Below are 144,022 nucleotides of genomic sequence, written 5' to 3'. Positions count from 1 at the left end.
GTGTTATTTTAAATGTAAAATCTTTATGAACTGTTGTTTTACATGTAAAATGTTAATGAGGTTTACTGTTTTACGTGTAAAATGTTAATGAAAAGTGTTTTTTTACATGTAAAATATTAATTTTTACATGTAAAATCTTAAATAACTGTTGTTTACATGTAAAACGTTAATGAGATTTGTTGTTTTATGTGTAAAAAATGTTAATTAAAAGTTTTGTTTTACAGTAAAATCTTTAAGAACTGTTGTTTTACATGTAAAATGTTAATGAGATTTGTTGTTTTAACGTGTAAAATGTTAATGAAAAGTGTTATTTTACATGTAAAATATTAAATTTTACATGTAAAATCTTAAATAACTGTTGTTTACATGTAAAACGTTAATGAGATTTATTGTTTTACGTGTTAAATATTAATTAAAAGTGTTACTTTACATGTAAAATCTTTATGAACTTTTGTTTTACATGTAAAATGTTAATTAGATTTGTTGTTTTACGTTTAAAATTTTAATGAAAAATGTTATTTTTACATGTAAAATATTATTCTTTTACATGTAAAATCATAAAACTCTTTGTTTACATGTAAAACGTTAATGAGATTTGTTGTTTTACGTGTAAAAAATGTTAATTAAAAGTGTTATTTTACATGTAAAATCTTTATGAACTGTTGTTTTACATGTAACATGTTAATAAGATTTATTATTTTATGCGTAAAAGCAATGTTAATTAAAAGTATCCCCCCCCCCTCTCGTCTGTAACATTCGTTACTTTTCAAATCCGAAACCCGGCCCGTTTATTTTCTTTTGCCTCATTTATTATTCGAACGATCGTTACTAAATAAATTCCCGCCCTCGTTTAAGGATATATATTTCGTTTATTTATTTATTAATAATAACTATGAACAATGTGCAATAATTACCCCCCCCCCCCCTTAACTAACTTATTGCCACTTTTGAATCCACACCTATAGACCAGGGACTAAACTGCAAAATTACCCAAAACCCTTCTCTCCTTCCCCCTTTCCCGTCATCACCGTCGAACCCCCTTGTTTTCTTGACCCGTAATTCACGCCGAAAATTAGGGAATTTACATTGCCAAATAAGTAATTAAACCAGAAACGCGTTTACATGTTCGTTTAATCTTGGAAAGTGACAGCCTTGTATACCAATTTTGCTTATCACGAACCGCGACCTAAATTTGTCCCTAATCCCTATATATACTCGTCTAAAATTCAATTAAACTCGCACTCACACTCCTCAGAACCATTACGAATCATAACCCTAAACCAATTGCAACCTAAGAGCCGTGTAATATCGACATCTGAACCCATTCGTGGTCCGATAACCCTAACTCGCCGTTATCCTTCAAATCGTACTCGTTTAAGGTAATTGCTATATTGGTTGTTATCGGTTTTGTTAAGTATTAAAACCCCTCTGTTAGTTTGAATCAACAGAGGGTGGATGCTCGTCAATTTGGGGCTTTATCGATTTAAGGTTCTAAAGGGTTGGGAACTAATCTGGAGTTCTGATTATTTATCTTTTGTTTCATTCTTTTAACAAGTTAACACACCAGCCCAGTTGGCTGGTTGTGTTGTGTAAAATCATTGAGCCGCCCAGGGACCCCGGGTTCGAGCCCTGGGGTGCTCAGTTTTGTGTTTTTAATTTTATTTTATTTGTTTTAAAAATTTATTCCTTTAATAATATTTTGTAAATTAATACCATTTCTCACTCGATTAACAAACCAAACCTCATTAAACCTTCAAAATAATTCTCGAATAACGTTTTCCGTACATGTAAATATAAACATACAAGTTCTACTTATATTTATAAAATTTATGTTTTCCAGATTTAAAACCTAAATTTTCAAAAGAGAATTAAACTAAGAATAGTTTTATTCGTCTAAACGAGCCGATCGTCAAAATAAGTTTTTTTTGTTTAAATACATAATTATGTAATAAATATTAGCAATTTTTTTGTAATAAAAAAATCACTTGTGAGAATAATTAATCGTTACGCTTTAATCAACTTATACAAAATGTATATATAATATATGCAATTCTTTATAAATCCCAAATCTGTTGTAAACCCTTATTATCGAATCTTGTTCTTGTTAGCATCCGAATATTTATTTTAGTTGTACCATGAAACTAGGGCGTTTCATCGCGACTCGTCGCGGAATCTAACCAACTTGTTCACTTTACCCAATTCTCCGTTGTCATCTACTTTATCTCTAAGTGAGTTTACATACCCCCTTTTTCCAACTTTTATATTTTGGGGGTAGCATGTATACCTTATTCAATTTTATTCATATTTTATTTCTAGATATATTCGAAGCACAATTCAATATATGTTTATGTGTGATTATTTCATTCTCTATAATTATGCTCAATGTGCTTAAATGTTTATTTTATGTTTGGTGGTTGGTATTTCATCCTCATCTATTCTCAACTAGTATGATTATACATTTACCCAAGTATTTTGATTTCGTATCAATAAGAAAGGGTCCACATCTATTTAGTTATTTACATTTTCATAAGAATTGTAATATTCATCATTACATATGAATTGTGATTTATATATATATATATATATATATATATATATATATAAGTTATGTATTCTCACTAACATTAATTTTGACAAACTCTATGTTTATACATGCTACAGGTACAAGTAGATGATATTATTTAAGTTGGAAGACAGTAGTTTGACCTTAGGATAATATTCAACATACAAGAATATGATGTAATTGTTTTAATTATTGAATTTGTGTACGTGTTTAATGTTAACGAAATTAAATATTCATTGTCGCTTTAATTGGTGTCTTTTGAGCTACTGTCCAATCAATACTTTACGCCTCGTCAAGTTCCGCCGCCTTTGGTCGGGGTGTGACATATTGGTATCAGAGCCGAAGGCTATAAGATAGGTGGTTTGATATAACGGCCTAGTAGCATGCTTAGGGTCCCTATACGTGATATGCCTTTACGTGTTTGCACCCTGAATTATATTATTAATTGCAGTAGCTTAAATACTATTTAATGATTTAATATTATTCTTGTACACAAAAGCACACACTTAATCTGAGGCTATGTCTCACTCTCAAAATTGTTTTCAAAACTTTAGGTCGATTTTTTTTATAAAAAAATGGGAAATTCCTTAAGAAATCCCGCATTTTCACTCCCTTCTCCTTGAGGAAGATTCGTGTGACGGATATATAGTAAACTGTAAGAGTGACACACTTGTTTACCGAACACTTGACACCAAGGCTTGCGAGCATAAGGAAATGCAATGCGCATAAATCTCAATCAACCGCGAGACCCGGTTGCCTTCCTGGAGTGTTTAGTAAGGGTGTGGAACTTATTAAGCCAAATCATATCACACCAAACGAAACCGAATCTACTACCCTCATTGTATCAAACGTGGTCATGTGACAATCACACTCTTAAATCAACGATGAGATTTTTTGTTTAATTTTTTTTTTTATTTTGTTAAGAATGAATATTTTCTCAAATTATCAATTTCATCAATACTAAGTTAAGGTTATTAAAATTTTATTTTGTATTCTAATTTAAGGTTATGAAAAATTTATTATTGTATTCTCATGAATTTTCACAAAACTCGAAATTTCACATAGTTATACAATTTTTATTTTTTTTCCAAAACATAATAAACTTTTCACGTGTCGTCATTGTAGCATGTCTTTCCCGCCTTATCAACCGTAACCGGCGCACCGGCAACTCGGGTTGCAGCATGTCATCCCGCATCGCTAAGGGAATCGTGGAAGCCCTCCCAACAATCATCTCTCAACTCCAAAGTATGAATGCTCCTACATCATCCACAATTCCGAACCCAATTTCTTGCTCCATCAAACAATTCAAGAGTGTCAACCCCGCCCAAATACTTCGGTATCGACGGTGCTACTATTCTCCTCCGATGGTTAGAAGAAATGGAGAGCGTGTTCCTCCACTGTGAGTGTTCCGAGGACAAGAAAACCACTTACGCCTCTAGCGTACACAAGAAGAATGCCCTCAATTGGTGGAACGGTGAGAAGCGCACGCTTGGCGCTGAGGTTGCCATGGCCTTGCCATGGGATGAGCTCAAGAAACTCATGCTCAAGAAGTTTTGCCCGAAACATGAGCTTCAGAAGTTGGAAGAAGAGTTTTGGAATTTGAAGCAAGAATGTGGTAATGACGCTATCTACAACGATCGTTTCCATGAACTGAGCCTTCTCATCCCCCACATGGTCACTCCCAATGAACGTTCAATCGACAAGCACATCTCGGGTTTGCCAATGCAAATCCGAGATTCCATATTAAGTCATGACCCTCAAACCCTCCATGATGCCATCACCTTAGCCGGTACCCTCACCGAAAAGCACGTTAAGGCCGGGACCTTGACGCGGAAAAATTCCATAAAGCCCAATGATAAGCCTGCATCCGAGCCCACCGAAGAACCCAAGCCCGAATCTTCCAAACCCGAGTCTTCCAATCCCGAATCCCTCAAGCACAACAACTCTCCTCATTACCGCAATAATAAAATAAAGTCCAATTCTCAAACTATGTCTTGGCCCAATCGCAATCCCAACCCACCAAGAAGCCCTACACAGGACCCCACCCATTATGTGATACATGTAACTTTCACCATTCGCCTAACCTCAAGTGTCGACAATGCACCCATTGTAATCGATTTGATCACCTCTTTACCATATGTCGTGAACGCAACCAACTTTTAATGCAACCATTTACCTCACCTCTTACCCAACCCCAAACTTTACCCTATGCTCAACCGTTTACTCAATCTCCCTTAACTATGAGAGCTTGCTACAATTGTGGAGACACTAACCATTATCACAATGCATGCCCAAGACTCGCTCACATGAACCAAATTCAATCCTACCCAACCCAAACCGCTCAATATCAAGCTTACCAAGCCCAAGTAAATCAACTTCAAGCAATTCAAGTCCAACCCATCCAAGCAATTCAAGTCCAACCCATTCAACCAATTCAAGTCAACCAAACCCCGATCAACCAATCAACCTCAAGTGACCAAGCTACTCAAGGACAAGTGTGTTACATCAATGGTTCCCAAGTTTAAGCCTAAACCTTTATGAAGACATGCTACGCAAAAGACGTTTCTTTTATTTAGTTCTTTTCATTTAAATCTAATGTATTGACTTCATTAAATCTCCAGTTTTGTTATGAATGAGAATTTTGGTTATTTATAATGTCTATTAATCTCTCAGTTATTCCTATTATGTCGTTCAGTGCACTATTTGTTGTTACACAATTTATTATCATGTTTTAAGTGGTCTATGACCGGTTATTTACCGGGACATGTTCATGGTGATGTGCATAGTTATCTAATTGTACCGTATCTGTATCATAAACTACCTATGACCGATTTCCTGTAAACGTTTTGGAAATTGGGACTATGAGCATGTGTTATACATAGTTATCTAATAGGAGTCACATGTACAAATTTTATGTCGACATTTTAATACATGACTACCTAAACCCTCCAAACTCACCACATTCTCACGGTACTCTTACCTCATCTCATCGATTTTATAATCTTGGTCTCAAACCTCATCTATTATTATATTCATAAGTCATGTGATTCATTTGTTGTGTGAACCTATTTATTATTGCGTGAATTTAGTCGTCATCTCAAGTATTTTCTCTACATTGTATGTATAAGTTACTTATATAATTTCAAAATTTTCCTCTATCTATTTAATTCATTTTGTTGTTATTACTCTCGATGGTTAACTTCAGCAATTTCGTCATTTTTAGGATTATTTTACTAGTTAATTATGTTCATCCATTTTCATTCAATTTTTAGTTCATTGCTCCTGACCAAATGATATCGATTTAAAAAGTTTTCTTTTACCCTTGTTTTCAAACCCGCACAATGGGATGAACCATGTGCATCATGCGAAGATCTAAATAATTATGAGTGCACGCATAATTATCGAAATCCTCGCATGGAACTCATGATGAATACGGTTGTGTGCCATAACTCGGAACCTAGGGTGATTTTGGGTAACGATACAAATATTGATGTGATAAGGGCATGGTGGATACGTCGCTGGTACATCCTATATATAAGTGTCCTCATCATATTTTCCGTTTGTAACGTTATTCGGGTCACTCGAAAGTCTGTGTTATTTATATATAAGCAAAAAAGGGGGTTTCTCTTGATACTTTTTTCCTCTCTTTAGGTTATTTTTTTAATTTCGAGACGAAATTTCCAAAAGTTGTGAATTCTGTAACATTCGTTACTTTTCAAATCCGAAACCCGATCCGTTTATTTTTCTTTTGCCTCATTTATTATTCGAACGGTCGTTACTAAATAAATTACTGCCCTCGTTTAAGGATATGTATTTCGTTTATTTATTTATTAATAATAACTATGAACAATATGCTATAATACCCCCCCCCCACTAATTTATTACCACTTTTGAATCCACACCTATAAACCAGGGACTAAACTGCAAAATTGTAAGGCCTCGTTACCGGTACCCTACTTTAGCGTCGAATTTACTCATAAACACAGTTTTAAATATCAGAGTTAATTAAAACTTTACGCGGAATACAAAACTTTCATAATCATTACATAATAATTCATAACTTATCTTGAAACATTCATCTTGTCTTTCAAAATCAAAACATAACTTATAAAACACAACAAGTCTTCAGATGCCAGACTCTTATTCTTTTGTCTAGTGTCCTCGCTCAAGCCAGCTATCTCATCCTACTCACCTGCGTGCATACTAAAAGTCAGCTACGCTGAGTGAGTTCTAGTTAATCAAGCAACTTACATACAACCATTACATGCAATTATATACGTGTCCGAAGACACATATTCCACTATCTATACTGCTTACCTTACCGCTTAACCACTTACCTGTCACTTACGTCTTAGCCACTTGTTTACGGGAGTGCGTAGAGGCTTACCCTCCCACGTTATCTCGTTATGTAACTTTAATAACGAAGGCACGTAGAGGCTTGTCCTCCCACGTTCTCTCATTATGCCACTTTAATAACGGAGGCACGTAGAGGTTTGTCCTCCCACGTCCTCTCATTATGCCACTTAATAACTGAGGCACGTATAGACTTACCCTATCACGCACTATCGTTATGCCACTAACACCCTTAATAGACCCCTTACCACTTCTATCACACTTTCATCTACTTGTCTACAACACACTTCCTATCAGTTTAACATTTACATAATAAGCAAGTCACACCATAATATTCACACACTTATAATCACTTAGAGATCATTTCATTTGCCGACACGTGCAATATCCGAAGATTGTTCACGTACCGACAAGCTTCCTTTCATAACGCTCATACATCATCCTTACATTACGTACAATATTCATATCTTTATTTATAACCTAACAGTACGTGCAATATCCGAAGATCGTTCACGTACCGACAAGCCATCATTCGTATCTATCACATATATTATACATGGCATACACTTACCATTTAAGGTAAGTGTATTAACTATCACATCGAGTATGCACACAGCCCCGAAAACATAACAAGGAAAGTGGCTAGAAACTCACCTGGATCCTGTTCATTTCTCCGTTAATTGTAATTCCCTTCTTTAATTGTGCGTTGCTAACTTTAAGAGTTCGTTTGGTCTCGGTTAGCTTTATTATAAATCTTGAATCTCGTATCTATCTCTATATTGAAGATCTATCTATGTTTGGCTTAATTGTGGTCTCGGATCTCGTTTTTCTCTCTCACGGCCGTTTATATGTAGTAAGGGAGGTGGGTGTGTTTTCTTGCGTGTGTGTAGAGATTATGGAAAGGATGGAATGAGGAGTTAAGGTTTTAGAATGGTTTAAGAGGATATTTATATCCCCTGAAGTCCATGGACTCTAGGCCCATCCACCATCTTAGTCCATTTTATTAAATCTAAGTCCATTTTCTTTCTTTATTTAATATTAATTAAATATTAACACACGATATCTAAACACGACTTTCTTTATTTAATATTAGAATATTTAGGATGTTACAAAAATTACCCAAAAGACCCTTCTCTTCTTCCCCCTTTCCCGTCATCACCATTGAACCCCCTTGTTTTCTTGACCCGTAATTCACGTCGAAAATTAGGGAATTTACATCGCCAAATCAGTAATTAACCAGAAACGCGTTTACATGTTCGTTTAATCTTGGAAACTGACAGCCTTGTATACCAATTTCGCTCATCACGAACTGCGACCTAAAATCGTCCCTAATCCCTATATATACTCATCTAAAATTCAATTAAACTCGCACTCACACTCCTCATACCATTACGAATCATAACCCTAAACCAATTGCAACCCAGGAGCCGTGTAATATCGACATCTGAACCCATTCGTGTCCAATAACCCTAACTCGCCGTTATCCTTCAATTCGTACTCGTTTAAGGTAATTGCTATATTGGTTGTTATCGGTTTTGTTAAGTATTAAAACCCCTCTGTTAGTTTGAATCAACAGAGGGTGGATGCTCGTCAATTTGGGGCTTTATCGATTTAGGGTTCTAAAGGGTTGGGAACTAATCTGGAGTTCTGATTATTTATCTTTTGTTTCATTCTTTTAACAAGTAAACACACCAGCCCAGTTGGCTGGTGTGTGATGTGTTAAGTTATTGAGACGCCCAGGGACCCGGGTTCGAGCCCTGGGGTGCTCAGTTTTGTGTTTTTAATTTAATTTTATTTGTTTTTGCTTTAAAAATTTCTTCCTTTAATAATATTTTGTAAATTAATACCATTTCTCACTCGATTAACAAACCAAACCTCATTAAACCTTCAAAATAATTCTCGATTAATGTTTTCCGTACATGTAAATATAAACATACAAGTTTTACTTATATTTATAAAATTTATGTTTTCTAGATTTAAAACCTAAATTTTCAAAAGAGAATTAAACTAAAATAGTTTTATTCGTCTAAACGAGCCGATCGTCAAAATAAGTTTTTTTTGTTTAAATACATAATTATGTAATAAATATTAGCAATTTTTTTTATAATAAAAAAATCACTTGTGAGAATAATTAATCATTACGCTTTATTCAACTTATACAAAATGTATATATATATATAATATATGCAATTCTTTATAAATCCCAAATCCGTTGTAAACCCTTATTATCGAATCTTGTTCTTGTTAGCATCCGAATATTTATTTTAGTTGTACCATGAAACTAGGGCGTTTCATCGGGACTCGTCGCAGAATCTAACTAACTTGTTCACTTTACCCAACTCCCCGTTATCATATACTTTATCTTTAAGGTGAGTTTACATACCCCTTTTTCCATCCTTTATATTTTGGGGGTAGTATGTATACCTTATTCAATTTTATTCATATTTTATTTCTACATATATTGAAAGCACAATTCAATATATGTTTATGTGTGATTATTTCATGCTCTATGATTATGATCTATGTGCTTAAATGTTTATTTTATGTTTGGTGGTTGGTATCTCATCCTCATCTATCCTCATCTAGTATGATCATACATTTACCCAAGTATTTTGATTTCATATCATTAAGAACGGGTCCACATCTATTTAGTTATTTACATTTTCATAAGAATTGCAATGTTCATCATTTACATATGAATTGTGATATATATATATATATATATATATATAGGATCAGGATCATGAGAGAACCTTCTTGAAATTGAGAACTATGAGAACCATTTTGGATCACAAAAAACCCAAAAATAAAAAAAATCATAAAATAAAAAAAACACAAAAATCAAAAAAGTATAAAAACCAAAATTCTTATTTTATCATCACGGTTTCATAAAAAAAAGAACTCGGTTTAGCTAAATTATATACACATATGTATAATATATACATATATGTATATTTACATGTTTTTTTTGTACACGTGTGTATAATTTAAGATAAATGATACTGTACATATGTGTATATTACGTAACTAAAGATTATATAAAATTATACATATGCGTATAATACGAGGTTTTTTTTTTATTTTTTTTGTATTTTTTTTTGAAACCGGAATGAAATATAAGAATTTTGGTTTTTTTACTTTTTTTAAATTTTTATTATTTTTTGTTTTAGGATTTTTTTAAATATTTTTTTAAAGGTGTTTTTAGTGGTCCAAAATGGTTCTTAAAGTTCTCAATTTGCAAAGGGTTCTCTTAGGATTCTTACCTTATATATATATATATATATATATAACTTTAGTATTCTCACCAACATTCGTGTTGACAAACTCTATGTTTATACATGCTACTTGTACAAGTAGATGATATTATTCAAGTTAGAAGACAATAGTTTGACCTTAGGATAATATTCAACATACAAGAATATGATATAATTGTTTTAATTATTGAATTTGTGTACGTGTTTAATGTTAATGAAATTAAATATTTATTGTCGCTTTAATTAGTTTCTTTTGAGCTACTGTCCAATCAATACTTTACGCCCCGACATTTTCCGCTGCCTTTGTTCCGGGTGTGACATCGTCAAACTAAAAAAACCAGCCCGCTAAAAGCTAAGCTAAACCTGAAGGCTAAACTAAGTTTGAGTTTTTCTTTTGTTGTGAATGGGGATGCTAGATGTTTTTATTTTTTTTTATTTTTTTTAATTTTTTTATTTTGACTTTTTTGAAGGTTTTTTATTGGGGATGCTAGATAAATATTTTGGTTTTTTTTACTTTTGTTTTTGTTTTTTTTTTTTATTTCTATAGTTCTTTTACTTATTTTTTTTTTATTTTTAGACGTTTTTTTTCTCCTATAAAAATAATGTGATGCATGTGATTGAGAGTGCACCATAAAAATGTGGGGAATTGATCAAGGATCAGGAAGGGAGTTCTCAGTTTCCCACGTTTTCTCCTACAAAAATAATTATATATTCTTTAATTAAATATTTTTCATCCGTGTGTAACACGAGCGCTATCGTGGTTAGTATAATTTAATGAACCCCTCTAGATCATGTACAGAAATAATATAAGCTAGTAATTGTTTTGCAAAAACAAAGGAGACCAAATTCTAACATTCATTCGTTCATTCCAAATCGGAAGGAAGGAAGGAAGGATTTGGAGAGAAAAGAAAGAAACATAAACATAAACATAAACATAAGGTTTACCCTTTAAATCAATCGACAACCCACCTTCCATCATCATCATCATCATCATCATATTTCCCTTGCAGTCCATCAGGCATCGGCAATCACCTTCTACTTGTATCAATCATATCATATCATATCATATCTTCATCCGTCTCGATCATCATCATCGTAAGCATTGTCCATTCGATCAGATCATCACCAGTTCTCAGGTATTCATCCATTCATTCTACTTCCTTTCATTATACATACATCTTATTCCATTCGATTATAATATTCAATTTCAATTATTTAAGGTTTCGTTTCTCTTTCAATTAGTATATGTATACTTTGAAATAATTAATTAATTAATCCAAAGGAATCAATGCTACTTAATTGGCAGCAGCATTGTTCACTGCTTTACATACATAATTACATACTCGTCTTAGAATAGTCCAAGTCAGGCTTAATGAATTTTGCTAACCCCTAGATTCAACTTTAGTTTTAATATAATAATAATAATAATAATAATAATAATAATAATAATAATAATAATTCAGACTTCAATCGTCGCCCCGTCTCCTCTCCTTGCTGCAAGGATTTTACCAGATTTCTTTGATAGATAATTACTTACTTTAATATATAATAATGTGATTCAGATTTTTTCTATACATACATAAAAGTTGTTAGATTAGCTTTTGTATTCTAAGATTCTTCTGTCTATCTATGAATTTATGATTCACATTTCTTAAAATTTCTAGTGACATCCATCCACTATCCCAACACTTTCAACCCCCCCCCCCCTCCTCTAATGTAAATGTAGATTATTAGTGTCATTTGAAGAATTTGGATTGTTGCAGATGTTTCAGCCTTCGGTCGAAATGGAAAATGGTCATAATGATATTCAAATGGAGGATAACTTACAGATGATCCCATTTGACGACGAAAATGACCCTGAAGTCATAGCCCGCCGCATAAAGAACAGAGAAAGACAACGCAGGTACAGGGCTAGGAAGCGCCAAGAAGCGGAGCGTGTCAGCATGAGCATGATCAGTCGCCCACAAGTTGACCAAACACAACCCAATCATAGCGGCATCTTAACACATGCTGACCAAACGCATTCACCAGTTGACCAAACCCAAGTCAGTGATACCACTGCTGTGACTCGTGTTTACAGTCAAAGAAGCTGGAAAAAAGAGGCCAGGACCGGCCATTTGAATAAACAACAAAAAAGTCAATTGAATGTAATTGCGAGTACACCAAGTGGCAGGAACTGGAAAGCCGAAGCAAGAAACAAAAAAAGAAACTGAATTTGGTTGCTTTATTAGGACAGCATTCAACAACTGAGGTGGGTTGGGGTTGGTTTTGTTGGAATATCGTATGCCCGAGACACATAATTAGGTTAATGTGGCTAGGTGTGTTTGATCCAAGTCGGGTCATACCCAATAACGAGTTAGACACACACCAATAATGTATTTGTTAAGATAAGATCTATGAGACAAATACAGAACACGATACATTCAGAAAATCGGGTTTCTGAATACCTACTTGAAAGTGTTAAATAAATTAATTGGTTAATTTATTTATTCAAATAATTATTATTGGAATGATTATTTAACTATGTGTTCTTTTATAAAATGGTTTATAAAAGATGGGGTGTTTATATATTTTATAATGTATAAAATAAATAAATAAAATATATATATATATATATATATATATTTTGGGGCCGGTTTTGGGTGGGCCCCACACCCCAAGGTTTTGGTCAAGTTTTGTCATGGATTTGGTGAAAGGTTGAGTGTTTGTTACTTGACTAAAAACCTAACACAAATATATGATATTGATTGGAAGATTTTATGATGATAAAAAAAAAACTTTCAAGTAACAAAAACCACACAACTCTTTTTTTTCTTTCTTCTTGTTTTCGGCCAAGATAAAAGGAAGAGGCTCGGGTCTCGGTTTTTGGTGTTCAAGCTCCCTAACATAGCTCGGTGTGTGTTGGAGGCTCGGGGTATATTCCGTTTGAGGATTTTCCTTTGAAAGTCTAGCATCAACATCATCATCTTCTTCAACAACAACTACACTCTTAAAAGGTTAAGAATGTAAGTGTTTATAGTTTTGATAGTTTAGTTTTTCCGTATCATTTGATCCTTGCTTCGGGTTTCTAATAAATAGATTATTGGTAATCTTATGACATGAATAAACTAGGTTGTTCATGAACATATCTTATATAAACTTGTAATATATACATATATAAACACATGGATACATATGTTTAGTTTGTAAATATCACGCTTCTGCCTTAATTGTGACTAGTTAAATGGTTAACTAATTATAAAATATCCATAGAAACCCAACAAATGGCATCAAGAGCCGGGATACGAGAAACTAAGCTTCGGGTTTTCGGTTTTATATTTTTCCCCTTGAAAGATTTTATACAAAAATTAACATGCATGATTTTTGTATTTAATCTTGTTATAATTTTTTGGCTTTGTTCAAAAAAAAAAAAAAAAAAGTATATAAAACCGAGTAAATGGGCCGAAGCCCAATTCGGGTGAAATTGGGCCGAAGCCCACTTGTTTTGGTTAATGGGCTAACCGAAAAAAAGGGGAGAAAGTGAAATGGGCCGAAGCCCATTTTGGTTAAATGGGCCGAAGCCCATGAGACTTTCTATTGGGCCGAAGCCCATGTGTTTTGCACATGTGGGCCGAAGCCCATAATCTAGTTATTGGGTCAAGCCCAAATGGGTTGGGCTAGGCCCGATAAGGTCGAGGGTTTTTTGGAACGGGTTCCTAAGACATAACGGGTTATGTTTGTTAAAACTAGACCGAGCCGTAGACCAAATGGATGTTTGTTGTGATTGTTATTAATTATTCAAAGTTTCGGTTTGTAATAATTAATTAGGGGCAATTTTGTAATTATTTATTCATATGGGTATGTAATAAATAGTTTATTTGTAATATCTTTATTTTATAGAAAAAATGTATTAGGACATTTGTTATGTAAATTTAAAGAAGATTGCAAAATTGGAAGTTTGGGCCTTATTGGGCCGGGTATGGTGATAATGGGTCTCACAAGCCCATTAAGGGGATTCAAGCCCAAAAGGACCTAAGCCCACCCATTGAGCCCAAATGGAAGCTTATGGAAGCTAAGGCCCAAGTTCAAGCCCAATGGATTACAACGGGGTTGAAGAAGATGCTTGACGCATTTGGATGCGGGATCAAGTGGGAGCTACAACATCCACGTGTCGTGTGTCCCTTAGGATCGGACCTAAGACACACACTTGTTTCGGCTAACAAGTGTGGTCTAACTTAGTGGCTCGTGTCAAGTATAATTATGTATGCTTGTTAATTGATTGTTTGATTGTGTGGTTGTTAGATATTAGGATATCAACTTCGTCACATAGAATTAATTAACAAAGCATAAAACGGGTTCTAATAATTATCGGTAATTACGTGACACGTAGTTTAATAAAATGGATTTATTAACTAGCCGTCTCACGCCCATAATAAAATGGTTTTATTATAAATTAGAATTTTGAAAATGGTTTCAAAATAATCATGTTACTAAATGCATGTTAGAACATGATTTAAAGTTTTATAACTAGAATTATTAAAACTAAAAATCCCTTTTAAAATTAAGGATAACAAGTTAAACACCATCCTTTTGTATAAACGCTTAACATATTAGTAAGCTCTTAGTGGGAAAAAGGTCACCTAACCGCGTAGAGTAAATTAATATGTTGAGGTAATATTGGCATATAAATGGGAAAAAGGTCACCTAACCGTTTGTATGTTGATATTACAAGTTGATACAAGTAGGACGACTTAAATTAGAACCATGTAAAGAGGGTCACCCAAGCATGGGGTCTAATAGGTGTTGATGGGATAAACATGCCGACACGAAATATGATTTCGAACCGGTCCCATAAAATCTAGAGGTTGCAAAAGGGTTTGCAATTGTTATGAATAACTACCTTGATAAACCGACAATGGGAAAAAGGTCACCTAACCGGAGTCGGGTTTATCGTTGGATTCTAGATTTTAATTATTAATTATATTTGGTATATATAAAAGGGTATTAATAATTAAAAAGGTAAAACACTAAAATGAACTTAATTAAAATTCTGCAGATGGCCGCACACGTCGACGACAACATAATCCCTAACGTCCAAAATGTATCTCTCCGATCTATTCTCGCTAAAGACCGTCTTAACCACAATAACTTTTCGGATTGGTTCCGAAATTTAAGGATTGTTCTAAAACAAGAAAAATTATATCATGTTTTGGAAACACCTATCCCCAATTAACCGGAAGAGGGAAGTGAGGTCGAATATATGAATTGGGTCCAACACACGGAAGATTCCATTCAAGTGTCATGCCTCATGTTGGCGACTATGGTTCCCGAAATCCAAAAGGATTTCGAAAACCATAATGCGTACGACATGATTACTCAACTTAAGGAAATGTTCCTTAAGCAATCAAGAGTTGAAAGGTTCGAAACGGTTCGAGCCTTACATGCATGTAGAATGGATGATAATCAACCAGTTTCAACTTATGTACTTAAGATGAAAAGTTACATTGATCGTCTCGCCAAGCTCAATTGTCCCATCTCAAAAGAGTTAGCAACGGATTTGATCCTTAACTCTTTGTCGAAAAGGTTCGACACTTTCGTGTTAAATTATAACATGAACGGGTGGGACAAAAACATTGGAGAACTTCACTCAATACTTAAAACAGCCGAGGCGAGCATGGGAAAAAGGGTTTTACCCGTGTTTGCGATCAATGAAGGTAGATCCAAGAATCGATCTCAACCCAATCCTAAGGCTAAGGTAGCAAAAAGAAAGGGTCCTCCTGTGCATCTTAAGGGTAAGGGCAAATCACCGGTTATGGCAAAGAAACAAAAGGTTGTGGAACCGAGGGGTCATAAGGATGATCCTTGTTTTGGTTGTGGGGAAACCGGACATTGGAAACGCAATTGCCCGGTCTACCTAAAAGAGCTAAGAGACAAGAGGAATGCGGGGCATGCCTCGGGTAATGTCTTTATGATTAATATTGAGCTAAATCTTATTTCTTCTAACACATGGGTATTGGATACCGGATGTGGAACTCATATTTGCAATTGGTTGCAGGGGTTCAAAAGGAATGAAGACTTAAAGAAGGGCGAAGTGAGTCTTTTCATGGGCAACGGTGCAAGGGTGCACGTGGTCGCTAGAGGAGACTTCACTTTATCGCTTCCAAGTGGTTTGGAAGTTGTTTTGAGAAATGTTTTGTATGCTCCTAGTTTGACTAGGAACATTATTTCTGTGCACCTTCTTAGACAATGTAACTTTGACTTTAAATTTGTAAAATCAGAAATGCATGTATCATCTAATGGTATCTTTTATTTTAAAGCTGTACCAAACAACGGTATTTATGAATTGGTTCATGACAATACCTCAAATAGCTCATTATATCAAACTTCCACTAAAAGACTCAAAAAGGATTTGAGTGATTCCTACATTTGGCATTGTCGTCTTGGACACATAAATAAGAATCGTGTAAATACTCTCCAAAAGAATGGTCTTTTGAAAACAAATGAGTTAGGTTCGTTTGATGAGTGTGAATCTTGTATTCAAGGCAAGATGACCAAAAAACCTTTTAAAGGTACAAATGAAAGGGCTAAGGACTTGTTAGGTATCATACATACGGATGTATGCGGACCTCTCAAGCCCACTAGTAGGAATAGTGAAAGGTACTTCATTACCTTTACCGACGATTTTAGTCGATATGGGTATGTGTATCTAATGAAACACAAACATGAAGCCTTTGAAATGTTCAAGGAATTTCAAAATGAAGTACAAAATCAGCTCGACCGAACAATCAAGGTACTCCGCTCCGATAGAGGAGGCGAATACCTAAGTGATGCTTTTCAAAGTCATCTTAGAGATTGTGGAATTATTTCACAGCTCACTCCTCCTGGAACTCCTCAACATAACGGAGTATCCGAGAGGAGGAATCGAACACTGTTGGACATGGTTCGATCAATGATGGCACGAAGCTCACTACCACCATCATTTTGGGGATATGCGCTACTTACAGCGGCTCGTATTTTGAATATGGCCCCGACCAAAAAGGTGGATCGAATACCCTATGAAGTGTGGCATGGAAAGGTTCCATCCTTTTCATATTTAAGGGTATGGGGATGCATAGTTTATGTTAAACGTGACACCCCAAATAAGCTTGAGGCTCGATCCATCAGGTGTATCTTCATAGGATACCCAAAGGATGATATAGGATATATATTCTATGATCCTAGTGAACAAAAGGTGTTTGTTTCACGCAAAGGATACTTCTTAGAAACTAAGTTCCTTATGGAAGGACCTAGTGAAAAAAGAGTGGAACTTGAAGAGGTTCAAGAATCACTGGATGATACACAGTTGGTCGATACTAGTTTTCAACACGAGGATGTTGAAGGTGATCAAATGGTTGATCATACACACGTTGCTCGCAGATCTAGTAGGATTAGTCAACCTCCCGAGAGATATGGATTTCTCGTGGATGGTTGCTACTTGGTCGATTCGGATGAACCGATCTCCTACAAAGATGCTATGTCACAACCTGATTGTGAAAAATGGCTTGAAGCCATGAGCGCTGAGATGCAATCCATGCACGATAACCAAGTTTGGGAATTGGTTGATCGTCCACTTAACTCCAAACTGGTTGGATGTAAGTGGGTCTTCAAGAAGAAGACCGATATGCATGGAAATTTAGATACTTACAAAGCACGACTTGTAGCAAAAGGTTTCACACAAACTCAAGGGATTGATTATGATGAAACCTTCTCGCCGGTCGCGATGCTTAAGTCGATCAGGATATTATTTGCCATTGCAGCTCATTTTGATTATGAGATATGGCAGATGGATGTCAAGACCGCTTTTCTTAATGGATATCTTGAGGAAGATGTCCATATGGTTCAGCCTGAAGGTTTTGTCGATCCATCTAATCCTGACAAAGTATGTAAGTTAAGGAAATCAATCTACGGGTTGAAACAAGCATCACGGATGTGGAATCATCGTTTTAATGAAGAAATCAAAGCGTTTGGTTTCGTCCAAAACGGTGATGAGGCGTGTGTGTATAAATGGGCTAGTGGGAGTATAGTCATGTTCTTTATTTTGTATGTCGATGATATACTTTTATTTGGAAATGATATACCAAGTATGGAAAGCGTTAAAACGTGGTTAAGTAGTCGTTTCTCAATTAAGGATCTTGGAGAAGCGACATATATCTTGGGAATAAAGGTCTATAGGGATAGACAAAGGAAATTGATCGGACTCAATCAAAGTGCATACATTGATAAAATCCTGAAAAGGTTCAGGATGGAAAACTCTAAGAAAGGTTTGGTACCTATTCCTAGAGGAACCGTGTTAAGCTCATCCCAAAGTCCTAGCTCTAAGGAAGAGCAGGATAGGATGAAGCATGTTCCTTATGCTTCGGCAATAGGATCTATTATGTATGCAATGATGTGCACTAGACCGGACGTCTCGTATACTTTAAGCATAACGAGTAGATACCAGCACAACCCAGGTGACAGTCATTGGATGGCTGTCAAGAATATATTAAAATACCTTAGAAGGACTAAGGATATGTTTTTAATATATGGGTCTGGTGAGGAGGAACTCGTCGTAAAGGGTTACGTGGATGCGAGTTTCCAAACTGACCGAGATGATTCTCGGTCACAGTCGGGATATGTCTTCATTTTGAATGGAGGCGCTGTCTCTTGGAAGAGTTCGAAGCAGGATGTTGTCGCGTTATCCACTACAGAATCTGAGTACATCGCCGCTTCAATGGCAGCCCAAGAGGCTGCATGGATGAAAAAGTTCATCATGGATCTAGGGATTATCTCTACCATTCAGGAGCCCCTAGAGATATTCTGTGACAATGAGGGTGCTATTGCACAGATCAAGGAGCCTCGTGCTCATCAGAAAACGAGGCACATTGAGCGCAGATTCAACTACATAAGGGATGAAGTTGAAAAGAGAAAGATATGTATTCATAAAGTTCATACCGATCAAAATATTGCGGACCCACTCACGAAGCTCCTCGATAGGCCAAAGCATGAGGGTCATGTTTGTGCATTAGGACTTCGGTATTCTAGTGAGTGGATTTAATCTGTATTTAGTGTTTGTATAAGAACGTATGTAATGGGTATCTCATGAAAATTAATTATATTTTAATTTTTCAATGAGTTATGTTCTATATTTGCATGTTTAATCCATGAATGACTTATGTTGTTCTAAAAGTCCGTAGTCGATCATGCTTGTGGGAACAAGTATGAAGGAAAGACTATTATGAACCCGGATTGGTTGATATTCATGTGATGAATATAGGGCATAGGTTTGCCACCAAGGTTCATAGATATTTGTGGGATACAAATATTGGACATGATCCGCTCTCAAGGATCACTGCATGGAGTTAGTGCAACTGATCATAAGTAATCCTTGAGTAAAGGCGAGTGTCATTGTGTCCTTCGACCTGAGATGCATATTGGATCTGGTTTTTCATCAAGTCTGATAACTTGACTCTCTTCTTTGTTATTTCGGTAACACGATGACGTGTAAGAAAGAGCTCAGATATCATATGAGATGTCAACGAGGATGTATGCAGTCAAGATGGGATTTGTTCCTCTTATGTGTTGAGAGTTTAGATGTCTAAGGCCTGTTAAGTTAAATCATTGAGAGAATGATCACTCTGTGTCTTTTCGATTTGACAGGACATCTAGTAACAAAGGGATGTAATGATAAGACTTACCTATATCATATCAAGTATGGACTTGAAGGGGGTGATGTTATTGAATGGCACTTAGTCAAACACACTAGGGGTGGTGACCTGTTGTTAGGCGGTATTCACCATTAGCATTAACTTCCTATGAGTCTCGTGCAAGTGGGAGATTGTTGGAATATCGTATGCCCGAGACACATAATTAGGTTAATGTGGCTAGGTGTGTTTGATCCAAGTCGGGTCATACCCAATAACGAGTTAGACACAAACCAATAATGTATTTGTTAAGATAAGATCTATGAGACAAATACAGAACACGATACATTCAGAAAATCGGGTTTCTGATTACCTACTTGAAAGTGTTAAATAAATTAATTGGTTAATTTATTTATTCAAATAATTATTATTGGAATGATTATTTAACTATGTGTTCTTTTATAAAATGGTTTATAAAAGATGGGGTGTTTATATATTTTATAATGTATAAAATAAATAAAATATATATATATATATATATATATATATATATATTTTGGGGCCGGTTTTGGGTGGGCCCCACACCCCAAGGTTTTGGTCAAGTTTTGTCATGGATTTGGTGAAAGGTTGAGTGTTTGTTACTTGACTAAAAACCTAACACAAATATATGATATTGATTGGAAGATTTTATGATGATCAAAAAAAAACTTTCAAGTAACAAAAACCACACAACTCTTTTTTTTCTTTCTTCTTGTTTTCGGCCAAGATAAAAGGAAGAGGCTCGGGTCTCGGTTTTTGGTGTTCAAGCTCCCTAACATAGCTCGGTGTGTGTTGGAGGCTCGGGGTATATTCCGTTTGAGGATTTTCCTTTGAAAGTCTAGCATCAACATCATCATCTTCTTCAACAACAACTACACTCTTAAAAGGTTAAGAATGTAAGTGTTTATAGTTTTGATAGTTTAGTTTTTCCGTATCATTTGATCCTTGCTTCGGGTTTCTAATAAATAGATTATTGGTAATCTTATGACATGAATAAACTAGGTTGTTCATGAACATATCTTATATAAACTTGTAATATATACATATATAAACACATGGATACATATGTTTAGTTTGTAAATATCACGCTTCCGCCTTAATTGTGACTAGTTAAATGGTTAACTAATTATAAAATATCCATAGAAACCCAACAGGTTTTTCTAGTCACAAATATCAGAGAGGGAGCTTTACTATTCAACTATATTGATGATAGTTTTATTGCACGTCTTGAAACTCTACAATGTATGAGTTTTACTGTGTTTGTTTTGCTGAAATTCCAAAGAAAGAACAAGTATTTCATATGGGTTTCTTTTTTAATCTTTGATTTTTGACCATCTTGAATTTGTTATTTTCTTTATTAGAAAGTTGGCTTTTTTGTTCTTTTTGAATATGGGTTGTCAATTTGAATCCCTGTTCTATTGTATGGACCAAACCAAACATCACTCACTTTTTCTTTCACCTTTTTTTTATAATCTCTTTTTAATCCAATTTCTCATTTCAATTTTGCATCCTTACATTACATGATGAATCCAGCTCTATTTTAAGTCATCATAATCTTTAACCTTTCCAGCCTGCATCGATCCAAAGATCTCTTCTTTTTCATTTGGGCACTAGTTTTTTTTCTCTCTTTAGGGCATATCTTGATTTGTAACCGAACCTAGAAGTTGGGTTTCGATTAATATTTTGAGTTGTTAGGGAATATTATACACCAAAATTTGTGTGCTTGCTATTGACCTTTGAGTCATACTTCTTGTTCCTTTGTGCTTTACATGATTCTTATTGCGAAATAGAAAAACACAACATTGCTCGTTTTGACAAAAATCCGATGAAGTGTTTCGTTTGGTTTATTTTTGACAATGGTTATCTGTTTGCATTGTAAAATACAAGATGATGATTTGGAAATCCAGTAATATCTTTATTATCTGGTGTATATTATTACTTTATTAGATATTGCTATCCTTCTTTAGCTTGTGTTATGTTAATCGTTTGATCACATTGTTCTTCAATGATCATAACTCATAAGTTATTGGCAAAATCTGTAAGTTATTAGGGGGTGTTTGGTACAGAGAATGGAAATGGAGAGAAAATAGAAATGGAAATGGAATTGTAGAGAAAGAGAATTGATATGGAGAATGGGAATCATTTCTCTTGTTTGGTACACGAGAAAATAAATAGAGAACTCTACCATACCCAACCCCACCTCCACCCAACCTGACACCACTCACCACCGCAGCCCCACCACCACAGCCCCACCACCACCAGCCCCACAGCCCTTTCTTCAACCACAGCCCACCACCACCGGCTGCCGCCACCAAACCTCCTTCTTCAACCACAGTACACAAGAAATTAAAAAGATTCAAATTTTTGAAACATAAGATATAGAAAAAGGAGGCTCAGATCTGTCATCACTGCCTCTTTGGAGATTTTGTGGTGGTGGTTGTGGTGGCGATGATGATGATGATAATCAGAAGCCACCTGCAACCACCGCCGATTTCCACCACCACTGTCACCCACCTGCGACCACAATCAACCGGTTACCATCTCTGTGTTCACCACTGCGAACGGCGGAGACGAGGTGGCGGTTGCAGACTTGGAGACGAGGTGGCGGCCGGAGATGGGGTGGTGGCCGGAGACGGGGTGGTGGCCGGAGACGAGGAGGCTGCTGAGAAATGGATTTCTCTTTGTTTTAAAGAGAAATGGAATTCTCTAGTTTTAAAGAAATAGAAAGAGAAATAGAAATGAAGAGTGGAAAACAAACAAAAGAAATATTATTATAATCGATGGTATTTATCGTAGCTTGCTTATAGTGTGGTATATGTATATCTTTTAATTTGCCTTACCATGTGATTTCAGGGTATTGAAATAATCGGCGGGCGGTGTTGTTATGGGAGATCATTTCGTTGGTGTTTTTAGTTGATCGGTTGCTCACCGAGTCCACTTTGGGGGCTGCAACTGAATGCAGAAACCCTTCAAAACAATTGGATTTCTCAGAAAATAATGACACAATAATAATAATAATAATAATAATAATAATAATAATAAATTGTTCTGAAAATGTTCCATTCACTCCAAAGAAATTAGTTAGAGTGTCACTCGAATATGTCAAGATGAGGATTTTGATTCATATATGGAGACCTTGTTCTTGCATTTAAGTATGTGGTGGTGTATTAAGTTTCTAACACTTCATTTGACATCAATGCCCCTTGGCTTGTAAACGAACCGAATGGAAGTTCTAACACTTCATTTGACATTAATGCCCCTTGGCTTATAAACGAACCGAATGAAAGTTTTAATAAATGAACAGACATAAACACATATCTCGTTCACTTATGTTTGTTGGTTTACGTTCATTTATATTTATACTTTTTTTTAAGTTATTACAATATAGTCTAGCTTTATATAATTATAAATGGTTTTCGCGCGGTTTTGCTTGTTTGTAACCGTTTATACTGTTAACGAACAAACATAATGAATATGAACACACTCACGAACACGTACAAGAAAACTTGGTTTGTTTACAAGCCTAATGCCCTGTCTAGTTTACATTTAAATACTAAAGGTTTGTAATATCCAAAGTAGTTGTGATGTTTCTTTATCATCTAACTAAATCAATTATATTTTTTTTTTCATTTTTATTTTTAATTATGCATGTTTTGTAATTCGCGTGTGCGATTAATTGAACAGTTTTACGGAGTTTATTTTCTTGGGTTTTTAATGTTCCGGCCTCAACTAACTTTGTTATAATTAGTCATTATAGTAACCATAAATACCGGTACGAATCGAATTTCTATCACGTCAACGCGTGACTTACGAATATATCACGGTGTGTGCGAGTCATGAATCCTAGTTGTAGTTGCACTTGAATTTGATGGTTCTAGATTATCTAAATCACCAAAACAAAACATATAAATAATAATATTCTTCATCCTAAACCAAAACCCCTTTTACTTTACTTGCCATTTTCACCGGTGAACCAATTTCTCCGATCATCTCTCCCTCACTCTTTAATTTAACCTCATGAGGTCACACTTGCTTCTCCGGAACCTCATATTAATATTATTATTATTCCAACCGGCTTTGCTGATTAGTTCTAATCCGACGGCTGGATCTCGATCGCTGTTACGCGCCATCTCGGGCGGCGGTGCAGATCAACCTGATTACGCGGTGGATTTGAACGCCACTAACTTCGATGAACTTCTCAAGGACACTCCTGCTTCTTACGCCATTGTTGAGTTCTTCGCCCACTGGTCAGTTATTATTACTTCTAGGGTTTTTGTTAAGTTACTCATTTTCATTGTATATGATATATTATTCACTGTCTATTAGATTAATTATTAATATCCTAAACCTAGATCATGAACTACTTTTATTTATTTATTTATTTTATTTTTAGAGTTTAAATGATTTTTTTTTCTGTATTTGTGATGATTACTGTAAATTCAGATGCATTTATGTCATTTTTTATGTTCAATTCATACAAAAGTTGTAGTTAATTTCATTCAGATAGAGTTATGATTCAAAAGTTACCTGTATGTGGAAAAAACGAAGTTAGAATATTTTTTTTTTAAATTATTAATTACAGTATTATATTTTAACATTTAAATGAATTTTGTCTGTATTTGTGATGATTACTGTAAATTCAGATGCATTTATGTAGTTTTTCCCTATAAGATGGAGTATTAAATTCAGATAAAATTTGATAGCTAAAATTCAAATGTTACCTCTATGTGGAAAATATGAAGCTAGAAGTCAAAGAGATGAAGAGGCATACCATATGTATGGATTTAGTTTGTTTGGTTATATATGTAAAATTGGAGGAGACTGTACTACTGAAAGCCATTTTTGGAAAACAATGTTGTCACTCAAGTCAAAACGTATTTATTATTCCTGTATCTGTGTTTTAGGGACAGTTTCTACTAGAATACCAGCCAATCTTAAGGGCTGCTGTCTTGCAGAAAAGAATATGCATTTTGGATATCTGACATACTGTTATATATACATTTTGATAAATATCTGTATTGAATGATATATAATTCTAATTTGGTTTTGTCGCACTGTTAGGTTCTGTTCTCTTAATTTCCAGGGTTTGTTAAGTTAGATCTTTTGTTAGTGAGTGATTCTGAGATGTTTTTGATTATATATATATATATATTATATTCACTCTGAACTATCCTCTGCTAGATTAATATCCAAAACCTGGTTTTATTTATTATTTTATTTATTTTTTATTTAAACATTTAAATGAATTCTGTCTGTATTTGTAATGATTACTGTAAATTAAGATGCATTTATGTGATGTTACTTGGAAAGGCCTTGAATTCAGATAAAATTTGTAGTGAATTAACTGGATTTAGATAGCTTTGATTCAAAAGTTTCTTGTATATGGAAAGGATGAAGCTAGAAGTCAAAAAACATATGGATTTAGTTTGTTTGGTTTGGTTATATATGTAAAGTTGCAGGAAACTGTACTACACTACTACTGTAAGCCTTTTTTATGGAAAACAATGGTGTCACTCAAGTCAAAATGTATTTATTCCTGTATCTGTGTTTTAGGGACAGTTTGTTGGTCACCAAATAGAATATCATTCAACTGTAAGAGCATTAGGCTATCCCCATTGGCAACCAAAGTGAGGGTCGGTTGGCCAAAAAGCAATAAAAGAGATTAAAAAATCATTTAAAATCTCCGAACCGTTCGGTGCAGCGAACAACCATTTGCTTGGGTTGGCTATTTTTTTAATATATATATTGACTACGTGGCATATTTGTGGCATATTTGAAGAATAGAACATAAATTAAATTTAATACATAATTAAGTTATAATATCATAATTAAACTTAGATATCTTAACTAAACAAAATTAAATTAAAACAACTAATCCAAATCCATTTCCGTATTGCACTCCTTTTCTTATTAAATTTTAATGTTAATTTAATTTAATTTAATTTGAATCTACTTTTTATTTTTAATTTTTAACCTTATTATTTTTATTTTATGTTAAAATATGAATTATATTCTACTATTAAAAAAATATTTGGTTGGGTTGTTAATGGGAGTGAAAAATTGTGGTTTGGTTGGTTGTGTAGGTGGAAGAGAGAAATTATTAGTTTTTTAATGAATAGTTTAGTTGGGTTGGGTTGTGAATGAGAGTGGTCTTACTGGCATACATACAATATTGCTTAATATCTGCTTTGACTGTAATAATAAATGGTTGCAGTAAAAAAAATATATAAATACCTTATAGAATATCAGTCAATTGTAAGAGCTGTAGTGCTACAATCTTGCAGAAAAATATACATCTGGTAACTGACATACTTTCATTCATACATTTTGACTAGACGGGTGCCCGCACGATGCAGCGGGTGTTTGAACCTGCTAATCACGTACAAATATAAGTGTTTATGGTTCGGTTAAAACCTTGAAATCGTTTAAGTCGGTCATTGGTTTATATCGGCAACCGGCCATATGAAAACAGAAAAGACTGTAAATTAACCTAATTGCAATATGATTCCTTTTGTAATATTTGTTGTTCTTATTTCACGTCTTAGATCTTCCATTAATATTTACCATTTATGTGGCTAAAATTATCATTTTTTATTTATGATCATCTCAAGTATCATATTATGTTGGTTTTTAGTTAAAATTGACGGTACAGTTAAATTATTAATTATTTTAAACTAAATTTATTATTAAAGTTTGAACTGTGAAACCAAACTGGAACCAGACCGTTAGTTACGATTCGGTTTCAACTTTCAATGGTTGAGTTTGATTTTGGACAACAAAAAATCAGTATTAACGGTTGGACTCATAAGTTTAACTTAAAAACCATCAAAACCGACACTGAACACCCCTACGTAACATATTAATTTATTTAAAATGAAAAAAAATTACAACAATATCATATCCAAATAAAAGAGAATAAAATGCTCGTTTTTATGGTGCAATTTGTTTATAAAAATATTAACGTATGAAAAGCCTATAGTCGATTAAAAATCATGGGTGGGAAGTTAGTTTACAACTTAAATTAAAAACGTAATATGGTTAAAGATGAGGGACCAAACTTGTAATTTGAATGAATTGTGTTTAAAAGACATGTTTACCCTTACTAACACATGTACCTTATACTTTAAGTGTTGTAAATTACTTAAAAATGAGTGTCTTAATTTGCCCTTGTTTGGTGTATTATATATAGTATAGATAAATATCTGCTTTGATGATATCATGATATATAGCTCTAATTTAGTTTGATCATTTACTCTTTGTAGGTGTCCAGCTTGCAGAAACTACAAGGTATTTATATATTTCATTCACAATGACTGCACATATGTTTATTTTTACATTGCTTATTGCTTTATCACTTTTGCAGCCTCAATATGAAAAAGTTGCTAGGCTATTCAATGGAGCTGATGCTGTACATCCAGGGACTATATTAATGACACGTGTAGATTGTGCAAATAAGGTAACGTTGCATGCATTTTGATAATCCTTCTGAAAGTTATATGTTTTTGCTAAGTGTTTATTCATGTTTGGCAGCACAGATAAACATTAAGCTCTGTGATAAATTTTCTGTTAGTAACTACCCGTCGCTATTTTGGGGGCCGCCTTCTAAATTTGTCGGCGGCAGTTGGGATGGAAAAAATGATAAAAGTGAAATCCGTTATATTGATGATGGTAGAACCGCTGAGCGCTTGCTTAAATGGATTAATAAGCAATTGGGAAGGTATTTTGCTTGATTATTTTCAATATCTATTAACATTGACACATATAGTTGATATTGCTTTTGTATATTGTAGCTCGTATAGCCTCGAAGATGAGAAATATGAAAATGATCATCTGCTTCATTCAAACATGTCGGACTCTGAACAGGTTTTTCAAACTTCAAAGAATATTTTGCAGTTTATAGACGTTTTATAATCTGTGACTAGTATAAAGTTAATTAACTTTATAAATTATTTTTTTGCGAGTTAGATTGCACGTGCTATATATGATGTTGAAGAGGCTACAGCCTTCGCCTTTGACCTTATTGTAGAACATAAGGTGAGTGTCCATTATTCATTCTTTATGTTTATTATTGCATATTAATGTCTTAATTATATTCGTATGTTTTAACAGATGATTAAACCAGATACACGAGCTATACTTATAAAGTTCATGCAACTAATAGTGGCTCATCATCCTTCTAGAAGGTTCATCCCACTTTCTTCATTTCATACTTGAGATTTTGGCATGTAAACGAACCGAATGAACACGAACGAAGCATGTTCGTCTTCGTTCGTTTAACTTTAACCAAACATACGAGCAAACACGAGCAATTAAACGGACATGGTTTTCTTGTTTTTGTTCGTTTGTTAAGTAAGTGAACATGTTCGTGTATAGCGAATTGTTCGCGTAAGTAAAGGAACACACATAACTGAACATAATTGAACAAGCATAACCGAGCTAAAATAGTTATAAGTTATAAGTAATTTGAAACACAATTTGTTGGCCCTAAAAAGTTATTAAAACTAGGTTAACTTGTAATGGCCAAGGTATTCTAAATGGATATATTAACGGACGTAAACTAACGAAGTTAAACACACGAAATCTAACAAACAAAAATGAATGAATTTTAACACAAACCTAAATGAACAAACGAGACGTGTGTCTGCTCGTTTGTTTAACTTAATGAATAAAGTTTTTTGTTCATGTTTGTTTGTTTATAAATAAGCGAACATAAACAAACTTCCCATTGCGGTTCATGGCATGTTAACTGAGCTTTCGGTTCGTTACACGGCTATTGAGATCTTCAGTGTTGTTTGTTATATGTTTAATTCTATTTAAATTACTTAACTCTAGGTGTCGAAGGGGAAGTGCTGATATACTTATTAACTTTGATGATTTATACCCTTCAAATAAGTGGCTAGTAGACAAACATGAATCAAAAAATAACACCGAACATGAGCCTATTGGTAAATTTCACATATGCGGAAAAGAACTTCCTCGCGGATATTGGGTAAGTTTCATCTTTCTTTTCTATTTATATAATGAGTTAAATACACAAATGGTCCTTGTGGTTTGCGCATATTGCATGTATAGTCTCTCCACCTTTAAAATTACACCAGTAGTCCATCCTGGTCGCTCAAACGTAACACATATAGTTAGGCTTGTAAATAGACCGAACGAACATGAATGGGGCATATTCGTGTTCGTTCGTTTAACTTAAACCGAACATACGATTGGACACGAACAATTAAACGAACGTTTTTTTTGTTCATGTTTATTTGTTCAAAAAATGAACCTATTCATGGTTTTTATGTTCATTTGTCAAGAATATAAACGAATGGTCACGAACGGACATAACTAAATATAGATGAACGAAACCGAGCCAAGACAAGTTAAAAGTGATGTGAAGAACAATATGTTGGATCTAAAAAGTTACTAAAACTAGATTAGGTTGTAATGGGTTGAAAAAAGTTAAATGAATATCTTTTAACATACGTAAAAGTCTAAAAGAGTGAACTTAAACGTAAACTAAAGAACAAAAATTAATGAGCGAGCCAGGTTCGTTGTTTAAATAAATGAACAAAAATTTTTAGTTAATGTTTGTTCGTTTATTAAACAAACAAACTTTCCACAAACGGTTCACGAAAGATTAACTGAACATTCGGTTTGTTTACAGGCCTACTGAATCACCCTTGTTGGATGGAGGCTAGGTTTTGTGTTAAATTTCAACGAAATGACCATAATACACTGATTGTCATTGAAGTGGATATATTAAAAACTTAATTTGTTTAATAATAGGTATTTTGGTCATTTCATTGAAATTTTACAGAAAAGTTAACCTCCATCCTCTCCAAGGACAATCTGTGTTACGTTTAACTGAACCGTAAGGACCACTGGTTTAGTTTTAGAAAAGCAGGCAATAACTCTTAAATAAATGTTAGTGATTCTTTCTTTCGTATAAATCTCATGATCACTAAATAAATTATAAATTAATTTTCTTTTGCTCTTGGTTTATTAATGTAGATGTTTTGTCGTGGCAGCAAGAATGAAACCAGGGGCTTCAGGTATATTAATCTGTATATACAAAGAATAGTATTAAGCCCTGCTTGCGGTGCGCACATATGATGTATATATGTGTGAACCCTCGGGTGGGCAAAAGTGAAATTGCACTAATTTTGACGTTATTTTACTAATCTCGTGAAAATAACGTTAAAAGTGACGGACGGTTAATCAGGCATCATGTAGTGGCGTTGATAGCCGAAAGACAAGGGTACATGCACCGATCAGCCGGTGTCCCGATGATTGAGTACTATGTGCCTTATGTCCAAGGCTTGATGCAAAACTACTATCGAGCCGGGGGTCTCACCGGAAGCAGCCTCTCTATCCTTATGGGGTAGAGGTAAGGCTGTCTACATCTTACCCTCCTCAGACCCTACCATAGCTTTGCTATTGGTGGGATATACTGAGTGCGATGATGATGATGATGATGATGATGATGATGATGATGATGATACAAAGAATAGTATTACAGGTTTATATAACCCGTCTAATATTTACTAGTTTTGGGATATTGCAGTTGCGGTTTATGGGTTTTGTTACATTCCCTCTCGGTCAGAGTTGAAGATGGAGAAAGTCAAACGGCGTTTACAACTACCTGTGATTTTATCCACCATTTTTTCATCTGTGAAGAATGCCGTCAACATTTTTACAACATGTGCTCAAAGTAAGAATAAATAAAATTTCATAAATCTTTCACAGTTTTATTTTTTTGCAATTTTTTTTAATTGTAACTTGGAATTTCAGGGTTTCTACTCCATTCAGTAGCACATGTGACTTTGCACTGTGGTTATGGACTGCGCATAACGAAGTCAACATGAGACTAAAAGAAACCGAAGAATCTTTTAAAACCGGTGACCCAAAATTCCCAAAATCAATTTGGCCAACAAAACACCTCTGCCCGACATGCTACAAAAACGTTAATCAAAATGAGGAAAGCAGCTCGATTGAGTGGGACCGTGATGAGGTGTACAAGTTCATAAGTAATTATTATGGGAACATGTTGGCGTCCTTGTACAAGGAGAAAGACAAACAACATATTCAGATGAAAAACAATGTTGTTTCGGAAGAAGCGTTACAAACAAATGCACTTGTGGTTCCTGTGGGGGCTGCTTTGGCGATCGCGGTTGCTAGCTGTTTGTTTGGGGCGCTTGCTTGTTATTGGCGGTCTCAGCAAAAGAACCGGAAGTATTTTCATAAACCTCAACTTTTAAAGATTGTGTAATTGTTAGGTGGAAATGAGATAATAGTTTAAACTCATGAAAGAAAAGAAATATGATTAATTGAAGAGAAAGATTTGTTTTATGAGGGATTTGGAATTTTTGTAATGGTTTTATTGAAAACTATTTTCAGGCCAAAAAGAAGTTGGAGCTGATTTAAGTGGAAATATGGTTGGTGTGCAAAAGCAAGTGAATTTGGGGGACATACAATACATGGCTAAAATCGATGATGATGTGATATAATATGACAATGTCAATATTCTATCTGATCAGAGGAACGAATGACTATAGTGTATTTGGTGTAAGTGTACTTTTGGTCCTTTAGGATTCCTGAAAAAAAAAAAGCTACTCCATGGTGATGTATGTATGTATGCTAGATGCATATTTACACAAACATGTTCGTATAATTCACCTAACAACTAGTCAGTTTGGGGTGCATTTTGATAGTCACTATCATGTGCTTGGTTGTAAAATCATATGCCTATACCTATTAGGTACTTCTTGGTTACTTGTTATTGTTTTGCTGGTTATTTTACGTGTATATATAATTTCTGTGATATCATGTGGTTGAAAACATATTTGAGGTCATATAACTTGAAAATTGATTTTATACTCTACCTAAACTTTATTAAATATTTTAAGTAATGCCTTAATTCTAATTTTTATTGAATTCAAGCTTATTTTTAATATATTAGTAATTTGATAAAATGGCAAAACATGTCATTTATGTTTGCACGTTTTTTCATTAGACGTTCTTTGGTAAACTTAATGACACAAACATATATCATGTTTCAAATTATGTTCATGTTACGTCCTTTGGTACTAACCCAGTTAATTTTTTTTGTTAAATTTGGTCATGTGCCTTGCACATGAGGGTAATATTTTAACTTTACTACACATTTAATAATTTAAAATTAAAAATTAAAATGTATATAACTCTCCCTCTCCCTCTCCCTCTCCCTCCCTCCCCACACACACACTCCCAACCATGATTTTCCAGTTCAAGGCCACCATCACTGCCATCTTTCAGATCCTACACCACAGCCCCTGTCGCCGGAATCACCTGATTATCCTCTCTCTCTCTCTCTCTCTCTCTCTCTCTCCACCACTAGCATAACCAGACCCCTACCACCGCATCCGACCAACTAACCCCCCCCCCCAACCCCACCGTATGCGACTGCTATTACCACCCCCACCGTTTTAACTTGGAATTTACACTTTCTTTAACTAATCTACCTTTCACTCCTCAATTCTTGATTTATGGTTCTGCTCAAAAGCCGTCACAAGTCAAAATCGGTCTTGCGAAAACAGAGAGTGGCTCAAGCAATGCACACTGGCTGCATTTTTTGTTACAAACCTCAGAATCTCAGATATGATTTACCCTTCTCTTTCGGAACAGAGGAAAAAACTTTTGATACGAAGATGTTGCGGTGTCCAGGTGGCCATCTATGTTGTCGGAACTCTTCTACATCAGTACTCCTCGCCGTTTTATATGCGGTGGTGCTTCGCCGGAGAAGAAGAAAGAGAGCAATGGAGTTTTATTGGATTTAGAGAGAGAGAGAGATACCTGATTTTTTACACGACGGTGATGGCCGGCTTTGGTACGTGAATAAGGGTTGCAGGTATTTTTTTAATCGGAAGGGTTGGGGAGCTTGAATATTACAATTGTGGCATCATAAGTTATCACTGGATCCTATACGGGCTTCGTTTCATCTTTTCCGGTGAAGTTGGGACCTCTAGCTGAAAACCCCCAATTTAAGATTAGGGTTTACAAATTAATTAGGTTGTAGTAATAGGGAGGACGATGGTGGATGTGTGTGTGAGAGAGAGAGAGAGATTTGGCTTATATATAACTAGCTTTTAGCCCGCGTATTACGCGGGTTTATTCAGGTACTTTGTTTTTAATCATTTTGCAATATTAGTTTAATGATTTGTTTTATTTTTAAATCAAGTTTGGTTTGATTATATATATGTATATATATTAAATCAAACCAAACTTGATTTAAAAATAAAACAAATCATTAAACTAATATTGCAAAATGATTAATATATATATTAATATATATATATATATATATAAAAGATCAGGATCATGAGAGAATCTTTTTGAAATTGAGAATTATGAGAATCATTTTGACCACAAAAAACCCAAAAATAAAATAAATCATAAAATGAAAATAAACACAAAAATCAAAAAAGTATAAAAACCAAAATTCTTATTTTATCATCCCGGTTTCATAAAAAAAAATAAAACTCGGTTTAGCTAAATTATATACACATATGTATAATATATACATACATATGTATATTTACATGTTTTTTTTGTACACATGTGTATAATTTAAGATAAATGATACTATACATATGTGTATATTACGTAACTAAAGATTATATAAAATTATACATATGTGTATAATACGACGTTTTTTTTTATTTTTTTGTATTTTTTTTATTGAAACCGGAATGAAATATAAGAATTTTGTTTTTTTTTTACTTTTTTAAAATTTTTATTATTTTTTGTTTTATGATTTTTTTTAAATATTTTTTTTAAATGTGTTTTTAGTTGTCCAAAATGGTTCTCAAAGTTCTTAATTTGCAAAGGGTTCTCTTAGGATCCTTACCATATATATATATATATATATATATATATATATATATATATATTAGTTGTTTACGCTAATAATTATATTTTGAACAATAATAGAAACAACAGACATCTAATAAAAACTCGTACATGTGCTCAGAAATGTTATGCCATATTAGTTTTGTCATAGTCAAAGAACTGCACAACAGTCAAAACGTGTGAATTATTTGCTCGGTAATAATGCCCACCAAAATAAAATTATTATTGTAGAAAGATCACCCGAGTGTGGGAGCCCGTGAACTCGATATCGGCATAAAGTTTCAAAAAGATTTCTCATGAGATGCTGGACGAATAGTTGGTGCCCCTCAAAAAGTGTACTTATGACCAACAATGTGCCACTGCAAATACAAAAATGTAAAAATCATAAATAAAAAATAAAAGTATCAAAGATAATAGAATATAAAGTACCTCCTACATGGCATCCGACTGTTAAGTATTTCAACCATCTTTGCTCTTAAATACGGATTCTTAAATGTACTCTGGACTTGCTATGAACATACTAATGAAATTCATAAAATCACCCCACCAAATAAAGATAGATTAACTGCATAAAGCAACAGTTATACAATGCTAAAAAAAAAAGCAAACATATATTAATATTTTTTTACCAATGTGACACCATCCAACGCTTGTGAAATCAGCAATTCCATGACATCTTCCACAAAATGTTTAGGTATACATGCAAATTCCATAGGACAAGATTAAGGTAAAGGCATTTTAAAACCGCATATACGATGTACCAACAAAACCACTTTAACTGATCAAAAGATAACGCTCCATCCTATAATATGTAAACACATGTATAAATACATTAAGCTAGGTTGAACAATGAAAAGAATGTTTTACCCTCAACATATGAGCTTCATAACATAGTTTCTCTAGGGTAAATGTTTCAATTTCCTTCTCTAGTCGAGCAATGTCATGTTCTAGTCGAGGTAAAAGTGTTTGTTCTTGCATGGTTTTTAAGGTTGCAAGATTATCCTCAAATCTTATAATGCCCTGCATATATACTAATATTATTTGATTTATTTCAATAATCAATAACTAATGTACTAATGAATATTATTTGAGTATGTGCTACCTTCACAAGATGCTTGAATTATGACAAAGCTTTTAGCAACCTCAAATTAAGAACCCATGCAGTCATAAAGAATCATTCACAAATAAAAGATTAGTTTGTAGATTCACGTTGATTTGGGTTATTTTTGTTCAGCCACTCAGTAACTTTCTCAGAAGATGCATGAAGGGCTGTTAATTCTGTGCAAAGTTGAAACCGACAGTCAATATAATACTAATGATAAAAATATACTCACATGTAATTTACAGTCGTTAAAGAATCTTACATGAAATCCAAATGAGAACCATAAAACACATACTTATGATAAATTTTGTCTTCTTGGTTATATTTGTATCCAAAAACGGCTCACAGAGTCGACGCATAACATCACTAAGGTTCAAAAATGTATCCGAACTTGCAGAAGATAACGGGTCAACCTATATCCAAATTACAAATTATTCAACAATAATAAAATGAAGAAGAAATAAGAAACCACACAAGAAAATATTTCTCACATAAATATGTGCGCGTGATACATTTCTATTAATCGCTTCTTCAATATACCAAACATTTAAGCGCAATCCCTCTCAAACCTCATACAACTGCTTCAATATCGGTTCGTTAGGATCATAATCCGAATCCCTAAATAACTCATCTAAAAAACCAGCACAATATGAAATTAAACGGGCCATAAAAAATAGCAGTTTACGAAAGGGCAGTTTTGAACGTTTGAAATTTGTTATCTGCATGTTTAAAACAAACATGCCAAGGTCAATCAGTCAAGCCCATTAAAAAATCTCATTTGTTAAAGTTCAAGTTCAGCTCGGTTTAGTTTTGGTTAAGGCTGAAAACCCAACAGTGTAACGAACTAACCGAATCAAACAAATAACCGATCGGTTTTTAAAACTCTTAACCAAAAAATGTGGGGCTTCATGTTTAAAACCATATTTGTTTTTAGAAATCTTTACTAAAAATTGTGGGTATGAAGGTTTCTACGTTTAAAAAAACAAATGGTCTGGGGTAACCTGTTCAAGCCCATTAAAAAACAAAGAACAGCTCATGAAAGGGCAAATTTGTACATTTAAAAATTGTTATCTACATGCTTAGAAATAAATGGGTCGGGGGCAATCTGCTCAGGTCAATTAAAGGAAAAGAACAACTTGTTTTGTAAAGTTTAAGTTCAGCTCTAATTTGGTTAAGACTGCAAAACGAATGATGCGCACCTATAATCCATAACATACATATCAAATCTGAGTTCGGACGGACCTTTTTCGTGAAGATTGAGGTGCGTTAACGTTTGTAAATGGCGACAACATTATGTACTACACGGTTATATAACTATATAACAAACAAATATCAACCTCCTACTCAATACTACTCAAAGACTTCAAATTAAAAAGGAGGGCGTCTTGGGTTCAAGTCCTACCCGTGACAAAAAAAAATAGGGGTTTTAGGTTGGGTCACGGGGTTTTCTCACCTATGGTGGGTTTCCTCTTGAGGGTAGTATCCGGTATTCGAGGAATGGAGATGAGCTTGTGGGCCAGCGAGCCGCCAATGATCCAAGTTAGCTGTTAAAAAAATTGCAATCGTTAGTCATATTTTAAGTTCCCAAGTATTATTCAATAATGATTACTATCATATTTTCAGAAAAATAGCAACTAATATGCAAGACAAAACCAATGGTTGGGTTATGCACGGTCAAGACGGTGCTGAAAATGAGGCCATTTTACAAAGATGGTGATTATGGTTCGATTCAGAAAATACCATTTAAAAAACTCATTAAGCTATAGTATGAGACATGGTTGTTCAAAATAAGACAACACATATGATACAAATAATACTCTGTAAAATGATGTTAGAAGTTGTACTTTGAAAAGTAAACTAATAAACTTTAATTGTGTATAGCATATCAAAGCTTAAAAGAACCTTACATCATATATGCAAGAAAATTTCAAATTAACAAAGATTCGATATGCAAAACAAATGAAAAATATTGAATGAAAATTAAAGCATTCATCATCTTCAGATCAATTATTATTCAAAGCAGATGGAACATAAACAAACAACCGACCTGCTATAGCTGAGGATGATAACCTTGAGTAGGGTTCGTCTTCAAAATTGGATTGAAGCGTAAACTAATTGAAACTATGGTAATGATCCCATGTTCATGTTGTTGTTGGTATCCAGGTTTGATATTCATTGAGCAGTTGGTATGCCTACATTATTCAATACCCTTATTTTACTTGATTTCAATCGCAAATAGAAAAAACTCACTCGAATGGAAATTATTAACCTTCAGGGTTTCGTTTAAAAACTAAATTCATGAAGACAACAAATCAAAGATGAGTGAATGATTAGGGTTAAATGTTCTTTGCAATCGATCGATGTGAACTGTACAAATCAATAGGGTAATTGATGATGAGAATCGAATAGACCCGCAAGTGAATTTGACCGGAGAAGTGATTGCGGTGAAAAGATTGTTCGATGCTTTAGGATGTGAGAATAGGGGAAAGGAGTTTTTATGACCCATTTAAGGTATCCGTAGTTTAAACCAATAAAAATTATCTGGTAGCGGGGGTGGGGAGCGACGTGAGAGCGACACATATGACTACAATAAAAGGGGGAAATGAGTTGGACCATGAAATTACGGATTTACCCTCACGTGCAGGTCATGTGATTAGAGTTAACGAAAAAATCTAACCGAGTTAGTGGAAAAGGACGTAACGTGAAACATTTTGGAAACACAGAATATGATTTCAGTCATTAAATTTTCCAAATGACGACTATTGAAAAACCATGAAAACATAAATGACCTGTTTTGCCATTTTGTCCAATAATTTTAAAGTTCTAACTTTAAAATTTTATTTATGGATATTGGTTTTTAATACTCTTAACTTTGACCAATTGGTAAATAACACTTCCAACTTTCGATTTGTTGTCCACCACTCCCAACTTTCACTATATTTTCCTGCACCACTCCCCGTCTAAAGAAACACTAATCTAGTTAGTGTTTTGGACAAAAAATGTTATTCAAATTAGTTGAATGAGTGAAAAAGAAAATTAATTTGTTTAAACTTAAATCAGATAACCAAATAGCATACCAGAGAGAGAGATACTTCAATCATAGAGAGAGAAAGAGGCAGTCTGCCATATTTTCCGGCGACGGTCTGCAATATTTCCGGCGACAATCTGCAATATTTCTGGCGACGATCTTATCAATCCTTGTTCCTCGACGAAATCCTGTAACATCGCAAGGTTGGGACGATGGTGATTTGTACAAGTACAACAACATGGGTGGATGTAGGCAAAGAGGAGGGTGGCGGCGACTAGGGTTCCGCCACCTCGCCGTCGTCATACCCAGCAATTCATTAGACGGCAATGAAGGTCACAGGTTCAGTTCAAACACCAAGGGAGGACCTTGAAAGAGATTAAAAATATATAAACCACCTCCGGCGACCGTGGAAGCAACGACCGACAACAGTCTATTACCCAACCCCGTCTGAAACTCTAACCTCCGTGATTTGTAATTGGCCGGCCGATCTGAAATTTTTAATCCTCTTTTATGATTTGAGTTACAGTGTTTCGTAAATTGATATCGTTTATTTGTTAATCTGAGATGGGGTGCAGGTGGTTTTTAAGGAAAAAAAGGAGGAAAAATGTTGTAGGTGGGTTGATGTTGATGAACCGGAAAGATCGGTGGGGTGGGATCGATTCGGGGTGTTTCCTGTATGTTTTTTTAATGACTCGATTGCAAACACTAAAGAAGAGGGGTGATTAATGAATGTAAGTAGCAGTGGTGGTTGTCAGTGGCGGTGGTGGTTGGTGGTTGTCGGCAGGGAAGTGGGTGGTGGTTAGGTGATGGTGGAACAAATAATAAACAAAAATTTAATTTTATTCCTTGAACTTTGAAAAATGACATTTTTTACCCAAAATACTAACGTAGTTAGTGCCTCGTTACTCCGGGAGTGGCAGAAGAAAATACGTTAAAAGTTGGGAGTGTTGGAAGGCATTTCGTAAGTGGAAGTGATATCTACCGATGTGTCAAAGTTTAGAGTATTTAAAACCAATATCCCTTTTATTTATTATAACTTTGAATGTTGTACGATGTATTAACATATTCAACATGCATTACATTATGTCAGTTTTGGATAACTGACGGGTATTTTAGTTTCTAAACCCGTAAATAAGTTCAAATTTTACTTGTTAGTTGCAAGCTTTAGTTAAAAGATTAAATTTCACCTTACTTTGGATACAAATGAACATTGTATTTGTAATTATCAATTAGCGTGTTTATGTTCTTATGAATAAATTGAAATGATTTTTAAGCTGAAGCATGTCATTATATTTTCTACTTTTAGTTCACTTAAATTTTCTATTTTCAACCAACACACAACACATTTTACTTAAAGCTTCCAAAACCAATTTTCCAACAGTAACACCATTACATCCACCTTTAAACCTGATGATCATTGTTCAATGACACATCAACGACAGTATCACCATTACATCCACCTTTAAACTTTGATGAAATCACTTGCTCGCTTTGAGGCCGGTTTGCATATACAACCCACAATGCAAGACTCAGCATGACACCCACAGATACAAGACCTAAACCTGCATTCACCTTTCTAAGATGATCTTTTAACGGCGGACAATGGTCCGAGGTTATTATTCTAAACGTTTGCCGTACAAAATTGCAGTTTTGGAGGCTGAGTAATGGTGGCGCATAGTGTTGAAGACCATAACTTATATTAGCTGCACTGACCAGTTGCTGATACATGTCCGGTGTCAGTCTTCCGGTGCTTGTGCCGAATCCTAATTCTGATATGCTGCAAGTGTAGTCCTGCCAGACCTGGAGATTGAGTCAATGTTAAAAACAGAATTTTGACAACTTTTGATGTGCGTCGTACAAGTTACTACTATAGGATCAAGATTTTGAAAAAAGATTTGTCCTTATGGTAAAACTTTCAAATGCAGACATGGGTGTTTCTCCCATGGCACAAAAACAGTCCAAAATCATATAAATTGTTAATCAGTCAAATCGACATTAAAAGACTTCAAGTTACATACCGAAGCAGCATTTGCCATTGAAACCAAGTGGTCAGGACATTCCAGCTCTTGCAACTGAGAGTTGTACGGATAACAAACGTAAGGCACCAGCGGGCCCGACTGGTTATAGTAATTAGAGTTCCAACCAGGAGGTGCATTTGAATTTGCAAAGGAACCTATGAAACCGTTTATGATATTGGCGATATCATTAACCACTAATTTGCTCTTGTACAAAGTGGCATTAGTGGTTTGTTGGTCAACACATGGAAGAATGTTGCTAAGTGCGGTTTCGGCTTGTTGATTATCTACCCATTGTCCCATGGCCATACAAGTATCAGCTATTGCACTAATAAAAAAAAAAAGAAAAAAACACATTAGTTCATGAGTTTCTTGTTTCAAGATTCATGAATCAAAGTTTTTTTAGACCATTGGGGTATGGTTGACTTTTGCTATACAAACTTTGGGTAGTTTTTAGATGTAAATGACTAATTACCATTTGTATTTTGTTTCAAATATCAAAAAAGGAGTTTATTGCTGATTAGATATAATTTGTAACTTTTTTTCAAGATTTTCTTGAAAAAGAAAGGTTTTGTTACATATTTTAAAGTTAAATTAGTCGGCTTGAACTCAAAAGTCAAACTAGTTACTTTTCTGCTCAAGGGAAGCTAGCAACTTCTTCTATTTTTGGTGATAACGAGAACCCATTAGTGAAAGACACGGGCCCCACCAATACCCTGCTGAACCAACCAGTGGGACCAGGTAAAGCACAACTTAATCAATGAGTTTGACAAAACAGCCTTGACTTTAAAAAATTTCCAATTCAACCAGTGCTCGGCAAGTGTTCCTTCGCGCAGCAGATCCATTCACCCGCGCCAAATGAAAACCTGTTGCGCCAGGTCAAATCTGCTGCGCTGGCGCAACATGGTGTACCATGTGGAAATTCCTAGTTGGCTAAAACAATTTCTTAACTAAAAACAAGAAAATTCAACTGATACTTTTGTAAAAGAAAAAAGTCATAGCTATTTTGTCGAACTTATTGGTCAAAATGGGTTATTTTGGGAATTTTCCATTTCATAATCTACACTCGACTACTCCCTCCATGCCATGGAATCTTAAAGTTTATAAAACTTATTTAAAATCTTCGTAACATATCTAACATGCATTATGCACCCAAGTCAATAATACTACTTTAGCCATAGTGGTCAAAACTTTATTTGACAAATAAGAAATACTAAATCAATAATTAACTTACTTATTGATGATAACAAAAACACCACATAGAATAAATGTAACCACCACAAGTAACCATCCACTGGTAATGAATCTGCATAAAGAGAAGCAATAACTAAGATACAATCAAAAGTTCAAAACCACCAAAAACTGGTCAAAGAAAATGAAAAAAGCAAGAAACTTTACATGTAAATTGTAACACCCCGACCAAAGGCGGATTATACATCGGGGCGCCACATATTGTTTCATTACTCGTGACACTATTGGGTGTCAATATTTATTTATACACATTTTATCGCGCACGCGCAGCGGGGAAAATAAAGAACATAAATCAAACATAAATCAATATATTATAAATTATAACATTCGAACAACATTAACTTGTCTTGATACATTTTAATTCTAAGTCCAAAAGTAAAAACGTCCTACGTGTCCACAAGCTCCAAAGCAGCTACTGCAAACCTGAACATGTGTTAAAATAAACGTCAAACACTTGCGTGTTGGTGAGAAATCAAGTTTAATACAATACATAGATAATCATAAATCTGCGCGCAACACGTGTATGTCTAGAGTTTAACAAGGGTGTAATCAGATTGTGATCAAGCCTAAGATAGTTCATAGATCATAGTTCAATCCATGCTCCCAATTGAGCATAAAAACGAGAAAACATCTGTGCAAGTGTAAACAAAGAAAACCGTAAACGATAGGTCTCCCGTGTTCATCTAATGGTACCAACGGAACTGCGGAATAGGCCGAACAAGCGGTTAATGATACACACATACAAATAAACAGCCAAGTAAACGTCCTCAACACATGGGATACTGCGCGACTAAAGCTCATAAACAAGTTTAAGACTCTAAGTTTGTATGAACACATGAACATCCCAAAACATTAAAAGCAAAAAGGGATTAGGTACGAGATTACTCACTTGATAAATGATGCGGTGTAAGATAAAGCAAGAACCAACTTTAAACAAGTACAAGTTAACCTATAAACAAGATTATTGTTTTAATGATTTGTATTAAGTCTTGATTATAAGTTAGCATAATTAATAAGTAAATTATTATATATATATATATACATTACCGGAAAAGCAGGGCAGAACGGAGGAAGACGGAGGCAGAGAGGGAGGCGGCAGAGAGCAAGAGTAAGTGTAGTGTGTGAAGTGTTAAGAAAATAATACTATATATAGGCAAACCCTAGGGGACACAAACCCTAGAAAAGATTTCCAAAAGTAAAAGAAAAGATATCAACAGTAAAAAGTTCTGAAAAGTAAAGATATCAAAAGATATGGTAGCAGGGAAAAAGAGAAAAAGGCTGACAGGATTCAGAAAAAGGCATGGGCGGTTCAGATAAAGGTACAGGTCAAGCATGGAAAAAGCAGATCTCAAAAGATAATGTCAGTCACTTTTTCTGCCAACCAATGGGGTTGGCGCGCATGCTGCGCCGAAAGTAACTTTTCAGACATAAAGCAGATTAGGTCAACAGCTCAAAAGATAAGACAACACAAAAGCAAACGGCTAGATTCCACAGAAGAAAACTCAAAAGGGTTTAGCGCGAGAAGGCTAAGGCGCGAAGGCAGACACAGAAGGTCAAGAGAGCGCGAGCGCGAAGGCAGACGGAACCAACCTTAACGCGTCGCGGAAAGAACTACATTTCTAAGCGCGCCGCGGGAAGAATCACATTTCTTAGCGCGCCGCGGGAGGAACTAAAATTCCTAACGCGCCGCGGGAAGAACTATAATTCTTCGCGCGTCGAGGGATGAACTACAATTCTTAGCGCGCTGCGAGAAGAACTACAAATTCTTAGCGCGTCGCGGGAAGAACTACCGTTCTTAGCGCGCTGCGAGAAGAATTACAATTCTTAGCGCGCTGCGAGAAGAGTTCGTCTCGCGTATCGCTGAAACAGGTGGTCTTCACGCAGGATTCCTTGTAAGGGAGTCTGGCGCGTGGAGCTGCGCAGACAACCTTAGGCGGGAAGGAACAAGGGACAAGCAAAGAGTTAGAAGAAAAAGAGGGAATCAAGGCGTAAGGGCGGGACGGCGACAAGAGGGAAAAGAAGGCGGAAAGAGAGAAGGAAGAGGCGGGAAGGAAAATATATATTATTATTAAAAGTAAAATATAAGTATAAATAAATATTAAATCATAAAAGAAAGAGATCGGGTCAGAGAAACGGGTACCTGGGTCGGGTCGGATCGGGCAGATGTCACAGTCTCCCCTACTTTAAGAAATTTCGTCCCGAAATTTATCTCGAAGTAGGTTGCGCAGAGAACAGGTGCGGGTACTTGATCTTCATTTGATCTTCCCTTTCCCATGTAAACTCGGCTCCGCGCTTGGACTCCCAGCGAACTTTCACGATAGGGATACGACTGCGCTTGGTTTGCTTTACCTCGCGATCCATAATCTCAACAGGCTTCTCAACGAAATGCATAGTTTCATCAACTTGAACTTCATCAAGTGGAATGTGAAGGTTCTCGTCGGCTAAACACTTCTTGAGATTGGATACATGGAACGTTGGATGCACATTACTGAGCGCGGGCGGCAGGTCAAGTCTGTAGGCAACTTTTCCCACACGCGCGAGAATCTTGAATGGACCAACATAACGAGGAGCAAGCTTACCTTTCTTCCCAAAGCGGACAACACCTTTCCAAGGCGACACTTTGAGGAGAACAAGATCACCAACTTGAAATTCGAGAGGCTTTCGCCTACGATCTGCGTAACTCTTCTGTCGGCTTCTGGCAGTCAGCAGATGATCACGGATCTTGGCGATTTTATCGGTTGTCTCTTGAACAAGTTCGGGTCCTGTGATTTGAGCTTCTCCCACCTCGCTCCAACAAATCGGGGAGCGGCACTTACGACCGTAAAGTGCTTCAAATGGGGCCATACCAATACTGGAATGATAGCTGTTATTATAAGAGAACTCGATCAAAGGCAGGTGCGAATCCCAATTACCTCCAAAATCAAGAACACAAGATCGGAGCATATCCTCAAGAGTTTGAATAGTTCGCTCAGACTGACCGTCAGTCTGAGGATGATATGCCGTACTCATGTCCAAGCGAGTTCCTAGCGCAGATTGGAGAGATTTCCAAAAGCGAGATATAAAACGGCCATCGCGATCGGATATGATGCTCAAAGGAGTACCATGGCGGCAGACAATTTCCTTGACATAAAGCTGCGCGAGTTGCTCAACACGGTAGTTTTCACGAATGGGCAGGAAGTGAGCAGACTTAGTCAATCGATCCACTATTACCCAAATGCTATCATGTTTGCTTGCTGTCAAAGGTAACTTGGTAATAAAGTCCATCGCTACACATTCCCATTTCCAGGTAGGAATTTCTGGTTGTTCGAGCAAACCAGATGGGCGTTGGTGTTCAGCTTTTACTTTAGAACAAGTCAGGCATCTAGCTACGAACACAGCAATATCCTTCTTCATACCGGGCCACCAATAAGTAATGCGCAAATCCTTGTACATCTTATCAACGCCGGGATGAACAGAATACCGAGATATATGCGCTTCACTCAGGATATCAGCGCGAAGATTCTCATCAAAGGGAATCCAGATGCGATTGAGATAGCAGAGAATTCCACTCAGATTAGGGACAAAGAGTGCTTCCGCGCCACACGCTAACTCGGCGCGAAGGTTACCATTACTGATGGATGCGCGCTGCGCGTCGCGAATGCGTGATTCAAGATTGCTCTGAATCGGCGCAAAGTGAAGATGCGTGCGCGGCAAAATACAGTTAAGCTGGCAGGGTCTTCGGCTGAGCGCATCGGCTACCACATTAGCCTTACCAGGATGATACCGGATCTCACAATCGTAATCGCTGATGAGTTCGTTCCATCGGCGTTGCCTCATGTTAAGTTCCTTTTGATCAAAGATATGCTGAAGGCTTTTATGGTCAGTGTAGAGGATACACTTAGTACCATAAAGGTAGTGTCTCCAGATCTTCAAGGCAAAAACAACTGCACCAAGCTCGAGATCGTGAGTTGTATAGTTCTTTTCATGAACCTTGAGTTGCCTTGATGCGTAAGCGATAACCTTGCCTCGTTGCATAAGAACACAACCGAGACCTTGGTTAGAGGCATCGCAGTATACGACAAAATCATCATTACCCTCAGGTAGCGCAAGAACAGGAGCTTCACACAACAAACGCTTGAGCGTTAGAAAGGCTTCTTCTTGCTTCGAGCCCCAAATATACGGTTTACCTTTGTGCGTCAGAGCTGTTAAAGGCAAAGCGATCTTCGAGAAGTTCGAAATGAAGCGCCGGTAATAACCAGCTAAGCCCAGAAAGGAACGGATCTCGGAAGGAGAGGATGGCGTAATCCAGTTCTTGATTGCTTCAATCTTGGATGGGTCGACATGAATACCCATCTTGTTTACAACATGACCAAGAAACTGTACTTCATCAGACCAGAATTCACACTTGGAAAGCTTAGCATAGAGTTGCTCAGCTCTAAGCTTTTGCAATACCAATCGGAGATGTTGCTCATGCTCGGCCTTGGTCTTAGAATACACCAGAACATCATCGATAAACACGATCACGAATTTATCCAAGAAAGGCCTACACACCCGATTCATTAGATCCATGAAAACGGCGGGTGCGTTGGTTAGACCGAAGGACATGACCAAGAATTCAAAATGGCCATAACGAGTTCGAAAAGCAGTCTTCGGAACATCTTCATCGCGGATGCGCAACTGGTGATAACCAGAGCGGAGATCAATCTTCGAGAAACAAGAGGCACCTTGGAGTTGATCAAAGAGGTCGTCAATACGCGGTAAGGGATACCGGTTTTTAATGGTGAGTTTGTTCAACTCGCGGTAATCAATACACATGCGAAACGATCCATCTTTCTTTTTAACGAACAACACCGGAGCACCCCAGGGCGAAGAGCTAGGGCGAATGAATCCTTTAGCAGTCAACTCTTGAAGTTGGCTGGCCAATTCTTGCATCTCAGCGGGCGCAAGACGATAAGGAGATTTAGCTACAGGGGAAGCACCAGGGACAAGATCAATACGAAACTCGACTTCACGAGCGGGAGGGATACCAGGAAGATCATCAGGAAAAACTTCAGGGAAATCACGCACAACAGGGATATCGCGAAGCTTCTTTTCTTCAGCAGGTTTAACCACATGAGCTAGGAATGCAATACACCTCTTCCGCATGAGTCTTCGGGCTTCGGCGCAAGACATAAGTTTAAGACCGCGGGAGGGTTTTTCGCCGTAGATATGAAGATCACCATTTTCTCGAGGTATGCGAATCAATTTCTTGGCGCAAATAACTTCGGCGCGATTCTTCGAGAGCCAGTCCATACCAATGATAACATCAAAGCTTCCAAGAGGCATGGGGATGAGGTCGATCAGAAAATCGTTTTCGTTAAGGTTAAGCGTGCAATCTTTAATCACAGAGTTAATTAAAACAGTTTCACCGTTAGCCAATTCAACTGAAAAATTTTCTTTTAAATCGTTGCGCGGTCGCGCAAGCTTCTGCTCGAAGGCGCGAGAGATAAAACTTCGATCGGCGCCAGTATCAAAAAGTATAGAAGCATAAAATCCGTTAAGCAAAAATGTACCATTAACTACGTCATTATTCGCTTGCGCTTGGTGCGCGGTTATGTTAAAAGCTCGTCCACGCGTCACTTGGTTCGAAATCTGGTTCACCGGATTCGCTTGTGTGATTTGCACTTGTAGTCTCGGGCACGCGTTCCGGAAATGACTGGGATCACCGCAGTTATAGCACGACCTGGGTCGTGGGTTTTGGTAGATTGATTGTGGGTTCTGCGGGTAAACTGGTGGTATTGGCGCAATTGGGTTGGCGGAAGGGACTCTACAGTATTCGGCAGAGTGACCAACGCGGCCACATCGGTTACATTGTCGACACGGGGTTTGGGTTGGGTGGTGAAGTCTACAGGTTGGGCAAAAGGGTTGATTTCCTGTGTAAGATTTCTTAGGTGGCGGGGCAGGGAGTGCTGGATTGGTTAGGGCATAGTTGTGAACTACAGGAGGTGTTGGGTAGGCTGACAGAGGGTTAGGCGTGTAAACTGGAGGTTGGTAAATGGGTTGCTGGGCAATGGGCGGGTTGGTAAGCGCATAGGCCTTGCGCCTGCGCTTGAGGTTGTTACGGTTTGAGGGTTCAGGTTTGGTTTCTGTTGGTTCAGGGACAGTCTTGGTGAGTTTGGTCTTCTCAGTTCCCCGCAGGAACAGGGTTCCTGCTCTGACATGGTTGTCGCTGAGCACAGCGGCCAACTCAATGGCGTCAGAGAGGGTAACTGGGTTTCTGGCCCATACAGAATCTTGAATTTCCATGGGGAGTCCCCCAAGGAATTTCTCGATTGCTCGGCGTGAAGGGGTAACAAGGTGAGGGACAAGCAAACTTAGTTCATGGAAGCGCGTCGCGTACTCGCGCGCTTCACCGCTGTACTGCTTAAGATTCCAAAATTCTTCCTCCAGGCGCTTAACTTCGTTGGGAGGGCAGAATTCTCGCGTAAGAATTTCCTTAAATTCCTCCCAGAGCATGCTGGAAGCAGCTTCTGCGCCACGCGCATGAGCTACTCCATTCCACCACGTAAGCGCTCTGGATTCCAGGACACTGGAAGCATACAGGGTTCGTCTGTCTGAGGGGCATTGGGTGTGAAGGAAAGTGTTTTCTATTTTCTCAAGCCACTGGAGCATCACGGTGGCTCCTTCAAGACCTGTGAACTTTGGAGGGTTACCCGCGTTAAAGGACTTAATGTTATAACTCGAGGTATTGTTTTGGCTCAAGGCTTGGGCTATCGCGGCGGCCATTTCCTGGGAACGTTGCTGTCTACGCATGCGCGAGGCTTCTCTTCTCTGAAATCGGCGAGATAGCGGAGGCATTCTATAAAAATTTTAATTTTAGTTAATATCTTGGTTTTAGCACAAGGTATAACCTCGAAAAGCTTGGTTTCACGGAGTTAGATACTATCAAAAGTTAAAGTAAAATAAATGACCCTAAATGCAGACTTAATAAGGGTAACAAATTCGAATCAAGAATCGACAATTCATGTATCACCATGACTTTCCGAATTCCCAATTTAAAATATACGAGCAAACGAGTATTGGAGATTGACGATTCATGTATCACCATGACTTTTCAATCTTCAATATAAAACGTACAAGAAAATGAGTATTGGAGGTTGACAATTCATGTATCACCATGACTTTTCAAGTCTCCAACCTCAGAACATAATCGCAAATGGAAATTGAAAATCAACTATTCATGTATCACCATGACTTTTCGGATTTTCAAGTCCAACAAACGAATATGTAAGTAAAATCAATAAAAATCGAAATTCAACAAAAATCGAAATATCGCGAAATAAAACATAAAATCATATACTGCGCAAGCGCGAGCATATTCACAAATAACGAGTAATTAACAATAAGCGCGCAAACATGAGATTTCTCTCATGCGCGAGAAGGGACTCTTAGGTATTCTAGGCCGTTACGTCTAACCACCTATCCTAAAGTCAACGAGCTCTGATACCAATCTGTAACACCCCGACCAAAGGCGGATTATACATCGGGGCGCCACATATTGTTTCATTACTCGTGACACTATTGGGTGTCAATATTTATTTATACACATTTTATCGCGCACGCGCAGCGGGGAAAATAAAGAACATAAATCAAACATAAATCAATATATTATAAATTATAACATTCGAACAACATTAACTTGTCTTGATACATTTTAATTCTAAGTCCAAAAGTAAAAACGTCCTACGTGTCCACAAGCTCCAAAGCAGCTACTGCAAACCTGAACATGTGTTAAAATAAACGTCAAACACTTGCGTGTTGGTGAGAAATCAAGTTTAATACAATACATAGATAATCATAAATCTGCGCGCAACACGTGTATGTCTAGAGTTTAACAAGGGTGTAATCAGATTGTGATCAAGCCTAAGATAGTTCATAGATCATAGTTCAATCCATGCTCCCAATTGAGCATAAAAACGAGAAAACATCTGTGCAAGTGTAAACAAAGAAAACCGTAAACGATAGGTCTCCCGTGTTCATCTAATGGTACCAACGGAACTGCGGAATAGGCCGAACAAGCGGTTAATGATACACACATACAAATAAACAGCCAAGTAAACGTCCTCAACACATGGGATACTGCGCGACTAAAGCTCATAAACAAGTTTAAGACTCTAAGTTTGTATGAACACATGAACATCCCAAAACATTAAAAGCAAAAAGGGATTAGGTACGAGATTACTCACTTGATAAATGATGCGGTGTAAGATAAAGCAAGAACCAACTTTAAACAAGTACAAGTTAACCTATAAACAAGATTATTGTTTTAATGATTTGTATTAAGTCTTGATTATAAGTTAGCATAATTAATAAGTAAATTATTATATATATATATATACATTACCGGAAAAGCAGGGCAGAACGGAGGAAGACGGAGGCAGAGAGGGAGGCGGCAGAGAGCAAGAGTAAGTGTAGTGTGTGAAGTGTTAAGAAAATAATACTATATATAGGCAAACCCTAGGGGACACAAACCCTAGAAAAGATTTCCAAAAGTAAAAGAAAAGATATCAACAGTAAAAAGTTCTGAAAAGTAAAGATATCAAAAGATATGGTAGCAGGGAAAAAGAGAAAAAGGCTGACAGGATTCAGAAAAAGGCATGGGCGGTTCAGATAAAGGTACAGGTCAAGCATGGAAAAAGCAGATCTCAAAAGATAATGTCAGTCACTTTTTCTGCCAACCAATGGGGTTGGCGCGCATGCTGCGCCGAAAGTAACTTTTCAGACATAAAGCAGATTAGGTCAACAGCTCAAAAGATAAGATAACACAAAAGCAAACGGCTAGATTCCACAGAAGAAAACTCAAAAGGGTTTAGCGCGAGAAGGCTAAGGCGCGAAGGCAGACACAGAAGGTCAAGAGAGCGCGAGCGCGAAGGCAGACGGAACCAACCTTAACGCGTCGCGGAAAGAACTACATTTCTAAGCGCGCCGCGGGAAGAATCACATTTCTTAGCGCGCCGCGGGAGGAACTAAAATTCCTAACGCGCCGCGGGAAGAACTATAATTCTTCGCGCGTCGAGGGATGAACTACAATTCTTAGCGCGCTGCGAGAAGAACTACAAATTCTTAGCGCGTCGCGGGAAGAACTACCGTTCTTAGCGCGCTGCGAGAAGAATTACAATTCTTAGCGCGCTGCGAGAAGAGTTCGTCTCGCGTATCGCTGAAACAGGTGGTCTTCACGCAGGATTCCTTGTAAGGGAGTCTGGCGCGTGGAGCTGCGCAGACAACCTTAGGCGGGAAGGAACAAGGGACAAGCAAAGAGTTAGAAGAAAAAGAGGGAATCAAGGCGTAAGGGCGGGACGGCGACAAGAGGGAAAAGAAGGCGGAAAGAGAGAAGGAAGAGGCGGGAAGGAAAATATATATTATTATTAAAAGTAAAATATAAGTATAAATAAATATTAAATCATAAAAGAAAGAGATCGGGTCAGAGAAACGGGTACCTGGGTCGGGTCGGATCGGGCAGATGTCACAGTCTCCCCTACTTTAAGAAATTTCGTCCCGAAATTTATCTCGAAGTAGGTTGCGCAGAGAACAGGTGCGGGGTACTTGATCTTCATTTGATCTTCCCTTTCCCATGTAAACTCGGCTCCGCGCTTGGACTCCCAGCGAACTTTCACGATAGGGATACGACTGCGCTTGGTTTTGCTTTACCTCGCGATCCATAATCTCAACAGGCTTCTCAACGAAATGCATAGTTTCATCAACTTGAACTTCATCAAGTGGAATGTGAAGGTTCTCGTCGGCTAAACACTTCTTGAGATTGGATACATGGAACGTTGGATGCACATTACTGAGCGCGGGCGGCAGGTCAAGTCTGTAGGCAACTTTTCCCACACGGCGAGAATCTTGAATGGACCAACATAACGAGGAGCAAGCTTACCTTTCTTCCCAAAGCGGACAACACCTTTCCAAGGCGACACTTTGAGGAGAACAAGATCACCAACTTGAATTCGAGAGGCTTTCGCCTACGATCTGCGTAACTCTTCTGTCGGCTTCTGGCAGTCAGCAGATGATCACGGATCTGGCGATTTTATCGGTTGTCTCTTGAACAAGTTCGGGTCCTGTGATTTGACGTTCTCCCACCTCGCTCCAACAAATCGGGGAGCGGCACTTACGACCGTAAAGTGCTTCAAATGGGGGCCATACCAATACTGGAATGATAGCTGTTATTATAAGAGAACTCGATCAAAGGCAGGTGCGAATCCCAATTACCTCCAAAATCAAGAACACAAGATCGGAGCATATCCTCAAGAGTTTGAATAGTTCGCTCAGACTGACCGTCAGTCTGAGGATGATATGCCGTACTCATGTCCAAGCGAGTTCCTAGCGCAGATTGGAGAGATTTCCAAAAGCGAGATATAAAACGGCCATCGCGATCGGATATGATGCTCAAAGGAGTACCATGGCGGCAGACAATTTCCTTGACATAAAGCTGCGCGAGTTGCCTCAACACGGTAGTTTTCACGAATGGGCAGGAAGTGAGCAGACTTAGTCAATCGATCCACTATTACCCAAATGCTATCATGTTTGCTTGCTGTCAAAGGTAACTTGGTAATAAAGTCCATCGCTACACATTCCCATTTCCAGGTAGGAATTTCTGGTTGTTCGAGCAAACCAGATGGGCGTTGGTGTTCAGCTTTTACTTTAGAAACAAGTCAGGCATCTAGCTACGAACACAGCAATATCCTTCTTCATACCGGGCCACCAATAAGTAATGCGCAAATCCTTGTACATCTTATCAACGCCGGGATGAACAGAATACCGAGATATATGCGCTTCACTCAGGATATCAGCGCGAAGATTCTCATCAAAGGGAATCCAGATGCGATTGAGATAGCAGAGAATTCCACTCAGATTAGGGGACAAAGAGTGCTTCCGCGCCACACGCTAACTCGGCGCGAAGGTTACCATTACTGATGGATGCGCGCTGCGCGTCGCGAATGCGTGATTCAAGATTGCTCTGAATCGGCGCAAAGTGAAGATGCTGTGCGCGGCAAAATACAGTTAAGCTGGCAGGGTCTTCGGCTGAGCGCATCGGCTACCACATTAGCCTTACCAGGATGATACCGGATCTCACAATCGTAATCGCTGATGAGTTCGTTCCATCGGCGTTGCCTCATGTTAAGTTCCTTTTGATCAAAGATATGCTGAAGGCTTTTATGGTCAGTGTAGAGGATACACTTAGTACCATAAAGGTAGTGTCTCCAGATCTTCAAGGCAAAAACAACTGCACCAAGCTCGAGATCGTGAGTTGTATAGTTCTTTTCATGAACCTTGAGTTGCCTTGATGCGTAAGCGATAACCTTGCCTCGTTGCATAAGAACACAACCGAGACCTTGGTTAGAGGCATCGCAGTATACGACAAAATCATCATTACCCTCAGGGTAGCGCAAGAACAGGAGCTTCACACAACAAACGCTTGAGCGTTAGAAAGGCTTCTTCTTGCTTCGAGCCCCAAATATACGGTTTACCTTTGTGCGTCAGAGCTGTTAAAGGCAAGCGATCTTCGAGAAGTTCGAAATGAAGCGCCGGTAATAACCAGCTAAGCCCAGAAAGGAACGGATCTCGGAAGGAGAGGATGGCGTAATCCAGTTCTTGATTGCTTCAATCTTGGATGGGTCGACATGAATACCCATCTTGTTTACAACATGACCAAGAAACTGTACTTCATCAGACCAGAATTCACACTTGGAAAGCTTAGCATAGAGTTGCTCAGCTCTAAGCTTTTGCAATACCATCGGAGATGTTGCTCATGCTCGGCCTTGGTCTTAGAATACACCAGAACATCATCGATAAACACGATCACGAATTTATCCAAGAAAGGCCTACACACCCGATTCATTAGATCCATGAAAACGGCGGGTGCGTTGGTTAGACCGAAGGACATGACCAAGAATTCAAAATGGCCATAACGAGTTCGAAAAGCAGTCTTCGGAACATCTTCATCGCGGGATGCGCAACTGGGTGATAACCAGAGCGGAGATCAATCTTCCGAGAAACAAGAGGCACCTTGGAGTTGATCAAAGAGGTCGTCAATACGCGGTAAGGGATACCGGTTTTTAATGGTGAGTTTGTTCAACTCGCGGTAATCAATACACATGCGAAACGATCCATCTTTCTTTTAACGAACAACACCGGAGCACCCCAGGGCGAAGAGCTAGGGCGAATGAATCCTTTAGCAGTCAACTCTTGAAGTTGGCTGGCCAATTCTTGCATCTCAGCGGGCGCAAGACGATAAGGAGATTTAGCTACAGGGGAAGCACCAGGGACAAGATCAATACGAAACTCGACTTCACGAGCGGGAGGGATACCAGGAAGATCATCAGGAAAAACTTCAGGGAAATCACGCACAACAGGGATATCGCGAAGCTTCTTTTCTTCAGCAGGTTTAAACCACATGAGCTAGGAATGCAATACACCTCTTCCGCATGAGTCTTCGGGCTTCGGCGCAAGACATAAGTTTAAGACCGCGGGAGGGTTTTTCGCCGTAGATATGAAGATCACCATTTTCTCGAGGTATGCGAATCAATTTCTTGGCGCAAATAACTTCGGCGCGATTCTTCGAGAGCCAGTCCATACCAATGATAACATCAAAGCTTCCAAGAGGCATGGGGATGAGGTCGATCAGAAAATCGTTTTCGTTAAGGTTAAGCGTGCAATCTTTAATCACAGAGTTAATTAAAACAGTTTCACCGTTAGCCAATTCAACTGAAAAATTTTCTTTTAAATCGTTGCGCGGTCGCGCAAGCTTCTGCTCGAAGGCGCGAGAGATAAAACTTCGATCGGCGCCAGTATCAAAAAAGTATAGAAGCATAAAATCCGTTAAGCAAAAATGTACCATTAACTACGTCATTATTCGCTTGCGCTTGGTGCGCGGTTATGTTAAAAGCTCGTCCACGCGTCACTTGGTTCGAAATCTGGTTCACCGGATTCGCTTGTGTGATTTGCACTTGTAGTCTCGGGCACGCGTTCCGGAAATGACTGGGGATCACCGCAGTTATAGCACGACCTGGGTCGTGGGTTTTGGTAGATTGATTGTGGGTTCTGCGGGTAAACTGGTGGTATTGGCGCCATTGGGGTTGGCGGAAGGGACTCTACAGTATTCGGCAGAGTGACCAACGCGGCCACATCGGTTACATTGTCGACACGGGGTTTGGGTTGGGTGGTGAAGTCTACAGGTTGGGCAAAAGGGTTGATTTCCTGTGTAAGATTTCTTAGGTGGCGGGGCAGGGAGTGCTGGATTGGTTAGGGCATAGTTGTGAACTACAGGAGGTGTTGGGTAGGCTGACAGAGGGTTAGGCGTGTAAACTGGAGGTTGGTAAATGGGTTGCTGGGCAATGGGCGGGTTGGTAAGCGCATAGGCCTTGCGCCTGCGCTTGAGGTTGTTACGGTTTGAGGGTTCAGGTTTGGTTTCTGTTGGTTCAGGGACAGTCTTGGTGAGTTTGGTCTTCTCAGTTCCCCGCAGGAACAGGGTTCCTGCTCTGACATGGTTGTCGCTGAGCACAGCGGCCAACTCAATGGCGTCAGAGAGGGTAACTGGGTTTCTGGCCCATACAGAATCTTGAATTTCCATGGGGAGTCCCCCAAGGAATTTCTCGATTGCTCGGCGTGAAGGGGTAACAAGGTGAGGGACAAGCAAACTTAGTTCATGGAAGCGCGTCGCGTACTCGCGCGCTTCACCGCTGTACTGCTTAAGATTCCAAAATTCTTCCTCCAGGCGCTTAACTTCGTTGGGAGGGCAGAATTCTCGCGTAAGAATTTCCTTAAATTCCTCCCAGAGCATGCTGGAAGCAGCTTCTGCGCCACGCGCATGAGCTACTCCATTCCACCACGTAAGCGCTCTGGATTCCAGGACACTGGAAGCATACAGGGTTCGTCTGTCTGAGGGGCATTGGGTGTGAAGGAAAGTGTTTTCTATTTTCTCAAGCCACTGGAGCATCACGGTGGCTCCTTCAAGACCTGTGAACTTTGGAGGGTTACCCGCGTTAAAGGACTTAATGTTATAACTCGAGGTATTGTTTTGGCTCAAGGCTTGGGCTATCGCGGCGGCCATTTCCTGGGAACGTTGCTGTCTACGCATGCGCGAGGCTTCTCTTCTCTGAAATCGGCGAGATAGCGGAGGCATTCTATAAAAATTTTAATTTTAGTTAATATCTTGGTTTTAGCACAAGGTATAACCTCGAAAAGCTTGGTTTCACGGAGTTAGATACTATCAAAAGTTAAAGTAAAATAAATGACCCTAAATGCAGACTTAATAAGGGTAACAAATTCGAATCAAGAATCGACAATTCATGTATCACCATGACTTTCCGAATTCCCAATTTAAAATATACGAGCAAACGAGTATTGGAGATTGACGATTCATGTATCACCATGACTTTTCAATCTTCAATATAAAACGTACAAGAAAATGAGTATTGGAGGTTGACAATTCATGTATCACCATGACTTTTCAAGTCTCCAACCTCAGAACATAATCGCAAATGGAAATTGAAAATCAACTATTCATGTATCACCATGACTTTTCGGATTTTCAAGTCCAACAAACGAATATGTAAGTAAAATCAATAAAAATCGAAATTCAACAAAAATCGAAATATCGCGAAATAAAACATAAAATCATATACTGCGCAAGCGCGAGCATATTCACAAATAACGAGTAATTAACAATAAGCGCGCAAACATGAGATTTCTCTCATGCGCGAGAAGGGACTCTTAGGTATTCTAGGCCGTTACGTCTAACCACCTATCCTAAAGTCAACGAGCTCTGATACCAATCTGTAACACCCCGACCAAAGGCGGATTATACATCGGGGCGCCACATATTGTTTCATTACTCGTGACACTATTGGGTGTCAATATTTATTTATACACATTTTATCGCGCACAGCGCAGCGGGGAAAATAAAGAACATAAATCAAACATAAATCAATATATTATAAATTATAACATTCGAACAACATTAACTTGTCTTGATACATTTTAATTCTAAGTCCAAAAGTAAAAACGTCCTACGTGTCCACAAGCTCCAAAGCAGCTACTGCAAACCTGAACATGTGTTAAAATAAACGTCAAACACTTGCGTGTTGGTGAGAAATCAAGTTTAATACAATACATAGATAATCATAAATCTGCGCGCAACACGTGTATGTCTAGAGTTTAACAAGGGTGTAATCAGATTGTGATCAAGCCTAAGATAGTTCATAGATCATAGTTCAATCCATGCTCCCAATTGAGCATAAAAACGAGAAAACATCTGTGCAAGTGTAAACAAAGAAAACCGTAAACGATAGGTCTCCCGTGTTCATCTAATGGTACCAACGGAACTGCGGAATAGGCCGAACAAGCGGTTAATGATACACACATACAAATAAACAGCCAAGTAAACGTCCTCAACACATGGGATACTGCGCGACTAAAGCTCATAAACAAGTTTAAGACTCTAAGTTTGTATGAACACATGAACATCCCAAAACATTAAAAGCAAAAAGGGATTAGGTACGAGATTACTCACTTGATAAATGATGCGGTGTAAGATAAAGCAAGAACCAACTTTAAACAAGTACAAGTTAACCTATAAACAAGATTATTGTTTTAATGATTTGTATTAAGTCTTGATTATAAGTTAGCATAATTAATAAGTAAATTATTATATATATATATATACATTACCGGAAAAGCAGGGCAGAACGGAGGAAGACGGAGGCAGAGAGGGAGGCGGCAGAGAGCAAGAGTAAGTGTAGTGTGTGAAGTGTTAAGAAAATAATACTATATATAGGCAAACCCTAGGGGACACAAACCCTAGAAAAGATTTCCAAAAGTAAAAGAAAAGATATCAACAGTAAAAAGTTCTGAAAAGTAAAGATATCAAAAGATATGGTAGCAGGGAAAAAGAGAAAAAGGCTGACAGGATTCAGAAAAAGGCATGGGCGGTTCAGATAAAGGTACAGGTCAAGCATGGAAAAAGCAGATCTCAAAAGATAATGTCAGTCACTTTTTCTGCCAACCAATGGGGTTGGCGCGCATGCTGCGCCGAAAGTAACTTTTCAGACATAAAGCAGATTAGGTCAACAGCTCAAAAGATAAGATAACACAAAAGCAAACGGCTAGATTCCACAGAAGAAAACTCAAAAGGGTTTAGCGCGAGAAGGCTAAGGCGCGAAGGCAGACACAGAAGGTCAAGAGAGCGCGAGCGCGAAGGCAGACGGAACCAACCTTAACGCGTCGCGGAAAGAACTACATTTCTAAGCGCGCCGCGGGAAGAATCACATTTCTTAGCGCGCCGCGGGAGGAACTAAAATTCCTAACGCGCCGCGGGAAGAACTATAATTCTTCGCGCGTCGAGGGATGAACTACAATTCTTAGCGCGCTGCGAGAAGAACTACAAATTCTTAGCGCGTCGCGGGAAGAACTACCGTTCTTAGCGCGCTGCGAGAAGAATTACAATTCTTAGCGCGCTGCGAGAAGAGTTCGTCTCGCGTATCGCTGAAACAGGTGGTCTTCACGCAGGATTCCTTGTAAGGGAGTCTGGCGCGTGGAGCTGCGCAGACAACCTTAGGCGGGAAGGAACAAGGGACAAGCAAAGAGTTAGAAGAAAAAGAGGGAATCAAGGCGTAAGGGCGGGACGGCGACAAGAGGGAAAAGAAGGCGGAAAGAGAGAAGGAAGAGGCGGGAAGGAAAATATATATTATTATTAAAAGTAAAATATAAGTATAAATAAATATTAAATCATAAAAGAAAGAGATCGGGTCAGAGAAACGGGTACCTGGGTCGGGTCGGATCGGGCAGATGTCACAGTCTCCCCTACTTTAAGAAATTTCGTCCCGAAATTTATCTCGAAGTAGGTTGCGCAGAGAACAGGTGCGGGTACTTGATCTTCATTTGATCTTCCCTTTCCCATGTAAACTCGGCTCCGCGCTTGGACTCCCAGCGAACTTTCACGATAGGGATACGACTGCGCTTGGTTTGCTTTACCTCGCGATCCATAATCTCAACAGGCTTCTCAACGAAATGCATAGTTTCATCAACTTGAACTTCATCAAGTGGAATGTGAAGGTTCTCGTCGGCTAAACACTTCTTGAGATTGGATACATGGAACGTTGGATGCACATTACTGAGCGCGGGCGGCAGGTCAAGTCTGTAGGCAACTTTTCCCACACGCGCGAGAATCTTGAATGGACCAACATAACGAGGAGCAAGCTTACCTTTCTTCCCAAAGCGGACAACACCTTTCCAAGGCGACACTTTGAGGAGAACAAGATCACCAACTTGAAATTCGAGAGGCTTTCGCCTACGATCTGCGTAACTCTTCTGTCGGCTTCTGGCAGTCAGCAGATGATCACGGATCTTGGCGATTTTATCGGTTGTCTCTTGAACAAGTTCGGGTCCTGTGATTTGAGCTTCTCCCACCTCGCTCCAACAAATCGGGGAGCGGCACTTACGACCGTAAAGTGCTTCAAATGGGGCCATACCAATACTGGAATGATAGCTGTTATTATAAGAGAACTCGATCAAAGGCAGGTGCGAATCCCAATTACCTCCAAAATCAAGAACACAAGATCGGAGCATATCCTCAAGAGTTTGAATAGTTCGCTCAGACTGACCGTCAGTCTGAGGATGATATGCCGTACTCATGTCCAAGCGAGTTCCTAGCGCAGATTGGAGAGATTTCCAAAAGCGAGATATAAAACGGCCATCGCGATCGGATATGATGCTCAAAGGAGTACCATGGCGGCAGACAATTTCCTTGACATAAAGCTGCGCGAGTTGCTCAACACGGTAGTTTTCACGAATGGGCAGGAAGTGAGCAGACTTAGTCAATCGATCCACTATTACCCAAATGCTATCATGTTTGCTTGCTGTCAAAGGTAACTTGGTAATAAAGTCCATCGCTACACATTCCCATTTCCAGGTAGGAATTTCTGGTTGTTCGAGCAAACCAGATGGGCGTTGGTGTTCAGCTTTTACTTTAGAACAAGTCAGGCATCTAGCTACGAACACAGCAATATCCTTCTTCATACCGGGCCACCAATAAGTAATGCGCAAATCCTTGTACATCTTATCAACGCCGGGATGAACAGAATACCGAGATATATGCGCTTCACTCAGGATATCAGCGCGAAGATTCTCATCAAAGGGAATCCAGATGCGATTGAGATAGCAGAGAATTCCACTCAGATTAGGGACAAAGAGTGCTTCCGCGCCACACGCTAACTCGGCGCGAAGGTTACCATTACTGATGGATGCGCGCTGCGCGTCGCGAATGCGTGATTCAAGATTGCTCTGAATCGGCGCAAAGTGAAGATGCGTGCGCGGCAAAATACAGTTAAGCTGGCAGGGTCTTCGGCTGAGCGCATCGGCTACCACATTAGCCTTACCAGGATGATACCGGATCTCACAATCGTAATCGCTGATGAGTTCGTTCCATCGGCGTTGCCTCATGTTAAGTTCCTTTTGATCAAAGATATGCTGAAGGCTTTTATGGTCAGTGTAGAGGATACACTTAGTACCATAAAGGTAGTGTCTCCAGATCTTCAAGGCAAAAACAACTGCACCAAGCTCGAGATCGTGAGTTGTATAGTTCTTTTCATGAACCTTGAGTTGCCTTGATGCGTAAGCGATAACCTTGCCTCGTTGCATAAGAACACAACCGAGACCTTGGTTAGAGGCATCGCAGTATACGACAAAATCATCATTACCCTCAGGTAGCGCAAGAACAGGAGCTTCACACAACAAACGCTTGAGCGTTAGAAAGGCTTCTTCTTGCTTCGAGCCCCAAATATACGGTTTACCTTTGTGCGTCAGAGCTGTTAAAGGCAAAGCGATCTTCGAGAAGTTCGAAATGAAGCGCCGGTAATAACCAGCTAAGCCCAGAAAGGAACGGATCTCGGAAGGAGAGGATGGCGTAATCCAGTTCTTGATTGCTTCAATCTTGGATGGGTCGACATGAATACCCATCTTGTTTACAACATGACCAAGAAACTGTACTTCATCAGACCAGAATTCACACTTGGAAAGCTTAGCATAGAGTTGCTCAGCTCTAAGCTTTTGCAATACCAATCGGAGATGTTGCTCATGCTCGGCCTTGGTCTTAGAATACACCAGAACATCATCGATAAACACGATCACGAATTTATCCAAGAAAGGCCTACACACCCGATTCATTAGATCCATGAAAACGGCGGGTGCGTTGGTTAGACCGAAGGACATGACCAAGAATTCAAAATGGCCATAACGAGTTCGAAAAGCAGTCTTCGGAACATCTTCATCGCGGATGCGCAACTGGTGATAACCAGAGCGGAGATCAATCTTCGAGAAACAAGAGGCACCTTGGAGTTGATCAAAGAGGTCGTCAATACGCGGTAAGGGATACCGGTTTTTAATGGTGAGTTTGTTCAACTCGCGGTAATCAATACACATGCGAAACGATCCATCTTTCTTTTTAACGAACAACACCGGAGCACCCCAGGGCGAAGAGCTAGGGCGAATGAATCCTTTAGCAGTCAACTCTTGAAGTTGGCTGGCCAATTCTTGCATCTCAGCGGGCGCAAGACGATAAGGAGATTTAGCTACAGGGGAAGCACCAGGGACAAGATCAATACGAAACTCGACTTCACGAGCGGGAGGGATACCAGGAAGATCATCAGGAAAAACTTCAGGGAAATCACGCACAACAGGGATATCGCGAAGCTTCTTTTCTTCAGCAGGTTTAACCACATGAGCTAGGAATGCAATACACCTCTTCCGCATGAGTCTTCGGGCTTCGGCGCAAGACATAAGTTTAAGACCGCGGGAGGGTTTTTCGCCGTAGATATGAAGATCACCATTTTCTCGAGGTATGCGAATCAATTTCTTGGCGCAAATAACTTCGGCGCGATTCTTCGAGAGCCAGTCCATACCAATGATAACATCAAAGCTTCCAAGAGGCATGGGGATGAGGTCGATCAGAAAATCGTTTTCGTTAAGGTTAAGCGTGCAATCTTTAATCACAGAGTTAATTAAAACAGTTTCACCGTTAGCCAATTCAACTGAAAAATTTTCTTTTAAATCGTTGCGCGGTCGCGCAAGCTTCTGCTCGAAGGCGCGAGAGATAAAACTTCGATCGGCGCCAGTATCAAAAAGTATAGAAGCATAAAATCCGTTAAGCAAAAATGTACCATTAACTACGTCATTATTCGCTTGCGCTTGGTGCGCGGTTATGTTAAAAGCTCGTCCACGCGTCACTTGGTTCGAAATCTGGTTCACCGGATTCGCTTGTGTGATTTGCACTTGTAGTCTCGGGCACGCGTTCCGGAAATGACTGGGATCACCGCAGTTATAGCACGACCTGGGTCGTGGGTTTTGGTAGATTGATTGTGGGTTCTGCGGGTAAACTGGTGGTATTGGCGCAATTGGGTTGGCGGAAGGGACTCTACAGTATTCGGCAGAGTGACCAACGCGGCCACATCGGTTACATTGTCGACACGGGGTTTGGGTTGGGTGGTGAAGTCTACAGGTTGGGCAAAAGGGTTGATTTCCTGTGTAAGATTTCTTAGGTGGCGGGGCAGGGAGTGCTGGATTGGTTAGGGCATAGTTGTGAACTACAGGAGGTGTTGGGTAGGCTGACAGAGGGTTAGGCGTGTAAACTGGAGGTTGGTAAATGGGTTGCTGGGCAATGGGCGGGTTGGTAAGCGCATAGGCCTTGCGCCTGCGCTTGAGGTTGTTACGGTTTGAGGGTTCAGGTTTGGTTTCTGTTGGTTCAGGGACAGTCTTGGTGAGTTTGGTCTTCTCAGTTCCCCGCAGGAACAGGGTTCCTGCTCTGACATGGTTGTCGCTGAGCACAGCGGCCAACTCAATGGCGTCAGAGAGGGTAACTGGGTTTCTGGCCCATACAGAATCTTGAATTTCCATGGGGAGTCCCCCAAGGAATTTCTCGATTGCTCGGCGTGAAGGGGTAACAAGGTGAGGGACAAGCAAACTTAGTTCATGGAAGCGCGTCGCGTACTCGCGCGCTTCACCGCTGTACTGCTTAAGATTCCAAAATTCTTCCTCCAGGCGCTTAACTTCGTTGGGAGGGCAGAATTCTCGCGTAAGAATTTCCTTAAATTCCTCCCAGAGCATGCTGGAAGCAGCTTCTGCGCCACGCGCATGAGCTACTCCATTCCACCACGTAAGCGCTCTGGATTCCAGGACACTGGAAGCATACAGGGTTCGTCTGTCTGAGGGGCATTGGGTGTGAAGGAAAGTGTTTTCTATTTTCTCAAGCCACTGGAGCATCACGGTGGCTCCTTCAAGACCTGTGAACTTTGGAGGGTTACCCGCGTTAAAGGACTTAATGTTATAACTCGAGGTATTGTTTTGGCTCAAGGCTTGGGCTATCGCGGCGGCCATTTCCTGGGAACGTTGCTGTCTACGCATGCGCGAGGCTTCTCTTCTCTGAAATCGGCGAGATAGCGGAGGCATTCTATAAAAATTTTAATTTTAGTTAATATCTTGGTTTTAGCACAAGGTATAACCTCGAAAAGCTTGGTTTCACGGAGTTAGATACTATCAAAAGTTAAAGTAAAATAAATGACCCTAAATGCAGACTTAATAAGGGTAACAAATTCGAATCAAGAATCGACAATTCATGTATCACCATGACTTTCCGAATTCCCAATTTAAAATATACGAGCAAACGAGTATTGGAGATTGACGATTCATGTATCACCATGACTTTTCAATCTTCAATATAAAACGTACAAGAAAATGAGTATTGGAGGTTGACAATTCATGTATCACCATGACTTTTCAAGTCTCCAACCTCAGAACATAATCGCAAATGGAAATTGAAAATCAACTATTCATGTATCACCATGACTTTTCGGATTTTCAAGTCCAACAAACGAATATGTAAGTAAAATCAATAAAAATCGAAATTCAACAAAAATCGAAATATCGCGAAATAAAACATAAAATCATATACTGCGCAAGCGCGAGCATATTCACAAATAACGAGTAATTAACAATAAGCGCGCAAACATGAGATTTCTCTCATGCGCGAGAAGGGACTCTTAGGTATTCTAGGCCGTTACGTCTAACCACCTATCCTAAAGTCAACGAGCTCTGATACCAATCTGTAACACCCCGACCAAAGGCGGATTATACATCGGGGCGCCACATATTGTTTCATTACTCGTGACACTATTGGGTGTCAATATTTATTTATACACATTTTATCGCGCACGCGCAGCGGGGAAAATAAAGAACATAAATCAAACATAAATCAATATATTATAAATTATAACATTCGAACAACATTAACTTGTCTTGATACATTTTAATTCTAAGTCCAAAAGTAAAAACGTCCTACGTGTCCACAAGCTCCAAAGCAGCTACTGCAAACCTGAACATGTGTTAAAATAAACGTCAAACACTTGCGTGTTGGTGAGAAATCAAGTTTAATACAATACATAGATAATCATAAATCTGCGCGCAACACGTGTATGTCTAGAGTTTAACAAGGGTGTAATCAGATTGTGATCAAGCCTAAGATAGTTCATAGATCATAGTTCAATCCATGCTCCCAATTGAGCATAAAAACGAGAAAACATCTGTGCAAGTGTAAACAAAGAAAACCGTAAACGATAGGTCTCCCGTGTTCATCTAATGGTACCAACGGAACTGCGGAATAGGCCGAACAAGCGGTTAATGATACACACATACAAATAAACAGCCAAGTAAACGTCCTCAACACATGGGATACTGCGCGACTAAAGCTCATAAACAAGTTTAAGACTCTAAGTTTGTATGAACACATGAACATCCCAAAACATTAAAAGCAAAAAGGGATTAGGTACGAGATTACTCACTTGATAAATGATGCGGTGTAAGATAAAGCAAGAACCAACTTTAAACAAGTACAAGTTAACCTATAAACAAGATTATTGTTTTAATGATTTGTATTAAGTCTTGATTATAAGTTAGCATAATTAATAAGTAAATTATTATATATATATATATACATTACCGGAAAAGCAGGGCAGAACGGAGGAAGACGGAGGCAGAGAGGGAGGCGGCAGAGAGCAAGAGTAAGTGTAGTGTGTGAAGTGTTAAGAAAATAATACTATATATAGGCAAACCCTAGGGGACACAAACCCTAGAAAAGATTTCCAAAAGTAAAAGAAAAGATATCAACAGTAAAAAGTTCTGAAAAGTAAAGATATCAAAAGATATGGTAGCAGGGAAAAAGAGAAAAAGGCTGACAGGATTCAGAAAAAGGCATGGGCGGTTCAGATAAAGGTACAGGTCAAGCATGGAAAAAGCAGATCTCAAAAGATAATGTCAGTCACTTTTTCTGCCAACCAATGGGGTTGGCGCGCATGCTGCGCCGAAAGTAACTTTTCAGACATAAAGCAGATTAGGTCAACAGCTCAAAAGATAAGACAACACAAAAGCAAACGGCTAGATTCCACAGAAGAAAACTCAAAAGGGTTTAGCGCGAGAAGGCTAAGGCGCGAAGGCAGACACAGAAGGTCAAGAGAGCGCGAGCGCGAAGGCAGACGGAACCAACCTTAACGCGTCGCGGAAAGAACTACATTTCTAAGCGCGCCGCGGGAAGAATCACATTTCTTAGCGCGCCGCGGGAGGAACTAAAATTCCTAACGCGCCGCGGGAAGAACTATAATTCTTCGCGCGTCGAGGGATGAACTACAATTCTTAGCGCGCTGCGAGAAGAACTACAAATTCTTAGCGCGTCGCGGGAAGAACTACCGTTCTTAGCGCGCTGCGAGAAGAATTACAATTCTTAGCGCGCTGCGAGAAGAGTTCGTCTCGCGTATCGCTGAAACAGGTGGTCTTCACGCAGGATTCCTTGTAAGGGAGTCTGGCGCGTGGAGCTGCGCAGACAACCTTAGGCGGGAAGGAACAAGGGACAAGCAAAGAGTTAGAAGAAAAAGATGGAATCAAGGCGTAAGGGCGGGACGGCGACAAGAGGGAAAAGAAGGCGGAAAGAGAGAAGGAAGAGGCGGGAAGGAAAATATATATTATTATTAAAAGTAAAATATAAGTATAAATAAATATTAAATCATAAAAGAAAGAGATCGGGTCAGAGAAACGGGTACCTGGGTCGGGTCGGATCGGGCAGATGTCACATAAATTGTGTTCTTGTGACCAAGGATAGACAAAACTGCAATAAAACAAATGAATATAATAAAAATCATGACATTCAATGATACCAAAAAAAAAGAATCAAAAGCAAGTTTTTATGAATACTTACAAAGGCCTAAAAGTGAATCAAGAAGCATCACTATGGCAATAACAATCATTGATAAACGTCTGAAACAAATAAGAACAGAAAGTAAATGAATCTTGAAATATCAAAGATTTTAATTGAAAATAACCAACAGTTTAATAAATCTTGAATCATACACTGTATCAAAAACAAATCTTATTTTTTGAGAATTTTGTTGTGTTTTCTGCCTCAATGTGTCAGCAGCATTGTTTAAGTCCACAGTCAACCGACCAATATCATCGTTCACATCTGAAGGAAGAAAAACCTGTGCCACGTTAACCGTTTTTGCAAGTGACAAATAGCCCGTGACGTTTAAGAGCGTTTGCACGGTGTAATCTGATTGGTTAACAACATAAGTCAATGTGTTGACTGCTTCGCCATGAAACTCATCTTGTCCCACTATAAAAAGTATGCAACCGATCCTGTAAATCCAGATAATCACATTTTTGAGGTATGACACATTTGATTTATTCAAGAAAACTGAAGGTAAGTCGAAAAATGTCATTTTTGAGAATAAAAATAGAGACATTTTTCTCTTAAATTCTGTTAAAAAAGGGTTAAATAGGTAACATAATCAATTTGTTACTACTGATATAAACTTAGGCCTGTTAACGAACCAAACGAACATGAACGGTTCATGTTCGTGTTCTTTCGTTTAACTTTAACAGAACAACTGATCCCACACAAACAAACTAAAAGAACGGGGTTTTCTTGTTCGTGATTTAGAAAATGAATGCGTTCGCTCATTAACAATATAATCGAATGGGTTCACGAATGTAAACGAGCGAACATAAATGAACATAGATGAACCAATTAGAAATAAACTTGAATTCCAATGTGTCGCTCCTAAAAGTTATTTAAACTTTTTTTTCATTACAGGGCATCTAGTTTATATTAACGAGCTTAAAAACACGTAAACAGGCTAAATGAAAGAGCATAAAACGAACATAAATGAACGAATGAGACATGTGTACATGTTTGTTTTCTTCAACTAAATGCACATAAAAAAGTGTTCATGTCCGTTCGTTTATTCATTTAACAAACATAAACGAACTTCTTGCCAAACGGTTGACTGAATGTTCGGTTCGTTTGCAGGCCTGATTTTGACCCATAATAACACAATATGGTATTTCAAGATCACAGTTGAAATGCTCACATTGAGGCACACGTGAATACAATAAGCAAAATCAAACATATCCTCTGCGAACGACGCGATTCTTTCCCTTTAATATCAACTCTCCATCCGCAACACTGATGCATAATCATCGCGATACCAAAACACAGGAACCACAATATTGAAATAATAAACTCAACCGCGCCTGTAAACCCAACTGACTGTAGATAATGTTACCAAAGAGTATAAAATGATACCAAGAGACTAAATCTTGAAACTTACAGCCCAATAATGTTTGTTGGTAATGTCCCATCCACCTTGATAGCGTTTAAAACGGTTAAGAATGTCGGGCCTCTTTGTCCTTGACCCTGCTAATACAAGGGGGCCCTTGGTGGGAGCCGGGGTGTCACTTGAAGAGCTTAAGATCCCATTTCGCCAATGGCGTAAGCTTTCGTCTCCTGTCAATGGCAATCATATAAGGTGAAGTGAGTTTGTAAATCATATAAGGCCTACGGGTGGGTTTTCTTGCTAAGAAAATGCGTGTGAGTGTGTTGTTGTTCATTTGGATTGTATGTTGTTGAAACAGTAGAAGCAACTGTAAAGAAATGCTGAGAAACAAACAAACCTAACATAAATTTGGATTGATCATTTGAGTGAGATGAAACAGAGGTGATGAATAATAATAATAATAATGAAGAAGAATTCTTCTTCACCATTCTTCAGATGATTTCAAATCAAAATCTCATTCCATTACATAAATTAAAGAAATTCCAAATTCTTTTTATTTTTTTCTAGAAAATAATCAAGAATCACATTAAACTTGCAAGCAAACCTATACGTACACTAATTGTTTATATTATGACATGGGTGTGAAATTAAAAGGCGGGTTATGAGGGAATATGTGTTTAGTAGTGATACAGAGTAGTAGAAGAAGAAGAAGAAGAAGAAGAAGAAGAAGAAAGAATTTATGGGTTTATTTCTCTTTCATTTATTTATTTATTTTTATCTTTAATGTTTATTAATTCATTAAATTCTTAATAAGAAAATAATTAATGTTTGTGATTGAATAAATAAAAACTGTATCTTGTTTGAAATAGTAAAACAAAATATTAATTATTTACATCATGATATATATAAAGTTTTAATTGCATTGTTATCCTTGTGATTCATTTACATGTGAAAAATGAATATAGGAATTTTCAAAAAATCAATTATTATAATTTTTTATTACCTACTAATATCCCGAGTTTTGTTACTAAACGTCTAAAAAGTTACCATTTTGGGTTTTATTGTCTGAATGAAGACTTTTTGAACTTTAGACTTTTCTCACATTCACAATTAATATGTTTATAATTAGACCTTGTTTACTTATTTAGGAGCTTTGACTTTCATGTCTCTTAGGTGTGAATTGTGTAATTTATCTTGAATGTCCGTTAACAAATTGTAATAGTTTATAGTTTTAGTCATTTAGTGATCTTATATAAATAGCAAATTTTTTATAATATTTATTTTAAAAGGGTAGATTTTAATTAAATTCATAGTAGAAGTTGGTAAAAAAAAGTAATAATAAAGAATAAGGGGAGTGGGATATTAGTTGTTACATTGAAACGTAATACATGTGTTTTATAAAATCATAAAATCTAATACAATGGGATTAAACCCATTGCCGTAGGTGTTATTTGAAGAAGATTGATCTCTAAGGTGGTTATGAGGGATGTTGGGAAAGACATTACTAAATACCTATGCGACTTTCAGTTTGGGGTGGGAGTCCTTAGTGGTGCAGAGGCCGTTCTTCATAGCGCGAACAGGTTTTTAAGTAAGTTCCATTCTGATGGGTCATTGGCTATGCTTACTATTGATTTTTGTAATGCCTTCAACTTGGTGGATAGGACTGCCCTTCTGAATGAGGTTCGGGCCCGATGCCCATCTATTTCCTTATGGGTGAACTTTTTATATGGGCAACCAGCCAGGCTATATGTGGGGGATGGCCACATTTGGTCCACCACTGGGGTTCAGCAGGGGGACCCTTTGGGACCTCTTCTTTTCGCCTTAGTTCTGCACCCACTTATTCATCTAATCCAGAGTTCCTGTAAGCTTCTCTTTCATGCTTGGTACCTAAATGATGGTACAATTATTGGGGACTCTAAAGAGGTTGCCAAAGCTTTAGATATTATCAGGTCGGAGGGTCCCCGCCTGGGCCTTGAACTTAATATTAAGAAAACCGGAGTATTTTGGCTGTCGCGCAATTGGGTTAAGGTGCAGGAGGGGGTGCTTCCCTGTGAGATTGGAAGACCGGTGCTAGGTGTGAAACTCCTCGGGGGAGCCGTTAGCCGGGATACCGGGTTCATCAGTGAACTTGCTATGAAAAGGGCTTCACGAGCTGTGGAGTTGATGAGCTATCTCCCGCATTTGGGGGACCCTCAATGCGAGCTCCTTTTGCTCCGCTCATGTATGGGAGTTGGAAAGTTGTTGTTTAGTCTCAGAACATGCCAACCTGTGTATGTAGGGGAAGCAGTTTCTGTGTTTGACAATGGCCTTCGGGGGGCGATTGAGGACATCGTGGTTTGTGGAGGTCCCTTCTTTGGAGATTTTCAATGGAGGTTGGCATCACTTCCGACTCGTTTTGGAGGTTTGGGTTTATGTTCAGCTTCAAACGTTTCTACTTATGCGTTTGTGGCCTCGAGGGCGCAATTTTGGGAATTACAAGACCACATTCTTCGAGGTTGTGGCATTGATGGGTTTGACTCCGATTATGGGAGTGCGATAGATCGGTTGCACATTTCACTTCCCGATTTTGACATTAGTGGTTTCTCTAATAAAGACACCGCCCCCCCCCCCCCCCTAAAGCCCAACATGCTTTGGCGAGTGCCCTTTATAGTGGAATCATCAAAAGTTTGGAAATGAAGTTTGATTTATCCCATCGTCAGAAAGCAGTGTTTGAGTGTCTTCGGGCTACTCGGGCTCAAGATTTCTTAAGTGTTCTCCCTATTGAAGGATTGGGCCAACATATGTCGGCTGTGGAGTACCGGGCCATCCTGAAGTATCGGTTAATGATCATTTGTTTCCGGTAGATGAGCCGTGCCCGGTTTGCCGTAAGGTTTGTTTGGATTCTTTTGGCGAGCATGCGGTTCACTGCAAAGAGTTGCCTAGGTTTAAGTACAGGCATGATTTGGTGAGGGATGTTCTATGCGATGTTCTTAAACGAGCCGGAATTTCAGCTAAAAAAGAAGCCCCCGTAAACTTTCTTACGGATCCTCAAGAAGGAAGATCTACATTACGACCGGCCGATATACTTGTTTTTGGGTGGGTAGGGGGAAAACACGTTTGTGTCGACCTCACAGGAGTGTACCCTCTTGTTGGGATTAGGGACACTGGATTTGTAGCAGGCCAGACAGCATTGAAGGCGGCATTGGGCAAGGTTGCTAAACACGAGAGAGCTTGTTTGGAGAATCAACACGTGTTTATCCCCTTTGCCTTTGACACTTTTGGTTTCTTAGCTCCGGATGCCGTGGACCTTTTGAATATGTTTCAGAAAGTTGTGTATAGTAACGTATCAGCCCATAAGAATCAAAACCTTGTTTTTAGTCGGATTGGGTTCGCTATCCAAAAGGGGGTTGCGGCGCAGCTTGTTGCCCGCTTACCTGCCACTTCATTGTAAATCGTTTGGATGTTTCTATGAAATATATCATGTTTATGTTACATGTTCATTTCACGTGACCCTGATTGGTGTAAAAACAAAGGAATACGACTTAGACGCTCCGTTATTAAAGGTTTGGATGTGCACTAACTATACACGCAACACATCACTATAAAAGGTTTGGATGCACATATATACACGTTAGTGTTGAGTTTGTGAAGGCTTGGGCTCGGTTACATGAAGATCTTCAAAACATGCTTTTATATGGGTTTAACAATATGGAAAGTCGCCAAAATGAACACGACATAACTAATTACCAAAATAAACATAGAAGCGTCTGTAGTTTAAACACTTCATGAAAATTGAGGACTTCAGAACTTAATACATGACACTTTTCAATGGAAGCTTTTGTAGCTTAGACATTTTACTTGACAGACAGACCCACCCATGAACCACTTATTCCGTGACACGTGACACTTGTAACACTCCGACTTTAAGCGGAATACGCTCGGGTGAAACGTACAGATCACTCATAAGCTCGTAACACTATTAATAGTGACAATATATTTATTTTATTTCATAATTTCACAAGTACACAAATAGTTTGATAATGAGACAAAAAGAACATCACATCTAAATGAAGCAAATATTATTTATTGAAATAATCCTAAGGTATAACTAATTTTCTTGTCCTGTCACTTCATCGTATCAACCTACAGCACGTTTAAAATAATATATTTTGTCAACAACACATGTTGGTGAGTTTTCATAAGTTTTTGCGTATATAAATATATATAAAATGTGTGATTCAATGATCGTCATGCAATAAATATTCAAACATAATGTAAATGAAATCAAATAGTGTCGTCCTCCCGTTCATTTAGCCGAAGCCGCAGAAGTCGGGGAAATGAGAACCACCTTACGTAAACAACCGAAGTCGTAACGTTAGACGGCGCAGGTACGTCCCGTCGGACCCTCCAACTATGTGTATGCGTTTGCGTAACTTCCACCATAAAAACAGTAAACACGTTGCAAGCAAGTTCATTTATAATCATACACAATATGCAAGAATAATATTAACATGTACGATAAATGTGAATCGTTTTCTAAATAAGTGCATAACTAACGAAATAAAAACTTGTGACATGCTACACTCCAAAAATATTAAAAGAGTTAAATAGGGGTTATGAAAAACTCACTTGTTAAGTAAGCGAGTCAAGAGAGAAAAATGCCTTTAAGCGAGTGAACTGAAAAGGTTCGGTTCAACAAATGCCCCTAGATAAATAATAGCTAGGCTTAAAAAAATAAGTCGCGTAAAGAAAATAATTTGGCGAGTACGTTCGGTTTATGACAAATGATTTATAAAGAAAAAGTATTTTTGGTTTATTGAAAAGGTTATTGGTTATTTGATTTTTAGGTAAATTTATTTTAGTCTTAGAAAAATAAATGGGTTATAATAAATATTAATTAATTTAGATGATTCCGGTTTGTTCCAACCGAACAATTAATTAAGAAAACTAGTTTAACGAGTGGTTCGTTTTTTGGTCGGACACGAACCCGGTTATTGAGTCGGGTTTGTGAGTAACATAATTTGAAAAAGATGAAGTAGTATGTTAAAAAAATGTTTGTTCTTGATTATTAGTTTGTAAAAATAAAAGTTGACTTTTAAACATAAAATTCATAAACCGAACATAAGCGAGCCGATTACGAAGAATGATAGGTCTCCATGAATGTCGTTTGCGTTATCATCATGCATGGAAACAATCATTATGCGTAACGAAAGAAATAAACATTACCCGATGATTGAATCACAAAAGAAAAGAAAATAATATTTCTTGAACAATTGACTTTTGAAGTTTAAACTTGAGAGTTGAGAGAAAATGAAAAGTTTGGATGAGTTGAGTGTAAATTGGTTGTGTAAAGAATGTAGAGAATGAGTGAGCTTTATATAGGATCCAAAATCGTTAATAACAAGGTCAAAATAAGTTATTTTGATGGCTAGTCAAGAGGCTAGTCATAAGGCTTGAAACATGGTTTTGACTAGTTGAATGTCTTTTATGACCAATTAAATTCTTTGACTCAATTTATAAGATAAAGTTGATATAATACTTATGATTAAATTTGTAATATCATAAATAACAAAACAACATAAAAAAAACATAAGCAACATCATGAACATAAATACAAAAACAATTCAACATTTTATTAATAAATAAAGATCGGAAATGTGTCAAAAATTTTAAATGGGTCGGGTTTTCGGGTTTTAAAAATGACGAATGTCACAACACTTTTCAAAGGAAACATCTACACATACGTCTTCAAGGGGGAAACGTCTAAAAAAAGACGTTTTCACTTAAACGTATAAATGTGAACCTATAATTATGCCTAGGATCAAAGAAAACGCATGAGCCCTAAACGCTTCCTTTAGCTTAGACGGCTTAGTCGGTTTACACTCTAGCTCCACTACTTTAAACTCTTCCGTCCGTTTTTCAGACGCTTTCGAACGAGATTTAGGTATATACAATTAAATAACGATCGTCATAGTGATCTCAGAAAACATACTAATTACGTTCATATATAGTAGACATCGGTCCAAAAGGCAAAATTAAAAGAAATAATAAAAGAGAAAGGGAAGTGGGATTTTAGTTTGTGTTGGTAGCATGTCTCCTATTAGTTTTTTTTTAATACAAGCGTGCTTTGTTTTATATACCAACAAAAAAAAAAGTATGGTCTACAAAATTAAAATGCTTCACCGCATATTCCATTCACGGGTATCTTATTATAAAACGGATGAAAATTCATGCGTCTAACTAAAATTGAAAAAAAAAAAAAAGTTATTGATAGCTTATATAATGTGTTTAAAACTTTAAATAACTAGTATTAAACATCCTCCCGTCTCGGAGGGGGCTCTAAAAATAACATTGAAACGTCTTATTGAACCTGTGTTGAAGAGAGCGATGGACCTGCGCTTTGCGGTGAGACTATTAAATTTAACGAAAGGTAGATATAAAAAAATTTCAACCATACACGCTTGTTGCAAACACACAAATACTAGACCGAAACCGTAAGTTATAGAAAAAAAAACTTAGTTGACTTAGAACCCGCGCATTGCGCCAGGGCTGTTAAATGGGAAAAAATACATGTCAAAATGTTGAACCACACACAAGCTTTACGGTTTGTTAACTTTGAGTTGGCAGATTTAATAGCCTTTCTGCTAAAGGTTTGGAGTTTCTTACTCCCTTGGTCCTCTTTGTTTGTTTTCGGTGGAGATTTTGAGTCATGTTTACTGTGGGTGTCTCATTGCATCAAGGATTTGGAACTCGCTAGGCCGTTGGTTGGAAGCGGACTTTCCCATTAACTCGGGGTCGGAAGACAATTTGAAATGGTTGGTTCGGCTAGTAGACGGGTGAAGAAGAAAACGATGTGGTCGAGCCGTTGAGGCAATTATTTTCACTGCTTGTCATGTTATTGTTCGGTACTCTTAAATTGACCCGGCTAGTGAACCGGTCAAACATGTTTGGTCCACCAAATAGCGTTGGGAGTTTAGGGCCATAGTTTAATACTAGTGAAGCCCAAAAATATAGTCACTTCAATATCAAGCCCACAGAAACCAGCTCATCTGTTGCTTGCTGTTGGGTATTCTTTCAATTACACTTAATAGCTACAGATAAAAATAGAAAAGCTAATTAATTTATTCATGGAGTTATATATAATTTAATTACAATTTTGGTGTATATTTGTGTAAAAGATTATGAAGATAAAAATATAAATGTGGTAAATGTGAAGTTACTTTGTTTTGTAATTAGTTACAATAACGCACAATGGTTTGTTACATATTTTGTCAAAAATGAAAAGAAAATTAGTAAATAAACAACGTGGAAAATGAAACTGTGTAAAGAATAAACGACTTTACTTTTATTTACACATATTTAAGATGAAAATTAAACAATACAATAGACCTTAATAAAAATGTGATATATAGTTTATTTATAGGAAATATTGAGGTTATAATTAATTTTAAAAATGGTTATGCTTATCTTTCCTTTGAATTTCTCTACCACACCCCAACTTAAAAAACGTTGTATCAGTTTTATAATGACGTATACTTTTTCGCTTTTAACAACTCTTTATCTATTTTAATTCTCTCTTTGTTCCTCACTATTTATCTTTCTCTCAAAAAAGCTCATGATTGTTACGCTTTTGATCATGATTCGTAGTTTATTTTTAAGATAGCTCATGATAAGAGTTCAAAACGATTAATAGTTGTCTATAACAAAATTCAAGACACTGGTTGGTTAGGGAGACAATTCTTTTTCAGTTCGAGACTTACTCAAATATCAAGAAAACAACATTACGGGAAATCGCAATACAAAGGATTTTTTTACATAATCATCCTCATGATTTGTTGGTGTATATTTGGAAGACTAGAAACAGAGCTATCTTCTCTAACAAACCTATGTGTCTTGCAAGAACAATTGAAGACATAGATTGGGTTATCTCTAGATAAAAATCCGTTCTACTTTTAAAAGCGTTGTTTGGAAAGACTGGTGTAATTTCTCATGTAACTTTCGTTGTATTTGTTGGTTTCTAGAGTCTCCCTAGTTGTCTGAATGAAGTTTGGCGTTCCAAAACAGAAATTAGTTTCTGGCCAAATGAGACGTTTAACATGAGATTGCTTTCTCGACGTTAGAAAATTTTATAATTATTAATGGTAAGAATACATAGTTTTTAAGAAGCCCAGAAATAAAACCGAGCCTTGAGATCAAAATAGTTGATGATTTATATCTAGTGTACTAAAAAAATTGTATGGCGTCATATTAACATAGTCTACTTATCTGTTTATTAACATAGTCTACTTATCTGTTTATATGAAAGGATGTGTACCTACTCAACTGTTAGTATATGTTATAGTACTTGTTCAACAGTTGGTAAAGGTTATCCTGTTAGATGTATGGATCGTCAAACTGTCTCAAGAATTGATAAAAAGTTGAGAAAATTACTCTTCGCTTTTTTTTACTTTAAGGCAGAGGCACAATGAATCCTTAGTATAGAACATGAGTTATCATATTATTTAAAAATAATAAAATAAAATAAGTATAATGTTACTATCGTTATACAAGAGAAATGTCGTAGTACAATACCTTGTACACCGCAAACCCTTCGTGATGCAATTACCCTAGCCGGTGCTCTTTCGAAAACCATGTCAAAGCCGGTACCCTCACTATCAAAAGCTCAAAGAAACCCAATGAGAAAAGTACACCCGAACCATCAATCCTCACCAAAGTTGATCCGCAAGCTCAATCCATAAACTACTATAACTCATCCCACCACTCCAAGAAGAAAAGTAAACCCAACTACCGAAACTATGCCGTCATCCACCCATCACAACCTCAATCTCAATCCAAGCACTCCAAAATTGAAAACCGTAATCCGGCTCTTATCCCTTGTGTAACACTTGCCAACGCCATCATCCCGCTTACTCCGCTTGCCGCCAATGCACTAAGTGTAATCGCTATGGTCACCTTAGCAACGTGTGTCAGGAAGCCTCTCGTGGGCAACCCGCTCCACCAAGATCCGCTCCATCTAATCAAAATCGTCCCGCACCTTTTGCTCAAACTCCTCCTCAACCTAGTGTTTGCTTCAATTGCGGATATCTGAATCATTTCCCCAATGCTTGTCCTCGACTTGCTTTTGTTAACCAAGCCCAAATCATACCCACACCCTACTACCAAACCCAAGCCTAGCAAGTTCAAACCTATCAACCACAAGTCCCGCAACTCTTTGCTCCTCCGACTCAACCGCTCCAAACGATGCAAGCCCTCCCGCAAGCTATGCAAGCTCTTCCTCCTCCTCCTCCTCCGACTCAACAAGTCAACCACGGTAACCAAGGGCGTGCTTTTATGATGAACGCCAACCAAGCTCAAGTTGCCAACGATGTGGTGAACGATACATTTTTAGTAAATGAGCATTTAGCTTCAATTTTATTTGATACCGGAGCTGATAGGAGTTTTATTTCTTTTAAATTTGAATATATTCTTGCCATACCCTGCACTAAACTTTCTCGCCCTTTCTCTGTCGAAGGCGCCAATGGTAGTTCCATCACCATCGATTCGATCATTCGCGATTGTATCCTCACTCTTTGCAAGTACGAATTCTTGATCGACCTCATCCTGATGCAAATGAGAAGTTTCGACATCATAGTAGGTATGGATTGGTTAGCTTTGCCCCGTGCCGAAGTCGTTTGTTATGAAAAATTCATTCGAATCCCGCTCGTCAATGGCAAAATTCTCAAAGTCTTTGACAAAACGCTTCCCAAGAAACTCAATTTCATGTCTTGCTCTCGATCTCGTAAATATTTGCGCCAAAAGTATGTCTCATTCCTAGCTCAAGCGGTGGTGAAAGATCCCAAAGAAAAGAAAAATCAAGACATTCCCGTTGTTTGTGAATTTCCCAACGTTTTTCCTGAAGATGTCTCTGGTCTCCCACCCATTCGTCCTGTTGAATTTTGAATCTACCTTGTGCCCGGCGCGAATCCCATAGCCAAGGCTCCCTACCATTTAGCTCCTTCGGAATTGCAAGAGTTATCGAACCAACTTCAAGAACTCTCCGATAAGAGCTTTATCCGTCAAAATTCTTCCCCTTGGGACGCTCCCATCTTGCTTCGTGAAAAAGAAAGATGGATCGTTTCGCATGTGTATCAATTACCGTGAACTCAATAAACACACAATCAAGAATCGTTACCCCTTACCCCGAATCTACGACCTCTTCGATAACTCCAAGGCGCAACTTGTTTTTCCAAAATCGATCTTCGATAGGGTTATCATCAATTGCGTGTTCATGAAGACGACATTCCTAAAACCTCTTTTCGTACTCGGTATGGACATTACAAATTCTTAGTTATGCCTTTCGGATTAACCAATGCACTCGCGGTATTCATGGACCTCATGAATCGCGTTTGCAAACCATTATTGGACAAATTCGTAATTGTTTTTATCGATGACATCCTCATCTTCTCCAAGACCCAAGCCGAACATGAGCATCATTTACGTTTCATTCTCGACTTCCTAAGAAAAGAACAACTTTATGCCAAGTTCTCCATATGTGAATTTTGGTTAAAAGAAGTTCAATTTTTAGGTGACGACTCACGTCGTCAACGATAAAGGTATTCATGTTGATCCCGCAAAAATCGAGGTTGTAAAAGATTGGAAAACTCCATCCACACCCACGGAAGTCCGATCCTTCCTTGGTTTGGCCGGGTATTATCGGTGATTCATTCTTAACTTCTCCAAAATCGCGTTACCCCTCACCGCACTAACTCATAAAGGATAAACCTTATGAATGGGGACCGAAACAAGAAGAAGCTTCCCAAACTCTAAAGCATATGCTTTGCAACGCTCCCGTTTTAACCCTTCCCGATGGAAACGACTACTTTGTGGTGTTTTGCGATGCATCCAACCAAGGTCTCGGTTGCGTTCTCATGTAACAAGGTCAAGTTATCGCATATGCCTCAAGGCAACTTAAGGTTCACGAAAAGAATTACACGAATCATGATCTCAAACTTGGTGCCATCATTTTCGCTCTCAAAATCAGGAGACATTATCTTATGGCACAAAATGTGTTGTATTCACCGATCATAAAAGTATTCAACACATCTTTGACCAAAAAGATCTCAACATGAGACGACGTCAATGGGCCGAATTACTTAGTAATTACGATTACGAAATTCGCTACCATCCCAGTAAAGAGAATGTCATGGCCGATGCCCTTAATCGTAAAGTTAATGTCAAATCTGTTCTGCTTCATAGCATCATCATCCAAACCGATCTCCAAGACCGCATCTATCGAGCCCAATGCACCTCCATTGATGAAGGCAATATGTACGACGAAATGTCATGTGGAGCCGAACTTCAACTCGAAACCAAACCCGATGGCTTGCTTTATTTTCTCAATCGTTTGTGGGTTCCTGATTGTGATGAACTTCGTACTTTCATTCTCGACGAAGCTCATATATCGCGATATTCCGTACATCCCTGTGCGGATAAGATGTACTTCGATCTTCGATCTATTGATTGGTGGCCGGGTATGAAAAAGGATGTAGAACTTTATGTCTCAAAATGTCTCATTGCTCAAAGGTTAAAGCCAAACATCAAAAACCTTTTGGTTTACTCGAGCTACCCCCTATTCCCGTTTGGAAATGGGAAGACAGTGCTATGGACTTTATCACCAAATTACCCCCCCACTCAAAGCAAAATGATAGCATTTGGGTCATCATTGATCGATTAACCAAATCGACTCACTTCATCCCGATCCGCGAGAAGTACTATGTCAAACAACTCGCTCAAATATATGTTCGTGAAATTTTATGCCGCCATGGTATTTAGTTGACCATTATTCCGATCGTGATGCTCATTTCACCTCTAGTTTTTGGAAATCGCTTCAAGAAGCTTTGGGCACTCGCCTTGATCTTAGTACTGCTTGTCATCCTCAAACCAATGGCCAACCTGAGCGTACAGTCCAAACCCTTGAAGATATGCTTCGATCTTGTGCTCTTGATTTTGGTGGAAATTGGGATTCTCATCTCCCGCTTATTGAATTCTCATACAACAATAGCTATCATTCTAGCATTGATATGGCTCCTTTTTAAGCTCTTTATGTCCGTAAGTTTCATTCCCCGATTTGTTGGAACGAGATTGGTGAAACCTAAATCACCGGTCCCGAGATGGTCCAAGACACCACCGATCATATCGATCAAATCCGCAAAAATCTCCTTGCTGCTAGAAGTCGCCAAAAGAGCTATGCCGACAAACGTCAAAAATCCCTCGAGTTCAATGTTGGCGACCTTGGCCTTCTCAAAGTATCCCCTTGGAAGGGGGTAGTCCGTTTTGGAAAGAAAGGAAAACTAGCACCCCGTTTGGAAAGCCCATTCAAAATCCTCGAAAGGATTGGAAAAGTGGATTATAAACTCTAATTACCGCAAAAACTTACTGGTGTTCATCCAACCTTTCATGTCTCAAACCTCAAAAAGCGCTTAGCTGAAGGTGATCTTCAAATACCTCTCGACGAAGTACGTATAGTTGAAATCTTGCAAATGATCAAAAAACCCGTTGAAATCGTGGACCGCAAAGAGAAACAAACCAAACGTAGCCGCATCCGTTTAGTTAACCTCCGTTGGGAATCATGGCATGGCGCTGAATTTACTTGGGAACGAGAAGACGCTATGAAGGAAAAGTACTTGCACTTGTTTATTACGGATTCTTCTTAATTTCGGGACGAAATTTTCTAAAGTAGGGAAGACTGTAACATTATTCATTTTCGGTTTAACTTATATTTACATTTATATAAAAAACCCAACCTGTTTTGATCTTTTGGATCCGTCGTTATTAATGAAATATTGGGTTTAACTTATATTTGTTTGTTTACACCTTGTTTGACCAACTTAAACCATCCAAATGCATGAAACTTCTTAAAAGCAACACCATAGCCAACCCTTCACTCTTCCCATGTATAAACAAGGCCAAAGTATCCCATTTGGGTTTGCTCATTCTCCTCAAACTCTCCCCAATCTAGATCTAATTATTCTTTCTTCAAGTTCTTGATAATTTGACTTCTCAAGGTCAAGCTAATACTAATCTTTGTTTCTAAATAATTCCTTGTAATTAAAGCTTGATGTTGCAACATAAATATAATATACACCCCTAGTTTCCTTCGGCTTTCACTTCTCCAGTCACGGAAGGTTGAAGTGTCGTGCTACAAGGCAAGGCTTCATGGAGGACTATTATAGTCCTTGATAAACACTTTAACTTATTTAGTTTTGTTTATGCTTATTAATATTTTTTAGTGCTTACTTACTTTTGTTTCCAAATCATTTTTAATAGTTCAATGGTATTGGGTATGTGGCCACCAATCTCGGTTTCATCCCGAGTCAAGAGCCGTACCAAAACCGAACTTTTGTTTAAATACTTTATTGTTAACATATTGTATGTAAGACTTGAGTATTATTATTTTTAAGTTTATTTTAATGAGTTCTATGATATTGGGCATGTGGCAACCATCCTCGGTTTTATTCCGAGTCAAGGACCGAACCGAAACCGAACTCTTATTTATACACTTTATTTTAATATGTTGAATGTAAACTTGAGTATTATCATTTCTAAGTTATTTTAATAAAGTTATATGGTATTGGGTATGTGGTAACCATTCTCGGTATTATTTCGAGTCAAGGACCGAACCAAGAGCGAACTAAACCGAGTTCCTCGCTTAAGACACACTAGTGTGTTTGGGCCACCGAATCTCATATTTGCTCTAAACCTATATTATAAACTAATTTTAATTGTTTTCTCAAAACACTTGGTATGTTGGATCTAACTTGATCTTATAACAAGTTTGGACCGACAAAACCAAACACTCGCTTAACGGACGTCGAGTTTCTTCTTAATAGAACTACACATTTGGTTAAGTTTCTTTTGATTTCATTGAGTTATCTCATAACATTTAATACTTTGGAATCTCGGCTTCGAGCTTGACCAATTACCAAGACTCGAACTGAAAAATCCGAACACACGTAAAGTCTCATTTTGGTATCTATTTAACTTCGCAATATTGCAATTATACCCAAATATTTACTTAACAAAGGTTAAGGAAAAACTAATGAATAGAATACTGAGACCCGACTTCGAGCAAACTTACTTTTCAAAAATCATTACTTTAATTCCTTATGTATTTACATTTTAGCCTTCAAACTTTAATTATTTATGTTACTTGTCAAGTTATATTACTTTAAAGCTTTCAAAACCATCTACTAACTCAAGTCCCTTTTTAATCTAGGTCTTGCCCATTGAACTTACCCTCCCCCCATTTTATCTCAAACTATCCTTCAAGTTACTTATTTCATGTGAGTACTTTTCATCCCCCGTTTTCTATTTATACTTTAGGGGTAACATGCATACTTATTCAAAACAAGAATGATTTATAACACTATATCCTCATACCACAAACTCTAGGGTGTATGATACTTGAATACTTGCTCTATTGTGTGTTATATGTTTCATATGCTTTACGTGCACGAGTATTTAGTTTTATGTTGTTGTGGAGCCTCAGTAAGTATGATTATACGCATCCCTAACACTTTAGCCTTGTACTAGTATAATAGGGCCTCATTATTTGAGTATGTCGGTTGCTACCAATTAGAAAGGATCCTCTTACATATGTTTTATATACCGCAAACGATGCTTTTATTTATAGTCTCATATTCTTTTGTGGATTTTACCTCATGTTATATATACTCAAAACTATGGAATTGCTCACCAACATACGGGTTGAAAATTATTATTTTATGCATTGTTACAGTTTTGATTGTTGGTTGATTTGGAGTTCGAAGATGCTATCTTATTTGAGACCGTATAGGTTATTAGAAGAATGAGCAATTAAATTCTTATATTTTGTGTTATTTTGTGTGAACGATGTTGTGTTACTTTTTTTGATCAAATGGAATGAATGAGTTATTTAAATATTGTCACTTTAATTGTGTCTTGTGTTCTTGAGCAATCTGTTGCACCCCGGCATGTTCCGGCTCCTTTGATCTGGGTGTGACAGCTCTGTCTCCCATGGTACGCTGGCCGAAGCAGTATGTATTTCCGGAAAAGGCTACGCGCCCGAGGCTACACCGGGTACCTTAGTGTGCTATAACTTGATAATATAAAGATGAAGTTTATAGAGTTTTTTGTCTCTAATATTTATTGGAAAAGAAATATACAAAGACTTCTTTTTTATAATCATCATTTTTGTTCCAAGACTTCTCTTCTTCACTTTAGGCAAAGTTATATAAGATACATGGATGAGTGAAAAGTCTCACTTAATTTGAGACATAAACTCTAATAAAACTCATCAAGTGACATAAATAAAACTTTAGTCAAGAGTTTATTTTTAATTCACCATATTAAGAGTTTTATTAATGATTTTACTAAATAATAAATAAAATATCCATTCATCTTTAAATAATTTTCCAACAATCCCTCACATGAATGAAGATTAATCAAAATACATAAAATATCTAATTTAACCTCGACAGTTAAGTATTGAAGGATAGGTAGGTGTTAGTTTTGAACCTTCCTTTGTGAAGTATACTTAGTCTCCTAGAGGTTAGTAGACGCGATGTCATTGAACAAACCCCCTTTTGTGTAGACGACAATAAACTTCACACAATACTCTCCTTAGCCGGGCACATCCCCTCATTGTCGTGTTTATTATGGTCCTGGAACACTAGCCTGGTTATGTGAAAGCTCTAGGAATTGTGCATCCCACAATTTCATTTGAAGCGACCCCACTTCTCTTTCACATAGGTGATTGTCCACAAATCATTAACCATATATTATGCTTAGCCCCACAACATGTCACCGTTGTTATAGGAATGGACTATGAAGTAATTAGACTCCCTTTACAATTTAGGAGGATATATATATATATATATATATATATATATATATATATATATATATCAGCTTATGTGTCAACTTATACATAAGCTACGCCCCCACAGTGACCACCCTTAGATATATAATTAGGTTATCCAATTGAACTGAGATCCTGGGATCTCCATTCAACTAAGTTAGGTTTCATTTATATACCCTTTTTCATGGGATTTAGTCTCATTCCACAAATTGATCTCTACTAAACCCTCGGGTTGTTGGATCCATAACATTATCTTTGACTTTGTTAAGTCACTACAAATAACTTGCGTAGTTGAAGTCAGTTGTCATGATATGTTCTTAACTTATAAGTTAATTTTGCCTAGTGTTAACTTTCTAAGACTATAACCTCAGTGGCCACCTGAATCTGGTTATAATATTGTCTTTGTAAGATACACTTATCATTAAGGAAAGCACATCTCCATTATGCACCACGAACTTTTTGTCCTCCACTTGGTTGTGTGTTTGCAATGTTCGATTGGATTACAATAATCCTCATTGCTAAACCTTCCAAGTTCAAATGCAATACACCTCCACATTTAAGTACTATTGGATAACATCATCCAACTTTTGTGTTGGTGCATGATGTCAGTGTTTTGTCTGTGTCTGTAATCGTTTTGTTTGTTTGTTACGTGTCGAATACTGTTGATTATGTAAGTTCGCTGGTATGTATACGCGAACTTGGGGAACTAGCGAAGTTATGACAACTTCGCCTAGCTTGTTGGCGAAGTTTTCGAGGTCTATTTAAACCTCAGCTTCGGGTTTTAAGAAAGGTGAGAAAGGTTTTTACTGAACGTGTTTTTTGGTGATCTTGTGCATCACGTGTTGGCAATAGTAATACATCAAGTTTTCAAGTATTATCTCGTGTGTTTACCTACTTATTTAACGTATTGCTTATCTTACACTTGTATCGTATTACGTGGGGATTCCGCTCCCTCGTGTTACGAGATACTCCTGTGTAGATCCGGCTGGGAGCCTACAATTGGTATCAGAGCATTTTGCTCGTGATTGTGTGGTTCGGGATTATCACACGGGTGTTAAGATCGTTCCGTTTGACTATTCGCGGAACGAGTTTACGTTGACATACCTCGTTTTTGTGTCTTGCCCATCTTCCCTCATCAAACATACCTCCAAATCACCCTCGTATCCCTCGCAATCTACCCAACTAAAACCTGCAAAACCCGACGTTCATCAAGCGAAGTTGCCGTAACAAAAAGTATGGTTTAAGCGAACTTATAACAAGCTAGCGAAGTTGTTCAGCGAAGTTAAACCTCTGCGAAGTTAAACCTCAGCGAAGTTATACTACAGCGAAGTTATATGACAGCGAAGTTAGACTAAAGAGCGAAGTTATACTAACTTCGCTATAGCTGTATCACAGAACTTTGTTTTTAATTCTTGAATCTCTATTTTTCAACAATGACTTCGATAAACATCACAGAACTAGTAAAAATGGAGGTTGAAGCTGGTTCTGCAACTAAAGCTCCAAAACTACTGAAGGGTATTGATTTCGTCTCATGGAAAGATCGGTTTGAACAGTATGTGAAGTATCAAGATGCTAAGATGTGGGTTTGCATTCAAGATGAGTACATTCCACCAACATCCATGTTTGAAGGTCGTGAACAGATTAAGAAGTACAGTAAGATGGAAGAGGACAAAAAGAAAATGTATGAGGCAGAGAGTAAAGCTCATGCAGCTATAACAATGGATCTTCCACAAGAGATTCTTCATACCTTCAAGAAATACAAAACTGCTAGAGAGCTATGGGAAGCACTAGAAAATAGATATGAAGGTAATGTGGGGATACGTACTTCCAAGACAAAGCTGCTAAAAACCCAATTATCTGTATTCAAGTATTTGAAAAATGAATCACTTGATGATATCATCACACGATATTATCATTTGATGACCGAACTAAATAATTACTCCATTGAATACAAGGAAGAAGAGGTACTAGAGAAACTTCTTGATGGTCTCCCACCGAAATGGGAAATGTACACTGTTCTGATGAGAGAAGATAAAGATTTTGACAAGATTGATTTGGAAACAGTGGTCAATAAGTTACGAAATTTTGAACTTAACATGGTTCGAAAGGAGACACCAACTGATCAGGTTCAGGATCCGGGAATGTATGGTGCTAAAGTCACTCCGAGCTCAAGTTCAAAATTAGAATCCACTGCCTACTACTCTAAGGGGGAATCAAACTCCACTCCAGATGGTCATGTGATTCACAATATGGATGGTGACGTATGTTTCATAGCAGGAGGGAGTAATTCCTCAAAGCCTCAAACTACAACTGGAAATTTCTCATCCAATGCTCCAAGCAATAACTACTCACAGATGCCTATGAGTGTGAAATCTGCTGAACAACAGTTTGCCCTCTATGCATCCTTCATTGCATCTTATGAGAACTATATCAAAGGTATAATAGTCGACCTTGCAACTTTGGATGAAGACTATGATCAGATCGATGCTGATGATCTGGAAGAGATGGATCTGCAGTGGCAGATGGCTATGATAGTCAGAGGGGTAAAGAGATTTATGAAGAAAATGGGTAGAAAGTTTGTTGGAGAAAGACCAGGGTTTGATAAATCAAAGGTTCGATGTTATAAGTGTCAACAAAATGGTCACTTTGCTAAGGAATGTACAAATGAAAGAGTCGAACGAAGTCAGAACAGGCCTGCTCAACAGAATGGGGGTGGTAGTGAAAATAAGGCTATGGTATCTCAACAGAACGGTGGATACAACTGGAATATACAAGTTGAGGAGATGTTCGAACAGGCAAATCTGGTAAACATTGAAAGTGGAGGAAGTGAGAGGGAGACGGGAGAAGATCAAGCATACATGACAGAAGTGAACGATCAGCTCTCTGAGGTAAGTTCTGAACTTCATTGTGAACAATGTGAAAATCTGTCTGATCAATTGAAAACATTAACTGATCAGTTTGTTAGTTTGGACACACAATTTAAAACCTTAAAAGAATATCATCACTATTCTAAAACTAAAGAGAATAGTTACTCGGTAAAAATAAAAGCGAGCGAAAAGGACATCAGAAGTCTTAAAGCCACTCTAGCTGAAAAAATATACAAGTTATTGATCTTAGTTATGAAGTGTTAGAAGAAAAGACCAAACTAATTGCTGAAAAAGATAAACAGATAGCTGATTACCAGGTGAAAGTGGTGGAACTAAACAGAAAATTGAACAATTTTGAAATTCTTCTGCGATGTTGGATCACATCATAAGTGTTTAAAGTTCCCTGGTTATCAAAGGGGGAATTGGATTCTCAGAAGTTCCACCACCATACAACAATAACTATACTTATAATCCTAGTAATCAGCAATCTGAGAATGTTGAAATTAGTCAGACAGTTCCAATAAAAGTTTCTGCTATAGAAACCAAAGTTAATGAGAGCGAAATAAGTAAGACAACTTCTAATGTCACTGGATCTGTCTCTAGCTCCGTCTCATCAAATTCAGACAAGCCTTCTGAATCAGATGAGATAAAAGAAGAGGTTGTGTTACTAAAACGAGGGGAGGACTATAAGTTTGATGAAAAGAAATCTTCTCTAAATCCGTTCGTCCCACCATATGTGAGAAAAACGGATAGTAACGCTACCTCAACATCTGCAACAACTTCACTTATGAGACGAAAGTTCAACAAAAACAGAAGAACATAAGTTGTTTTAGATGCAACAGGATAGGACATCTTGTCGCTGACTGTCCTCTGAAACAGAGAAAAGCTAGAAATATGAGGCCTACTAAAACTGAGTATAAAACGAGTACTAACGGTGATGCTGGTAAAAACACTAACATACCAAATTACAATCATTGGTCTAAACCAAGATTTCCAAGAAATCAGTCTCGTTTTCTCCCAGTAAATTACCAAAACAATAATTATAGTCCAATTAAATCACGAAGGTTTGGATGGTCTCATAGCCAGTCATCTAGAAATTTCTCCTACAGAACTAATAGAAACTTTCCTCAAACTGACTTTGGGCAACCAAGGTACTGGATGCCGGATAACAGGTTTACCCAACCCAAGACCAGAAGGTCTTGGGTCCTCAGATTTTAATCTATTTCTTTAATTGTGCGAGAACAGTCAAACAGGGCTGTAAACAATATGTGGGTTGTTGACAGTGGCTGTTCCCGGCACATGACTGGTAACAAGAAATTGTTACATGGCTGGAAGTCTGTTCAAGGAGGAAGAGTAATTTTCGTTGGAGAAAGTGGGGGAAGAATTAGTGGTATTGGGACCGTGACAAATGGGAGAATAAAGTTGGAAAAGGTGAATTTTGTAGAAGAGTTGAAGCATAACTTGTTGAGTGTTTCTCAGATCTGTGATAAAGAATACACTGTTCATTTCACTAAAGATGAGGCACTCGTGCTTTATCCTGGTTTCAAAATACCAGAGACATGGGTTGTAATGAGAGCTCCAAGAGAGAGAAACACGTATGTGATGGATATGAGATCAACCGAGATGACAACAGAAGAATCATGCCTTCTGTCAAAAGCAACTGAATCTGAGTCAGAACTGAGGCACCGAAGAATGGGTCATATACATCTTCGTAAGATAAACTACATAGTCAGAATGGGTTGGTGATAGGGGTTCCTTTGAAGAACTTCAATTTTGAAGACCAATGTGTATCCTGCAAGAAAGGAAAACAGCACAAGAAGCCTCATCACTCCAAGAAAGTTAACTCAACTGTCAGCACCTTGGACCTACTTCACATGGATCTCTTTGGTTTTGTGAATGTAAAGAGTCTAGGAGGAACTTCATATTGTCTGGTGGTAACCGATGATTACTCTTGATACTCTTGGGTCTATTTTCTGAAGGAAAAAGATGAGACATTTCAGTTGGTAATTAACTTGATTACCAAGGTTGAGAATATTGTTGGAAGAAAGGTTAAGTACATCAGGAGTGATAATGGTACAGAGTTCAAGAACTATCAGATGGAGATGTTCTGCTTACAGAAAGGGATAGAGCATCAGTACAGCGCCCCATATACTCCGCAACAAAATGGAGTAGCTGAGAGGAAGAATAGAACGCTAATCGAAGGCGCCAGGACCATGCTGGCAGATGCTAAACTTCCTGTAGTGTTCTGAGCAAATGCTACAGCCTGTTATATCCTTAATCGTATTTTAACTGTTAAAAGATTAAATAAAACATGTTATGAACTTATGCATGGTAGAAAGCCAAACTTGAAGGGTCTCGAAACTTTTGGGTCCCCATGTTCGATATTAAAGACTAACTCTAAATTTGGTGAGAAAGCTAACGAAGGTATCTTAGTCGGCTATGTTGTTGGGACACCCAACAGAAGAGTCTTTAATCTATCGAACAACAAGGTTGAGGTGGTCTGTAACACTGACATTACTAGTTACAAATCACCAAAGCCTAGCATGGGACCAGCAGAGGCTTTCGACTATGATAAGCTTTTCAAATCTTTTAATGTGCCCTACTTGGATTTTGCAGACATTGATGAGAAAATAGCCTCGCAGATACTGTATGACGACGAAGAGACCATTGTGCAACGTCCACAATATGATGAAAATCAACCAACCTCGTCCAATGCGGTTGAATATCCTGCTGTCTCGATTGATGATGAGTTCTATAATCCATTTCACACTCAACATCAGACTCACACTGATGAACTTTCTTCAAATCTTGAGAATGATATAGAAGTTGGTCTGATTCAGACTACTAGAGTTAACAAGAATCATCCCTTGGAGAATGTGATCGGTAATCCTTCTGACAGTGTTCGTACAAGAAGAAGTTTGGATGAACACACATGCGTTTACGCAAGCATTAAAGACACGGGTATCATAAATGAATGCTTGTACACCTGCTTCATCAGCCAGGTTGAACCGAAGAATTATCAAATGGCTCTAAAGGATAGTTCGTGGGTCGAAGCCATGCAAGAAGAGTTAGTACAGTTCGAAAAGATGGAAGTATGGAAATTAGTTGAAAAACCAAAGAATGTAAATGCTATCGGTACAAAGTGGGTATTTAAATGTAAGAGATATGAGAAGGGGATAATCATACGAAACAAGGCAAGATTGGTAGTGAAAGGGTTTAATCAGCAGGAAGGGGTCGATTACAATGAAGTGTTTGCTCCTGTAGCGAGATTGGAGGCAGACTGTTTTTGGCGTATGCTGGACACTAAGAAATGAAAGTGTTTCAGTTAGATGTGAAAAGCGCATTTCTTTATGGTAAAGTCGACGAGGTGGTATATGTTGAATAACCCCCGGGTTTCCCTGACCCAGATTTTCCTGATTATGTGTACAACTGAGTAAAGCATTATATGGGTTACATCAGGCTCCTCGTGCCTGGTACGCAACATTGTCAGACTACTTGCTAGAAAATGGGTTTGAAAGAGGAAAGATTGATAGTACGCTGTTTGTCAGGAGAAAAGGGGGAGAGTTTCTTCTCGTTCAGGTTTATGTGGACGACATCATTTTTGCTACATCAAAAGTCACTATGTGTCAGGAATTTGAAGCGGTCATGAAGAAGAGGTTGAGATGAGCGCCATGGGCGAATTAACTTTCATTTTGGGATTGCAGGTAGATCAGAAGAAAGATGACATGTTTATTCATCAAACAAAATATGTCCATGATGTGCTCAAACGCTTCAAGATGGATGATAGTACCCCATTTAACACTCCAATATGCGTCAACCACAAACTGGGTGCTGATTCCGACAATGATGATGATGTGGATCCCACTCAATATCGGGCAATCATAGGTTCTTTAATGTATTTAACAGCATCTAGACCTGACATTATGTTTGCAGTTTGTCTTTGTGCTCGTTTTCAGGCAAACCCGAAGGAATCTCACATGAAGGGAGTGAAGAGAATCTTGCGGTATCTCAAAGGCAAGCCTAAGTTGGGTTTATGGTACACAAAAGGGGGAGAATTGAATTTGGTAGCTTACACCGACTTTGACTATGGAGGTTGCAATCGGAACATGAAGTCAACAACCGGTGGATGTCAGTTTCTCGGAGGAAGATTGGTGTCGTGGCAGTGCAAGAAGCAGACCTCAGTAGCCATTTCCACCTGCGAAGCAGAGTACATGGCATCATCAAACTGCTGCTCCCAGGTTTTATAGATACAACAACAATTGCGCGATTATGGTCTGAATTTCACTCAAACTCCTCTCTGCATTGATAACACTGCTGCAATCTCAGTAACTAACAATCCCGTTAAACACAGTAAAACTAAACATATTGACATTCGTCATCATTTTATACGAGATTGTGCTGAGAAGAAATTAATTGTGCTTGAAAAGGTTGATTCTTTGGATAATTTTGCCGATCTTTTTACTAAAGCGTTTGACCGATCCCGTTTTCAAAATCTTGTTGAGCTTAATGGGATGATCAATCCTGAGTAACCTTGTTTATTATTTTTTAAAAAAAAACCATCACTATCGCTTAAAATTATGTCGGTTGCTTAAGTTTGAAGGACATATCTTCGGATATGTTTGGTCCTTACTTCTACTTATAGATTATGAGGATAGCCATTAACCAGATGACTAAAAGTGACCGGGGCGGTTTATGATGGGTTTTTATTCTTTCGCTGAAAAATAGTCGTTCATACTTAGTTAGAAGGACACATACTCGTATGTGGTCAGTCCAGCGGGTCCATTGGATCTTCAGGATAGCCGTTTACCTGAAGACTTTGACTTGATCGGGGCGATATAATTTTAAATTTTTTTTTGGGAGATGATATAATTTTTCAAGTCTATAACTTCGTAAGAAGTTTCAATACGATGTTTAAAAGAAAATTGATCCAACCTTTGGAAAGTGATAGAAAAACTGATTTTGTGTCCTAAACTGGTGAAGTTATTAGGCCTAAAAGACTCTAGAACAGTCATTGTATGTTATGGTAGCTTTCTATGGTGCGTAAAAGCAGAAGTGATACAAACTAAATCTCCTCGATTTAATGTGGAAAATCATTTTGAGTTGTGCATGTCTCAATATACATCTTTCCGAATGATAGGCAGAAAAGTGATTACCCAGTCATACACGAGCCCGTGAGTGTTCTGATTCCCGCGAAGATAGTGTTAAGTAGCTGCAGTGATCCAGATTCGGGACTTGCAGTTGAATTCAATTATGAAGTTGTATAAAGGTGTTTATTTAAAAAAAAAAAAAAACTATGGCTATTATTGTTAAGCCTTCCGAAGCTTATTTTATTACACATATCTACAAAGAGGCAAGATGAATCAGTCAAAGTATGAGATATAACGGGAAGAAGAATCCGAAGATCGATGTGTGCTTACAGATTAATCAGACACTACAGGTCGAAGTCAACTCGAGGTGACTTGGGGAATGCCAAATACACCTTGAGAATAGATAGGAGGCACCACAATCTCTCATGTGATGTACATCTAAATTTTGAGCTTAATTGAACCTAATCCGTATCACAGAAGCGATGAAAATCATACTAAGTTTTATACCTGCTTACAACCTGTTTCTTTATGTCATGATACCGCTGAACATGGATCTATGTGACAGCCACTCAATTAATATGATTCCTGTTCGGATTTTTTCTAAAACATGCAGGTTATCGTCAAGACTGAAATTTGATCCCGTTTATTCTATTACTCAAATTTTCGTTATGCATTGCATTTTATGGTTTACTTTTATAAAACTTGGTTACTTGGTTCTTTGATCGTCAAGTTTAAATCTTTTATTGAAAATTTTAAAAAGAAAAGTGCTCTTTGATTAATAAGGTTCTGTTTGTAAGCTAATAAGGGCGAACTTAAGTAAATGGCGAAGTTAACTAGTAAGCTAAATAGGCGATGTTGACCACAAGTTTGACTTTAACCGATGTTAATTTTGGGCGAAGTTAACACAACTTCGACCCTAGGGTTTCTCTAAAGTATTTAACGGGTTTCGGTGGTCAAATGAGTCAAATCATCTTCAAAAACTAACCCTCGGCGAACCTATCCATTTGATTCGAACCTCATATTAATCCGTCTCTCGTCCGTGATAAAGGTTTGTAGGATCATTGTGACCCGTAACTCGTAAGAGATGGCGATAATCAGTGTCTTGATGATCCGAGTTGTGGCCTCGTTTGAACAGTCCTTTAAACCCTCGTTCAACAATTCGTTTTAACAGTGTTTTAGTAACAAATATGGTCATCTGAATCTCTATCGAACAACCTTTTTCATGTCTTCATCCACGAATTGGCCAAACCTAGCTACAATTGGATCATCTTGATGCGCCGATTACAGAGGCGAAGTTAGGGTTTCAGCGAAGTTGTACTCAACTTCGCCACATTACTAACTTCGCCTACTACTGATAAAAATTTGATTAAGTGTTATGGTATTTATTTCTCTGGCGAAGTTGGGATTTAAACGAAGTTCACAATAAGTTATATCATAACTTCACCCTGTTGAATGGCGAAGTTATGTCCTGTTTAGACAAAGAACTGACTTAAATTGTTTGTTGTGCAGATATGGCTGCTGTGGCAGGAGCTGGTGGTGCTGGTGGTGATGAAGAAGGAGATAATAACCGTCAATTTTTTCCGGGACACAACATGTATATTACTTTAGATCCAGATGCTCAAGGAGTTGACAGTTACCGTGAAATTATCTCGTTTCTCATACGCTCACGTACTTTTCATGCTATTACTACTACTCTTCCGATCTCACTACCAAACATTGAAGATTTTTGGAACACGGTTGAGTATGATTGTCGTGTTGATCCACCGGTGATGCGAGCAACGGTCAATGAACAAGCGATACAGTTCTCGACTAATCAGATAAGGGAAGCCTTACAGTTTGGGAATGAGACGACTGATGACCCAACAGACTTTCCGGCATCATTCAGAGATGGTGCATTTCTACGTATGGGGTATTCGGGTCCGTTGGGAGACTCACAGAGGAGCAAAGGTTTTTTGTTAGATCAGTGGCGGTTTCTTATGCATGTGATGATAGTGTGCATGTCCGGTCGGAAAGCTGGTACAGATGGTATGGGTGCAACAATGCAATCGGCAATGACTGCCTTGACCTACAACAAGCCTTACAGCTTTGGTCAGATGATTTTTTATGAGATTAACCGTCCAAGACGTGCTGTTGCGCGGGAAAGATTTTTGATGTATCCGAGATTCCTACAGATGATTCTGAATCATGTAGCTCCTAATCTGCCACAAAAACGTCCTATTTCATATGAGGAAAGTGTGTCCAAGAGGATCTTTGCGCAATGTAAGTCATCAAGTGCTCGAAATAAACCTGAACTCCGTCAGAGGCACACTACCTTGTTTGGTTATTTGGTGAATCCTGCGTATGTTGCTCCTCAAGGTGATGAATTTCTTGATCCGACACCGCAACAGGCAAATGTTCCTCAACCACCTCCTGTGGTTCAACCATCACCCGTGGTACAGCAAGCACCGCCTGCTGATCCTGTTGCCGCACCGGTAGAACAGGTTGACCTTGAAGTTGCCTTTGGAGGGCAAGGTTTCTTTGACATGGAACAGATTCATCCAGCTGCTGAATTTCAAGTCTTAGTGGCTGAGGCGTCTGGGGTAAATGTGTCCATGGTCGCTACATCAGTGGCGGATTCTGAGAGAACCGACTCTGACTCCTCCACGGACGATATCGTTGAAGCACAACAGATTCTTGCCAGACAAGAAAGAATACATGGCAAGAGAAAGAAAGATTCGGATGACAGCGAATCTGATTATGAGGAGGATTTATATCGGATGATACGAAGATCAAAGAAGGCAAGGGTTGGTGAAAGTTCAAGAGTTGGTGAAGGTTCGAGGGTTGTTCGTTTTTCTCCACCCTCGTTATCGGGGATGACTATGTTTCCTGCTTCTTCAACTGTCACACTGCCGATAACCCCAAGTGTTCCATTGGTGACAACGTTATCATCCTTTGGTACTCCTCCAACCACGTTTTAGTTTACAGCACCGGACATAGTTTCCTTGCTGCCTCCTACTCTTACTCCATCGGAGGTTGTTGCTAGATTTGTTGACTCAACGTTGGTTGCTACTGTGGGGTTACCTGTTTCAATACCACCCACGGTTACTCTTCAGACTACTTCTGATATTTCAGCTAGTTTGGGAATTCCACCGCCATATGCTCAAGATATTTCTCACATGTGTTTTGACTTTGATTCTACTCTGTCTGAATCCGAGCGAATTGCGGCTCTTGAACCGGTTGTTGCTGAGCAATCACGGATCAATCTTATTCAGACGCAAGCTATCCAACGACTTGTGGCAGAAAATCAGATCCAATCGTCCCTCCTTGTTGAACACGATAAACTATTTGATGCTCTAAAACAGTTCTTAGCATCTCAGGGGGAGACGAGCTGCAAGGGTGATGAGTTGAGAACCAAAAAGAGGCAAGACAGAGACGATGATCCCAATGCATCGGAAGGTGCAGGTGGTGAGTTGCCAAGAACTGAACAAACTCTTGGGACTTCCACATCTCAGGGGGAGTCTGCTGGTACATTAGGTGGAACAGGTGGTGAAAATGTGGTGGTTGTTGATGATGAGGAAGTGCTGGAACAGGATGATGAGTCAGCTGATGATGTGTTAACGGCTTATGAGATTGGAAAGATTGGGGAACAGATAGAGATTGATAGTGATTTAGAAGAAGGGGAGATCGTTGATGATGGTGTAGAGCACGATATTCCGAATGTTGATAAAGTAAACTTGAGTCAGGATGCAAATATGTCAGATGAGTCTGAGTGGGAAGAACAACCGAGATGGAAAGAAGGCCGTGCTCAGTGGTTCTTCAAGAAAAAGAAGCCTGCAGTTCCAACAATGTTTAAGAAGAGTTACAACATCAAGGGGTACACTAAGTCCAAGAAAGGTATCATCTGCTGGTTGTATGACGAACAGTTGAAGTTGTTTGTGATTAAGCGTTATGATGGAATTCAGTATTTTAAGAAGGCTTTGAGATCGCTCAACACCTTGCCTGAGTGTGAGGTGAAAGATTTGGCTCGTTTGAGATTGATTAATAGGAGTGATGATGATATTGCAAGAATAATTGGAAAGATAGCATGGAAGGAAGCTGTTAAGGAGAAAAAGTTTGAACTTCTAAAGCCTCAGAAAGGAAGGTTGGTTGAAGATAAGGATAGGGGAATGCGGGCTGAAGGCAAGTCCTGGATGGTAATGAAGTACAAGCCGATTCGGTGTTTAAAAGAGGTGCCGATGAAGATGATGCCCAAGGATGTGTTAAAAGATCTCAAGTGGTGGTACGTTGACTGCCAGACCGCTGAAGCTGTTATGGAGAATGAGGACGAACAGGAGATTCTGAGAGTGTATGATCCCATGCACTTGGTTAATTTGTCTCAGGCTGATTTGCAGGTACTGAATGATAAGAAGATATTTTACATTTCTGCATGGAAGGATGAAGCCAAGAAGTACCAGAGGGTGGTCTCTGTCTGTGTAAGGCAGGACATTCATGCTTGAAGACGGATGGCACGTGATTTTTGAGATTACAAGACACGAGAATGAAGATAGAGATATGAAGCTACTGCCAAGGGGGAGTCTGTTGGTGCATGATGTCAGTAGTTCAGTATCTCGTGTTTTGTCTGTGTCTGTAATCGTTTTGTTTGTTTGTTACGTGTCGAATACTGTTGATTATGTAAGTTCGCTGGTATGTATACGCGAACTTGGGGAACTAGCGAAGTTATGACAACTTCGCCTAGCTTGTTGGCGAAGTTGTCGAGGTCTATTTAAACCTCAGCTTCGGGTTTTAAGAAAGGTGAGAAAGGTTTTTACTGAACGTGTTTTTTGGTGATCTTATGCATCACGTGTTGGCAATAGTAGTACATCAAGTTTTCAAGTATTATCTCGTGTGTTTACCTACTTATTTAACGTATTGCTTATCTTACACTTGTATCGTATTACGTGGGGATTCCGCACCCTCGTGTTACGAGGTACTCCTGTGTAGATCCGGCTGGGAGCCTACATTTTGAATGAGGTAAAGGTAGTTTCATCATTTCTATACAAGTTTGAAAAATCATATCAATTACCATTTCTACATACTTCTAAATTGTAGGTTCTAAAATAGCTCACCACCTATTTTTTGCATTTTGATATAGTTTTTAAATTTACTTATCAAGACAACTTGACACTCATGATTTGAACAAGACCACGTCTTTGTATCAATGAGTTCATCAATGGTTACTAATTAAAGTAGCACTTGTCAAAAGTTTGTTATCAAATATCACCAACTTAGAAGGATTCTAAATCACCCTCGATGGCAACCCTAGAAAGTTGAGGTCTTCTTATATTCCTCATAAATTATATTATTACCTTACATTGAATTAAAATTTCTTTAAATTTGTCTATACACAAATTCATTCTTGTGTTGTTGATGTTTCAAATTTCCACGTTAATTAGTCTTCGCCAAGCACCATAATTAACAAGTATTAGTCTAACATACTTTAGACTATAATACTTTAACATGTGAACAGAAGATGCATCATACTGATCCTTCAGCCATAACAATATCACTTTGTAACACTCAACCCTTTGTTTAGACAAAATTATGAGACTTATTCACAATCCCCAAACCTTAATATTCAGGAAAGTCTCACAAGTTATTGTATATAGAACATACATAACTTTTTCATTCATTTAAGGAACATAACTCGTTTGCTTTTGATCTTCAAGGCTTTACCATTGACTTATATGGACTTTGAACTTAAGTCATAATTCAAATCATTTTTATGAATACATTTAATTAGAATAATTAATATTAAACTTTTCATTTGGTCATGAAACTCTTGAGTAGAGCCTTTTGATGACAATTGATTAGTTTTTATTATATTATTAAATTTCTAATTAAGTGAGACTTTACTCACTCTTAACTCTTGTATATAAAATATAGGCTATCTGCCTCATTTGAAAGAGACTAGAAAAAATACAAGCTAAAAACTTCAAGGAAAAATGCATGCATGCATGAAGAGTTATTAGTGAAGAAGAAAACTTTGAAGAATCATATGTTGAAAACCAATAGAGATAAATTTCTCTATTTGATTCCTCTACCCTTTATTCTATTTTTCCACAAGTTCTAACACTATTTACCCGATGTAACCTCAGGCGCGTGGACATCAACGGCAATACCAATTGCTTCAGCTGCTGTACCCTGGGAGATAGACGCGTTATCTTATGTAGAGGCGGTAAATCTGTTTTAAGGGAAACGTGTTGAACACGTGCCTCAGCCTCAACCGTTAACTTTTGTTTTGTTCATTCTTGCAGCCAAAGAGACTACTAGAAGTCGTCGTGATAAAAATTGAAAATTTTATTTTTAAACTATTGTCAAGGAGATTAAGAAGATGTAGTTGAATAACAAGTTGAAGACTTTATCATATGAAGTTCTTAAGTTGAATCATTTAACATATTTGTTATGTTTTTCATCATTTATTTTTATTTTGTATTACGCTATTACTACTTATTTTTCTCATGTTAATAACGAGAGTATCGTTATTATTTGTATTAATTTTAATATATAAAGTGACCCATATTCCTACATCTAGAAAAAAAACATTGAACCGGTTGAGTCTCCGTGGTTTAAAAAATGAACTATTTTAGTCCTGACGCTACTTAATTGTGTTAGCTTCAGGGGTATATTAACATTTCACCTATAAATACATGATCATTCTGAGTCCAATAACTTTCATAACTGGTCAGCCTGAGTCCCTGTGGTTTCATAACTATTTTTTTTAGCAAAAATAAACTAACTAAGCTACTTTTTTATAACAACCAGTTCATTTTTTTCCCTGAAGACTCATCGTGCCTCCGCCCTAAACCACATGGACACGCAAACAATAAAATTCTCTAAAATGTATTCACTATAGGACCTCACGACTATTCAGTATGCCTATATGGGCCGTTTTCTTCTGGATATGAACGCAATTAAAGTGCTTATCAAAAGGAGGAGTCAATTGGAGCATTAAAGGTTTGGTCGCCTCGCATATATCCATTACAACTTGCTTCTACAAAATAGGATTGATATTAGTGACATCTTTGTTACTTTTATTTAAATCATATTTCTAAGAACATATGCTAGATGAAGAGCCAAAAAATAAGTAAATAATGTTAGGTTGTTTACTTTGCAAACGCAAGTATGGGGAGGTTAGTATTTATTTGATTACATTACATGTAGTGAATGTCCAGTAATAACTATGTTACATTCTTTGCCGTTTCTTCAAGTTAAAGGGGGAAGAAATCCATGAAAATGTTGATGTGCTTACACTTGATGATTTGGATGCTCTATAAGTTTCTTACAAATGTTTAAACTTGGATTATGTTTTCTTAAATTTGGGTTTTGTTTGTTTGATTTTGGATTATATCGATGAAACTTGGGTTTCTCTATGTTTAATGTGATTAATGTTTAAACTTGATTGTCTTTATTGAATGTTTAAATAGTTCTGTTATGCCTTTGAAGTTCCATAAACTTCTGGGATTTTTTATTTTATTTTCGATATTTGTTTGGAAACATTTATATTATTTGAATGTCATTCGACTCTTAACTCATACGCAACTAGTGGATTGATAAGTTGTTTGGTTTGATGCCTAGTATATATATGAAAACACGGACTTTTTAACAAATTGTGAGCTTAAATCATAGATTGTGTTTTCTTCTCTTATTCATTGAATTTTATACTAACTTCATTGATAAAGTTGCGTATCTTTTGAGTTAAAACTACATATTTTGATTGATGTCACTTGATCTAGAGTTTCTTAACAAGCGAGCTAAGCTGATCTAACTTCAACTCAAGCTCGGGTCTGAAGTTAACTAAACCGGCTCGACTTGGCTCGTTTATTTCTAATAAGTTGCATTTTGAGCTTGAGATCGGTTAGGATAAAGCTCGAACTAGGTACTTCTTATGTAATGATAGATCAACAAAAAAGAATACAAATGAGTTTTTTTTTCCTATGAAAGTTGGGAGTTTTAAATAACATACTTAACTAGAAGTGAAAAACAAGTGAGATCACGTCGGTTGAAATTTAATCAAGCCAACTCGACTCCACTTCTTATTTCGAACAAGCTTTTGTTGATTAATGCTTTAGTGTGCTTCAAAATGCGAGTTGTATGAGCCGTCCCAATTCATTCATATTTATTTCGGGGCCACATTTTCTAGTCTGACTATAGGCTCCAACGACATTCCTACATTTCCAAAAGAATGATTCGACTATAATGTTAGATTATCTAAAGCTTGGAAGCGTCTAAGACACCCACTTTTTCTGCGCTTACAATCTCTAAAATTTTCTATTTAAGTTATTTATTTTAGAAATCCTATATAAGAATGTTTTACCATTCTCCCATTTCATTCAAAAAAATGATTAGGTTTAAAAATAGCCATGCTTCCAAATGCATTTGTGTCTTGAACTTAGGCTGGTCCACATTAGAGGTGTAGAGACGTCCATAGCTCCACATATGATTCAACCTATTACGAAGAAACTATAGATAGTGTTGCTGGAAATATGGACCGGTCTGTTTAAGTCAACGCGTCTGACCGGGTTATGACCCGTAAGAGTTACACCTTGGGTAACGGACATAGACTGATTACGCTAGTTAACCGGTAATGACTAATGAACGAGATATGAACATTTAATGAGATTGAGCTTGATATGGGCTTGGTGGCCATACATGATTAACTAGTTATATGGACTAGTTAATATGTCATTAAGTTTAATCAATCAAGAGATTAACAAACCCTAGCCACCTCCTCCCTCCCTCTCTCTCTCTCTCTCTCTCTCTCTCTCTCGGTTCACTTCTGCCGCCGGTTAGCCACCACCGCACGCAGCCGCCGCAGCTAGCCAGCCACAGCCGCAACCAAGCTGCAGCCACTGTTCAGCTGAGCCGCATCGTCGCATCGCGCCATCCACGTTGCCGGTCCACTCATGCACCGCCATCGTCGTTTGTCCATATCGTTTGGTCACCTAACATTTTCTGTTAGCTCTCGGTGTATCAACCGGTTATTTATTAACCAAGGTAAACATAAATATTTCCATTTAATATTTATGTTTCTTTGGTTGTTTTGTCTCGTATTCGCATTGTATGTAACCGGATCCTGTACGGTTCCGTTAATTGGTGATTACTCGTTTTTGTATTCCGTTGCGTATTCTATTATTAATGTGATTAATAATTATGAAACCAATTTAATTAAACCGGGTTTAATTGTTAAACCGTTGACTGATCACCACTGGAACCCAACAGTGGTATCATAGCTTGGTTACAACATACAAGTTTAATCCGGTCTTTTCACCGGATCTATATCATAAACTTCAAGCTAGTTGAAGTTTTTGATCTAGATATGTTTTTGAGCAATCTTGGTTTGGTCAATTTTTATTTATTTTATTTGACCAAAAAATTGCTCAACTTTATTTTTATTGAATATGTAAATATGGCCTGACCTTGTGTGATTGGTTGTTTGATTTTAGCCTTATGGATGGTTCAAAGTTGTATTTATTTTTCGGTTTTATTTTATGGTTTTTGGCCACCTTGATGATTCAAAATTGTAACAGATAGGGTTTGGTTTTTCATTATATGTATTTTTAATATTGTAATGAAGAAGACCCGAAGGAAAACCGAAGACGAGCTCACGGAGTTCTTGAAGTCAGTGGAGTTAGCAAAGATAACGGGATGCACCATGTAACACCCCGGCTAAAGCGGAAACACCTGGGTGTGACGTACAGATTGCCCAAAACACATGTGACACTATTAAGTGGCAATAATATTATTAATTTATTCAAAACCCAAGTACACAAGTTGTTCAATAAAAACAAATACAAAGGAGAACAATAAAACCCATTTCTTATTTATTTATTAACCTATCTTCTAGTGACTTCACCCGTTTCATCCTCTAATAAAGGTACCTGTAACATATATATAAAATAATGTCAACTAACTTAATAGTTGGTGAGTTCACACAGTTTAAATACTACATAAAAACCATACAATTCCATGAAAACTTGTGAAAAGCACATAAAGGTTCTCTACACTATAAACAAAGGTCCTGAGTGTAAAGAATAAATGAAGGTCTTTTCCAATTGAAATAATGGGGTCGAGAATAACGTGGTAGGTAAACGTAGCATTTAACTAACGAACTATGAACATGTAAATTGATAACGCATTGGGTTCGAGAATAGCTTAGATAAACAAAACTTTAAAGTATCAAAATATCATGATGTTTAACAAATGGAAATCTCCAAATGAATTGCAGCGCAATTAACGGTAACACTGAGATGAAATAAAGTGAACATTATAACATATAAATCAATAATTTGAAATAAAATGGATAACGAAAATCACAATATTAAAATCTATTAAGTTTGTGAAAGAAAGTTCTAATAGCAACCTTGAGTTTATCAAAGTAATTAGTTGAAACCTCGAAATTAAAATAAATCATTGGTCTGAGATCAAAAATAACGAATTGATTCAAATAAAAACTTTCAGTACAAAGAGAACAAAAATTACCAAAGTGATTCGTGTAAAATAAACATAACATAAACTTAACATGTATATGGGACACAATTCGGGTTCAAAGTAAACGAATTTATTTAGTCGGTCACAAATATTCAAATGTATAAATAAAATGAAAATACGGTTTCTATTAGGTAGCTATGTACACATACATGTTTATGGTCCCAATTTCCACTTAACGGTTACGTTTATGAAAAATTGGTCATAGACCACGAGGTTTGAAATAACAAACGTAAACCTATTTAATAAAGCGAATTAGAATGATGTACGAATTTACGTTTCGTAAAATACAAACGAATATGGACCAAAGATCAATGAACAATCGGAATAAACTTCGTAACAATATTCTAAAGAAGTGAATGTAAAAATCACTTTGGGTACGTCTGAAAAATACGTGAAGGAGAAGTTAAAGAAAAGAAATGTAGCTTGTGACGCTTGTCTTCTCGAATGTCGATTCATTTGAGGTATGAGAGGTTGATGTGGGAGGTGGTGCCATAATTTCTTAGACGAAACTCATTGGCGTTAATGAAGGGAAAAAAAAAGAAAGGGATACAACATATATTTTAATTTACAAAAATCGGTTGTAAATTGTGGTGTCTTTATATCTCACGGTGAAATAAGATTTATTCTATTTTAGTTAGGCAAAACGTTTTTAACTAGTGCTGCAACTTGAGAAATTTATGAAATCGTTAACGTGAAAATAAATGTTTTCTTTTGGCCAGCGGCCTAGGAAAAAGATTGTCAGATAACCTGACTTGTTGAATGAAATATAGCCTCAAAAGGGCTTAAGATTTGTTTGAAATAAAAAGTTTACTTTAAATACGGTTTGAAATAATAATTACATTATTATTAGTGGTGACGATAATACCAGTAATAATAATATTACTAATCATAATAATAATAAAAATATTATTGAATGAAAAAAAATAGTTTTAAAAGGACTCAAAACTTGTTTGAAGCAAATATTTTACTTTAGATATTATTATATAATAGTAGTGACGATGATACTAGTAATAATAATATTACTAGTATCAATAATAAAAATATTAACAACAATAATAATAACAATTCTAATAATAACCATATTGATAATTACCGTAATAATAATAATGATGATGACGGTGATGGTACTAATAAAAATAGTAGTAGTAATATTAATAATGATGGTAATATTAATAACTTTAATAATAATAATAATAGAGGTAATAAATTTTTTTTTAAAGAAACTCCCTTTGACTGAAAGTTAAAAATAACTGAGGATTTGGGATTAGGCGCGAGGTGTTAGTAAAAAGGAATAAAATGTAGGAAAGTATAACATAGACGAGTTTGATGAGTTTTGTAAAGATCTGAGTATTGAAACCGGAAAATCGTATAAGGTCGACAAACGATATGGGGTTAGGATTTTGTATGACGGAAACAAGTTAGGCCTTCCAAAGTATGGCGGGTGTGCTAGGGTCACCATGATGATAGTAGGCTTAAAGCATGTGGTCAAACATATGATTGAGACAAATGGTTAGGTACAGGTCTTGCAGATGGGTGAGTGGCGTTGAGTTTGGGTGGGTTTTAGCTATAAGTGGTAATTGAATCTACCACAGATTGAAGTATATCAACGTTTCAGGGAAGTAAAGTGGTGGGATTTACACATAACATACAAAGGGCACATTTCTGTGAGAGACTTTTCGGTTGGGTTTGGTTTGAGTTTCTAAGAATTGTGCTGGATTTGAATTGGAAATTACTATAGCGATGAAGGTAGGTGCGGTCAAACGTGGGGTGATCAGGATCGCGGGGGCCATTTACTTGATAACTTGGATTGTCATTTTGCGAGTTGAGTGTGACAACTAGGAAAACAAGGAAGCATGATACGAAACGTGAAGTATTCGTGTGACTTGAGACGTATGTATGAAAACGGCTAATAGATACAAGTAAAGAAAAGAAATCGCATGAAACAAAATTGAAATCGAAATTGGAATTCCCATGAAACGTCATGATTTTTCACCTTTCATTAAACGAAAACCTAATACATTATTGAATAATCATATGAAAAAAAAGTAATAAACCTAATAATAAATAGAAAAATCGAATTGAAAATCGAGTGTTCATGAACCACTATGACTTTTTTAATATTCACTTCTAAAACATAAGGGTAAATGAATATGGAAATAAGGTAATCAAATTGAAATTCGACCATTCATGTATCACCATGACCTTCCGAAATTTCAATTCTAAAACGTAGTAGTAAATGAATAAAATAATATAGCAATCAAATCGAAATTCAACCATTTATGTGTCACCATAACTTTTTGAATTTTCAATTCTAAAACGTAGTAGTAAATAAATAAAATAATACAGTAATCAAATTGAAATTCAACCATTTATGTGTCACCATAACTTTTTTAATTTTCAATTCTAAAACATAATAGTAAAATAACAAATGAATCGTTTGAAATTCGGTTATTACTTTACAAACTTTTAAAAGTTTAAGCCGTAAATGAGCGTATAAATAAATAAAAAAGGTCACAAAATGTTATTTTTTTGAAACTTAACTATTCTTGTATAAAAATGCGTAATTAAATCGAACGGAAAGCTGGGTATTCGTGTACAGACTTCCAGTTAATACACGTTGTAAAACATACAGGAGTGCAACCATATTCTTTTCATAAAGAGAACATGGTCGCGTTTGAAAACTTAAAGTTGTGATTCATATGTCGTTGAAAATGGTATGCTTTGGCTTAATAGAGTTCATGCTCTTTCCTAACTCTCCAGGTAAGCAACCGGGTCCCGCGTCTGATTGGGATTTATACGTATTGCTTATCCTTAGGTTTCAATAACCTTGGTGTCAAGAGTTTCGGAAAACAGGCACGTCATCCTTACAGTTTACTACATACCAGCCATAACGAACCATCTTTAAGAAGAAGAAATATCGGACAACCAAAAATCGAAAATTTGATTATTGAAATTGAAAATATTTGCGTTAGGCATAAGCCTTGGACTTGTGTGTGCTTGTTTAATTGAAGTACATGAATCATCAGTATAATAGTATTTGCGTACATGAGGCATAAACAAATCAATAATAACTAAATAATGTGCATTGAACAATCAAATTAGGCTCACATAATTTCTAATCATGCAACCTAAACAATTAAGCAAATAAACTATAACCAACTTGAACACTACGTCTAATGTCCTATCTTATAGTCACGGTTTTGATACCAATCTGTAACACCTCGGCTAAAGCGGAAACGCCTGGGTGTGACGTACAGATAGCCCAAAACACATGTGACACTATTAAGTGGCAATAATATCATTAATTCATTCAAAACCCAAGTACACAAGTTGTTCAATAAAAACAAATACAAAGGAGAACAATAAAACCCATGTCTTATTTATTTATTAACCTATCTTCTAGTGACTTCATCCATTTCATCCTCTAATAAAGGTACCTGTAACATATATATAAAATAATGTCAACTAACTTAATAGTTAGTGAGTTCACACAGTTTAAATACTACATAAAAACCATGCAATTCCATGAAAACTTGTGAAAAGCACATAAAGGTTATTTACACTAGAAACAATGGTCCTGAGTGTAAAGAATAAATGAAGGTCTTTTCCAGTTGGGATTGTGCACCAACGTACTCAGATCAGAGTCCCTTTTCCACTAGAAACAATGGTCCATGAGTGCAAAGGGGGGCGTATGATCATACTTATCGAAGAAATCCATGCACGTAATATTTGAGCAAGTAGCAAATAAGCACACAAGTCCATGATGCGAATTGTAGTTTATAAATAATAAATAAACGAAATTGAATCTTTAATAGGATATATATGTTACCCCCAAAATAGTTAAAAAGTAGTAAAAAGGGGGTGTGAGAAACTCACCTTGAAGTTGAAGACAAACTTGAAATAAAACCGAAAGTGCGTAAATGAAACCGAAGCAATTGAACTTCATGAACTAGAATTGAATATACAAAATAAAATATTAATTAACAATTTATAAAAATAAATAAATCGGATTGTCGGAAATTATAAGTGTTTAATGTATATTTTATCAATTTATGGAGTTTTGATAATATAATATTATTGTTAAGCTTTAACAAATTTTAACGAATTGTTAATTTAATATTACCTTAAATTACGAGATTAATATTAGGCTTGAATATTATAGCGTTTAAGGAGTTTGGGTGTTAACGGTATATTTTATTTTGACAAAAGAATATGTTAATGAATTTCAAGGTTTAACAAACGAATATATATATATAAGTTAAACTAATTTTAAACGAGCTTGACGGGTTCGAGATTTATAATGTTTATGAGTTGTGGATTTTTAACGAAATTTTAGTTTGAGAATAATTACGTTGTCGTGTTATAATGACGAACGAAATAATAATTATCAATATAATATTAATCAGGTTCTAATGAAACTTAACGAAAACGAAAGTCGGGTTTTTAGGTGAAATGTGATAAATATGGATTAAAACTAATTTTATTTAACTTTATAAAATTTTATTGATTTATATTATTTTTATATATTTTATTTGATTCTATATGTAATAGAAAAAAGATTTAAAAGAAAATAAAACGTAAAACGGGCTGACCCGGATTCGAACCCGGGTCTTTCTGCCCAAACTCACATGAACTAACCAATAGACCCGTTTGTTAATTTTGTTATGATACCAGAAACAAAAATATATATCATATGCTAAAAGATCATCTTCTTCAATAAAACCCTAGCTTTCTAATACTCTGAATTTGTTCCATGTTTGCTCAAAATTTGTTAGGGGTTTTGATTAACAGGTGAAGACGAACATAAAACATATAAAAATTACCTGATATAATTATTAATTTATGGTGAACTGTGGTGTGGCCGGAATACAACTTGACGGATTAATTCGTGATTATAAAGAGTGTTTCATATTAAAGGGGTGATTGAGGCAAGTTTAGACGCTTGTTTAGTTTCTATTTATAATGTTAATTGGAACGTTTGTGGTTAATTGATAGTTAATGATATCTTGAATATTTCCGACTGTTATAAGATTTAATTCGCGTTTATTAGGTTGTAATTGATTAAATTAATCATGTATAATTGTTTAGAGTTAGTGGAGAAATCGTTTGGTTAGATTAACAGATCAAATCGGATGTTAAAAGTCGGTTTTAAGGGCTGGCCGGAGCCGTTTTCCGGTGGCCGGAATCGGCGCCGGAAAAACGTGGGTAGGGGTGGGTGAGGGCTGGGATATATTTTAATAATATATAATAAGTTTCACAAATGGTCCCTGAACTCCGCAATTGTTTTAATTTCAGATTTTAAAGAATATAATTACATTAACAACTCCTGAACTTTGAAATGTTTAATAAATGGAATACAAGTTAGTATGTTTCGGATTATTTTCATATTATACCCGACTAGTTTGGAACTCTATTAAATAAAGACTTTAAATAATCGTAAATCTCAAGGATAATATATTATTGATAAACAAACAATTAGAATACATTGAAATGACAAAACAAGTCGGTTTAACGAATATTAATACATAAACATGAAGCGAAACTTGATATTAATATATATATATATACAAAACCAAAAATTTAAATGGGTAGGATTTTTGGGAATGAAAAGTAACGAATGTTACACACCAAGAGTCCGTCCATGTGGTAGTTTATGTGTTGTGACCCCTTGACCCGATTGGTCTTGCTAATAGGCTCTAGCAAAACCAATCACCTTTTGGATTTACATATTCTTGTTTGCTATTGTGGTTGCTTGCTTGATTATAATAGGTTATAATACCACCAACCTAATACCAAATATATTAAAATAATTTTTTAATTAATCAATTAAGTTTTTGCAAAATTAAACTAAATTTGATTTTCCAAAACCTTATAACTTAATAGTTTAACTATTAACTTAAAATTGGTTAGTCGTATCGCGACAAACTTAGTTTTAATAGGTTATTTAAAACTGAGTGTCCTGAGAAATGAAAGGGTTCATCTAGTTATCCCGATTAATACAGTAAAACTGGACTTTTACTCTATTCGGTAAATTCTAAAATTAATCCCAATTTTAAAATCAATAGTTTATGTCATCCTACTATAAGCCACACTTGAGGCATACTGCGGAATTTCAAGTGTTTGGAGCTACAACACCGCACTTGTTTTCTAGCCTATCCCTTCAAGGTGAAAGGGTTTCGTTGACACATCCGGCCCTTTCACACGTGACTGTACTAGGGCAACTATTACTTTTCTCTTCTGTTACGTGCTACAGCTGTCTGAAGACTAAGGTGGGCATAGATGAGGCTAAACGTATCTACTTACAATTGTTGTCTTAATAGGCCTCATAATCGAGAGTTGTGTTTTATCCACGATTGGAAATCGTTGTCAGTCTGCCTAACCATTTACTAATGTTGTGTGCTACAGCTGTCATTACTAACTGGAAGCCAGATTCTCAAATCCCTATTTTATTAATGTTAACTGGGTCATTAATAATAGGATAATAACATCGAAAATACTAATTAAATTACTTTTGCTTATTTAAACAGATGTCAACTGAAAATAACTCATCATTCACCCTCAAGACTATTCTTGAGAAAGAAAAGCTGAATGACACTAATTTTCTTAAGTGGCACCGCAATTTGAGACTTGTTCTCAAAATGGCTAAGAAGCCTTATGTTCTCGATGGACCGGTTCCATTAGAGCCTGAAAATAATACAGCTGCTGCCAGAAGGGTTCTTGACAAGCATATTGACGACTCCACTGAAGTCACTTGCATTATGCTAGCCACCATGTCATCTGAGCTTGCTAAAGGCTTAGAAGATCTTGGTGCCTATGAGATGCTTGAGCAACTCAAGGGCATGTTTCAGAAACAAGCCCGTCAAGAACGTTTCGGCACCATGAAACAGCTTATCAGCTGCAACATGGAACAGGGATCCCCTGTTAGTGCGCATGTCGTCAAGATGAAAGGGTACATCGACCAACTAAAGAAACTTGATTATCCCCTGTCAGATGAAATAGCAGCGGACTTCATCTTGAACTCTCTTCCTAGCTCTTATGACCAGTTCGTAATGAATTTTAACATGAATGCCTGGGTGAAGACAATGTCGGAGCTTCATGGCATGCTCAAAACGGCTGAGATGAACATTCCTACTAAACCTAATCAAGTTCTGATGGTTCGGTCTGCTGGTGTCAAAAAGCCTAAACCTAAGATCCGAGGTTATAACAGTAAAGGCAAGAAAAAGGGTACTGTTGTTGCCAACCTCTTGAGGAGCGCCAGTGCTACAAGTGCAACAAGATGGGGCACTGGATGCATAACTGCCCCGAGCATCTAGCTGGGCTAGCAAAGAGGAAAGCCAATGATGAAGGCTCCTCTAAAGGTATTTCCATATACGTTATTGAACTTTTCACTATTTCTAGAACACATGGGTGTTTGATACCGGATGTGGTTACCACATCGTTAATGTCTTGTAGGAACTTGAGAACTGGAAGAAACTGAAACAAGGCAGCATGGAACTCATCGTTGGTGATGGGAAGAGAGTCCCAGTTCTTGCAACAGACACATATCATTTCACTTGTCCGTCTGGCCTTGCAGTTATTTTGAATAACTGTTTGTTTGCACCTGGTTTGACCAGGAACATTATTTCAGTTTCTTCACTTTTTGAACAAGGATTTAAGTACGCTTTTAATGGTATTACTATTTCTGCCTGCTTGAATAATATCTTTTATTTTGAGGCTAAACCTCGAAATGGAATTTATGATATTGATGTTCAAATTAACATTAATGTATTTAATCTTTCTAAACGTATAAGATCTGGCATCAATGATACATTTCTATGGCATTGTTGACTTGGCCACATAAGCAAGGCCGGGTTAAAAGACCCAATCCGAAGGGATTCTTGAATCCAAAGGACCAAACTCTTTTAACGACTATGAGTCTTGTTTAGCTGGCAAACTCGCCAAGGGCTCCTTCACTCATAAAAGTGAATGAACAAGGGACCTGTTAGGACTTATACATACTGATGTATGCGGCCCTTTCAGAACTATGTCTAGAAACCATGAAAGATACTTCGTTTCTTTTATTGACGATTATAGTCGATATGCTTACGTGGATCTTATGAAACACAAGCATGAAACTTTTGAAAAGTTCAAAGAGTTTCAAAACGAAGTGGAAAACCAACTCGGAAAAACTATTAAAATGCTTCGATCAGATCGAGGTGGAGAGTATCTCAGCTCAGAATTCATCAATCATCTAAAAGAGCGTGGAATTGTTTCACATCTCACTCCACCCGGCACACCCCAACATAATGGCGTGAGCGAGAGGAGAAATTGAACCTTGCTAAACATGGTGTAACATCCGACCCTCGCACCACCAATATTGTCCGCTTTGCCCATGAAGAGCTCACAGATTTTTTTTTGGTTACCCAGGTGGAGACTTCCCAGGAGGTCACCCATCCTGCTACCACTTCCAGCTGAGCACGCTTAACTATGGAACTCTCCTCTCGTCCACAACCGTTAAGCCCAAAACGCGTTGGTGATTGAAGAGGCAGGACATTTACTTATGAACCAAGGATCTCTCTTGTCCACGGCCGATGTGGGATTTGCCTAAGAGTGGGATGATGTTGTGTTTGACAAGGGTGTAACAAACAACCCCCCTTTGGACTCATCGTCCTCGATGAGGCGTGTCTCATCATCCCGAACGGCACAAGAGTGGATTTGATACAACTTGTAACATTCGGCCCTCGCACCACCAATATTGTCCGCTTTGCTCACGAAGAGCTCACGGATTTGTTTTTGGTTGCCCAGGTGGAGACTTCCCAGGAGGTCACCCATCCTGCTACTACTTCCAGCTAAGCATGCTTAACTATGGAACTCTCCTCTCGTCCACTACCGTTAAGCCCAAAACGTGTTGGTGATTGAAGAGGCAGGACATTTACTTATGAACCAAGGATCTCTCTTGTCCACGGCCGATGTGGGATTTGCGTAAGAGTGGGACGATTTTGTGTTTGCCAAGGGTGTTACACATGGTCCGATCGATAATGTGTAGAACTAACTTGCCTCACTCCTTTTGGAGCTATGCCTTTATGACCGTCGCTAGCATTGTTAATCTAGCTCCAACTAAAAAGGTAAACAAAACCCCGTATGAGATATGGCATGGGCGTAAACCCAATTTGTCTTTCCTTAGAGTATGGGGATGTGATGCATATGTCACCAGTGATTCTGATGACAAACTCAATCCGCGGCGTAAAAGTTGTTTTCGTCAGATACTACAACCAAAGCGTATATTATTTCTTCCACCATGATACAAATTTGATTTCTATCAAAAGGAAGGGCCACTTCCTCAAGAAAAATTCTCGATCGAGGAACTGGGAATAATATTGTCGATCTTGAAGAAATTCTAGAACCACAAACAACCGTTGAGGAAGTAGGAGCGTCTGATCAACAAGGTATTGTTGCTGATACATCAGACATAAACACGAGCGTTCGCAGAAGTACTAGGACTCCCATACCAAATCCTAGATACCTATGGCATCTGGATGATCCCGAAGTCCTATTAGTAGCCGAGTTAAATGACGAACCTACTAACTACAAATATGCTATCTTAGATCCGGAATCTGAGAAATGGCAAGAAGCCATGAACGCCAAGATGCAATCTATGTATGACAATCAAGTCTGGAACTTGGTTGAGCTACCCCCCGATGGTCAGGCAGTAGGGAGCAAGTGGATTTCAAAAGAAAAACTGACATACATGGAAATGTATAGGCCTATAAAGCACGGCTAGTAGTGAAAGGTTTTACTCAAACTCACTGAGTTTACTATGATGAAACCTTCTCGCCCATTGCTATGACTAAGTCAATAAGTATATTACTTGCCATAGTGTAGGTTCCCAGCCGGATCTACACGGAATATCTCGTTCTACGTAGGTGCGGAATCCCTACGTAAGACGATACGAGCGTAGAATCGATATACGTTAAACACAAGCAAACACACGTTACAATAAACAAAGAACACGTTGTATTGCAACTAATAACACGTGATATATCAATCACCGATTACACGAACTGAACAACTCTTATCAAACAAGCCGTAACCTAAACCTATATATCATACGACAACTTCGCCTAACATGTTCAGGCGAAGTTGTCACTAACTTCGCTTGTTCCACAAGTTCGCCTATATCAGGCGAACTTGTGAGACAAGTTCGCTTAAACCTTAATACAAATCCAAATAACACGATTACAGACACTAGATACTGAACTACTGACATCATGTACCAACAGACTCCCCCTTGGCAGTAGCTTCATATCTCTATCTTCAAACATGTGTCTCCTAATCCCAAAAATCTTGTATCATCCATCTTCAAGCATGAACGCCTTCTCGTACACAAACTGAAACTACTCTTTGATATTTCTTTGCTTCTTCTTTCCAAGAAGGAATGTAAAATATCTTTTTCTCGTTCAGCACCTGCAGATCAGCTTGAGACAAATTCACAAAATGCATAGGATCATATACTCTCATCAGCTCTTGTTCATCTTCATCCTCCATTACTGCTTCAGCTGTTTCACTATAAACGTACCACCATTTCAGATCTTTGAGCACATCCTTGGGCATTTGTTTCATCGGCACTTCTTTTAGACACCGGATCGGCTTATACTTCATTATCATCCAAGGCTTGCCATATGCTCTCATTCCTCTGTCTTTGTCTTCAACGAGCTTTCCTCTCTGTGGTTTCAACAGCTCGAACTTTTTCTCCTTTATGCTTTCCTTCCAGACTATCTTCCCAATGATCCTAGCCATATTATCATCACTCCTGTTGATCAACCTCAACCTGGCTAAGTCCTTCACTTCACATTCAGGCAACGTATTCAACGATCTCAACAACCTCTTGAAATACTGAACCCCATCATACCTTTTAATCACAAATAGCCTCAACTACTCATCATATAACCAGCATATAATCCCCTTTTTCGATTCAGCATAACCCCTGATGTTGTAACTTTTCTTGAACATAGTAGGGACCGCCGGTTTCTTAGTCTTTACGAACCACTGAGCGTAGCCTTCTTTCCATCTTGGCTGCTCCTCCCATTCTGTCTCATCACATCCCGTATCTTGACCCAAATCTGACTTTTCAACTTATGGAATTTCATGTTCAACGTTGTCCTCCACAATCTCTCCTTCTTCAACTTCATCGTCAATCACGATCTCAGCCCCTATCTTCTCAATCTCTTCCAATGGTAACACATCATCATCATCATCTAACACCTCCTCAGCATCCACAACCACCACATCATCACCCACTGAACCGCCAGCTGCACTCGTTGACTCCCCCTGAGATGTGGAAGTCCCAAGAGCTTGTTCAGTTCTTGGCAACTCTCCACCTGCACCTTTCGATGCATTGGGATCATCGTCTCGATCGTTACGCTTTTTTGTCCTCAGCTCGTCACCCTTACAGCTCATCTCCCCCTAAGATGCCAAGAACTGTTTCAAGGCATCAATTATTTTACCATGCTCGATCAGGAGGGACGACTGAATTTGATTCTCCGCAACGAGGCGCTGAATAGCATGAGTCTGGATAAGATTTACTCTTGATTGTTCTGCCACGACCCTTTCAAGCGCTGCTATTCTTTCCGAATCGGATAAGGTTGCATCGAAATCAAACCTCATATATGATATGTCTTGAGCGTACGAGGGAGGGATTCCCAATGTGACCGGCACCTCAGAAACATGTGGAAACGTAACCGCAGGTGGTATCGTAACCGACAACCCTGCAGTGGCAACAACTGTCGACTCAATAAACCTTGCTACGACCTCCGATGGAGTAAGAGTTGGAGGTGGCAAGGACACAATCTCCGGAGCCGAGAGCGGGAATGTAGTGGGTGGTATGCCAAACGAAGATGAGGTAGTCACCACGGGAACATCCGTGGCGCTTGGCCCTGTAACTGGCAATGGTGTAGGGACTATAGTCATACCAGACAGTGCGGGTGGAGTGAAACGAACCACCCTTGAGCTCTCACCAGCTCCCGAACCTGCACCTGCCCTTTCCCTTCTCGATCTACGGACCAACTGATGTAAATCTTCCTCAAAGTCCGAATCACTGTCATCGGTGTCTCTCTTCCTCTTCCCGTGAATTCTTTCTTGAGTAATAAGAATCTTTCTAGCTTCAGCCACATCATCATCTAAGGAATAAGAATCAGCCTCCGTCGTAGCTGCCACCCACACATCCACACTAGAAACCCGGGCAACCGAGACTTGCACCTCTTCCTCTGGATCAACACGTTCCATATCGAAGAAACCTTGACCGCCAAAAGCAGCTTCAAGGTCTACATTTTCCTCCGGTGCCACAACAGGAGCAGCAGGTAAAGCTTGTTGTACCTCAGGTGGTGGTTGAGGTGCTCCAGCCTGTTGTGGTGCCGGATCCCGAAACTCATCCCCACGAGCTGGAACATACTCTGGGTTGATCAAGTACCCAAATAATGGAGTATGTCGAGGACGGAGCTCAGGCTTGCTTCTTGCACTTGATGATCTACACTGAGCGAAGTTTCTCTTGCTTACACTCTCCACATATCTAATCGGGCGGTGCTGAGGTAACGTGGGAGCAACATGATTAAAGATCATTTGAAGGAATCTTGGATACGTCAGAAATCTCTCACGCGCCACCGCTCGTCTTTGACGGTCTATCTCGTAGAACACCATCTGACTAAAGCTATAACGCTTATTGTAAGTCAGTGCTGTCAATGCCGACTGCATGGTCGCACCCATTCCATCCGTACCGGCCTTTCTCCCCGACATACACACGATCATCACGTGCATAAGAAAGCGCCATTGGTCTAACAAGAATCCCTTTCGTCTTTGATTATCCCCCAATGGACCAGAATAGCCCATTCTCAGAAAAGCACCATCTCTGAATGGAGCCACGAAATCTGTAGGATCGTCTCTCGTTTCATCCCCAAACTGCAAAGCCACCCTGATCTGTTCAGACGAGAACTGCACTATCTGATTGTTAACCGTTGCACGCATAACCGGGGGCTCGACTCGACAATCATATTCCACTGTCTGCCAGAAATCTTCTATGTTTGGCAAAGAGATAGGCAGTGTTGTAGTAATAGCGTGGAAGATACGCGAGCGGATAAGAAACGCGATGATCTCGCGGAAATCATCAACACCGCTCGCATCCGGGTCCAAAGTTATGTACATGTTATGCCCCGGAAAAAACTGCCGATTGTTATCTCCTCCTTCGTCACCACCTGCACCACCTGCTCCAGCTACAGCTGCCATTTCTGCAACAAAAACAATCTAAGTTAGAGAATCGTCAAGTCAAATCACAAGTTCGCCTGTTACCATGAGCGAAGTTATGATTTATTCTGTATAGGCGAAGTTAGGGGTGGGGCGAAGTTGGGAACAACTTTGCCATAAATTTAACTTCTCCTGATAACAGTTAATTAAAAATAAGTTAAGAGCTAGGCGAAGTTGATGATAACTTCGCCTAACAACAACTTCGCCTCTTATTCTGTTAAACAATTAAATCAACAGGCGAAGTTAAACGTTAGGCGAAGTTAAGGATAACTTCGCCTAAACTGCAACTTCGCCTGAATCTGAAGCGGCAACAGATTAGACGGCCAAACGACGTGTAGATGGTGAATTTGGAGATTGAAGACTCTATAAAACATGATTTTAAGACGATCTAGACGATCAAGTTGATTACGACCACGTTATAACAAGTTTGAAAAGCGGGTGTTGAGGTTTCAAATGAACGGGGTCACAAACGGATCAAAACGACCTCTGATTAATGTTATTAACATAGATTATTCATTATCCCGACACTACACACCTTTAATACGGGTTGAAACGGATTAGAATTAAGGTTAGATTGAGTAGATAAGTTCGCCGAAGATGATGGGTGAATAAGTTCGCTTGAATATGAACAGGTGTTTGACCAAAATGCTCTTTATATATGTCTGACATTATACAGGCGAAGTTAGGGTTAACTTCGCTTACCTCATAACTTCGCCTGTTTAAACAACTTCGCCTCTTTCCTCAACTTCGCTCAATATGAAACTTTATCAAACAGACCCTTATAAATTGAACATAAGGCCATTAACTTTTAAAACTTCCTTTAAAGAGTTAACTGATCCGATTAAGAACCAAGTAATCAGGTATAAAATCATAAAACGACATAAGTAGAATAAATTTTAGAAATAAAGTACACGGGATCAAATTTCAGTCTAGTCGGGGACCAACATGTTTTAGAAAAGATCCGAACAGGAATCATACTAATTAAGTGACTGTCATATAGATCCATGTTCAGCTGTATTATGACATAAAGAAACAGGTTGTAAGCAGGTAAATAACTTAAAATGGTTTTCATCGCTTCTGTGATACGGGTTTGGTTCAATTAAGCTCAAAACTTAAATGCGCAACACATCAGAGATTGTGATGCCTCCTATCTATTCTCAAAGCTTATTTGGCTTTCCCCAAGTCACCCCGAGTTGACCTCGACCCGTAGTGTCTGATTAAATTGTAAGTACACGTCGATCTGTAGAGTCTTCTTCCCGTTCTCATTCTTGCATCTTGATTGAGAAGTATTAACATTATAAGCTCTAGAATGTCTCAGTAACACATAATAATAATTTTTTTTTTTTTTTTATTTTTTTTGTTTTTTTTTATTTTTTTTAATAATAAGATTTACACAGCTTCAAGTAAACTACTGCAAGTCCCGAATCTAGATCACTGCAGTTTCTTGATACACCATCTTCTCGGGGATCAGAACACTCACGGGCTCGTGTATGACTAGGTAATCGCTTTTCTGCCTATCATTCGGAAAGATATATATGGAGACATGCACAACTCTTAAGGAGTTTCCACGTAAAATCGAGGAGATTTAGTTAGTATCACTTCTACTTTTACGCACCATAAAAAGCTACCATGACATACAATGACTGTTCTAAAGTCTTTTAGGCCTAATAACTTCACTAGTTAAGCACACAGAATCAGTTTGTCCATCACTTTTCAAGGTTGGATCAATTTTCTTTTAAACATTGTATAGATACTTCTTACGAAGCAGTAGACATGAAAAATTATTTCATCTCCCATTTTAAAAATATTTTTAACTTCTATCGCCCCGATCAAGTCGAAGTCTTCAGGTAAACGGCTATCCTGAAGATCCAATGGATCAGCTGGACCGACCACATACGAGTATGTGTCCTTCTAACTAAGTATGAACGACTAATTTTCAGCGAAAGAATAAAACACATCATAAACCGCCCCGGTCACTTTCAGTCATCTGGTTAATGGCTATCCTCATACTCTACAGGTAGAAATGAGGACCAAACATATCCGAAGATATGTCCTTCAAACTGAAGCAACCTACATAATTCTAAGCGATAGTCACGTTTTTTTATTTATTTATTTATTTATTTTTTATTATTATTTTTTTTAAACAAAGTAAAAAAAATGAAAAACACGGTTACTCGGGATTGATCATCCCATTTAGCTCAACAAGGTTTTGAAAACGAGTTTTGTCAAACGCTTTAGTAAACAAATCAGCGAAATTATCTAACGAGTCAACCTTTTCGAGCACTATCAATTTCTTCTCAGCACAATCCCGTATAAAATGATGACGGATGTCAATGTGTTTAGTTTTGCTATGCTTTACGGGATTGTTAGTTACTGAGATAGCAGCAGTGTTATCTATGCAAATAGAAGTATGAGTGAAATTCAGACCGTAATCGCGCAATTGCTGTTGTATCCAAAGAACCTGGGAGCAGCTGTTCGATGCTGCCATGTATTCTGCTTCACAGGTAGAAATGGCGACTGAGGTCTGCTTCTTGCACTGCCATGACACTAATCTGCCTCCAAGAAACTGACATCCACCTGTTGTTGACTTCCGATTCTGATTGCATCCTCCATAGTCAGAATCTGTGTAGGCGACTAACTCCAAGTCTCCTCCTTTCATGTACCACAACCCTAGCTTAGGCTTGCCTTTGAGATACCGCAATATCCTCTTCACACCCTTCATGTGAGATTCCTTTGGGTTTGCCTGAAAACGAGCACAAAGACAAACTGCACACATAATATCAGGTCTAGATGCAGTTAAATACATTAAAGAACCGATTATTGCCCGATATTGGGTGGGGTCCACGTCTGCATCACTGTCTGTATCAGCACCCAATTTATGGTTGACGCAAACTGGAGTATCAAATGGAGTGCTGTCCTCCATCTTGAAGCGTTTGAGAACGTCTTGGACATATTTAGTCTGATGAATGAACATCCCATCTTTCTTCTGATCAACCTGCAATCCTAAAAAGAAAGTTAGTTCACCCATAGCACTCATTTCAAACCTCTTTTTCATGACGGTTTCAAAATCCTGACACATGGCGACTTTTGATGCAGCAAAGATGATGTCGTCCACGTAGACTTGAACCAGAAAAAAGTCCCTTCCTTTTCTCTTAACGAACAGTGTGCTATCGATCTTTCCCCTTTCAAATTCATTCTCAAGCAAGTAATCAGATAGAGTTGCGTACCAGGCACGAGGGGCCTAATTTAGCCCATATAGCGCTTTACTTAGCTTGTACACGTGATCAGGAAAGTCTGGGTCAGGAAAACCCGGAGGTTGCTCAACGTACACAACCTCATCGACTTTACCGTTAAGAAACACACTTTTCACGTCTATCTGGAACACCTTCATCTCCTTGTGTGCAGCAAATGCCAAAAACAATCGAATCGCTTCCAATCTCGCCACAGGAGCAAACACTTCATTGTAGTCGATCCCCTCTTGCTGATTAAAACCTTTTACAACCAGCCTTGCCTTGTTCCTTATGATTATTCCTTTCTCATCTCTCTTACATTTGAAAACCCATTTGGTGCCAATCGCATGCACATTCTTCGGTTTTGCAACCAAATTCCATACCTCCATCTTCTTGAACTGGGCTAACTCTTCTTGCATGGCTTCGACCCATGAGCTGTCCTTGAGAGCCATTTGATAGTTCTTTGGTTCAATCTGGCTGATGAAGCAGGTGTACAAGCATTCGTTAATGAAGCCTGTATCTTTAATGCTTGTGAAAACACAAGTGTGCTCATTCAAGCTTCGTCTTGTTTGTACACCGTCGGACAGATCACCTATCACGTTCTCCAAAGGGTGATTTTTGTGAACATTCGTAGTCGGAACCTAATTGACTTGCAGATTGTCTTCCAGGTTTGAAGATAGCTCATCAATAGGTGATTGTTGTTGAGAGTGAAAAGGATTGAAGAATTCCTCTTCTGTAGAGGTAGCAGAGGTATCGACAGCATGTGACGAGGAAGGTTAACATTCATCGTATGGCGGTCGTTGCACAAAATTTTCTTCCTCATCATAAAGCATCTTCGTAGCTATTCTCTCATCAACTTCTGCACAATCCAAGTAAGGCAAATTAAAAGATTTAAAAAGCCTATCATAGTCGAAAGCCCCAGCGGGTCCCGTGCTTGGTGATTTGTAACTTGTGATGTCAGTGTTACACACCACCTCAACCTTCCTGGTCGATAGATTAAAGACTCGTCTGTTGGGTGTCCCAACAACATATCCGACTAAAATACCTTCGTCGGCTATCTCACCAAATTTTGAGTTCGTCTTTAATATCGAACACGGGGACCCGAATGGTTCAAGACCACTCAAGTTAGGCTTTCTACCATGCATAAGTTCATAACATGTTTTATTCAATCTTTTAACAGTTAAAACTCTATTAAGGATATAACAGGCTGTTGCAACAGCTTCAGCCCAGAACACCACAGGAAGTTTAGAATCAGCCAGCATGGTTCTGGCTCCTTCAATTAGCGTTCTGTTATTCCTCTCAGCCACCCCATTTTGTTGCGGAGTATACGGAGCGCTGTACTGGTGGTCTATCCCTTTCTGTAAGCAGAATATCTCCATCTGATAGTTTTTGAACTCTGTCCCATTGTCAGTCCTGATGTATTTAACCTTTTTCCCCATAATATTCTCAACCTTGCTAATCAAATTCATACCAATTGAACCGTTTCATCCTTTGTCTTCAGGAAATATACCCAAGAATATCGAGAGAAATCATCAGTTATCACCAAGCAGTATGATGTTCCACCTAGGCTTTTTACATTCACGGGACCGAATAGGTCCATGTGAAGTAGGTCTAGGGTACTGACTATTGAATTAACCTTCTTGGTGTGATGAGACTTCTTGTGTTGCTTTCTCTTTTTGCACGATAAGCATTGGTCTTCAAAGTTGAAATTTTTTAAGGGAACACCAAGCACCAGCCCATTCTTGACAATGTAGTTCATTTTTCGAAGATGAATATGCCCCATTCTTCGATGCCATAACTCGGACTCCGATTCAGTTGCTTTTGACAGAAGACATGATTCTTCTGTTGCCATCTCAGTCGACCTCATGTCCATAACATATGTATTCTTTTCCCTTGGAGCCTTCATCACTATCCAAGCCTCTGGTATCTTGAAACCAGGATACAGTACGATCGCTTCATTTTTGGTAAAGTGCACAGTGTAATCTTTGTCACAGATCTGAGACACACTCAGCAGATTATGCTTCAGCTCTTCAACGAAATTCACCTTTTCTAACTTCATTTTACCATTAGTCACCGTTCCAATTCCAGTAATTCTTCCACCACTCTCTCCAGCAAAACTTACTCTACCTCCCTGAACAGGTTTCCATTCGTGTAACAAATTCTTGTTACCCGTCATGTGCCGGGAAAAGCCGCTATCCACAACCCATAGATTGTTTGCAGCCCTGTTCAACTGTTCCTGCACGATTAAAGCAAAGGATTAACATCTGGGGACCCAAGACCTATTGGTCTTGGGTCGATTAAATCTGTTAAAAGGCATCCCGTGCTTTGGCTGTCCTAAGTTAGTATTAGAATGATTTCTGTAAGTCCTAAAAGGATACCTTCTAGTAGATTGACTATGAGGCCATCCAAACCTTCGTGAATTAAATGAATTATAACTAATGATTTGGTTGTTAATAGGGAAAAACTGAGATCGACTTCTTTGAAAATCTGGATTAGTCCAATATCTGAACTTTGATGAGTTTTCATTCTTACCATTATAGTAATTACTGTTAGTTCTATTCTCAGTTTTCGAAGGCCTCATACCTTTGAATCTCTTATTCAGAGGGCAATCAGCAATCAGGTGTCCTATTTGATTGCATCTGAAACAGCTCCTGTGTTCAACTTTCGTCTCAATAGTTGTTTTAGATGTTGAGGTTGCATTACTGCCCGTTTGTCTAACATATGGTGGGACATATGGGTTTAGTGGAGAATTCTTTTCAGTTGGTTTATGTTCCTCTCCACGTTTTAGTAACACTGCCTCTTCTTTTGTCTCACTAGACTCGGATGTCTTGTCCGAATTTGATGAGACAGAACTAGGAACAGAAATCTTAACATTCGAAACATGGTTACTCGTTTCGCTTTTACTAACTTCTCGATCTTTAATCGTAACTTTAACAGGAACTGTCTGACCAATTTCAACATCAACAGATTTCTGATTACTAGGATCATAAGTATAGTTATGATTATAAGGTGGTGGAACTTCAGAATATCCAATTCCTCCCCTTTAACTGGGGAACGTTGATCACTTACGAGGTGATCAAGTATTGCGGAGAAATTTCTAAATTGCTCAAGCTTTCTGTTTAGTTCTACCACTTTCACCTGGTAATCAGCTATCTGTTTATCCCTTTCAGCAATTAATTTGGTTTTCTCTTCTAACACTTCATAGATAAGATCAATTACTTGTATTTTTTCAGCTAGACTGGCTTTAAGACTTCTGATATCTTTCTCACTAGCTTTTATTTTTACCGTGTAATTTTTTTCTCTAGTTTTAGTGTAATAATGATCTTATTTTAATGTTCTAAATTGAGCATCCAAACTAACAAACTGATCAGTTATTGTTTTCAATTGTTCAGACAGATTTTCACATTTCGTACAAGGGAGTTTAGAACTTACCTCAGAGAGCTGATCTGTCACCTCTGCCATATAAGCTTGATCTTCTCTTGTCTCTCTGTTTTTTTCTTCAGTTTCGATGTTAACCAAGTTGGCCTGTTCGAACACTTCCTCAACTTGCAGATTCCAATTGTATTCCCCGTTCTGTCTGGATATCATCGCCTTATTTTCATTACTTCCCCCATTCGGTTGTGTTGGCCTGTTGTGACTACGTTCTACTCGTTCACTTGTGCATTCATTAGCAAAGTGGCCATTCTGTTGACAGTTATAACACCGAACCTTTGACTTATCAAAACCTGGTCTTTCACCAACGAATTTTCTACCAATCTTCTTCATAAACCTTTTAACTCTTCTTACTATCATTGCCATCTGCCACTGCAGATCCATCTCCTCCAGATCATCAGCATCGATCTGATCATAGTCTTCGTCTAAAGTTGCAAGATCAACTATTTTACCTTTAATGTAATTTTCGTAAGAAGCAATGAAAGATGCATAGAGAGCAAACTGCTGTTCAGCAGATTTAACACTCATGGGCATCTGAGAGTAGTTGTTGTTCGGAACACTTGAAGAAAAACTACCCTTTGTTGTTTGAGGTTTAGAAGTGTTTGTTCCACCAGCTACGAAACACACATCACCATCCATGTTGAGAGTTACATGACCATCATGAGTTGAGTTAGAGCTCGTGTCTCCCTTTGAGTAGTAAGCAGATGATTCTGACTTCGAACTTGAACTTGAATTAACTTTCGCACCATACATTCCCGGATCCTGAACCTGATCAGTTGGTGTCTCTTTTCGAACCATGTTAAGTTCAAAAGTTCATAGTTTATTGACTGCTGTTTCCAAGTCAATGTTGGCAAACTCTTTATCTTCTCTCATCAAGACAGTGTACATTTCCCATTTCGGTGGGAGAGCATCAAGAAGTTTTTCTACGATCTCCTCTTCTTTGTAAACAATGGAATAATTGCTGAGTTCGGTCATCAGGTGATAATATATTGTGATGATATCATCAAGTGATTCATTCTTCAAATACTTGAACACCGAGAATTGGGTTTTGAGTAGCTTAATCTTGGATGCACGTATCCCCACATTACCTTCATATCGGTTTTCAAGCGCTTCCCATAGCTCTCTGGCGGTTTTATATTTCCTGAAGGTGTGAAGAATTTCTTGTGGAAGAGCCATTGTTATCGCAGCATGAGCTTTGCTTTCAGCCTCATACATCTTCTTTTCTTCCTCTTCCATCTTATTGTATTTCTTAATTTGTTCACGACCATCATACAAAGCCGTTGGTGGAATGTATCCATCTTGAATGCACACCCACATCTTAGCATCTTGATATTTAACATACTGCTCAAACCGATCTTTCCAAGCCACGAAATCGGTTCCCTTAAGCATTTTCGGTGCCTTAGTAGCTGAACCTGCTTCCACCTCCATTTTTACCAGTTCCGTAATATTTATGGAAGTCATCTTTTATAGAAGTACGAAACGAAAACACAAAGAAACCCGAAAAAATTTTTTAATTTTTTTTGAACAGTACCAGTAGGCGAAGTTAAACTTAACTTCGCATAAGTCCTAACTTCGCTTGATCTTTCAACTTCGCTTTCTTCTCAACTTCGCCAGATTAGGCGAAGTTGTGGATAACTTCGCTTAAGTTAGGCGAACCTGTGAGGTAGGCGAAGTTGTTAATAACTTCGCTTAACCTTATATCTTCGCCTAAACCCTACAAACAGTGACGGCAACTTCTCCTGATGAACACAATGTTTTTGCAGGTTTGATTTTGACGTTTTGCGAGGTATGCGAAGGTGTAACGGGTTGTTTTTTATGGTGGGAGGTGAGTAGGACACAAAAACTCGGTATATTAACGTAAACTCGTCCCGCGAATAGTCGAACGGAACGATTTCTACACCCGTGTGATAATCCCGAACCACACAATCACGAGCAAACGCTCTGATACCAATTGTAGGTTCCCAGCCGGATCTACACGGAATATCTCGTTCTACTTAGGTGCGGAATCCCTACGTAAGATGATACGAGCGTAGAATCGATATACGTTAAACACAAGCAAACACACGTTACAATAAACAAAGAACACGTTGTATTGCAACTAATAACACGTGATATGTCAATCACCGATTACACGAACTGAACAACTCTTATCAAACAAGCCGTAACCTAAACCTATATATCATACGACAACTTCGCTTGTTCCACAAGTTCGCCTATATCAGGCGAACTTGTGAGACAAGTTCGCTTAAACCTTAATACAAATCCAAATAACACGATTACAGACACTAGATACTGAACTACTGACATCATGTACCAACACATAGCCGCGTATTATGACTACGAGATGTGGCAAATGGATGTCAAAACCGCTTTTCTTAATGGACACCTTTCGGAAGATGTCTATATGGTTCAGCCTGAAGGTTTTGTCGATCCCAAATATCCTAATAGGGTGTGCAAACTAAATAACTCCATTTATGGACTCTAACAAGTATCTCGCAGCTGGAGTCTACATTTTGAGAAAATCAAAGAGTTTGGTTTTATCAAAAATGAAGATGAGCCTTGTGTTTACAGAAAGGCTAGTGGGAGCACTATATCATTCCTCACCTGTATGTGGATGATATAATGATCATTGGAAACAACATTCGTATGCTTAAGGAAGTTAATCACTGGTTGGGATCTTGTTTCGCAATGAAAGATCTTGGTGAAGCTGCTTATATTCTGGGAATCAAGATCTACCGAGATAGGTCTAAGCGGATTCTAGGGCTAAGTCAAAGTACATATATTGACAAGGTCATGGCACACTTCTCAATGGACAACTCCAAGAAATGACATGTTCCCATTGCTAAAGGAACCGTGTTAAGCAAATCGCAATCTCCGGAAACGGACATTGAGACAAAGCACATGCAAGCAATTCCATATGCTTCAGCGATTGGCTCTATCATGTACGCTATGATATGCACTAGACCTGATGTCTTGTATGCTTTAAGCATGACTAGCTGTTTTCAGCAGAGTCCTGGCGTTGCCCATTGGACTACAGTAAAGAACATCTTAAGGTACCTGAAAAGGACCAAAGACATGTTCTTGGTGTTTGGAGGAGTGCAAGAAGAGCTCACTGTAGGGTGTTACACTGATGCTAGCTTCCAGACTGACCTAGATGATTCTCGCTCACAATCAGGATTTGTATTCACTCTCAATGGAGGAGCTATTTACTGGACAAGCTCCAAGCAGAGTGTGGTGGTAGATTCCACCACTGAGTCTGAATACATAGCTGCATCATATGCTGCTAAGGAGGCTGCTTGGATGAAGAAGTTCATCACCGATCTCGATGTGGTTCCGAGTATTCGCAAACCAATCGAGGTGTTATGTGATAACACAGGTGCTATTGCTCAAGCCAAAGAGCCCAGATCACATCACAGAGCCAAGCACATTCTAAGGAAGTTCCACCTCATACGGGAGATACTTGAACGAGATGACATCATAATAAGCAAAGTAGACATAGATCAAAACCTAGCAGACCCGTTCACTAAGTCGATGACTCAGGACAAGCATGACCAACACAGGGATGCTATCGGTCTTAGATTAGCTAGTAATTTGTTTTGATTTAGTATTTGGATGTATGAACATTTAAACAGTTATACTTTTAAGTTCACTTTTGATTTAATGGTTAAATGCAAACGTTGAATATTATAACTGTGTTCATTTTAATACGTTTAATCCATGAATATTGTATTCTAAATTATCCGTAGGCGGTCAGACTCGTGGGAGTGATTCTGAATTAAGACTATTCTGACTTTGGACTCAAAGGGTTGACTTCCAAACTCATAGGCCTCATTATGGATGACGTTGGAAGTAACTCGCATCAAATCATCTTCATGGATCTTAGTCATAAGATGCATTTGATATTGGTATGCTTATTTAGTATCCTTAGACCTAAGATGCATATTAGAACTTTCGTTTACTGAAGGTATTCTTTGATCAATGTCAACCGCTGTCGCGTAACTACCAGTCATAAAGGCATTGGTTAGGAGTATTTTGAAGTTTAGTGGGAGTTGTATGTAATCAAGATGGGATTCTGTACTCTTACATGATATGTAACAGTTATACATCTTGGCGCCTTCGTTGATTCATACTGGTAAAGTGCGAGGCCTCACCCAAACTTACTGTGTGTTTGATTGTACCACTTTGACTCGTGAACGAAATGATAATGATTGAACTCCATATGATATTGATCTGATCCATGTCTCATTGTTCAATTGGTGTCTTATACGGAAATGATAGATGACAACGATTACTATATTTTCATTATCTTCCAATAGTGTATTCCAAGATCTTTAGGTTAATGAATTTAAAATGTCATAACTAGTTGGGGGCAGGCATGTGTAGCTAGAGCACCACTGGTTGTCAGCGTTGAGAAACTTAACCGAATCCGTCCAAGTGGGAAACTGTTGGAAATATGGACCGGTCCGCTTAAGTCAACGTGGCCGACCGGGTTATGACTCGTAAGAGTTACACCTTGGGTAACGGACATAGACCGGCTAGTTGACCGGTAATGACTAATAAACGAGATATGGACATTTAATGAGATTGGGCTTGATATGGGCTTGGTGGCCCGACATGATTAACTAGTTATATAAACTAGTTAATATGTCATTAGGTTTAATCAATCAATGGATTAACAAACCCTAGCCACCTCCTCCCTTTCTCTCTCTCTCGGTTCACTTCTGTCGCCGGCCAGCCACCACTGCACGCAGCCGCCGCCGCAGCCAGCCACAACTGTTCAGCCGAGCCGCATCGCCGCCCTGCACCATCCACGTTGCCGGTCCACTCGTGCACCGCCATCGTTGTTTTTCCATCTCGTTTGGTCATCTAGCGTTGTACGTTAGCTCTCGGTGTCTCAACCGGTTATTTATTAACCGAGGTAAACTTAAATATAGTCATTTAATATTTATGTTTCTTTGGTTGTTTTGTCTCGTATTCGTATTGTATGTAACCGGATCCTGTACGGTTTCGTTAATTGGTGATTACTCGTTTTTGTATTCCGCTGCGTATTCTATTATTAATGTGATTAATAATTATGAAACCAATTCAATTAAACCGGGTTTAATTGTTAAACCGTTGACTGATCACCACTGGAACCCAACAAGTATAGGTGACTATGAGTTTAAGAAACGACACAACAAACCAAACTAAATGGATTAAACAAGTTGAAAAGACTAGCGGCCTTATTGGTATTTTTTTTAAATCATTATTAAACTACTAGTTGTGGAGCTTCAGCATATGTGGCAAAAATGATATGACGTGGTAAGGGAGCTTTAATGTTGTACTACGACGTTAAGGTCTGTGCGATAGACAAGGAAGTGGTAACTTGATAACCGGCTTAAACAAGGAAATGGTGGGGCTTTAAATCACAATACAATGTTAAATGAGTGTGTAAGTTAAAGCCTCACCGCCTGACACTACGTGTTAGTAGCGCAACATTTTAACTTGTCATTTAAAACCGTACCACAAGTACCCTTGGTTCTTATAAAACGTATGTTTATGATAATGAATTGAGAGGGATAAAAACTACATGTTCAAAGAAAAAAAAAATTATAAAGGACTACAAAAACCATTTCAAAGTATCAAACCTTAAAACTGCTAATAACTGTTTCAAAAACTGATGTTCAAATAATAAAAAAAATATAAGTAGCTTACATATACCGTTAGGCTATGTGTAGTGGAGGGGCTACAAATTGGGGGAATCGCGACACGTGACGCCCAGTCATCAAATGATAGGAAATTGTTTTTGGGGTGTAATGGTGTCGTAGCCCCTCCAGTGCCACGTCACCATTTTTTATTATTTTATTTTTGTAATTAAACTAAACAAACAAAAACATTTAAGTTATTAAAATTTATTAAATTAATTAAATAAAAAAAATAAATTATAATAAAAAAACACATACCAAAAAATAAAATAAAAAATACATATAAAAATACTAATCTATTCGTTATCTTTGTCCTCGTCCTCGTCCTCGTCTTCATCTTCATCTTCGTCTTTTTTCTCCTCATAGTCTTCGTCCTCGCCTTCAACTTCAACGGGACTATTATCCCACACATATTGAACCGAATCCGCCTTAAGTTGGTTATGTATCTCACTTGATGTGAGCTCGTGAATGTTTTGCGTTCGTTGCTCTGCGGCTGGTTCAGGGAACTGACCTGAAACGCTTCCTGGTATATAGTGTTGACATATTGCTTTGCCAGTGTCTTCTAAAATCATATTATGCAATATGACACACGTATACATGGCATCGCTCATTTTTGCCATTGACCATACACATGGGTTTTTCACATAATGCCAATGTTTTTTAGAACCCTGAAACACCTCTCAATATCCTTTCGCGCGGACTATTGCTTCTTCTTAAAGTATTCTCTTTTTTCTTCGATCGGGTCATGAAACGTTTTGACGATGATTGAGTACTCTGGATATATCCCATCTCCCAAATAGTATCCTTGACAATAGAATGTATCGTTGGCATAAAACAATAAGACCAATATGCCACGACCGATGTAATACTCTAGCACGGGTGACGCGTTGAGAACGTTTATGTCTTTGTTGGACCCGACGGAGCCGAAGTAGGCCGACCAAATCCAGAGGTCGTGTGAACAAATGGCTCGAAGACTAACTGTTGTCACTCCATGGTCACCACGAGTGTATTGACATCGTCATGCGGCCAGACAGTTTCCCCACTCCCAATGCATACAATCTATACTCTTAATCATGTCGGGAAAACGTGTACATTGTATATGCGAGTCAGGTTGTTTGAAGTTGGAATCCTCAGATAACGACCAACTATAATTGTATTATTTCTATACAAATAAATTATCAAAAAAATTATATTAAAAACAATAATTAATATAAAGAATTTAAATTTTACGGATGCAAAAATTCTCCAACGAGTCTCGCGTCGTTTTCTAAGCCATATTTAACTACTCGTCGTTGATGTTGGTCGTGTTGCCGTATGCAAGGATGCGTAGCGCCGAAGTACACTTTTGGATTGCGGTAAATCCTAAATAAGCCTTAAAATTGGGTGACCTTACAAAGTAAGGCCAAAAAAGCCTTATAATTGTCAATGATCAAACCTAACCATGAAGTAGAGAACCTTTGAATATCAAAACTACATGTTTTTGTGCGAGTTAATGAACACACCCTTACATTCCAAAAATACGGTAACCAAATCTACAACATTCAGACCTAAATCATTTTCAAACATGTTTAAATAAAAAGAATGAAATTAACCCAGCAAAACTAAGATGCCAATTTTATCAATGAAGCGCATATAAAAAATAACAAAACATGTAAACGAAAACATAACAATTTGATATCAATATCCTAATAATGTTAGCCTTTCAACCCAAAATCTCCGGCCACCATACGGGATCACCTAACACTTATTCCTCACCGTGACTCCAAGCTCTCCGGCCACAATCAAAGTAGTCGCCATGTCAATAAACATCCCGTGCTCCACCACACCCGCGAGCCTTAGTACCGCATCACCAGCCGCCCTCAAATCCCCAATACTCTTGTTGAAATACAAATCGATTATATAATTCTCGTTATCCGTGACATACGGGTTACCATTTTCCCCTAATACCCGCAGCTTCACAACACACCCGGCTTCCTTGAACAAAATCTGAAGCTTCGAAGTAGTAAATTTCCAGCAAAACGGCACGATTTCGACCGGCATGGCCAACCCGCTTCCACCTATATAATCCACAAGCTTAGACTCGTCTACGATGACTACAAACTTTTTACAGCAGCCCTCAATCATTTTCTCTTGGAGCAAGGAGCCGCCTCGGCCTTTGACCAGATTCATATCCGGGTCGACTTCATCAGCACCGTCGATGGCTAAATCAATTACCGGGTGGGTGTCGATATCCGAGAGGGGTATCCCTAAGGACAAAGCATGTTCGTGGGTTTTGGTGGATGTCGGGATTCCGATGACGTTGACGAGTTTGCCTTGGCGAAGAAGCTCTCCGATGCGGTCTATGGCGTGTTTGGCGGTGGCGCCGGTGCCGAGGCCGAGGACCATGCCGGACTCGACGAATTCGACGGCTTTGTAGGCAGCGATTTTCTTGAGGTCGTCTTGAGTGAGGATGAGTTGCGGTGGCTGTGACATTACGGCGGCGGCGGTGGGTTTTTTGGATCCGAGGTAGGCAAGCCATGTGGGTGATGTGGGTTTTGAAGGGATTAGTGGATAATGTGTTTGAGGGTGTGGATTGAAGGTGGGATAAGGTATGGGTTTGATTAGGGTTTTGAAGATCTGTGAGAAATGGGACAAGGAGATTTGGAGAGAGAAAGTGGTGCGGATTTGGGGTTGTGGTAGTGGTGGTATTTATAAGGGTGTGGTAGGGAAGATACCACGAAGGTCCGGTTTTGGGGAAATGTGTCAATTGAGTCGGGTTCATTTTGGTTCAACTGGGAGAGGAGAACATGGTGGCCTGGTGGGTCTTGTTATTTTACTTTAACTGGTATTTTGATAGGCAAATTCAATAGGCACATCATCTATACCTATTAACTAGACATATTTACACACCATTCAGTATACGTTTCGTATGCTAAGCAAACGACCCGTATGCTGTAATACTTTTTCAGACGTCATACGCTTCGTATGTAATGTGATACGGTTCATATGGCTTTTGTATAAACAATACGAATAATATGAAAAGCATACGATTCATATGAACAACTTTTAAGTAAAATTAATAAACGCTTCGTATAAAAAGGATACATTTCGTATAGCTTAAATACGAATCATCTAAAATGTATACAGTTCGTATTTGAATGTGTAACAAAATAAGATGTCTCCAACAATAGTGATTGCATGTGAGCTTCTTGCACCAGGACCAAATCCTTTTTGGTTCAACTGCAAATAATAATATTTTGCAGTTAGTAATATGGTTTATTTGGTAAAATCTGAAATCATGAACCAGTGATCAACTATTGACATAACTAACATCTAAAAATGAATAAACTGAACAATAATTATGGTTTAAATGAATTTGATAATGATTTAGCTTGAATTCAAGAACAGTAGAACATTAATTCACAGATCCCTTTAAATAATTACTTTCATGTCAATGAATTTTGCAGCCTACTTCTACTGAAGAACAAAGTATAACCTAACTAGGGCCGTAAATGAACCGAATGTTTGACAAACCGTTTGGCGGGCCGTTCGATGATGTCTGCTCGTTTAATATATGACGAACATGAGCAAGAAATTTCGTTCCATTAACTAAATGAATGAACACGAACATAGGCCATGTTAGCTCAATTGTGAAGACTTTGGGTCGGTTTTGGGTTTGACCTAAAAAAGACGAAACCATGAACATTTCTAAGTACTAAACTCACATAGTTGTATAACAAATACATAAAAATATAAACATTAACATTCATCAAACCCCAACATAGTTTGAAAAGGAAATTACTACTACATCCATCCAAATTACTAGAATCCACACATACAACAAAAAAAGATAACGTTTACGTGCGTCAACTTTAAAAGATAAACCATAATAAGCTAAATTGTGCATTTATCATACTAGGCATCATCATAAACCATGATCCCCATCACTACCATCACCAAAACTATCTTCATAACCAAATCATCATCATTACCGTCACCTCTATCATCATCATCACCAACACCACTAGCATCATCATCACCTATATCATCACTACCATCATCACTAGCATCATCACCAACATCATGAAAGCCCGACTCCTCCTGCGACCGCGACTCCTTTGGCGTAGCCGGGGTATCACGTAGTGGCACATCATCAGTGGGACCGTTCCTGTCTCTAACCAACCACTCTATCATCCTCTCCATCCTTATCATACGCTGCTCCATATTAATTAATCGCATATCCTGATTCACCGTCCAGGCATTGCCATGTGACTGCCACTCATCGACACGTGGCCCCTGAACAAGTACATAAACGTTAGGATGGAAATGTAAGTAGGGATGGCAGTGAAACTCGAACCCGATAGGAAAACCCGAAACCCGACAAATAGCCTTTGAACAATATTATATCACATACATATTTGGATAAATAACCTTTTTATTTTAATGTAAGAAAGTTTTGAACAACAGTTTGAACAATATTATAAATTAGCTTTATAACATTTAAAGTAAACCTTAAATAGTTACTTGGTTTGGTTTTATTTGGTTTGCATCTAAATTTTAACAATTTATGTTTGATCATGTACCAGTCCATGTCCCTGCACAAGCGACTGCTCCTGACCGGCATTTGGCCCATGAACCTGTACATAAAAAAGGTTTATTTTCAACCGTTAGTATTAAAATATAATTGAATATTGCCTCACGATATACCTGACCGCTCCCCAACCCCTGATTTTGAGCCGCCAACAGCTCTACAATTATTATATCCCGCTCCTACACCTCTAGCATCTGTCCCGGAAACCACAAAAGTCCTGGCCGCAAGGACCACTGCAGACCACCATCAAGAAAAACCTCGACAATACGCATGAGTGTAACTGTGTTCTTGTCGAGTTCCTTCGAAGGGACACAGTCAAGGAGGACTGCCACATTATATCTATTGTGTAACCCAAAGATTCTGAATGTCATCCACAAGCGCAATTGTTATGATTTTATGTTGCCTGAACTGGTTTGGACCTCTCCACATCGGGAAGCAGGTTGAACTGCCATCAGAGCGATTTGATAAGAAATGAACAATTACTTCAAATTTGTTGGCAATCAAGAACCCCGTTTCTGGCATATGTATCCAGTGTTTTCGGGGTGCAAAACCACTTCCAAATCAATTTAAGGACTCATATATAGTATCGTAATCGCCTGCGAAATGATAAGTGTAGTGGCTTTTAAACTCTGTTATCTCTTCAATAAGTAGTTCCCGTATCATCTTCCATTTATCTTCACCATAACCCAACGCAGAAGTGATCACCCGAAATCCACAGTTTCCATCACCCAAAACGTTATCTATACGTGTAACATACTGACGTAAGAATTTGGGAATATTACGAAGACATTCGTTTGTATCTTGCAACATTTGATGTGAAACACTGTTTTGGGTCAAGCCGATAAAGTCGTTGCCGGGTACACTTGCATGGTTGTAGGTGCTATCTTGGGATAAACCCATAAAATCGTAGGTCGGTAGAGTTGCATTATCCCGATTGTGGCCAAGTGAACTCTGTGTACAAGCCTTTTTATACCCGAATGCACTAGGGCCACCAGCATTCGAGTAATACTTGTATGGAATTTGTAAATCACCCCCTTGATCCCATAGAGAAGAAGATAAACCCATGTGCATGAAAGAAATGTGCATTGCAAGATCTTGAATGTAATCTGTATCATGTGTGTTCACGTATGAACTGTGCCTTGCAGGATCTTGAATGTAATCTGTATCATATGTGTTCACGTATGAACTGTGCCTTGCAGGATCTTGAATGTAATCAGTATCATGTGTGTTCACGTATGAACTGTGCCTTGCAGGATCTTGAATGTAATCAGTATCATGTGCGGTCACATACGAACCGTGTCTTGCATCATATTGAATGTCATCAATTTCTTGTGTGTTCACATATGAACTGTGAATTGGGGGCTCATCGGGGAACACGAATGAACCATGTTTTGCAAGATTTTGTTTCTTCTTTTGCTGAGCCTTTGTAGGTCGACCACGAGTGTTGGTTAAATTTCTGGCTCTTCGATGATCGTTTCACCGTGGTTCCACAAGGCTCTTGTTTTATTTATCCAACTCTTCTACTAGACTTTGGGGAGAACGTTATATCGGTGCTTCAATGTGTCGAGTACATCATCAATGCATGTATCATTATCCCGAGGAGCAAGTGACGGACCAAGATCAAGCTTCATCCAGAACGCATTTACTGAATGTAGGGGAATCGGTACTCCATTATTCATACAATCATTTATGAAACAAGCACACGGTAGACCCCAACCCAACCACTTCAAACAACCACATGGTCTCCCATGCAAAGCATTTACCCGACCAACTTCTGTAACTATTAAATCTAAAGCCTCTCTAGAAATCTTTCGTAGTAATAGACTAAAGATTGGACGCTTATGGTGATGATGGAGAATGATTTGGCTATGTTCAAAGGTTGATTTTATATTAACGACTTGCAACTTCACCATGCGATCAATGATTATCGGAAACTTTTCTAAATTAGATTTGGAGTTTCTCAAATGACTCTTTAACAAAGAATGTTGACTTTCCACTCGGTTGGTTGTATGATTACCAAAATTGAGATGTTTATCGCACCATGCAGACACAAATGTTTCTTTGCTAGGCTTTAACCATGTATCATACAAGTAAGGAAATAGTCCTGTAATTGTAAACACAATTGGTCACACCTCAATTAACAGTAACATGTAAACAACACAGTGAATAGAATTAAGACTTACTTGGGTGGCTTGAAGAGTACTTTTCTTCAAGTCGCTGGCAATGGTAAAGGTACGACTACTTGGTGGGAGAATTTAGTAACACTCTCCACTTACGGAGGAAGACCTCCCAGTCTTCTTCAAGTAGAAAACTTTGCTTGTGGTGCTTGGTAATATTTTGATATATGTGAAATCGACACAGTAACATTTCAGCGTCTGGGAATTGCCGTTGGCATGCATTAATCAAAGCATACTCCCCGTTTGTTAGTATGCCACGTGGCTGCATACACTTGTCCAGCGTCCTTTTTAGTTGTGTAACACCCCGGCTAAAGCGGAATACGCCCGGGTGCGACGTACAGATTGCCCAAAACACATGTGACACTATTAAGTGACAATATTATCATTAATTAATTCAAATATCAAGTACACAAGTTTGTAACAATAAATACAAGGAAATACAAGAACAACTAACATCTTGACCATTTGTTAGTATAACCTAAGTACCAATGTCTTTGTCATGGCAACATATTCTAAATAAGGTACCTGTAGCATATATATAAAATAAAGGTCAACAATATGAATAGTTGGTGAGTTCACACAAGTTTTGATATAAGTACATAAAAATCTACAATTCCATGAACAAGTGTAAATGAGCAAGTAATGTCCTTTCCAACTGGGATTGTGCACCAGCGTACTCAGATAAGCGCAAGTAATGTCCTTTCCAGTTGGGATTGTGCACCAACGTACTCGGATAATGAGGCCCTTTTCCACTCAAAACAACAAATGTATTGAGCGCAAAGGGAGGCGTATGATCATACTATCTTGAAGTAATCCATGAGCAAGTAATTTGTAGCAAGTAAAAAGTAAACACACAAGTCCATGATGCGAATTATAGTTTGTAAATAATAAATAAACGAAATTGTAATTTGGATAGGATATATATGCTACCCCCAAAAGTAGTAAAAGAGTAAAAAGGGTGTTTGAGAAACTCACCTTGAAGTTGAAGAATCTTGAAATAAAACCGAAAGTACGTAAATAAAACCGAAGCAATTGAACGTCACGAACTAAAATTAAAAGTACAAGATTAATTATTACTAACAACTTAAAAAGGTAAATAAATCGGGTTGTCGAGAGTCAGAAGTGTTAAATGTATATTTTATTGTTTTATGAAGTTGATTTATAAAATCATATTTTAACGGATTATTAACGATTTATTAATTTAATATTATTTAAATTACGAGATTAATGTTATGTTTGGATATTATAAAGTTACGGAAATATTGGTGTTTAACAATATATTTTATTTTGAAAACGAAAGTGTTATCGAATTATAAAGTCTAACGAACGAAACATGATATATATAATTTAAATGAGTTTAAAACAAATTTGTCGAGTTTGAAAGATTTGTTTTTAGGTTTCAAAATGATAAGTATATATTATAACTATTTTTATTTAACTTAATATAATTTTATTTTATTTATATAAATTTATAAATTTTATTTGGTCTAGTATATAATAGAAAAAATGTTTAAACAGAAAATAAAAGGTAAAAACGGCCTGACCCGGGTTTGAACCCGGGTCCTCTCATTCACACAGAAGAAAACTGACCACTAGACTAGAGAGTTTATTTGTTAATAGATCAAAACTAAAACTCTAAAACTTATAACCTAGGTTCATCATCTTCTTCAAACAAACCCTAGGATTCAAATTTGTTAATTAAATCCATGTTTGCTCAAAATTTGTTAGGGGTTTTGATTAACAGGTGAAGACGAACCTAAAACATATAAAAATTACCTGATAAGATTATGGATTTATGGTGAACTGTGGTGTGGCCGGAATACAACTTGACGTATTGATTTGTGATTATAGAGAGTGTTTCAGATTAAAGGGGGTGATTGAGGCAAGTTTAGACGCTTGTTTAGTTCCTATTTATAATGTTAATTGGAACGTTTGTGGTTAATTGATAGTTAATGATATCTTGAATATTTCCGACTGTTATAAGATTTAATTCGCGTCTATTAGGTTGTAATTGATGAAATTAATCATGTATAATTGTTTAGAGTTAGTGGAGAAGTCGTTTGGTTAGCTTAACGGATCAAATCGGATGTTAAAAGTGGGTTTTAAGGTTTGGCCGGAGCCGTTTTCCGGTGGCCGGAATCGGCGCCGGAAAAACGTTGGTAGGGGTGGGTGAGGGCTGGGCTATATTTTAATAATATATAATAAGTTTCACAAATGGTCCCTGAACTCCCCAATTGTTTTAATTTCAGATTTTAAAGAATATAATTACATTAACAACTCCTGAACTTTGAAATATTTAATAAATGGAATACAAATTAGTATGCTTCGGATTATTTTCATATTATACCCGACTAGTTTGGAACTCGATTAAATAAAGACTTTAAATAATCGTAAATCTCAAGGATAATATATTATTGATAAAAAAACAATTAGAATACATTGAAATGACAAAACGAGTCGGTTTAACGAATATTAATACATAAACATGAAGCGAAACTAGATATTAATATATATATATATATATATATATACAAAACCGAAAATTTCAAAATGGGTCGGGTTTTCGGGTTTGAAAAGTAACAAATGTTACAGGACTTACAACTTTTAGAAATTTCGTTCCGAAATTAAAATAAAAAATAAAATTAAAAGAGAACAACTAATATACGGAGTTTTTAGAAATTTTAACAATTTTATATATTAAAATAAAATAACGTCAAATCTTTGAATGACCCGAAAGAACGCCACAAATAGAAAATATGACAAGGACACTTATATATATAGGATGTACCAGCGGCGTATCCACCATGCCCTTATCATATTGTATTTGTCCCATTCTCCTAAATCATTCCAAGTTCCGAGTTATTTCACACAACCGGACTTATTATATTTTCCATGCGAGGACTTTGATAATTACGTGTCGACCCATAATTACCTCTATCGTCGGATGGTCTATATAACTTGCTCTATTGTGTGGTTTTAAGACATAGATCTTAAATAAATAAATAAAATTCTCATATATAACGTTGAAAATAAAAATAATGAATTAAAAGGGTAAAAACATTGCAAACACCTTTATAGACCATTTAGGCCAATGACAACGCGAAAACACTAAACCAAGTAAATAAGATCATCGTGTCTAAACCAAGTAAACGATGTTGAAAACGAAATAAACAAAGTAATGAAGTCAAGAATGAAACATTTAGAATTATGATCATCGTAACATGTAATTGAAATAATGGAGTCGAAAATAACGTGACATGTAAACATAGTATTTAACCGACGAAATATGAACTTGATAACGCATTGGGTTCGAGGATAGTTTAAATGAACAAAACTTTTTAAGTATAAAAATATCATGATGTTTAAAAAAAATGAAAATCTCCAATAGAAAATCGACGTGACCAATGGCAACGTTGAGATGAATAAACAATTATATCTTACAAACATGTAAATTGGTAATAACTTGAAATGAAATAGATAAACGAAAATTTTAATATTAACATATTGAAATCGATTAAGTTTGTGAAAAGAAATTTTCCAATAGTAACTTTGTGCTTATCAAGTATATAATTAGAACTTCGAAATTAAAATAAAGTATTTGTCTTAGATTGATGAAATCAATAACAATAAAATGGTTCAAATAAAACATTGAGTGGAAGAGAAGTACAAGAATAAACAAAACAATTGTCTAAAAATATAACATCAGATAAACACGGCATGTACATGGGACACAGTCCCAGTTCTAAGTAAGCGAATTCGTTTGGAGAGAACCGGTCACCGATAGTAGAAATAAAATGAAAATACGGGTTCTATTAGGTTATGTACACATGCATGTTCATAGTCCCAATCTCCACTTAACGTTGATGGGGAATTGGTCATAGATCACAAGATTCGAAATAACAAACGTAAACCGATTTAGCAAAGCGAATAAGAAGGGTGTACGAATTTACGTTTCGTAAAATACAAACGAATATGGATCCAAGATCAATGGACCCAAGATCAATGGACAATCAAAATGAACTTCGTAAACAATATTCTAAAGAAGTGGATGTAAAAAGTCACTTTGGGTAAGTTCGAAGTATACATGAAGGAAAAATAAAGAAAAGTAAATGTAGCTTGCGACGTTTGCCTTCTCAAGTGTCGGTTTATAGGGTATGAAAGTTGACGTAAGAGATGGTGCCATGATTTCTTAGCCGAAACTCATTGACGTTAACGAAGGGGAAAGAAGGGAAGGGATATATCATATATTTTAATTTACGAAAATCGGTTGTAAATCGTGGTGTGTGTGTGTGTGTGTGTTTTTTATATATCTCATGGTGAAATAAGATTATTCTATTTTAGTTAGGCAAAACGTTTTTAACAAGCGCTAAAACTTGAGAATTTTATGAAATCCTTAACGTAAAAATAAATGTTTTCTTTTAGCCCGCGACCTAGGTAGAAAGGAAAGAAATGATTGTCAATGTATCCGCCTTTTTGAATGAAAAATAGCCTTAAAAGGCTTAAGACTTGTTTGAAACAAAAAGTTTACTTTAAATATGGTTTGAAATAATAATTACATTATTATTAGTAGTGACGATAATACTAGTAATAATAATATTACTAATAATAACAATAATAATATTAATAATAATAGTAATAAAATTTTTAGTAATAATAATATTGATAATGATGGTAATAATAATAATGATGACGGTAATGGTACTAATAATAACGGTAGTAGTAATATTAATAATGATGATAATGTTAATAACTTTAAGAACGACGACGACGACGACGATCAATAGTTGGTACCTGTTTTGTAAATATATCAGAGTTGCGGCTTATTTTAGCGGAAGACTTTGGTTGAATAAAATATTAATTTATTTGAAAACTTCTCGGATAATAAATACCCGGTGTTTGATTTATAAAGCTTGTTGAAATACCGTTTGCAATATTTTAATAATTAAAAACTGAGCCATCATTACCTTGTGGGCATCTAACTTCATGAATGTCTTGCTACCGTACTAATCTGTATTCCCTGAAATGTGGGGAATAATACGTCAGCTATATGCTGGTGAACACGTATGACTCTATAAAACATTTGAATGACATTATAATACAAATATAGTTTTCTCTACAAGCTCAGCAGAAGCATTTCTACTTCGGGTCTATGTACCACTACCCTACACACACAATTGTTCCCGAGCCACGTAGCCCTTTCCGGGAGACTAGTTATGACCATTAGCTCGTGGCCACGTAGCCTTAGAATGATTAGGCTGAACGGTTATGTTTGGATCCAGGCACATGTGCATTCGGTCTGAGTTGACTTTATTTTCTATCTTGTATTATAAAGTTTTAGAGATTACTCGATCTCATGTAGACATTGATTGACACGTTAAGACAAACACTCGTTCGTCTCATTGAGTATAAATATATTTTGACTGATCAAAAAGGTTTGAACGTATTCACCTGTGATTGACTGTTCTGAATGATATGCTGATCTCGTTTGAAACCTTGACTGCGAATGAATGATTGATTGACTGACTGATTGATTGACTGACCTATAATAAAATAGGTATATAAATATCCGGATCGTCTCTTGATCCGGCTGTAGACCTTTAGTCTGGTTTAAATAGCTTTAAACCTTGATTGATCATTTGTTTGAATAAAATATTTAGACCCGTAGTCTTTTTGTTTATTTATCAAATCATATGATGAGTTTCTTCTTCATGAAGAAACATCTATAATCCGTTTCTTCTTCAAGAAGAAACTTTCATTGACTGCCATGCATGTAAAATTTTATGTTTCTTATACATGAAGAAACAATGTTTTAACTATATTCTTTGGATATGAATGTTATGTTTCTTAATCGTGAAGAAACTATATTTTCTTATGAATGTAAAACTGATGTTTCTTAATTATAAAGAAACACTATTATTATCCTTTGTATGTTTATGTAAACATAATTATGATCAAGGTTGGGCTATACCCTCAGCTATTGGCTAAGCCACATAATGTAATAATAAAATAATGACTTAGGCAGAACTCCTACCTTACACGGGTATTCGAAGTTCTATTACTAAGATTGATCGAGCAGCACTTCCACTTTCTATCGCGTTCTAGAGCTTAGACTGTTGAAATCTCAAAGCTAGGAATGTACTACGATACTCAACACGTAAAACGATGCTTGGTACGCAAAACGAGGCGCCATATGGTGGTCGTCATGTTGTGCACGTACTTCGAGATAGATTGTCGGGTTATCTTCAGGTGGCACGGATTACGAGGTTCAGCGCGCCAAACGATATTCGGCATACAAAACGAGGTAGAGGGAGAGTAAATTCTAGAGAGAGAAATTTGGTGTGAGAAATGAATGTGCCGTGATTTTGGATAGTTGATTTTGGATCCCATCGCAGTACGCGATGGGACTCTTCCCTGACTCCGTCGCATAGCGCGACGCGTACATTCTGCCACGTGTCCCGTCTTGCTGCCACGTGTCCCTGAGTCATCACGGCCCATCGCGGTACGCGATGGCCGTCCTCTTGGACTCATCGCGTAGCGCGATGGGTCCCTATATTCCATTTTTCATTTTCAGTCCCTTGTCTTTGATAGCTTGTCACTTCTAGGCCTAACTCTCTGTAACACCCCGTAACCGCAGCGGAAACGTAAACGGGATGCAACAGACACATCTGATATCAACCACATTGTTTATAAAGAAAACTGAATACATTAATATACTTCAAATTACATTATCTCGTATTTCATTACCGTCTAGGTGATACACACATCATACAATACGATACATAATTCTATTTATTATAATGTATCCTAACATCCCGCACGCAAATTTTACACACATCAAGCACTTAGCACATAAGCAATCACTTCATCTTAATTGTACCTGAAAAGCATGTGAGAAAACGGGTCAACTACGAATAGTTGGTGAGTTTCACAATTCGAGTAAACCATGATAAATCAATATCAAAATATAATATTATCGATGTAATTATGCTGAGCCCACAAGTGAAACCTCTGACTATCACACACAACCCCCGTGGCATATCCCCCGCCCACGGACCTGCCCCAAACCGCTATGTCTAACATTACATAGCAAAATAAATAACAACAAAATAGACATGTGCAACTGGCTAGGAAACATCAGCAAATCCATGCCGGACCAGTTGGGGTTGTCAGACCAATAGTACTATCCACACTCTACCGGCTTTCAGTTAATCACTCGTGTTCCGGGGCCTTAGAATGTTAGCAACTCAGACAATTACCATCTTAGTACATTTCCGTACGATTCCCGTATAATAAAATATATATAAATCCACGCAAATCCATGCGTTCAGTATGTACTTAAACATTTCAGGAGTAACATGCTTCCGCCCCGGGAAAATATTTAAAAACAATTCAGAAAAAGGGGCTCGTAAAACTCACCTTAGCACATGCAAGCAGGTACAACAGTCATTATTAGTTAACACGTCCAATCTGTAATATGATCTCTACGATCGTTATTATACAATTATAGTTTATATAATCTTTAACCGTATCAACCGGTACATCTGGGGACACTGTTAACCCAGTACTGTACCCATTCCGGGGGCAATGTTAACCCAGAAACACTTCTAGGGACATCTGGGGACACTGTTAACCCAGTACTGTACCCATTCCGGGGGCAATGTTAACCCAGAAACACTTCTAGGGACATCTGGGGACACAGTTAACCCAGTACTGTACCCATTCCGGGGGCAATGTTAACCCAGAAACACTTCTAGGGACATCTGGGGACACTGTTAACCCAGTACTGTACCCATTCCGGGGGCAATGTTAACCCAGAAACACTTCTACGGACTCAGATTGTGATATCGTTTAGAGTTCTATAGTCAAATTTACTATTAGTTTGTTTTCCCCGTTTTGCATGTCTAGCACGGTTATCCGTTTTTACGTTTCAAAAATGAGTTTGGTCACACACGTCCCGAAAATAGTGGTTGACTGATAATTTATTTAAAGTTGTGAAATTAGAGCTCGGTTTAGACGCCCCGTTTGGCCGCGGGACCCGTTTCCGTCTTTAGTGCACCGGAAACTGTTAAATCGTCTAAAATTACCCAAATCATCCGAATTATTTTCGGATGATTCATTTTTACTTGTTTAACTTAATTATATGAAAATAGTTCATTTATAGGGTTTTTATACACCGGTCAGCTCCTTTAGGCGAACTTTACCGGTTTACGCGTTTTAAACTTTAAAAGTTTGATAATTAGCACAAATAATTATCCGTTTAATCTCGGATCTTGAAATTTTGCACAAATCACTTTTTGACAGTGGAAAATTTAATAAAAATATTTTCAGAATTAATTTTTATATTTAAAATTTATTTATCTATTTTTAAACACCATTTAAACACTAAATATGTCGTAAATACCAAACGACCTTAGAAAAATCCCAAATTTTTCCTGGATGACCCCTGCCATCCACATAGTCCCCTGTAATATTTCCAGAACCAAAATCTCTTTTTACATGCCATTTTCACTAAAACCGAGCTAGAAAACCCTACAAATCGTTTAACCGAAAAGCCTACTTAGACTTCTCCAACTGACCTAAAATTTTGTGTGTGACATATACATGTTATAAAAAGCTTATCTGCAATTTTCCAAAATTTTTCATGATATTTAGCTATTTTTCACCATTTTTAGCCAAAACCGAGCATTAAATTCACCAAATATTCATCATTTGCCCAAAAATTACCAAAAATTCACAGAACTCATATTTTCATGTATTTAACACCTCTGTAAAATATCATGACCTAACTCTAAACCATCCACAATCTGTCCAAAAATCCATAACCGAACATAAACCGAATATACCTTTTGTTTTCCGCCACTACAAGCTACAAACTCGTCTTTCCGCCTTATCTACCACTAAATACAGAACCTACAACCAACATACCACAATACCAAGCAAGTTACACTCACAATCAAGCCTCTTACACTATAGTTTCGGTTATTGTTTCAAAACTAAAGTTTAAACCGTAAAAATTCGTTTTTGGTTCGTTTAACTCCTTTCTTGGACCAAGATCCCTTGTATAACCCGTATACATCACTTGATCATGCAAGAATCGGTTTTCATCTTTGAAACCTCATTTTCTTGCAAACAAACTCAAAAAACGAAGATGGAAACGTAAATAACTCGACTTTTACCTCGGTTTTCTTGCTAAAAACTCGGGTTTTTGGATCATAAAATGGAAGAGAAGATGGAATGTTGCAATTGTTGTTTTGAAAAAATAATAATAATGGAATGGGGTTAACCACTTATTCCGATCGGTGTGAAGGAGAGGTGGGGTGGGACCCACTTCTCCATTTCTAGCCACATGTTTGGACTTCCGAAATCCGGATAATGTTTTGGATAATCTGGTTCAGTTCGTTTTTCGGTTAAATGTCTAATTCGGCTTAAAACGAGGCTAAAACGGTCGTTTTCGGCTTAAAAATGAAATTTATATAAAACCACTTTAAAGACTTTAAAAACTTAAACCATGACTTTCATTAACTTAAAACATCATATTATTAATAATTGCGCATATTTTTCGGCTTGATCGATCGTCTCTTGCTCGGTTTGGTATTAAAGGTTTCGTTTAATGTACCGATGTACCATTAAATCGAAAATTCTTTTTCTGTGCCGTACTTTACTTATCCCGAAGCATTAATGCTTCGTAACATCACTAATTATTATAGATATCGTCTATAATTGAACCCTCGATTCGTTCGGTTTTCAATAACTATCGATCGATTAATCGCATAATCAATACGATGAATTATATATTCACGTACAATCAATACAGTGAACCACGTATTCTCGTATAATTACTATGGTAATTCATGTACCCGACATTAAACATAATGTAACTACTGTCTACCGGTTAGGGTATACCTGGTTTAGTCGGAATCGTTACATTCTCCCCCCGTTAAGAAACTTCGTCCTCAAAATTTTATACGCCCACTATCCCCTTCCGAGAGAAAGGTGGGGGTTTTTCCTTCAGAATTCACCCTCGCGTTACCAGGTATAATCTGGTTCTCGCTGTGAATTCAACTTAATCTTAATCAATATAGTTTGGTATGTCCGAACTGTTTAGTTTTCCCGTCTACTATCTCTACGGAATTATTTATGATAACAAGTATGTCTTCTATGAGTACCTCCATTACTAGTACTTTCGTTGCCTCAACACTTAGGTACTTTTCAATCCGTATACATGGCAAAACATCATGTATAGTACTTAGCCCCTGAGTACTTAATCGATAAACTAAATGACCAATCGTGGAGATAGTCTCATGAGGTCCAATATATTAAGGAGCTAATTTCGGTTTTGCCAAACCTTATATCACCTCTCGATGGTGATGCCTTAAAAATGCCTTGTCACCTCTTTCCAGTGACAATGGTTTCCTATGAATGTTGGCATAAATGCTTTGCCAATCTAGCGCTGCTTTCAACTTATCTTAAATATTATAAATCCGATTGGTTGTTTCTCGAATCAATTCAAATCTTATGGCTTGATCCACGCCCATTTTCAATTTAACAATTTGGTGATAATTACTTCACCCATAGAAAGCTTCGAGCTCTCGATGCATCCTTCCCCTCCTTCC

General features: G+C 37.9%; 3 protein-coding genes and 1 pseudogene across 4 annotated transcripts; 1 reads left to right on the top strand and 3 right to left on the bottom strand.

The window, feature by feature from the left end:
- Positions 1-23,783: 23,783 nt before the first annotated feature.
- On the top strand, positions 23,784-31,500 carry LOC143591774 (sulfhydryl oxidase 2-like). 2 transcript variants are annotated; one of them, XM_077071876.1, is made up of 12 exons: positions 23,784-24,094; positions 27,110-27,134; positions 27,211-27,303; positions 27,383-27,564; positions 27,638-27,710; positions 27,813-27,881; positions 27,957-28,030; positions 28,680-28,836; positions 29,850-29,890; positions 30,403-30,549; positions 30,630-31,070; positions 31,236-31,500. In XM_077071876.1, the coding sequence occupies exons 1-12, from the start codon at positions 23,865-23,867 to the stop codon at positions 31,255-31,257; spliced, it is 1,554 nt and encodes a 517-aa protein (XP_076927991.1). In that variant the 5' UTR covers positions 23,784-23,864; the 3' UTR covers positions 31,258-31,500. The 2 variants fall into 2 exon arrangements, with proteins under 2 accessions (XP_076927991.1, XP_076927990.1); XM_077071875.1 differs by lacking the exon at positions 31,236-31,500 and having other exon boundaries at positions 23,787-24,094; positions 30,630-31,211.
- Positions 31,501-32,785: 1,285 nt separating this feature from the next.
- Positions 32,786-41,218, bottom strand: LOC143591776 (putative ubiquitin conjugation factor E4; annotated as a pseudogene).
- Positions 40,187-125,817, bottom strand: LOC143591775 (uncharacterized). The gene is made up of 7 exons (XM_077071877.1): positions 125,718-125,817; positions 66,783-66,958; positions 66,543-66,721; positions 65,524-65,808; positions 65,372-65,430; positions 65,217-65,281; positions 40,187-40,198 (listed from the first exon to the last, which is right to left on the bottom strand). The coding sequence occupies exons 1-7, from the start codon at positions 125,815-125,817 to the stop codon at positions 40,187-40,189; spliced, it is 876 nt and encodes a 291-aa protein (XP_076927992.1).
- Positions 125,818-128,280: 2,463 nt separating this feature from the next.
- On the bottom strand, positions 128,281-129,483 carry LOC143591777 (putative ribose-5-phosphate isomerase 2). The gene has a single exon (XM_077071878.1). It carries the CDS (start codon positions 129,132-129,134, stop codon positions 128,400-128,402), a length of 735 nt encoding a protein of 244 aa, XP_076927993.1. The 5' UTR covers positions 129,135-129,483; the 3' UTR covers positions 128,281-128,399.
- Between the last annotated feature and the right edge of the window lie 14,539 nt (positions 129,484-144,022).

This window comes from Bidens hawaiensis, unplaced genomic scaffold (genome assembly GCF_021521415.1).
Source record: "Bidens hawaiensis isolate Kalapana, Puna unplaced genomic scaffold, B.hawaiensis_p1.1 tig00040053_1, whole genome shotgun sequence".
In the NCBI taxonomy this organism is placed as follows: Eukaryota; Viridiplantae; Streptophyta; class Magnoliopsida; order Asterales; family Asteraceae; genus Bidens; species Bidens hawaiensis.
The sequence above is the reverse complement of the archived record's forward strand: the minus strand, read 5'-3'. Positions and strand labels throughout refer to the sequence as shown.

Bases quoted from the DNA above. Each gene is read 5' to 3' on its own strand.
- LOC143591774 (XM_077071875.1), top strand. From the start codon at position 23,865: ATGAGGTCACACTTGCTTCTCCGGAACCTCATATTAATATTATTATTA. The intron at 28,031-28,679 runs GTTCATCCCACT...ACTTAACTCTAG, and splicing joins GCTCATCATCCTTCTAGAAG to GTGTCGAAGGGGAAGTGCTG. The intron at 30,550-30,629 runs GTAAGAATAAAT...TTGGAATTTCAG, and splicing joins TTTTACAACATGTGCTCAAA to GGTTTCTACTCCATTCAGTA.
- LOC143591775 (XM_077071877.1), bottom strand. From the start codon at position 125,817: ATGGCGGTGCACGAGTGGACCGGCAACGTGGATGGTGCAGGGCGGCGA. The intron at 66,722-66,782 runs GTAAGTTTCAAG...CATTATCTACAG, and splicing joins CCAACAAACATTATTGGGCT to TCAGTTGGGTTTACAGGCGC. The intron at 65,809-66,542 runs GTGAGCATTTCA...CTGGATTTACAG, and splicing joins GTATTCACGTGTGCCTCAAT to GATCGGTTGCATACTTTTTA.
- LOC143591777 (XM_077071878.1), bottom strand. From the start codon at position 129,134: ATGTCACAGCCACCGCAACTCATCCTCACTCAAGACGACCTCAAGAAA.